This window comes from Lycorma delicatula, chromosome 5 (assembly GCF_047948215.1).
Source record: "Lycorma delicatula isolate Av1 chromosome 5, ASM4794821v1, whole genome shotgun sequence".
NCBI classification, from domain to species: Eukaryota; Metazoa; Arthropoda; class Insecta; order Hemiptera; family Fulgoridae; genus Lycorma; species Lycorma delicatula.
Window position 1 is genome coordinate 126,660,380 of NC_134459.1, and position 120,830 is coordinate 126,781,209.

Consider the following 120,830-nt stretch of genomic DNA (forward strand, 5'->3'; position numbering starts at 1 on the left):
GACTCACTTTCAATAAGTCTATGAAGCCTGTCCAGCTCAATTCTTTAAGAAAATAAAGTTTTTCTGCACGGATAATCGGCAGGTCACATGACAGCAGAGGCTGTATCTACTAAGGCAAAATTGGAAACAACTGTAAACACAGGTGACAAAATGAATGCATCTCATCTTCAATCTACTATTAAAATAATTAGGTCACCATACTACCTGGCAAAAAATGATAGGCCTTTTTCTGATCATCTTTTTTGGAGCTCTAAAAATTAAATGGAGTTAACCACTATACCAGCCCGATTGGCTATTTTATATTTTAATTAAAATTAATACCAACTAACAGTTAATTAATTTTTTTTGGCCTAGATTACATGAATAGGCCTAATGTATTTTCATGCTTGTTATGTTAAAATAAATAAATAATAATGATGTTTACTGGAACTCAGTCTCTTTATTTTTACATAATCCCTAGCATTCTTTAGTTCAAAAAAGAATTTGTGCCTTTTACATTAAATTAGTGTTATTCAATACAATGTCCCAATATCCTCAAGATTTCCAGCATTCCCACATTGGAAATTTTATGACCACACCACTGTAGCTAACATAACTTCTGCACAACATTCTTGTTCTATAAAAAACTAAATACCATTGTAGCATTCATCATTAAAACAGATTTTACTATTTTGCACCAGCCTTTGTCTTCATGTTAATTGACAGTGCTTACTGTTTTCCTCCCATTTTATGAGAAAAAATCCTCTCGTATGATGCTTAGAGTTATAAGAATCTGTAACACCTATAACGGTAACTTGAATTATGGCCTTACATCAACCACTAGGAGGCATTGCTGCTTACATCACTACTTTTTTCATAAACAAAATAACTTTTAATCAGTTATTAATAAAATATTTTAGTTACCAACTTTCCTTAAGCAACCCTACAGCCTGTGGATGCTCATTAAATCCACAGAATTGATAGACAGGCCCTTTTCAGTCGGAACTGATTTATATTGCGACTACTGTCACAATAATGATATGAGATGTTTGAATGTTAATCGTTTCTTATAGCTGCTAATCTAATGTAATCTTTGAACATTTTAATAAAAATAAAAACTAAGCCATCTCTAACTGCCTTGAATCACCGACCACACTCATAATACCGGCATTCTAAGCTAAACATAAAATTGATAGATAGAATCTACTTTCGATTCACTAAACTATCTAGCATAAGTTTCATTTTTAGGCTTTATGCAAACCTTTTGTTAATAAAATATATTAACACTATCCCTCATGTCAGAAATTAGCTCAAAAAGCTTTGGAAAAAAAATTTGTCAGTATCATCAATTTAAACTTTTCCAAAACATTTTTGAACCTAAAAATAATTTCCAAAGTTACCTTTTAATGTTTACACTCTTTTTAGACTGTCACTAGATCTGGATCAATAACATTTTTTCTTGCCCAAGTATTTTATCCATCAGCATGTGATAAAACATTCCCATAGATCTAATACTTCCCTTCTTATTTCTTCAGAACAGTTCCAGTTAATTAACTTGTGTCAGTATTTTTTCTTAAACTGAGCCTTAATCAACTAAAAATTAAAAGTATGTAGTAAACTAACAAACATTAATTAACAGTCTCCTAAATAACCAATCAGTATTTAATTATACTTATATCAAATAACAGCTGCTATCACCATACATGAGTTGATCTGAAAATAAAAGTAGTGAAATTGCAAACAAATAATAATTATTAAATTTATTCTTAAAATGATAACGTAATAAAGAATAAAAATAGTGGAGCAGTTCTCCTAAAGTCAACAAATTTTACATATACCTACTTTTCTTTTTTTATTAAAACTTTTGGTTTTTTATCAAACCAGTAGGTCATAATTTAAATATTGTTCCATAGCTTTCTCAAATAATACATCTTAGGTATGTGATTGGACATTATTGTTTGCTAAAATTTTAAAATTTTAAATTCCATAACATTCACTGCCTTGGTCCACATTGAATTTTTTTGCAAAGTACAGTAATGTTTTACTCTGTGTAAACTTTTGTTCCATTATTTCAATTTCATATTTTCATTAATGTTTATTTATTGTACCGAAAAGCTTTCTTGTCATTTCCTATTGCATATTTTTCAAAAGTTTTACTGGACTAATACTTACATTCGCAGTCTCATTTTAATGGCTACTTAAAATTTAAAGAATATCTCTTCCAATCCTTGATTTATGGATTAATACTGGAACAAACTATGACTATTTTCCTGTATCCATGTCTTTAATAATATTTTTAACAAATTATATTGTCCATCTCTTTTTTTTAGGTTGCACTTGATCATAATATAATTTTTACATTTTAATTTCTGTTCCCAGTTCTCCTTTGTAAATTTATTTCACCTTTGGATGTGGTTAAATATTTTTTTAGGCTTAGAAAAACAAAAATTATTTTTGTTTCCGTCTCTATGATTGCAGCATCTTAAAGCAACTACCACAAACTATTAAAATAATCAAATTGTGGCTATTTTAACAATACAATAGTATTTACTTTAGTCACATTTATTTATCACCTTTTTTTATAAAAGAAAAAAGATGATCATAAATAATCTTGAATTAAAAAAGAATAATAAATGAATAGAGAAATTAACAAAATTATTAAAAGATTTGTGAGAAGTACCCATATTTGGTGAAAAATTCCATGTACAAAATTGAAAAAATCACACACACACGCACACACACACACACACACACACACACAAAACAGTAAAGAAATATATTTCATTACAATTAAACCATTCACAGAATACTTTTTTCTTGTGTCATAAACAATCATCATAGTGTTGTAATAATTGTTAACATTTTCACTAATCATTTTGTTTACTCCTTACATATATTAGCAGCAGCATGTTAAATAATACACTGTGACCTAACAAGTTCTAATGTATACATCAGTTATCCTCAGCACTAACTTTTTTTCTGTACCTCATATTTTAAATTAGGAAATCATTTTATTGTAATAAGTCTTTAACAGAATTACTTACAAAAAAAACCTCCAAAAAACTTAAGTAGTAATAAAAAACAAGTGATGGTAATTTTGCTGTTAATAAAAAAATACTTTCGTAGCACCTTAAGAATATTTCAGAAATACATAATTTATTTTAAAAGCATTATGTTTCTTCAAATTATTTATCATCTTGATATGTATAAGATCATTATTTTCATGTAACAGAGGTTAAAGTTATTTTATCTCAGCAAAATGTATTGCCAGCCTCCTTGGCAGGAATGGTAGTGTCCTGGCTTTTCATCCAGAAGTCCTGGGTTAAAATCCCGGTCATGCATGTAATTTTCACATGCTACAAATAGTTTATCGCATCCTCTGAAATAATGCCTAACAGTGGTCCTGAAAGTTAAAAAAATAAAAAGCACAACAATATATTGTATAAAACATACAAAAAATCTGATGTGGACAACACATAACTTCCTGGTACGCCTATTAAATTACATATACATATTTTTTTTTTTAAATGAAAAGTATATAAAATTTTATTTCATTGATATTTTTCATATTTTTTTTGTTTTGTTATTGAATTATTCATTATAAATTATTTTTTATAATCAGGTCAATAATTAGACTGATAAACATAATTTTTGTTTCCTAAGATGCAATACATGATTATAATCTGTTTTGTGATGCTGAAAACGGAATATGCACTCAGAATCTTTCTATCAGCCACAATTTTTGAAAAATTTTTAAATTTTAAATAAAGGATTTTTTTCATTTTTCAACATAGTTATCATTTTAAGCTCCTATATTGTATTTTGTTAGCTCATTTTTTTTGTTTAACTTTGTTACCATAATTTTTAAGCTATAAACAAACAATACTAGACAAAGAATTAAATCATATCGTGGTCACATATTATGACATCATATCTAATACTGAAGTGAGCCTTCATGGAAAAGAGTAATCATGTCTGTGCAGGTCAAAACATGTAGCTGAAAACACAGCTGTGTTGTTTGTATTAAGCACTGAATTTAGGAATGAATTAATTTTGTTCAGTCGTATTGCTGTCTTAAGTTTGTTAACAATGCAGTGTCATAATGCCTCAAAATTGTGTAAATGATCTGGGTGCCTATTGTTATGCATGTGGTGAGTTTACCGCAAAATCAAATAGAAAAAAACATTACACCTTTAATTAAAAAAGCATATCAATTGTACTTCCAGTGTAAAATTGGTGATCAGGATAAGACGTGGGCTCCTCATATAGTATGCGCTACTTGTTTTGTATATTTAAGAGAATGGCTGAAACGTACATGGAAGACATTTTGTGTACCTATGGTTTGCCATGAACCAAAAAATCATGTAACCGACTGTTAATTTTGTTTAACAAGTGTGTCTGGAATTTCTAAAAAATCTAAACATACTGTAAAATATTCTTCATTGCAATCAATTAGACTTGTACGTCACAGTGAAATTATTCCAGTTCCTGAGCTACCTGTGAATGTATGTTCTGAATGCAGCAATGAAGAATAAGGCAGTACTGAAGAACACAGCTTATGTTGCGCTTAAGACAAGTTCATACACTTGAGCATTGGCGCCTTTGCATATATTCGTCCAAGTACAGTTTAAAAGTGGTTCTACTACTCAACGGAAATAAATATCCTTCGATACCAATCGCTTATGGTATTAATTTGAAAGAAACATACGATGTGATGAAAGACGATCTTGGAAAAATAAATTATAAAAAACTTAGGTACCTGGAACATATGTGGTGATTTGAAAGTTATAGCTATTTTGTTAGGCATGCAGTTACGCTATACTAAGTACATGTGTTATTTTTGCGAATGGGACAGCCGAGCTAGGAACAAACATTATGCTACTGAGGAGTGGAAGAAACGAGACAACTTAAACAACAACTCCAAATGGGAAAAACAACTTAACTCTAAACAACTCTTAACTCTTAACAACTCTTAACTCTTAACAACTAAATGGGAGACAACTTAACTTCAAATGGGAAAAATATTATTCATGAACCCTTAGTTGAACCCAAAAAAAAATATTTTGAGGTATCCGTTCTCCAAATCAAGCTAGGACTAATGAAAAATGTTGTAAAAGCAATGAAGAAGGATAGTCCCGGATTTTTGGTACATAAGGCAGAAATTTCCGAATGTAAGTGAAGGAAAAATTAAAGGAATATTTTTAGTCCTCAAATACGAGAGTTGGTCAAAGATGATGTATTTAACTCGATATTAAATAATGTTGAAACTCATTGGGCTTCATTTAAGAACGTTTACAAACATTTTCTCGCCAAACAAAAATCCGATAATTACCAAGGTATTCTTAATCAACTTCTTACTTCATACAGAGTTATGGGATGTATGTAGCATATGTCTTTGAAAATATATTTCCTCCACTTACATCTGGATTTTTTCCCGGACAACCTCGGAGACGTAAGTGACGAACATGTTGAACGTTTCCACCAAGACATTTCGGTGATGGAAAGCCGCTGTAAAGGGAAATGGAATACTAACATGCTAGCCGATTACGTTGTGCATTAATTCGGAATGTGCCTGAGGCTATATGTAAACGAAAAGCATCAGCGAAATCATTCTAACACAGGTATGGCCATGCAAAACTATAAATTTTACAGATTTTAAATATATTTTCCCTTAATTTTTTTTCAAGCGTAATTTATTTAAAACTAAGAGTGATAGAAAAATTGTATTTACAAATCTGTAACGTAGGCAAAAAGCAATGCAGGAAAGGGTATCACACTTAGAGAAACCTTAAAAAATAGTTTTGTTTGTCTTACAGTGAAATTAAACCAATGACAACACAAATTCATCGTTCAATATCGCAAATTCCATTTAACAATGACCGCCCTCAAAGATTACATCAGTAACTACCCAATCAGAAGAGGAAAGTCGATAAAAATTAAACCAATGACAACACACATTAACCCATCAATAATGCAATTTATACTTAGCATTCACTGCCGTCACAGATTACTTGACTAACTATTTAATCTGTATAGGAAATCCGGTAAAGTTAAACCAATGACAACACACATTCACCCTTCAAAATCCGAGATTACACTTAACATTCACCACCCTAACAGATTATTTCAGTAACTCTCTAATCACTATAGGAAAGCCGATATTCTTAATAAATCAATATATTTAAATTAAAAAAAAAAGAAATGAAGTCTAATTTGAACTGACGTGCCTTTCCCTTGTATGATCCAAATATTACATTAATTAAAATTTTATTTGGCTCTAACTCTGGAACCAATGAAAACACTTATGATATATCGTTGAAAAACTCTCAATGAGGGCTTATTGCTGCAGTTAAGTAAAACACCAAAACCAAAATTTTATGGATTTTGGCTTTTTTGGACGTTTTTGACGTAGTTGATTGTAGTCAAAAGGGGAGGTGCAAAACTAGATGTTACAACAGTCCTAAATCCAAAATTTCAACATCCTACGGCTAATCGTTTTTGGGTTATGCGAGATACATACGTACGTACAGACGTCACGCCGAAACTAGTCAAAATGGATTCAAGGCTGGTCAAAATGGATATTTCCGTTAAATCTGAAAACCGAAATTTATCGCGATCACAATACTTCCTTTACTTCGTACAAGGAAGTAAAAATTATAATTCCCTTTTCTTTATCTTATTTTCCTCTAATTATATCCCAGATATAGCTCTATTGCTTCTCCAGCAACATAGCTATAAAGGGAAGAAAAGTGATCGACCAAAATTTTTTATCAGGATTTTTGCAATTGATTTTTCAAGATTCCTCTTAGTCCAAAAACACAAAAAAGTTATAGAAAATTCTGGAAGATATTATGTATGTATGTATAAAATGACTTGTATTTTGTTATTTATTTTGTTCTTTAATAAATTCATAACAAGAAAATATTCAAAAATTACTTTTCTGTAAATGGGGCATTGATGGCATTAAATTTTCGGGGAAAAAAAAGAGAAAATGAGGTTTCATAATTTTGAATATGTGATTTTTTATACAGTAGTGATTGAAAATTGAGCTTGAATAAGTTTGGAAGTACATATTAAGATATACAAAATTTCAAAGTTTTAAGTCAATTATATTTAGAAGAGGTTTTATTCAACTTTTTTTTTGTCTTTTTTTTTTGTCTTCAGTCATTTGACTGGTTTGATGCAGCTCTCCAAGATTCCCTCCCTAGTGCCAGTCGTTTCATCATCCCACATCCCTAACAATTTGTTTTACATATTCCAAACGTGGCCTGCCTACAAATTTTTTCCCTCCACCTGTCCTTCCAATATTAAAGCGAGGCAAGATTGTTTAGAAATAATGTTGAATAAAACTAAAACTAAAACTAAACTAAACTTTTTAGTTTTATTCAACATTATTTCTAAACAATCTTGCCTCATCTTGAAAATAATTGAAATACAGCACAAATATTTAGCTATGTATTTCAGCTTTCACTAGATTTTCGATCCCATCAGACAAAGGGCATCATGGTACCCATATTTTTTTAGTAACATTAATTTTTTAGCCTTGTTGAAAAACATTGCACCAAATTGGGCCAAGTTATTGAAGTAAATATTTTCTCCAATAAATAAACTTTTAAGCCCCCCCCAAAAAAAGGAAATTGAATGGGATCTGTGCCCAAAATATAATTTTTTTTTAAACTTTCATTTTTCAATATTGAAAATCCAACTTTATGTAGTATTATTGCAGATAACATGGAAACTTTAAAAAAAGGGATCCCATGGATTCAAATATAAGAATTAATTTTTTATAATTTCGAATACTTTTATCTGTTTTTAAGTTTGTGGCTGTTATCATAAATGTTATAAGAGGTATTTGTCAGGCAAGGGGGTTAAATCAGTCAATTTTTTTTTGTTAAGAATTTTAATTTTTTTCTCAATTAATTATAATTTTTATACTGCATAATCTTTAAGGTAAAAATGTCATTTGATCAAAGGGGTCAAATCAGACAGACCCATAATTTGTTTAACGGATATTTTTTATATGAGGAAGGTGTTGAGCAAGGGGATCAAATGGGATACTTTAAATGTCATAGAACTCTAGATGCTATAATTATAATAGAAATGCTATAATTTTGATGAAAAATCAATATTTAGTCAAGGAGACCAGTTGGGACCTAAAATGTTTTACTAAGAATCTTTTTCTCAATTATACTTTCAGTTAAACGAGGACCACCGGATGAAAGGTCAAGATATCACCAAGATAAGTAGAGTTTTTTCTGCTGAATATTTTGATCTTTTTCTTAATTGTATACAAAATATCACATAATTAAGTCATTAATATTAAAAAAAAACCTACAGCATATTTGAAATAAACATCTGTCAAGGGCAAAGCCAGGAAATTTGTAACTTGTTATCGTCTTTTTTTTTAAATATTCTCACTCAAGACTTGTCCTTGTCTATTCAAACTTACAGTTTGTACATATATATATATATATATATATATATATATATAAATGTTGTCTTTAATAGAACTACACTTAACTATTAATAAGCAAAAGATCATTTTAAACAGTATCAGAGGTGGATCAATTATAAATATTACTTGGTTAAGTTTGGTAATGATAATTTTGCTTTGATCTAAAATCATAACAGTTTTTGATATGTTTAGCTGCATGCCTTGTTGTAAACAATAAACTGTCTTAAACTTGTATTTGTTCTCAATAGATTTTACTTTTAAATCAATTTTTTTCAGAATTACATTCTTTAAACATTTTTTGCAGAATTAGTTTTGTGGATTGGCAGTTTTATAGATTTAATTTATCCCAAATCTAAAAAGTTAGTTTTTTGTGTCCAATCTTTGTAGTTTATTACAAATTTATCAGAAACTACTAAGATACAGTTCTGGGATCCATTTTCTTTTTTTTGAAATCTTAAAATATTTAAAATTGTTATTTTTAGTTCATAATTTACATCCCAATTATTTTAGTGTATTTATCTTTGAAGCAGAAATCAGTGTAAATTTTTTCACTAATTATAGATTGAAAATAGCATTTTTGAACCTATGTTTATAGAAAATATTTTCTTTATTTAAATCTTTAAAATGGATTCATGAACTATGACTATTTCATCATGATATCCTCCAAGTATAATACATTAACAAACCACCTTAAAAATGAAATTAATCTAATCTGATCATGAATTGTAATATAATGCATAGTGTACACAATCAGATACAATAGTGATTAGATCTTTTATCAATTTTATCTTTTACTTTAAATATTACTAATACGTATCAATAATTTAGTGATTTATAATTAAAATTCAAAACTGAAAATGTGTAAGATCAAAAAATTTCCCTTTCTTCATTATTTTTTGTTTTAATTTTCTATAAGGTTTATTAATTTATTAATTTTAATGTTGATGATAATTATTATATTAATTATTATACAATGTTGATGATAAATTTTAATAAAGTAGATAAATATCATGTTTACATTATTTTTAATATATGTATGCTATTTATATTAAAGATCACTGGTACTTGAATTTGAAAATATTTTTGAAAAGATCATGAAGGTATGTTAAAAATGTTAAAATTGACAATGAAGAACTCAAAAATTATAAATATATTAAGAATCAATATTATAAATAAATCTTTAAGTACAGTGATTGTACAGAACTTAACAATTTGCAGGTGCCTTTTGATCTTTAGATTATCTTCATCCTTTAACTTTTTATGTTGTTAATTTACATTTATATAGTAGTATTTATTAATGTAGCTCTTTGTTTAATCATCACCTAAACTAACCACCTTTTTTGATCTCTGACGAAAGAAATAGGGGATTTTACTTTTTAACTACTTTCCATACACTGATCGCTTTTTTATCAATTAAGTTTTTTTTTAAATTTTTTTAAGTGCCACTATTTTTGGTCACCAACCATTAATAAATGCTAACAGCATCTATAAAATAATGTTGGGCATTCATCCAACCTTATTAATTATGATGATATTTATTATATATATATATATATATATATATATATATATATATTGTTTTAACCATTGGTATGCATGCTATCCTTACTTCAAACTCTTCAATTTCCAAGATGTTACTTCCAGAGATATTTTTCCTAATATTTTTTATTTTGTAATAAAAGACAATGCCAGAATCTTGCAATGGTGCATTTTTAATGTCCTGTAATTATTCCTGTCCAGTGATTATAAAAATTGTGACTCTATTGCCAAACTTGTTTCACATTTGTGTCAACATAGTCAAAATAAATTTAAAGCATTTTTACAATCATTACCATAAAAAAAAGTGTTCAGCAGTTCATTTATCCATACATTGAATTATTTTTCATTCTTTATTTAAATTGGATTCATTATATTATAAAAGTCTGTCACATAATAGTTAGTCTCTTCTAATTATTACTCAAATAAAAATTGTTAGTCATTATTTAACATTTTACATACTTATTCTGATTGATAAGTTTGTAATTGATTTAATAATACTATTCAGCGATACAGTTTTCTAATACACCTTGACATTCTGTTTCATCACTTTTTTTCCTCTCCCGAATCGGTTTCCATAGTGAAGCATAACACAATCCGGGGGACTGTCCTTTTATAAGCCGACTGGATCTTATCTATTAATAACTGCCTCTAACTCCCAGAGTAGGGTTACCAGCCCCAACTATGTCGTTCCTGTTCTCCCACCCTAGGAGCCGGGACTCGGTCTTTGTGTCTTTTTGCCTCAAACAAGAACACCCAAAGGAGCATTCTTGCCGGGACTGCGGTCTTTTCTACAAGAGGATGAGAGAGTCCCCATGCTTCATCACTGCAACCCATCTGTAGATGCACAAATGAATTGCAGCTCAGCAGGGAGCTGTCCCTCATCCCCTTGTTGCCCTAGCAGCCCTATACTTCTGTTGAAGGACCCGTGTAATAAAATCAGATATAGCACGGAATTGTATCTCATTCGCCAACATATGATCCAGATACTCTCCACCGTAAGTGGCCAGTAATCAACTCACATTTCAAGCGCTCCCTGTCCCAGGTCCAACAGGCAAACACGATATGCTCTGGAGTATCGAGGTCCCCGCAGGATAAACAAAAGGGATCATCAGCTTGCTGTCGTGCATTCAAATTTACCTGGAACACACGATGGCCAGACAGGAACTGGGTTAACCAATAGGAGATCATACCAAACCTACAGCTGGCTCATGGCTTCACCTGCAGAATCAGGCAGTGAGTCCACCGCGTGGTGAAGGAACAATCCCAACAAGCCTGCCAAGCTTGGAAATCCGATCTTGCATCTCAGCCTTAGCAGCCCCTTGGAGAAACCCAATCCGCATGGCGGAAAGCTGCTGAAATGGGGGGACCCCCGCAGTAAGCAGCACCGCATCACTGGAGACAGAAGAGTACACAGATACTATGTGGAGATACTATCCTCCTTTGCACGTCTATCCTCAAGCATGTCTATTTCTATTGCTCCTCAGTGCCGACGACCAGACTGCAACACCGTATAATAGTACCGTGTTGATCACATTACTATAAAGCGCCCATTTAGAGGCCCGATGGCCGGCCACATTTCCTAATAATCTACTCAAGGCAGTCACCATCACCCCTGCTTTCTCTGATATCTCCTGGACATGCACGGTGAAGGAGCGACAGTGATCCAGCCACACACCTAAATATTTCTGTATCATCACTTATTATAACTAAACGTTACTTAAAGTTTTCAATTACCATTTTTAAATTCTTTCTACTTCAATTCTCCTCCATAAATATCCAAACAACTTAGTATAAAGAATAATGTTACCTTTATGTCAAATATGTAACATATAGTAGTAGAGTATCTTTTATTTAATGATTACTCAATCATAAGTAATTATTTATCATTTGTGTTTATACATACTTATGCGCACTCTGTATACTGATAAATGCAATAGTCACTTTTATCGACTGATTAGTTTTACCTGCATTTGAGTGTTTTGATAATCAAAAGACAAATTAAGTATATTTACAAAATTATTTTTACTATTTATAGGATAGTGTTTAATTAAAATATTAACTTTTTGATGAGTTAAGGTATCAGTTTTATGTCTAGTTTTTTTATAGCTTCAAAAATTATAATGAATTAAATTTACAAAAAGTGAGGTTATACAATATTTAGTAAATAGAATAAGTAAGGCTGTAGCATTCCCTTTTAATTTGTAAGACTAACCAACATATAGAAAAAAATGTTTACTCATTTTATATTAAGCAACAAAAATTTTATATTAAGCATTTTATTTTATACATGCAACTCAAAACAAATCCTAAAAACCCAATGAATTGAGCCAACTTATTGAAGTAAATAATTACTCCAATAAATAAATATTTAACCCTAAAAACAAGGAAGCTGAATGGGACCTGCAATTAAAATATCAATCTTTTTTAAATTTAATTTTCAAGATAGAAAATCCAATTGTATATAGCACTATAGCATTAGACATGGCAACTTTAAAATAAAAAAAACAGGTCTCTTAGGATCAAGCTTAAAAATTAAAACTTTTTTAATTTTTATAATTTCTGATGCTTTATCTGTTTTTAAAGTTTTGGTTTTTATAAACTTTTTTAGAGAAAATTATCAGGCCAGATGGTCAAATGAGACTAAAACATTTTTATTATGAATTATAATTTTTATGCAGTTGTGCTGTAAATATTACATAATTAGATAATTAATATTTAAAACCTGTATGCCATATTTGAAATAAAAATCTGACCTGGGCAAAGCTGGAAAAGTTATGCAAACCTCTATCAACTTTTTTTTATGACAAACTGAACTAAATTTAATTTAATACAATTTAAAAAAAATTTAAAGCCCTTTTTTTACAACCTTCAGTGATTTGTACGCCTATTTTTCAGTTACACATCAGTTATAGGACATGGTTGGAAAATATATTTGATTTCAGTAATGTCAGTACACTGTCATTCCATGTATGTATTGTGTATTGACCAAAATTTAAAAGCTCAATTTAAAAGTAAGGTGTGAATTGATTGCTGGATCAGCAACTAGCTTTGTCCAATCTACGATATCCTAAGGTAGTATACTATCCTCTCCTCTGTACTATCACCAGTACCAACTTCTGATACCCCATATAGGATTAATGCGCATCTATGTGTTTTCAAAAATGTTCATGTAGAAGAAGTGTTATAATTGTTATTAAAAAGTATAAATTTCATTTTGATGTAATTGCTTGTTTTATTAAACTATATAATTAAAAATTCTCCTGTCTCATCTGCTCTGTAAAAAAATTGCAGTTATAAATATGGAGGCATCTTGTTCTTTTATAAATTATGAGCATAATCTAAAAATGTGTGTGTCACCTATTACTACTATAATAAATGTTATTGTTAAAAAAGCATTTTTTGAATAATCTATTAATTACCTCACCTTCCAGTACCTCTCGTGTGTAGGCTACACAGAGGACATTTTACCACATGTTAACTTCTTTAACAATAATTCTGAATAATGGTTTACAAAGGTTTTCATATATATTACAAATTTTCTGAACAATTTCTAATGTGTTACCAGTACACATATGAAATTTTTCCAAACAAATAATACGAAAGCTTGCGTTAGAGAAGTTTGGAAAAGTAGTTTTATAAATTTTTAGACACAGCTTAGTACGTAGATCTCACAAAAAATCTAGAGAAATTCCAAAACAACTGAAAGAAACAAAAACTCTACTTCAGCCAAAACATGACACTTAAAAGGTTTTGTCCACCAAGCAATTATATAATAAACACTTCCATTTATCTTCTTAACCGTGCTTCTAAATACTCATCTTTTGTTAGCTAAATTACTCATTGAGAACATGCCTTAAATTAATGATATTTACAACAGTATAATGCTATAAATTTATCTTTTACATTGTAGTTAAATTAGCAATATTGTAAATAATAAATTTTTGTGAACTATGTTTTCAGGACATGATGCTCCACAGTATATGTTTAGTAATAAAGTTGTCAATATTACTGCAATTAATGAAAGAAATTTTATCAAAGGAAAGGATTGTTGTGCACTGGGAATGTGACTGTCGTAATAATTTTAATGTTGACATCGAAGACCTGCCTTTTCACACAACTTGTCACACTCATGGAGTAGACTTAAAACATATTTCTAAAGATGAAGAAGAAAATAATTCCATGTTGTGGTAAAGAAAAAACGTTTTGTACAATAATTGTATTATAACAAATTTTTGGTAAAAGTGAAAAGGCAACCAATTCTTAAATGCTTTTTTATAGATGTTATTTTTGAAATTTTAATCTTTTTTGTTGTATTGTTTAATATGATCATAGCAAACAGTAATACACAAACAATGCATTTTATGTTGTATAGCAGAAACACCGGTGGGAAAAGTGTGTGAATAGGGAAGAGCAGTATTTTGAAAGGGACAAGGATCAATAATCTGTAAAATTAAGGATTAAAAAATTAAAAATTTCGGTAATTTTCTTAACAGACCTTATATTTAAATACACATTTGTTGGAATAATTCCCTTTTATATTTTATGGCTGAACCTAAATAAAGATTTGTAATTTTTTAAAAACAAAAAAAATAATTTACGCAGCAGTTTGTATGTTATTGTACATTTACTGTAAAACAATTCTGAAAATTCAGACTGAAAGCTTATTATAATCAGTAACTTGCTGTATAACTTCATTTATACACTGAGTAACAAATACTGTCCAGAATAACATCTGAGAAATAACACTGTTTCACTGAAAAATTACTGCAAACAAACTAAGCTGTCAAAAACTTAGCTTACTACAAAGTTCAGTACCGTGATATTTTGTCCATGACAAAATTATATCTAAATTGATCAATGAAAAATGTAGTTAACTTCAGTGACTGAAGATTGCAACAACTGAAGTCTGTAAGAGTCCAGAACATTGCAAATTAAGTTATTATTAACATCAATTGTAAACATAGGATGTCTTTGTGAATGTGAAAAACTTTGCTAAAAATATTATTAAAAAGCCAATTAATATTAAAAATTATCAACATGAATTTGATGCTGTTTCAGGTCATTTTCAAAAGGTGCAGTAGCTGAGATAATTAATAAGTGTTTTATTCCACATAATAAAACTCTGAAAGAAATGTAAGAACAAAACATGTAATATATTTTTAAAAAAACAATTCATACACACCTTATTATATCATTTTGTTATCCTATCATTTATTATTTTCTATCACTCATCTGGTGATGCTTCAATATAAATCTTAGATAATAGCTGTTTAAGTGCATATTTGTACAGGCATGTGTGTATATATATATATATATATATATATATATGTGTGTGTGTATGTGTGTGTGTGTGTGCACAAATGTATGTTTGTATTTTAATATTTACTATATACTGTGTGAGTAATACAGTACATTCATTAGTCATGACTATAAATGTGGGATAATTTATTTTTTTAAATTTATTAGTTTAACATACGTGCACTTTAACAGTTACATGAGTAAAAAACTGTTTCTACTTGTCTGGTCTACTTGTCTGAGTAGTTTTGTTTTATATATAAACAAAAAAAATTGTTGTTACAATAATTAAACAAAGGCTAAATCACACCAAGTCATTGTTTTTAAGTCTAATATTATACTTATTTTATTTTATAGTGTCTGTAGAGCTTAGAAAAAAGTACTGGTCTTACAGCCAACAATGTTGCCTGATGTATTTTTGTAATATTCAATCACCCATGCATGAACACAATAAATTACATGGCAGAGATTTTTGTAAATTAGTTATGGTTGCTCTTCCTGCTATCACACACATGCACGTGCGTGCACACATACACACATGTGTATTATTACATGTAGTGACACTATAATTGTCATAATAGCAAACTCACCAATGGCATTACTAATGGTTGCAAAAAAACAACCTTAGACCATGTTACTCATTTTCATGATAACTTAGCATATTCATGAATTTAGTTAAACTTATGATTGCCCATAAGATGACCAACTTTTCAGAGCCAACCCAGGACACATTCTTTCAATAATGAGTGTGGAGAACTGGAGAAGGGAACACACATGTATAATGTAAAAGGCAAAGAAATATATTAATTTTATACATTGTTATTATCGTTTAATACATTTATTTTTATCATCGTTTGTTATTTTGTTTAATACATTGTTATTATGTATTGTTAATACATTATTATTTAATACATTGTTATTAAAATTTTATGAAACTGAGACAAGATGCTATTTTATTTTTCAATAATACTTTGCTGAGCTACCTGCAGCTGTTAGAACACCTTTTTTTTGCTTTATATAGTGGTAGAATTGAATAAATTTTAATTGAAAATTAACCCTAATTTGAAGTTCTGCTTTTATTAAGCTCACATTACACCAGTTCCTCACATCATTCCACTGTGATGACATCAAGCTAAATACCCTCTCTACAAAATTATTTGAACAGGAGAACTAAGAATTTTACTAATAAGTATTGCTAAATTTTTGAATTTGCAATGATTAGTCTCCAGAACTGCAAAAATAACCATCCACTTTTTATCTGCAGGCTTCTCTTGATGTTTCAATGTTCATTAATTAAATCTTTTGCATCTACAAACTCATCACAAAAACTGTTCATACATAGAATGTCCAACATATTCAAACACTTGGAAACACACTGAACATCACCATATATCACACTACTTGTTTTCAAGGAAAATGATTGAAGCATACAAAGATAGTTGGAACTATTGAAATAAAAGTTTGCTTTTAGATATGATAGGGTTTTGATTCAAAAGTTGATGAAAGCCTGTTTTATTAGACATTCAATTTTTTTCAGTTACATTTTTATGTTTATTTAGAGTTAAGTAACTGAAAAATGAATCATTTTTGCATTGAATGATCTTCTGTCATAGCCAGTTCATAACATCGAACAACTCTGTTGCAGTTAACTCTTTTTTTTTGAGGCTTCTGATGGTCTCTTCAAATACTTTCAAAACATTTTGGAAAAGCAGCATATAAATTTCTGTTTTACTACAATACAGATCATCATCAGTCTCATTTTGAACATATTTCCATATTAAATTTGGACAATCTTCTTCTCCCATACTTTGAAAATATAAAACTATGGCAGGGTAGCATTTTAACAGTTTTTCTATAGTTGGTAAGGGTGAAAGGGACGTTGTCCCTTTGAAATGGACGTTGACATTGTGTTGGGACGTGCCTTATCTTCCTTATTTCAACAAAATTAGAAAATCATATAGAGCTTCTGTGCGTTTAACAGACATTGAAAAGTGAACAAATACTTTTTACACAAAAGCCTCAATATCACACAAAAGTGAATCACATCCTTTCTTGCAAGTGTTATGCAATAGGTGTGCTGGACATTTGGCAGGTAAAATGTTTTTATTCTCTTTTTTGAGAAGTTGGTACACTGAATGAAATTTACCAAAATTTACATTTGTAGAGTCGGCTGAATATCCAGAAAGTTTAGAAATGTCAATATTGTGTTCACTTAAAATATCCATAATCTTATCTTTAATTTTCCCTACAGTTTCATTAAAATCTTCATGAAAATCAAGGAGTCTATTGCATACTCTATTTTTTGTATCAAAGTACTTTAGGACAAGAGGGAGTTTTTTTTTTTTTATTTCCATAGTTTGATGCATCACTTGATATAATATAAAATATATGGTCATTTTTTAGATCTGAAAGGGTTAGTTCAACACTAAATGGAGCCAACACATCTGTTACTAATGTTTCTGTTTTTGTTCTCCCACAACACATTTTTGTTGCAATTTTTTATTCAGTAAATGTAAGTTCACTCAATTTCACAGAACAGTCTAGCGAACAGTATGATAAAGCATACCTATTAGTTCGGTATGCCTATTAGTGGGCATACCTCACTAATAGGCATGCTATGCTTAGCTTAGCAGTAACTATTTTTCACTGAGCATTAGTTTCTTTATGAGAAACAAAGAATGTTTTTACTGACTTAGAAGTAGAGACTTGTTTCATCCCTGACGTATGTGATTCTGTGGTCATATAAGCTTTCACATCATTTGCTGCACCATGCTCAACACCAAATTCCTTTCTGCATATTTTACAATATGCTCTGTGAACATTGCTTACCTCTCTAATCCAACTCTCTTTCCATGTTTTATTGAAATAACAGTCTTTTGGTTTTCTTCTTCAGTGGTGTCTTCTTCACATCCTTGTTTTTGTAGTTACTTTCTTCTATTTCACTTTCTGATTCACTTAAAGACATAATCCCAATAATCACAATGAATAACAATCAAAATTACTGATTACAGTTTGAAAATGTTAATCATTCAAAATGACAATTGGTAATAGGGGAAAATCAACACATACAGTATTAGGTTATGGTGCGCGTTAATGTATAGAAAACAAAGAAGGTAGTTCGATACCAATGTGCATGCATGGCTTAACATCACAGGATACAAAGAGAAATGAAGTGGAAATGAAACTCTGGAATTTACTATTATACTAGAAAGAGGGAGACAAGCATAAAGACTAATGTCTTAAATTCAATGTAGGATTTTCCATTTCTATAGCATGTCTCAACCTTAAAAGACAGTATGAAAGTAAATGGGCTATCTCTATCTCTTTCTAATGCATGCATATTTCCATTAGCTCAGTCCTTTTCTACTCAGGCAGTGTAACCAAATCACTAAGTAAATGGTGTGAACCATTCACTCATTACAATTTTCAGTTCTGCGCACACTATCCAGGAGAGTTAGAGAGACAATGCATGTGAAAATCATATGTGCTGCAATAGCATTTAATAACAGTGTAGATATTTCACTGCTTGGTGATGTATAATACAAAACATGACATTAAATTAGTAGATGATCATAATTACACACTTTAGTTGCGAGCTTATACATAGATTACATGTGGCAACAATGTGCTCCATAAGAGCAATACTGACGTTTAAGGGTGAGACTCACTGTACACTCTTCGCTGAAAACCAGGACTTTAAGCATCCCAGGAAGAGAGTCCCAAGGACCAGGAAACTTGGAGCCAAACTCGGGACAGCCCTGGGTAAACTGAGACGGTTGATCACCCTAATTTTCCATCAACACATAATTCAAGAGCATATCATAAGCAACAGTTTGATCGGCATTCCAAGTTTTTAGCTTATTTTTTTTTATGTTGTAGAATAAAATAAATTATCTTTAACCAATTATTATTAATTTTTCTGCAATTGTTTTAAGTATTATTAATTTTTTTGCAATTCAACAATTCAAAAGAATGAAAAAATTGATTTCTCATTGTTTTAAATATGCACGCGTGCGCATGTGTGTGTGTTTGTGTATTTAAATTGTATGTTTTAATATTTACTCTACACAGTAAAAGTAATACCGCAAATAGGCTATTTTTTTTTTTTTTTTAATTTACATCTAATAATATAATTTATTTTTATTTTTTAACTTAATTATTGTTCTACCAATTCGTTTTTTGATTTTTAAGTCATTAATATGAGGAGCAGCTGTTATTTCAGCAGTATCACAAATATAATAATGTTTTTTAGACATAAGATATTTTTGACTTATGATTTTTTTAAAGCTTATCCTATTTCATAATGTAAAGATAATTTGTATAAAATAAGAGTGTTTAAATTTAATTAATCATAAAATAGTAAAATAAGACACGAAACAGAAATTGATGACAATCTATCAGAAGCTAAATGGGATGTAGTTAAGAATAATTGCTTATGTAAACATACAGGCAATAGAACTGATGATAATAATAATAGTAATAGAATTGATGAATATTCCAGTTTTTAATGAAAGATCATGAATTGAGCATCAGTAATTCTGCTTATAGATTAGGTATAATTAAAAGTAACCTTACATGGGAGCATATTAACTCAATATGTAAAAGGCTATGTTTATCCATATAGTTTATGCAGGTAATCTTTTTATCAATATAGAATACCTATAAACAACATATTCTCATTTATCATACTGTAGTACTGAAAAATGAAGAAAAACAGCATTTAAATGTATTGATGATTTCATTTAGCAGAAAAGATAGGATAATATTTGAAATTCGTTGAAAAAATCTTAAAAACAAAAGGCTATTGCCAGCATTATATATTTACAAAATGATACAGTTAACAATCAGACAAACGTCTTGTATTAAACCTAATGATGAATTTCACATTTACAATGACACAAACTAGATTTCAATGGATAGAACAGGTTTTAGCCATTTTAGGAAAGAATCTTTAATTTTATTATTGCTAGAATAACTTTATTTAACAAACCCAGCGATATAAAATTTTAATTGGAAACAATTTTTTTTGAGAACATTTTATTTCAAAAGTTTTTATAACAAAGTAATTTATTCTAATACTCTATAAATGGATTTTCAATTAAACTAAACATTTAAAATTATTTAATATCAGAAAATACTTTTGTAAATAAAATAATTAAAATTAAATTTTTAAGCAGATTTATTTACAAGTAATTTTATTTAAATGTACAGTTCATAATTATAATTACATGATTACGTTACATTATCAATAGTTATATAAAATTTGTTAATTCCAGTTACTTTATAAATGGTATAACATGGATAGAGTATTATGTGTTTCCATATAGGAACATATATCCTATATAATAATTAAACCTCATAATTTTTTCTTTATCATTAATTTTATTTTAACACCCCAGTTCATGGCTAAAAGAACTCTTCACATTGCCCGTTATATTATTATTGACATTTATTTTAACATCTGTATATTTAATTTTTATTTTTCAGTTCAATTACAAGAATGAAATACTTGGATGAATTTGATAAACATGCATTTAGACATCTTTCAAATTTACAAGCAATGTACGTATAGTAATATATGTTTTCTTCTTTTTCTTTAGGAAAAAATGTTTTCTATCTTTAATTCCAACTAGCATTTGAATGAAGCAAAACATATTTTGTAGTCTGCTGTTTATTATAAGATTATTAAATACAACGTAGTAAACAAATGTTAAAATTTAGATATTTATTACCACCTTTATAAATGTTGAAATCATTTCAGTAGTTACAATAAAAGTGGGCCTTTTAATGACTCGAAGTTATGATAGTGGGGTTTCTTGACACAAACATGCAAAATGTTTTCTTAATTTAATAAAATAATAATTTTTTCTATGAAATTGTTAGCATTACTTTTTTAATGTTTAATCTTGCAAAATATATAAAAATTTGTTTTACTGATTAAAATTTCCAATCTTACATTGAAAAACTTATATACTTTTTATTCAAAATTTCATAAAATAAGCTTATACAACTTGGTACTACAAGTACAACATATGAGCAATTACAATTTAAACATTAGGTAATGTGCCTTCTTAATATTTAAAAAAAACTTGACTTGATTATTAAGTGATGCAATATTAAAAAAAAACTCTAAAAGATTTAATTGTTAAAATTCACTCTTGTCTGTTAAAATGGTGAAAAAAAAATACTTTACAAAATCTTAAATTTTACTAATCGAATGCCTCAGATTGTATATTGTTTAAAAATTTATTATATAAGCTGTTATCTAAGATTGAGCCTTGTACAAAGGATTTAAAGGGGAGGCTGACACCATGGTGAAATCCAGGTAGTTGGCAAAGAGTAAAAATATATATATCCATGGGAATAGACCCCTGAATGTACATATGGTTTCTTATTAATTTTACTTATAGTTCTTATTTATTGACTATGTTGTGTTAAGAACTGCCATCAGTTTACACTCAAAACTATTTAATTATAACTACTGTACAGACAACATCAAATGTAAGTACATAATTGAGTAAACCTGATTTTTTAATTTAACTGCAATTAAATTAAGAAAATGACTTATTCAAACTTCTTCATTTTATGTATTATTACTGTTATTTTCATTTAACATGTATTTATTTAAATAGATCCTTTCAAATGAAAAAAGTCTTAACAATTTTTTTCATTGTAAATAAACTTTTTATTTTAGTTTGGATTTAGGATTTTTCTTTAGTTGAGGTTTACAAACAGATGTATTTAAAATATTACATATATTGTATTTATCTGTTTACAGAGTAATATCTAATGCTCCAGTTCTGAGATTTTTACCAGCTGGAATTTTTCCATTGAAGACATTAAGAGTTTTGTGAGTATATACTATTTTCAAATTAGTTTGAATAAAAATTTTGAACAACTTTAGATTTCTTATAAGTTGAATACAAAAGCAGTGAAGTATTTATTTACTAATTATTGATTTATTTAATATAGCACTGCAAGTTAACCACCCAATTACAGTTAATTATGAAAGATGACTTTTTTAATTTTAATTTTACCTATGCATAAAACTTTACCTAAAATAAAATCCTATACATAAAACAGGATGGTATTTTAACATACATGAGCAATACAAAATGTTAAAACATATAAAAACAAACAATATCAGTATACTAAAAGATAGACAAATTAAATTACACACACACACACACACACACACACACACACACACATACACTTTTTGACCACATTCTTTGCATGTATCTGCAAAAACAAACTGGAGAGAAAGCTAGAAGAAAAGCTTCTGCTTACATGTGCAAAATAATATTAAACAATCTGCAGTGCCAATAGAATAAAAGACATCAACAATTTCACTAAACAATAACAAGACTATTGTTTTTAAACAAATCATTTTCTGCTGATGCCTGTACTATTACAATTCATGAATCACACAAAGGAAAATTCAGTTTAGTTGTTTACGAATATCATAAGAATCATTTGCAGCAATTTTTTATTATTATGTAATGCTTTATTATGAGCGACTACGGACTTTATGTTGTGACTGCTAATAATGATCAAAGATTTTATCATTGTCTAATAGTAGCAATGTCAATGTGCAACCTTCAAGAAGAATTTCATAAACTTTCAGTTACCAATCTTAAAACGATAGACCTACAACTTAATGATTTTATTACCAAGAGGATAGGATTATTGATGATGTTTTTGAATCTCTAAATTTTAAGAGCCCATTCTAGAGATCTCATGGATACTGTTCTTCAAAAATCTAACATTTTATTTCTTTCTAAAACTTGGCTCAATTATAAAAAAACCAGCATAAAGGTTCTAAATTTTCATTGTGTAGCTCAATTTAAATGTACATGATTCAGACACTAGAGTAGTTAGTTATGTATCAGTGCTTTAACAATATTATAAATGTGATCGCATTTAACCTATCACTAACAATGAAACTAGCCAAATATTTATCAGTTAATTAAGCACCAATCAGTGAAATATGTTCTGCAAAGTTGATTGTTGAAAGAGTTTACTTGTGAATAATATTGGTAGTAAATTTACATCTCTCCTAATAACACCATCCAAGAGATCATACATTTCTTCACAGAATATTGCTAGCATACACAATTAATGCTATGCTCTTAGGTGAAGATTTAGATAAAATTCCTATGATTCTTGGTGATGATTAACTTTGCAGCAAGAACCACAACCATTTCAATTTCCTTCAAGATAAACTAAAACTGAAAATTAAAATTAGCACTAATGAAGCAACTAAAGAACAGGAACTACAATGATGCATTATTTTCAAGATACCTTGATGAACTTATTCTAGCACATTTTACATATCACATCCACATTTTACATTTAATGTTTTATATTTTATCATATTTTACATATCACAAACCCACTGTATCAATTCTGAAGATATGGAAACAAAAATAAAAGTTATTATTTTCCATTACTCATAAAATTATTTTTCTTAATTACTTTTATAATTCATTCTCTTATAACTTTTACAACTCATATTCATTGCAATAGAAGTTTCACTTCAACTGTATGACTTTTCATGAACACAAGTTTTTTATGAAAGTCTGTTTCTTATGCTAAGAATTTTATCACTTCTGGGTAAAAATAATAAACATTTAGTCAATTTTTAACAATGGAATTGGTATATAATGTACATAAATTTTTCTCCTCGTGACTCAAATGTTTTATTTATGTGAAATTTTACTTTGGATAATGAATATTTTTGTTATAAATCTTCTAACTGAATGTTACTGTTTCATGGTAACAGTAAATCATTGTTTTTTTTTTTTTTAGAAAATCAATAACAGGGGTGTTAACTGACCCATTACTTACATTTTAAAACCAATCTATGAATATCATTAAAGATAACTAGTTGTATAAATGCTTCAACCAGGTTGCCAAAAAAACGGAATCAAACTTTTTAGATTTTTCTAATTAAACTTTGCCTAAAATTTAAACCAACACCATAGTAACTTCTTGCAATTTTTTAAAAAATTAAATGTATTCTTCAAATATGAAGGCGCATGCAAGAAATAACATTTTATATCTCATGGATTTCATGTTTCACCTACTACAACAATAGACACCAGATTTCCTAGAAACTAATCAAGTGGATGGAGGGTTGATGGAATGTTTTTATTTTATGGTAATGAATTAAAATATTTGATAGGGACTTTAAAAAATGTCTATTTACAGGTTGTAACAGTATTATGCTTGCAGAATGTAGATAAATAATATGAAATATGTAATATATTTTAATTAAACTACATAAATGTAACTTTAGTGCCGATTTACTGCTTATGTGTTAGGAACCATAAAGCTATTTTTATCTTACAATTTCAATAGATACCCAAAATTTAAAAAAAATACATATAATTCATAAGTTTTTGCTTTAGGATGAACAAGGTGAGAGATAGATACAAGTATATGCCATAGACACAAATCATAATTCCAATCTACCAGGATTGATAACCTTGATATTCTAAACACAAACAAAAGACCACATATTAATACACTGAAAATTATAAATATATGAACAGATGCAATTTATACCAGACACACTTTTTCCAAATTCATAATTCCCTAAATTAAGAAAAAAAAAAATCTGCTGATGTCAGGGTATCCAGTGATCATCAGTCACTGAAGGTAGCTCAAAGAATGAATAAAATTATTACAGTAATAAACTATTAATTAATTATAATTAATAAACTACTAATAAATTATTAAACTAATAGAAAATTTATATAATTTAGTTCAGCTTGTCATTTCAATATTTAAATAATTTTCATCACTGACTGTCGTGAACAGAGCACAGCAAAGAAGAATAAAAATCTCTCTCGTAGTAGTCAACTCACAGAATAGGCTAGGGTGCATAACAGCACATCACAACTTCAAGCCTATGACTGAAATGCTTCTAATTTCATCTTTACAATCTCTTGAAAGGATAAATTTATTATACATGCTGTTATTAGCAAACTTACTGTGCAACCAGCTGATCAAAGCACCATATCTTAAGCATGAGACTTAGTCTTTTAATTGATTTAGAAAGCCAACCCAAAAGATTGTTGCCAGATGCCACTACTAATTACACTTTTCTGGTCTACCAATATTCAAAGTCCTCTTTGTCATCCCTCCCAACAATGAGAATATATAACTTTTATCTTTTAAAATAATATTGAGAAGTGAATGATTGTAATAATCACTTCATGTTTAAATTGATTTTAAAGATTTACATGTTGTTTGTTATAATTCTCAGGTTATAAAAGTTCAAATTATAATCTATTATAACTATAAATAATATAATAATGAATATTTTATGCCTATTTGTAATTTTGAATGTTTTCTTTTGTTTAGGAGAATTACTCACACAGGATTAGAAGTTTTGCCAACACTACCTGGTCTAAGCAAAAACATTATGCACATATTGTAAGTTTCCTTGTTTTCTTTTACAGAAAATTAATTTATGGTTATAGAATAATGAATATCTGGATTTTCTACCAAAAAATTCAGTTAGTTAAACCTTAAACTAAACTTTTCATTAAAGTAGGCTAAGTACAACAAAAAAAAATCAGTTTCTTTCATTTTTGTTTTGATTTTGATTTTTTGTTTTTTCTAGGGATTTTGAAAGCAACAAGATTAAAATGATAAAATCAAATGCATTAAGTATTAAAACAGAACAACTGTAAGTATTTAAAATTAACATGAAATTCGTCTAAATAAGAAATATATACTAATGTATAATAGTTTTTATACACAAAGTGCCAGACCCAACAATAACTAAAAAAAGGATACCTAAATTTTTGTATCTTCAAATAAATAAGTAGCAAAATTTCTGTAGTAATTCATTCCAAACATGAAATGAAGAAAAAATTATGTAATCTTCAGTCAAGAAAAGCTTTGTTGTTTTCTAATAGATAATTCAAATTGAATTAGCATTAAAGAATAATGTAGCAGTTAGCAAACATTTATTAAATCCCTGATGTATTTCATAATTTAAAAAAATTACAATTTTACCTTTTTTAATATTTCAAGAATTACAAATTAGAAAACTAATATGATACCTATGTTAGAGTCAATATTAGCTAAATTATTATTTCTTTTTTTGCTTGATGATATCATCACATAAGCTTGAAGCTTGTGCGTGGGATTTGGAAATGTAGAGCGTATGAAATATGCCATGCCTGACTGGGATTTGAACCCCAGGACCTCCAAATGAAAGGCAGAGACACTACCACTCCACCACATTGACAACATATTTATTGAAAGTGTAATTAATGTTTTCAATTTTTTCTTTTTTTTTTTAGTTTCACAAGCATTTGCCTATAGTCATTAGCCCGATGAAATTGAAATTTGTACCATATGAAAAAATACCATGTCTGAAGATCGGTATTTGCAATCAAGACTTCCAGATGAAAAGCCCATTTGCTACCACTCCACCATGGAGATCGACAACATATTTATTGAAAGTGTAAATTATAATGTTTTTTTTTAAAAAAGAACAATAATAAAACCAAATGACTTTTGATGACAAGACCCTCCAGACCAAAAATGTTTACAGGGCTTTACAAATACTAATTATATTATTATTATTAAACTTCCTTAATAATATTTTTATTTATAAACTTTTTTAATATTGATATTTTTAAACTTTCAAACTGACATTTACCCAATGCCACTGATTAGAAAAAGAATTTGATCACTTATGCATGAATGTTTTTGCTAAATTCAATATTTAAACCACACTTATTAATTTAATTAATAACATGGTATTTTTTTCTTTTTCAATAAAATTTTCAAATTATTTTTGTAAAGAAACAGAGCTACTAAAATAGAATTTGTTTCAGTCTTTGTCCAGGGTTAACTCGTGAACTGTACTCAAATATAAATCTTTAGAATCTGATTTTTTAGGTCTGGGAGAAGACCATCAACAAATTTAGTAAAGGTTCACATTCCTGTAATTCCCCTTGAAATTTCTCACTTTATATAAAAAATTGCAGTATTTAAATTGTTCTTTTATTTTTATTTTACTTTCAAAGGTAAACATAGTAATATCAGATATACTCAGATCAAAACACCATATATTTTCATGTTACAACTTTTTCAACAGTTGAGTCATCATTAGTATATAATGTACAAATTATAGACAGTGCAACAAATTATAAAATCAATGATAAATGAAAAATTAGAGATTACTGCTGGATGAAGGAAATTTATGTGCAGTGTTATGTTTGTTTGAAAAGCATAAAAGAATTTCTAAATACACAGAATTGTTCTTCCTAAATATTTTTTTTAAGCTATTATATACCTCTTTTATAAGTGATGTTACTCATATTCCTGAGAGTATATTAGTTATATGTTGAAATTGGTGGTCAGAGCTTATAAGCTTACAGTTAGTGTTATAACAATTAACAGTAATACAGTTTTACCACTATGGTTATAATTTTTGTACTGAATATTTATATACTATTATGTTTGTTAATATTTATATTACAGAATTCTGGATTACAATAATATTGCAAAAATAGAAGGCTGGGCTTTTAATGGATCTCAAATTGGTAAACTGTAAGTGACTTTAATTTGGCTTGTTTTAGCATTAGCTTGAGTTTATCCTTAATTATGTGTCATATCTTCAATTATAGTCTGGCTAACAAAAGAAGACAACTGAGTTTGATTTGTTATAATTTTGTAATTAAAAGTTTTTTTATAATAAATAAAATAAAGTCTGTTCTATTTTAAATTATTTTTTGACTACCCATTTAAACAGTATTAAATACATTATTTCCTTTTTAGGAAAATGCAGGAAAAAATTAATTTTAGAATTTTTAGTTTTTAAAGATTGCAAAGCCATTTTAGAATGTTTCATTTCCGAGTTATAAAATGTGTCCAAACAATTCTACAAAATGTAAAGTTAACACAATTAAAGTTTTTTACCCTTACTTGAATGAAATTTCAGATTGCCAGTAATTATTTGCCTGATAAAGAAAAAAACATTCAATTTATATCACCATTTTTAGTCATTACATTGAAATAATTTTTAACAGTATTATACTTAACCAAAATTTAGTAATTTAGTCACCATTTAGAAATTTGGGTGAGTGGTTAAAAGAAAATTGAAATTTAAAAAAATAAATATGTGTAACACATCCACAGTTGTAAAACAAAACAACCATCATTTCTGTCATGACTTTATTATGTTTGCTAGCAAACAAATTTTCAAGGATTTTTATAAAAAATTAGACAAAACAATTTTAATCCCATTATTGTCATCTCTTTTATTAATCATCTCTATTTTAGATTATTTTTAGTAAAATATATTTTTGTTTGGACAAAAATTTTTCTACCTTTTTCTTTGGTACATATATGAGTAGAATTATATATGTACTACACAATAGTAGATATTTTATGTTTGAACAGTTTTTAAAAATCAGCTGAAAATACTCATTAAGATATGAATAGTTATAAAAAAAACATTACCTTTTTTTCCTCATCACTACTCCCCTGGGCCAGACATACATTTAAGTAAACCTCAGCCCAGGAAAATGTCCATTTACTCAAACGAGTCTTCCCGCCTACCAGCTGTAAATCCGGCATGGCACGTCGGCTCGCCAGTTGGCTCTTTTCTTTTTTTTCTTGTGCCCACTCTAACCGGCGTACCCAAAGGTGTCCCCACCGGTTCGGGTCTTTCATGTTTTTGTTCTTTCACCTCATGGGGTCCCCAGCCGTTCATTGGTACCAGCACGCCTCGGCATACCGGACCTCGCATCTGGGGCTGTCCATCCCTACTGCTTTTAAAACCCACGTCTTCGAGCCTCTTCATCCTTCTTTCTTAAAACTTCGGTCTTGTATTCGTATATCGCCCGTCAATTCTGAACTGCCTCAAGCATATATTTGACAAGGTCTTCTGGAATTAAACCAGTTAAACCCACCTGGTCCTGGAGATCGTTACAGTGAAATAGTGAGTGTTCGGCAGAATCCTCGCCACAACAGTATATGCAGCGAGGAGAGCTGCGTCTACCAAACCTGTAAAGGTGATAATCAAACGCGCTATGCCCTGGGAAGAACTGCGCAAGCTGGTTATTTACGTCGACGTGGGGTCTGTTAATCTGCGGAATAAGGTTCGGTAATAGCCTTTTTGTCCAGACAGACCCCGCGCCCAATCTCCATCTTTCGCTCCAATCATCTAAGGTTTTCACTCTAGCGTTCTTTCTATCCATGCCTTCGTAAACCAGGGTGGGCTCTCCAATTAATAGATCAATAGGGGGCACAGCTGCCAGCACGCAAGCCACCTCGCACGCAACCGTCCTGTACCCGAAAAATATCACCAACAACGTCCTTCTATGCAGATTGCGCAAATTTCGCTTAACACGTGCCGCCTTACCTCAGACCGGCGCAGCATACAACAAAGCTGAGATAACCCCAAACGAAATCAGCCTTCTCTTAGATTCTCAGCTTGGAGCGCCGAGCGGCCCCACCAAAAACCAAACTGATTAGCGTAAATGCCAGCCCCCGCATTCAACTCTTTTATCACATGCGAAGCCAGCATCCTCTCGACGGCTTTGCCCTTACAATTTATCAGGCATATGGTCTATACTCCGGGGTCCTCTCATCCCTACTCTGCTTAGGGTGGAAGACGAGACGCGAATCTTTCCAGCGCCTTGAAAATGTTCTATTCACTACGCGATAATCAGCCACTGCTGTCATCTCCCAAGCTGCATGTCTGACCAGTCCCTTTAATATGGCAGCCGGGATACCGTCTGGGCCAGGGCTCTTTCTGTTACCTAATCTGAGTATCACCGCAGAGACCTCTTTTATTGAAAAACGCTTTTGCTCACAATCTATGGCTTCGCCTTCTTCATTGCCCTCACTAGGGAAAACCCAAGCAATTTCTCTACGCGTTTGTTTTTCCGTGAGAACAGGCAACCGTTGGCCGAACCGCTTCATCGCGATCCGGTACGCACGTCCCCACGGATCCACATCCAGCTCTTCACAGAGCTTGCGCCATTTATTGATCTTAAATCTTTTGATCTCAATTCAAGGACCGTCTGCTATCAACGTATAACTGTGTGGCCGCATCATAGGCTGCACCACCAGCTCTTCTCGTCTCTGCATACGACGCCTATGACACTGGAGGTCTCGTCTCATCTGAGCCATCTTAGGTGACCACCAGTATACCGATTGGTACCTCCGGTAACCATATTACCTGCCTGAGATGATTTATACTCTAAATTAAACTTCTTCAAAGACCATCTTTGGAAGCACTGAATGTTTTAATGCGAATATATAGGGTGTTGATATATGTATAGTACTTCAAGAGAACATGTTTATGATCTGTTCAAAGAATGTGTATTATTTAAAAAATGTAATATTTATTCAATCAGAGTGATTTTTTAAAGTATTTTTATATACTCTGGAGTTAATCAAGAATGTCTAGTAAATATTCTTTATTATTTACTTGCAAGATTTTCAACGTTGTTAATGTTTGTGCTTCCTTTAAAAATTTATTAACTTTTGTTTTTATTTTTTTTTTTTACATTTAAAAATCAATTAAAATAGGAATAATAGTATATTTTTTAATGGTTTGAATAATCGGAGAACAAAAATTTAAATAGACAAAAATAATTATGTCTATTTGAGAAAATTATAGCAATAATTTATACTTTTGCAATAAAAAACTCATGGGTCTGAAATTTGCCATTTTTTAACTAACAGTTATATTTAAAATTGTATAAATATATCATTGTCATTGGTTAGTGTAGCTTAATAATCTTAGAGACTACTTAATGAAATATTAAACTATTACACTTCTAAAAACAAAATATATATTTTTCCAAACAATTAATTACTGTCCTAGGCGATTAATAATTTTAACAGTAGACTAACAGTTTAATCAGTCACATAATGTACTTTATTCTCTCCATGAAAAAACACTTGATCTATAAGAAAGTACCATATCAAAATTTCTTGATAAATATGATTCTAATTTTATTATACACTGAGCAATTTCTGTAATAAAACTCTTTAACAGTGTTAAGGCATTTCAATACAATAATTTTAGATAGAAATTAAATTTTTTCAAAGCTAAAAGCTAATATTTTAACATGAGTTAATCGCATATATTACAATTTTTTTATAAAGACTAATAAAAATTAGATATTACAAATTCCGTAAATGGATTATGAAAACACCAAAAAATTATTAAGTACCAAAAATGTAAAGGATTTCATGAATCCTTAACCGAACATAAAACAGAACAAGCTTCAGTTTATAATGCATAATGAATTATCATTCACTTCAGTATCTCCCTTTGAAAACTTTATTTAAAAAATTTTATTTGGTATGAAATCCAGACGTATGAAAATAGTTTCTAAATTTTTACGTAATATAGACATTTATTACAATGATAATATACGTTAAATTTATGTATGTTTGAAAATTTTCCTTCAGCTTTTTAAGTGTAACATTATTTTTGAACTCTTATTAAATGTTCCAATTTGTATTTCTTAATTCATATTTTTCATATTTCTTCTAAATTTTAGACAAAAAGTACGAGGGTTGTCTGAAAAGTTTTGACTCAACATGAAGATGGCAGCACTCGTCAACAAAAGTTGGGGAATGTATTCGCGCATGCGTTGAAAGGTACTCAATAAAATTTCAGCTATTTTTGGACGCTCAGTTGTTTGATAATCGTTTGAGTAAGTCTTCTGAGTGTTTTTGTGAAAATGGAAAAAATCGAATATCGTGCCGTGATTAAATACTTGCAATTGATACGCCTACGCAAATTAAAACAAAGTTGGATGCTGTTTACGGGGACTCTGTCCCATCATTTTCCACCGTGAAAAGATGGGTCGCTGAATTTAAACCTGGTCGAACCAGCGTGGTTGATGATAAGCGTTCGGGACGTCCAAAAACTGCAACCACCACTAATATCATCGAAGAAGTTCAAGTTCACCAAATGGTACTGGACGATCGACGAATTAAGATTAGAGAGATAGCAGAGGCTTTGGCCATATCAGAAGAACGTGTTTGTCAAATATTAACGGAAGAACTAGATATGCATAAGCTATCCGCGCGTTGGGTGCCGCGTTTGCTCACTTTGGACCAAAAACGCTTTCGAATGAACATTTCCAAGGTCCTGCTGAAGCAGTTTAAGCAAAATGCGTCAGATTTTTTCCGTCGATTCATAACTGTAGATGAAAAGTGGATCCACCATTACACTCCTGAGACAAAACAACGGGTCAAAACAGTGGACTGCAAAGGGTGAACCTGCTCTGAACCGGCGAAGACGGTTCCATCGCCCGGAAAGGTGATGGGGACTGTTTTTTGGGATAGTTACGAAATTGTGTTTTGTCGATTATCTTCAAAAAGGTAAAACAATAACGGGACAGTATTACAGATCATTAATTGACAAGCTGAAGGCAGAAATTTCAAAAAAACGACCATATTTAAAGAAGAAAGTCCGTTTCCATCGGAACAATGCGCCTGCTCACACTTCGACGGTCGCCATGGCTAAAATTCACAAATTGCACTTTGAATTGGTTGACCACACGCCTTATTCACCAGATCTGGCCCCAAGCGACTTTTTTTTGTTTCCTAACTTTAAAGTTTCGCTTGGAGGAAAGAGATTTTCATCGGACGAGGAGGTTTCCGCATACGTAAATGTCTATTTTGCGGAGAAACACGCCAGCTATTATTTGGAAGAATTAAAGTTGTTAGAGCAACACTAGAAAAGATGTATCGTCTTGAAAAGGGCCTTGTTGAAAAATAAAACTATATTTGACGGAAAAAAATACGTCTTTCTAGGTTAGGTTCAAAACCTTTCTGACAACCCTCGTACTTTTTAAAATATTATAGTGGAAATGTTGTATACTATCCATTATAAATATAATACATTTTTAAATAAATTAAAATTTTACATTATAATTACAATTTCAAATTATTAGTATTAAAATTCAGATAAAACTTATTCAGATAACATTATACAACCCATTATTACAAGCAGCTACATACTTCACTTTTAACCAACAGAAACAGGATCTTGTTTTAAGTCGTCTTTTTGGCATTTCATTTGCGTAGACGTGTTTGTGATGCAGTTACAGCTAAGACCTTTTTCTGATTTTTATACAATTTTACCGCAAGATTGTTTTCTATTAACCAGAATGACTTGTATGTAACAATTTTTCCATTTCAGAATGGTAGCTGTCTTAAGACAGAAGAAAAGAGAAAGTTCAGTGAAGGGAAAGTTTCCAACATTAAACCACCAATGCATTGTCTCCTCTATATTGCTGACATGACCCTATTCCTGAATTATACACAATTTCCAATGCCTCTCAGTGGCTAGTCATAACTATTCCATAATTGCACATCGCTTACTCCATTTTTAACCTAATATTTGTTTCCAACACTCTTCTCTATCTATAGCATTGTTCCTTTGTCTGTGCACTATTAAATACTTAATCTTACTTATTTTTTACTATTTGCCTTTTGAACAGCTTATTTACAAAGAAATTTGAGAAATTTAAAAAAGATACGTAGGAATATAGGAGAGAAGAACCTCCTACACAACTATCAGTCCTTGATGATGATCGTCCTTAAAAACAGTACTTAAAATATTGCTATAGTAAGATTACTTTTGCTACTGGCTAAACCTTTTGTAATCAATTATGATGGACAATTTTATTTTGTACTTTATTTATACTTTCACTTTAATAAAATAATTCAGTACACTGAAGAACACAATTTGTTAAACTCAGCGCAAAATTAGCAAAGTCCACTGTCCATCCAACTACTTTCCACATGGTAGTATATACTAAATAATTTTATCTGTTCTGTTTATATAGAAAAACCATGATTGGAATTAATGTTTTTAAAATAAATTAATCATAAAAAATAATTTTTTAATAAAAATTGATTAATTTTCTTGATTATTTTCCTGTTTTAGGAGTTTAAAAGGGAATCGTGCATTAACAGAATTATCTCATGATGCTTTTAGAGGATTAGACAGTTTGCGTGATCTGTAAGTGTAACATTTATTAAATTGACATAGAAAGGAAGTCAGTTTTTCATATTAAGATATGCTTGAATAATGAAAAATCTCTTTACAATTTTGGTGTTCCTTTGGTGAAAACTTTTATTTATCATATATGGTGTTTGTTTCTGGCCATTTTTATTTATATTTTCTGATTATAATAAATCTATTATATAATCATCTTGCATTAAGAAGCTTCACTTCAATAAATACATCCACATTTTTAACTTATATTATTCTGTTTGACAAAATAATTTACTGTTTTTAGTAACATTTCATATTTTCTTTATTATTTTTTTTACTTAATATTATGATTAATTATAAAAATAAATAACTATAAATAAACTATTTTACTAATCTTGAAACATTTTACTGCAACATAAACTTTCAAAAAAGTTATAGAATTAAAGTTGAAATGACTAGCATATCATTTCTGTTTTAACTAGATGTTATAACTATATGTCCTAAAACATAATTTACTTAAATTGATTTAAAGAAAAATAACATGATTATGGTACATAAGCTAAACCATTTAAACATACATTTTTTTTTCAATTTACTGAATTAAACACATTACTTTCTTTTTTCACAGCTTATGAGGAGGTTAACAGAATCAAATTAATCTAAATGACTTTAGATTAAAAATAAATATTCTTTTATCACTTAGACAATTTAAAAGATAGATAATTCATGTTAAGTCAATACATTTGTAGAACAAGTCAATTAAATATAATGTTATATGTTTAAAAAATGTATAGAAAACAATCAGAAAAAGAAAAATGATTAAATTTATAAAATTTAATCACTTTGTTGATCTTTCTCAATCTTTATGCTTATTTTCAATTTTAACATTTTTCCATAGTGATCTATCTGAAACATCAATTACAAATTTACCTGTGCTTGGTCTTGAATCATTAGAAACATTAATTCTTATGGGAACCAACACATTGAAGATAATACCATCAATTCATGACTTAAAGGTAAGATTTTTTAAGTTACAAAAAATTGCTTTATATGTATTTAAAATAAAATAGTCATACTTTCATTGCATTAACCATGTTCTGCTGTAAGCCTCTAAAACAATGATTAACTTAAGACACCATCTACTACATCTGGTAATAACAAAAAAGTAAAAGCCCCAAGATCTTAAGAATATGTCGTTATCATTTACCTTAATATTATGCATTTCTATCAGAAAGTATTTTGATACATTAGAAAAAATTACTTTTATAAATTTATAACTATTCAATATTTTCCTAGCAATTAATGTAAATAACAAAAGAAAATAAACAAATTTATTTGATTTCCACAAAATTATTTAAAAAATCACAACAGCTGTTTTAGTACATCGGTAACTGCATATTTTCCACATGTGTTACAAACAGAATTATTTGTTTAATTTCTTTTTTTATGATAATTTTCATCAAGCAATAATCAATAATTTTCAATAGATCAATAATTGGTGGCTTCATCCACCAATTATTAATCTAAATGTGTTAATGAAATTTAAATCTCAGTGTGCATATTGAAATTTTTACAGTTTTAAGTATTTTTTGTTACTAAATCATTTAAATATCCATTTTACAAATTTCTAGATCTTTTTAATTTAGTTCATTAAAATAAGAGATTCCCAATCCATTCTGTATGCTTTTTTATCTATGTTCAATCCTTACTTTTTCTACCAGATACACTCTATCAAAATATGCTTTGTTTCTATTTTGTAGAGAAAGTTTGTCTGCTGATTCTACTGCAACTTTTTCCAGATAAAGTAAATGAAAAATTTTTTTAATGAAAAATGATATCATTAACATAAGCAATTTGAAGATTTTCTTCACTTTTTATCAGCTAAGTAATTGAATGTTGTAGCATATTGGCAGAGTCTGATGTTATTCAAAATATATCCAACAAAACATAAAAAAATAATAATTATTATTATTATTATTAAAACTTAAGTAAGATTAGTTTAAATAAAAATAATATATTTTGCTAAAATCTTGAAAACATTAGATAATGCTTAGTAGTAGTTTGTCACTTCCCTGCATATTTTTATCAATATACAGGTAATCTTTCTTTTATAATCTTGCAACCAGGTTTTTTCAAATACTCAGTGCCATTTTTTTATAAGCCCATCCTATTTTAAGTAGATATAAAACTATAAAATGTAAGATAAAAGTTTAGAAAATAAGTAAAGGAAAAAACAATTAAATAAAGTGTTTAGGATTTAAAAAATACCACCCTGAAAAGTAAAAAATAACATTGTTTCAATTTCTTAAATTCAGAAGTTAATATCATTTTAAGGATTAGTAACTAATCAGTATTTATTAACTCAAGCTTCAAAAAGTAAAGAAGAATTGAAACAGGATTATTCTGTTTTGTCAGTTTTATTATTTTTTTAAGAAACTTAATTTTTTGTAACAACTTCTACCTGGTGACTTAAAGGTGAATCAGAAATTGAACATAAAGGTAATCATCGTAAACTTACAACCATCTAATTTCTTATTACTGGGGCAGGAAAGATATATTCTTCTGTGGAGTAAAAAATGTAAAACTACTTTTTTCTTTGCTTAACAAAGATTCTTAAATCTTTCAGAAGAATATTAATGTATCACAGCCATAACCAATACCAAACCAAATGTTAATGCTTCATTATGATGTTTTTCCATGAAATTTGGCCCTACTTATGTCATTCACATTTAAATAATGAATTTTTCAATGAACCTCCACTAACCTATTTATTCTATTTTTGTACTATATTTTGTAATTATATAAATTTATTTTAAATTTAAAATTTCAAAAATTCAAACACGAAATGAAGGAATTATCATTAATTACGGAACTTTAAAAAATTATCTACAGATTATATATTTCTATACTGCTGTCATATATTTAACAGCTTTCTTCTATACCCTAAAACTCTTTCTAAATTTTTTTTTAGATTAAACATATTTGTTGCCAGAAGATCTTTTCAGAATTATGATGCAGTTCTTCTCTGAATGATTTTGTAGGTAGCGTGTTGGTTAACAGTTCACTTTAAAGCAGTTAGGAGACCTATTTTGTATTTGGTCAAATACATTTTATATACGTTTTATTTGTTTAAATGCGTTTTATTGTTTAGCATGTTGTTTTTATCAACTTATCAAAAGAAATTCTATAATATAAAAAACAAAATTATTATGCAATAAAATTTAAAATAAATGTAACTTAAAATATAATAGAATATAGTGATATAAGAACACATCTATTAGTAGGTACTTTGAAATTCATTAATTCTGTAAGATATTTCTGTTTCAGAGATGACAATTAAAAACCACTTAATGTTGATAATATAATAAATGCTATGATTTTTTTAGTAGTTATAATAATTTAAAAATGCATAATATAATTTTTTTTAATGTCAAGCCAAACCAAAGTTAGTAACTTATTTCAAAATGTTTTTAGTCCAATACAATTTTCAACTATCTTCTAAACTTGTATTTGCCTAATTAAAAAAGCTACCAGTAGTAACATTATTTGACATCAGAGTAAGAATGACAACACTAACTACTAAAGGGTTGCCAAGACAAAGAAAATATTTCAAAGTAAGTTATAAAAATGTCATTAAAAGTAACTGCAATGTAATGCTAATTAAATGTGAAAGATTTTTCTGGAAGAAAAAGCGTACATTTCACTTTAAGAAAAGGAAAATATTACTTTTAAGAAAAGTTTGTTAAACAGTATGACAAAACATAATAATAGTTTAAAATTATTAAATATTAAACAATTATTTTCAAAATCTACTCTGTTAAGCAGCCCAGTCTCTGAAGCAGAGAAATTAAGATGTTGCTGTAAAGCTCCAATACATCCTATAGAAGAAAAATTTCTATTATTTTGAATATGAATCATACAATATTCATATTTTGTCATTTTTCTTATTATTTTGTCACAAATGTTTCTTAGAAGTAATATTTTTCTGTTGATCATTGAAAACTTATAAAAAAATATTAACATTCAATAACTATACAAAAATTTTAGTTATATTACCAAAGTCAATACAAATAAATTAAAAAAAGCAATAAAAAATAATAGTAATAAAAAAAAATTCTGTTTTATCTTTTGTTGCAGAGCTTACGAGTGGCCAAATTAACGTATTCATTTCACTGTTGTGCATTTCAATATCCAGCACGTCATGATCCTGTTCGCCACGAATTACATGTGGTAATTTCTATTTTTAATTATCTAAAGCATACTTCCATCTGTAATTTCTTATAACTATATTTACTTATAAGGAATGCATTTATTTATTTATTTATAATACTAGATTACCATTGTATTGTACAGAGTCATTCACGGGAACAGGATGTTTTTAAAATAATCATAAAAATTGAATATTTACTTTAAAAAAGTTTTAAAGTCCCCGACGAACTGCTAGGTGGTTTTTTCTTCAATATTGAACCGCTTGTTCGAAGGTTGTTTACCCATCGTAATATTGTGTTACGAGAAGGGACACTTGCATTACGATGGATATTAAACTGACGGCGGAAATCTCGCTGAACAGCAGTTACGGATTCGTCATTTCGCACAAAACTGTCATACGCGTACAGGCGTTGGTCTAGCGTCCACGGCTCCATCTCAACGACCAAAATGTAAATGCTATGAACAAAGGAAACGTCAGACACCAGCCACGTGCCCCTCCCACCACGAACGCCCGAGTACAACCCACTTCAAAACATCCGGTTCCCGTGAATGACTCTGTAGTATTAAATTAATTATAAAATATATTACAATAAAATATTAAATAAAATTTAAGATTACATTTTCAACTCTACTTTATAATTAGCAAGTCCCAGAAAGCTTACTGTTTATATCAGCCTAATGGCAGATGAAAAATTTTGGTAGTTTAAATAATAGATTACTAATTACTTCCATCTTTTCTGATTGAAACCAAAACAGAATGACAGATATTGATAGGCTTACCATACTTCTTTGGGTCCAACCCAGGACATATTTTTTAAATTACTTAAAAGTCTTAACAGTTTACTGAAACATTAAACTTTATTTATTCAGTTGTATTTTTCACTGGGCGTGATTTTTTACAGAAATAATTTGTTTGTTTTAATTACATCATAAAATTCACAACAAGAAAGTTCTGAATTAATTTTAACATTTAGCAGATATTTAACAGTAGATACTGAAAGTCTACCCCTTTCTGCAGACCAAATATTTCCCATAATTGAAAAAACTCTCAATTGGAGCAGATGTCCCAGGCAAAGACATTGCAAACTCAACCATTTTAGAAATATTGCAACATGAAATATCAGTTGAACACCATAAAAATTGATTTTCACTTCTCTTCAATAGTATCTGGTACTTTTTCAGAACTTGAACAACCTACCCTTTGGTTTTGAGTTACCTGGTTCAACAATATACGTTCATCAAATACTTTCATCAATCTTTATAGAATATTTATAATTTCATTAACAAGTTGTGCACTCTTTTCTAAATCAGACGAGGCAATTTCAGTTCATAAATTTATCCACTGAAACTAACTAACTTTATCAAAACTGGTTCTCCACAACTCTAGTACTGGTTATTAGAATTATAAAAATTGTCTACACTTGAGAAGAATTTTTGTTCCTGAACATCATTATTTTCATTTAGAGGGAATAGCAATTCTTTTACAGAAGATGGTATTAATTTGTGGATTTTTCTTTCCTGAAGTTGACAAATTAATTCAGAATTAATAACACATGTAAATTTCTTGTCTGAAATGCTTCTGTTGCTGTGATAGAGTTAGCTTCCAATTTCAGAAATACATTATTGAAGCATTTTGTTTCAACTGTTAAATGTCTGTAGAGTACCATATAAAAATTTCAAAAACAGTTCACTTTCTAGATTTTCAAAAAATCAAATAATAATTTTGGGCATTTGTCACAAGATACGAGTATTTTTGATTTTAAGCCATCAAAAATTGAAAGAATTCTTTCTATTGCAGGTAGCAAACTAAGAAACCTTGTGCTGCTATGCAATAATACTTTTTTGTAATCTGTTTCTACAAATTCACAGAACTCTAAGTTTCGTTACTCTTACTGTACATATGCGAAAATATTTATACATTTTTATAACAATAACTTTTATGTACAGGGGGTAGAGAACCACATGCTCTTTGTACTGAATTATGTACAATGTGGGCTGAACAACCAATTCCTAAAGTAGATCTATCTAAATCACTTCAAACTTTTCTGAACACATTTTCATTCCCCTTTTTCTTCAGACCACCAAAATTATTGTTAATGTTATCAGCATTATAACAAACCAACACTTCTTCAAGTTTCTATTTTTTCATACACTGCAAAAGATACTAAGACAAAATTTGAACAGTTTCACCTGATACTTCATTGAAATTTAAAAGTTTAACTTGAATTACCTCCTCCAGACTGAAATATCTTACAACAATCAGAATAGGTTTTACTTCACTACTGTTTAAACTATCCATCATTACTGTTTCATAATTATTATTTTTCAAAAAACACAACACATTATCAAATATAAATGGTGAAATAACATTAACAATAATTGCCTTGATTTTGGTTCTAGCAGATGAAAATTTTGGGTCATATTGTTTTAACCAGTTTAGATGTGCAGTCTGATGTTTTGAAACTGAGTTCATGTCTAATATTGTGGTATGAAAATGTAGCTTCTTAGCAGCACACTCCAAATCACTGTTATTGTTATTCCCATCTTTGGCTTAAGCAGTAACATTAATAGCCCTCCTATGTTTAGCTGTTTTCACAGGGTCTTCAATATCACCCTTTCCTTTATGTGCAACAGAAGATTCTCCAGTACGTAATGTGCAATAAGCATGTTCATTGTTACTGTCATTACACAATTTCAAAAATTTGTATTCCTGTTGCAGATTAACATTAAACACAAATTCTCTTTTGCTCATTGCAAAATGATGAGTCAAAAAACAAATAGAGATAAAATAATCAAAACATGTAGACGAATTACTTCACACACAAAAACAACATAAACACAAATGTATTGTTCATGGCACATGGAAGAAAAATTTAGTAGAAAAGAAGGTGAGTCTTTTTCCTATTGCCTCTTCACTGGGCCAAGCACAGTGTTCCAGATCACCATGCCAAGCCCATCAAAATACAGATGATTTTTAACCCTGCAATTGTTACTTTCCTTCTGTTCACTGTTGGGTCATTATTACTCTCAACTAAAGCAACTCTTACTAGCTGCACGTTTTGTCTCAACAACTTAGCCATAGAGATTCTGAAGTAGACAGTGGAAAATTAAAAATTAATGAACATTACATCTCCTTGTCATTGCATATAATAAGGCATGTTAGTACATTGCGCCTTATTCATGTGGGGAATGTAAACAACATTATACAAATAAAGAAATGATTTGTGGGAAAACACAGCTCACTTTAAAAATTAGGTACTTTTTATCACTATTACATTAAACAGTAATGAATTTGGCTAATTAAATAATTTAAAAACTTATTTAAATAAAAATAGAAAAAATGGAATAAAGAAAATAGAATAATAAAATGTAAATTATCGTATGAGTCATTTAATAAGAGAGAGGCAAAGTAGTTTGATACTTTCAAGGAAGTTGGAATCCATTATATTTTAAACCCTGATTTATAATTGACATAATACATATAACAATTCAGCAAAAGCCATTCCTCTTAAGAAATGCACTTAAAACCATTTGAAATTCACTTTTGAATTACATTTTTGTACAATAAAAGTTCTGTGCTCGAGTATTTTTACAAGTAGGTCGAACAAATTCAAAATTTAATTACTGATAAACAACGTAAAGGAAAATTAGTTGAAGTTTGAACTCCAGCTCTAAATCTTGCAGTGATGAAACTATTTGAGATAGGTAAGTTATTGTTTAAAAAACAACTGAAAATATTAATGTAAGCATTGGTACAATTCTATATATCATTCATAACAAATTGAAGTATTTCAATAAAACATACCAGGATGGTTTCCAACACAGTTTAATAAAATTATAAAGAAACCGTACTTTGCATGTGTAAGAACTCAAATAATGTTATTTAATTTAGAGCTGAGTCTTTAGAATGAATTGTGATTGAGACCTGGATTAATAATTATGAGGCAAAATTGAAGCAGCAAAGCATACAATGGAAGAATCCCAATTCAGGAAAAAATATAACACCCAATCACCAGACATTAAAGTGATATTAACAATTTTTTGGGATGCTAAAAGTTCAATTTCTGTATTTTTTTAATACAGAAGATAAGATTCCATTAACAATTAGTAGGTAATAAAGTTGAAAATAAAGTGAAGCGTATTATACTGCAAAAAAGAGTGGTTTATAGAAGTGCTCTTCCTTCAGGATAGTGCTCATCTATACAGTGCACAATCAGTGCTAGAAACTATTAAAAAATTAAGCTAAAAGGTTCCATTTTACCTTGTAAAATAGATCTTGTCAAGTCTGACTTCTTTTTGTTATAATAATCTATTTACTTACTGAATGATTCTTTCATATTTATAATAATCATAATACAAAATTTGTTAAAAATCAAAGTAATCAATCCTACTATATTAATGAGTAAAGCATTACTTTACTTATTAATATAGTAAAGCTGCTTACTGTAGCCTACAATCTCACCCGTAATACTAAACTGTACTTAAAATGTTAAATTTAACATTTAAAAGTGAATCTTTAGTGTTGGCCTTGTGACAAAAATTTGCTACCAATAATAATTTCAACATATCTCTTGGATAGCAACAGATGTCTGTGTTTAAAACTTTTTACTTTGTCATAAATATAATTGATTGATCCAAACAGCAGTGCACTTACAAACCAATGAAAAGTTAAAAAAGTTTTTTTAAAAATTAAAGTAAACATTTAAGTAAATTAAAGTAATTGCTTAATAGAAAACATTGAATTAGGTAATTACCATTAAGAATTATGCATGACACAGTTACACGTAACAGCATCTAATTTGCAGTCTTCATGGAAATTCTCCATAAAATTAAACATACCTGACCAACGAGGATTAGTCAAAACTGCAGGCAAATAACAAAAATAACTTCAAAAATAAACTTAATATGTTGTGTCTTTTCTCCCTATTAATATATAAGTACTTATATAATTATTAAATACATTGTGCTATTTAAGATTGTAATAAAACATTTTCTTATATGAAAGAAATACACAAATTAGCATTATATTTAAGTGTATAGTGTAATCCTAGCCATTATAAAATTAATGGGTTATAGGTTCCAGTAACACCTGTAAAAAATAACAGCACATTCCACTCATAGGAAATGCTTTAACAAATAAATCTACAATATCTCAACTGATTCTATAAACTATTTGATATACCACTTTTACAGTCGAATATTTTATTATGCAACTCAAAGATAAGCTGATATTTAGTTATTTTACTACTTTTTAATTGTGTATTATATTTTACTAAATTGGTGAGATTTTAAGGAGGTTATTTATTATAAATAAATTCCAAAATATTTCATTTTGGAATTTTCTGGAACCCAGATAAAAAAAAGACATTTTTTATAGTAATTTCATCTTTGTACTGTTAACTCATTACTAATAACTGTGTAACAATGCAGTATATAATAAAATATATTTAATTTTTGGTTATTGATTTTTTAATCAATATTTTTCTCTTTTCCAGGAATACTTAGCTAGAGTGAAAGAATTATGCAGAGATACTACCAAAACAACTTTAAGTAACACCAAACATGTGCCTAACAATGGTATTATTAGTAGATCAAAAAGAAATAGTGGGGGTTATTTTGGACCAATCATTATTACTAATACAGCAAGTATTATTTCTTCATCAAATAATATAGATATGCACAATTATATAAACAAGCCATTAATTTTAAACCCAAATACACCAATGAATGGATTTAATTCTCTACCATTGTTTAATAAATCAGGTAATTACAGTTATAATTAAAATATCTGTATTGCTTTTCAATAAGAATGAACATTTCTAGGTACTACTTAAAGCTTATAAATATAACATTCTCTTAAGGTGCTTACAAATCTTTTTTTTTTCAAAACAGAAAACATTAAGATAAACAAAAAATAATTGATTAAAAATTATGATAATTATAATAAAAGGAAAGACTGATTCAAGGATGTAGTTTGACCATGTATAAAAGAAACTGTGTAGAAATTTTAAGAAAAATTTAAAAGTAAGAACAATTATCTAAGGAGGAAAAATAAAAATGTAAAATTCTCTGATAGCATGGTTGTTTTAAATAAACCAACCTTTGGCAGGAATCAAAGATGAGTTAAAAGAAATGCTGAATGGCAAGGATTTATTGGTAGGAGAGAAATTTCTTCTAAAAATAGATAAAACTAAAACAAAAAATAATGATATATGACGAAGAGGGGGATAATAAGAAATTGTGTATTAAAGTAGGGAAACTGAATGTACAAGAAGCAGATTTGTTATTTAGACTGTAAAATTACAAATGATGAACAAAGTAATGTAGAAATAGACACAAATAAGGAATACTTTTATTTGAAAAAGATGTGTGCAAGTATCAAATACAGATCTAAGAATCGAAAGAAGCTTGAAAATATTTATGTAAAAATTATGTTTTACTGCAAGAAAGTATGAGTAATAGAAAAACAGAGAGAAAGCAAATAGAAACCCTTGAAATGAAGTTTTACTGAAGCATGTTGAAAATGACACAGGTTAATAAAATGTTTAATTAAAAGATCTTAGACAAATAGGATAGAAAGAAAATCCTGGCAGAAGCTTCCAAAGAAACAAGGTAGGACTATTGCAACAATCAATTAATAATTTGTCACATAAAATTATTTATTTAAAAAAATCATTATTTCCAAATATAAATGGTAGCTTTCATTGGTAACTAATATATGTAAATGAAAATATTTGATTAAAAACATAACTAGTTTAATTAAGATATTAATTAAAATTTTCATAGGCTAGAAAGTCCATCTCATCACCATCCGTAACTTCAGTTGAGTCAGGTAATTTGAAAGAATAAATGAGTAAAACTTCAACAATAATATAAATTTGGTTCTGTTTTTTCTAAAGATAATCAGTTTATCTAAAATTAAACACTGTTTAATGTCCACATTCAACTATTTTGTGAAAGAAGTTACCAGATATATTTGCTGAAACCACTACAATATTTCAATGGTTCATCTGTTATTTAAAATTTAATCTTATTATAGAATTATTATTTAACTAGTCTATCTAGTAACTACTAGAAATAAAAACTAATAGAAGCAAATTAAATTACTCTAGAGCTCAACTCTACACTCATTCTGGGATTATTCAGTCTGGGATTTTTCCCCATAAAGAATTTTCATATACATTTTCTTTTTAATTAAAGCTATGACAGAACCACTGAATCCATTATTCAGAATGTATGATGTAATGTTATTACTATTTGGTCCATAGAAATAAAATTTTCTTTTCATTCAAGAATTATACTGAAGCCACATCAATTCTTGCTGTTTAAGAAATATATTTTGTAGAAATATATCAGAATTAGTGCTATTCAACAGCAATTGAATAGTTACAAAATAGGTGTTGAGAAATAAATTAAGTACATTAATGAAGAGCAGTAGTGACTGTTAAAATTAAGTACGCATGGAACAAATTTAAGCCAAAATTAGCTATAATAGACATAGAAGTTTTGTTTTGTGTACATTATTTTTCTGTTTATTTAACGATAAGATTTTTACTCAAACAATAAATTTTTAATAATATTATTATAAATGTATTTTTGTTTTGTAGCAGTTATGCCAGGCTGGAGTGATATAGAAATAGATTCATCTTTTGATGGGTCATCTAACAATGAGTTATGGGAAGAACCTGGGGTATTTCACGATACTGTACCCCCAGTGAAAGGAAACTCAAGATATAATGCAGTTTGTGGCAATTTAACAATTAGGTTAGTAATAGTATCTTGAAACATTAGGAACATAAATGAAAATATTTGATTAAAAACAAATATCTTGAAACAAATCAAGTTGTATAAATTAACTGTAAACAATACCCATTGTCACACAATACACTACATTATTTTATACATTTAACTGCTACATCAGTATGTAAAAAATTGAGCCATATTTAAAAAAATCGTATTACTGCTTCTCCCAACATCTTCATGAATAAATAACTGTAAATGATTAATGTATTGCAAATGCATTTATTTATATTGTATGAATCATACTGCATTAAGTTTTAAGAAATTAACAAATACTTTTCCATTAAAGATGCAGAAACTATCTGAAATACAGTAACCCAATATAAAATAAAATTGATTATTTTAAAATGGTTATACAAACATAACTACTAATTAATCGTTTTGTATAACATTATTCATTATTTTGTTTTATTTTAAGAGCATTATACTTACACTCTATCCTTAGGAGTCTCCAGACAATATACATTAATGACATAATTCTATCTTATAGCTGCTGTATGTTCAGTGTTTCTCTGAGCATATTTTAGTAAGATTTAAATAGTGATGAAAAAGATTATTATAAAAATTGTAAATAGAATTTTAATTTAACAGTTAATAAACTTCAAAGCATTTCAGTATAGTCTATGCTACCTCCTTAGTAGTTTAATAAACATATATATTTTTGAGAAACTGAAACATTATAAACATGGTTGACTGAGTTAATACTTTACTTAAAGGGAGATTTGTGCATGAATCAATAGCAGATATAAGGGAAAGTATACCTCTTACAACTCATTAGAATGGAAGCTGAAGCCCCATAACATTATATATTTTATGAAGTTTTCCCATCTAAAGATTTGCAGTAATGTTCATAAATTTTTCAGAGATTTTTCTGATAGATTAATGAATAGCTTAATATGTTTGTTTGATATAGCTGTTTTGTTTTAAAGGAAAGATAAAACATCGCATCTAGAAACTGAAGGTTAGTATTATGACCTATCATTATGACAGTTCTTTCAACAACAGCAGCACAAAAATAGTGTGCAAATTAATTCAACATGAATTTTTTTCTGGGTTGTGGATTCACTATACTCTCTGTATGTTCTCAAAGGGATGTAGATAAGCACACAATAAGCCTTATCTGTGAAATACTGGGTTTTTGTTTTCATTCCCTTCTGTAATAATAATGTGAAGTAATGTTTTCTGTATACCAAGTAATTGATGATTACTAAATACTGTTTTGTGAAAATGTACTTATTGTTTTATTACCAAATTATGTTTTTTTTTATTTTTCTTACTAACTCAAAACAATTTCTTGTAATTCAAAGCAATGGATATAATTCCAACAAAATACTTGAAAATCATTTATCTTTTGATGAATATCAGAATGACACTGTAGCAATTACCTTTTCAATTTGGTCTTGGCTACAATACTGAGAATATTATTTTAAATAAACTGGTTTTCATCTCAAAGAAAGGGTATAGAAAAACAAAACAATGACAAGATTACTAACAATTTAATAAGAAATACTCAAGTTAAATTATCTGCTATATAATAATCTGCTGGGATCTTAAATCAAGAGTTTGCAGTCACTAGAACAAATGTATGTGTAACTGCTGTTTAATGCATTCTTCTCCAGCTGAACAGCTAAAGCTCACTAGCCAATAACAGTTCTTAACACTAGCTTAATGCAATAAAAGGTAATTATCTGCTATATAATAATCTGCTGGGATCTTAAATCAAGAGTTTGCAGTCACTAGAACAAATGTATGTGTAACTGCTGTTTAATGCATTCTTCTCTAGCTGAACAGCTAAAGCTCACTAGCCAATAACAGTTCTTAACACTAGCTTAATGCAATAAAAGGTCATGCTGGCAGAAGTACATGCAAACTGGATCAAAGAAGAATGGGAAAATGTTAAGTTTCCAGTGACCCAATTTCTTATGTCTGGAATAAAGAGGTACATACAGTGGAAAGCCAAATAAAGAAATGTCACAAGTTCATATCCAACTATCAGTTTAACAATCCCCTCAAAACAAAAGTTATTTCAGATGTTGTTTTACATTTATTGTGGCTTTTTCTGTTTAGCCTCCGTGATCACTATAAGGAATTACTTCAAAGAATGATATGTAAGAATGTAAATGAAGTGTAGTCTTGTACCATTTCAGGTTGACCATTCCTGAGATGTATAGTTAATTGAAACCCAACCACCAAAGAACACATCAAAAAACTGATGCAGACTCTAATATTAAATTTCAACTTCAAAACTGTTTCCAGAAGGAAATAGAGTATTTTAACAAATTATTCAAGCAGCCAAAAAAAAACATAAAACACTTTTATAGTAATAAAACAGTAACATTCTCACCTTGATATTAATCCATTCAGTAACCTTTGGGAAATTGTTAAAAAAAAAGAATAGACAAATCTATGATACCAAATGTACCATGGAATGGAAACTTTTAACTGAATCACATATACTGACCTCTGAATCAGTAATACACACATGATTTTATGACAAAGAAATCAAAAAATTTTCAATAAGTATTGTTGAATATAGATAAATCATAAATATAAAGCTAATTAAGTATAAAGAATGTATAGATTATTTGTGTCCAATCTTTTAATAAGCTGCCACACTTAAATTTGAGTGTTGAATCTTAAGAGTGCCACTTTCATGGCCAAGTTCTTTCCACCCTCTACCTTCCTTTATATTTAAGCTTATAGCTTCACTTACTTGATATTTTCTTAACAGACTTATTTTTTTAAATATTACCCTAAATATCACTAGGCAATAACAAAAATGAAGAAAAATTAAACGAAAAACTTTTTTGTTCAAAATAACTTTTATTCAGATGGTTACGGATACACAGGTAACATATTTCATAATAGATATTTCTTTAATTTAATTAGGTAATATACAAATTCATGATACTAATGTAATATTAATAAGAAAAAAATACATAGATATGATGATTTAACAATAATGAGTCAAAACATTTAATTTTACGTTGAATTATTGACAGTTGAATATTAACATTACTACTGTATTAAGAAAAGTAATTATAAATTATAAAAAATTAATTCAAACATGCACAATTATTACAGACATAAATTACAATAAAACTAATAAAGACAATTGTTCAGAAATAAAAACATCCTACAAAAAATTAATTTTTCTACGAAATTGTTTTTAAGAAGACAGAAAAGAAATATCTCTAATGAGGTTTTTGAATTTGCAAGGTCTTTACGATTTCATCTACATTTGGGTTGAATTTTGAAAAAGCCAACAATAAGTTTTTTAAATGAGAATCAGTTAGCTTTGATCAGAATTTATTTTTTACCATATCCATAATTGTGGATAACTGTTCACAAACATATGTGGAGCCAAACCCACAACAAAATTTCAGAACACACTTGTTCAAATTTGGGAAATCAGTAGTTGAGAGAAACTTACAAAACTCGATTTTTTCTACCTGGGATTGAAATTATTTCCTTAAATTTATTTTTAAGAACATACGTAGCTGAAATGCCTATCAATTAAAACTAGGCCTAATTTCCTTCTAAACTCAAAATCTAGGAGAATTAAAATTCAGTTTTTTTAAAAAAGCTCAATTGAAATTAAGATTTCAATTAAAAGATTAAATAAAAAATGTAAGTGTTTTATATTTTGTTTTACTTGTTTATATAGAAGAGTACCTGTAGACTGTTATCCCAAACCTGATGCTCTAAATCCATGTGAAGACATAATGGGTTATAACTGGTTGAGAATAAGTGTCTGGTTTGTAATATGTACAGCATTATTTGGAAACACAGCAGTCTTGGTTGTCCTTCTGGCAAATCGATCTGATACAAATGTTCCAAGATTTTTAATGATGAATCTTGCTTTTTCTGATTTTCTTATGGCTGTTTATCTACTTCTTCTTGCATCATCTGACCTGCAGTCTACTGGAGTTTATTTTAACTATGCTTATGATTGGCAGAGAGGTAGAATGTTTTCTTTTTATTATAGTAACTTCATTTTGTTATACCAATTGTTTCTAAATTGGTATAACAGTAGTATATAGACAGTTTTAGCTTACACAAATATATCATATGCACTTTATAGTAAATAATTTTATTTTTTTGCCCATTTTATTAACAGGAAAACATATTTTCGCAAAAATTCTACTTATATTGACTTATTATTTACTTATAAATGAGCTTCATCAAACATGGATAAAGAATTAATTAAACTCTTAATTTAGTCTTATACACTTTTGAATGAGAGTAATTTAATAAAGTATTTACAAAATAGATTATATCTACATTTTAAATAAAATTTTCAAATAAATTATGTATTTTAAAATAAAAAAGGCTAATAATAAGCTAAGCGTTTTATTAAAATTAAAATTGAAGTTAACACTCAACAAGTAAATGCAACAATTAAGCATTTTCAAATGCTAAGTTATGATTAATAAAATACTGTTTGACAAATCCATTTGTTAAACCGACTGTTTGCAGAATTAAGTCTTTTGAATGAATATTAGATCACTTGTATAAAAAATTTGATGAACGGATTATTACAAAGTCTTTTGAACAAGGATTTCTACTTAATAATTTCTATTTTGATGATAAATTAAATCATTAAATTAAAAACAGAAATGTATCTTAAAAAAATATATTAGAAGCTGATATTTCATGTACCATATTATTTCATAAGTATAAAAAATATTCATGTAATTTTTATTATTATATTATTTTCAGTAACATAAAATTTTTTAATTATACTGTATTACATGATTTATTCTACTTTGGAATTCATGTATTTGTTTTGGAATAATTTTATTACATGTAACAAACTGTTATTATAAAATGCATATTTTGTTTATATATGAAGAAAGATTACTAAATGGTTTTTGAAATAAATTCAAAAATTTGTAAATTTTCAAAAACTGTATACAAGTAATTATTTAAAATTATAACTTAATGGCTCTTCAACTGTCAAACAATCAAAATCAGTAAATTCTAAACACTACATATTTTTTTCGTGTTCTCTTTTTTGAGAGAAATTTTTGTGTCCAATTCTATATGAGGTATATGTGAGAGATCTTAATGGGCTTTCTGAGCGAGTAGTTTAAACTGACTCAAAACTTTTTTACTCATTCAAATATCGTCTAAATCAATACTTAATTTTTGTCAAAATTATTTATAACATGGATAAAAATGTTTATTTAATTATTATTGTTATTTTTATTTTTTAAGTAATTAAATATACCAATTCCATTCTACTGATGATGATTGTTCAACATCAAAATAACCACTGAATTTTAGATTTTAAGTAATTTTTCATAAAGAGTTTTTGAACATTTCCTAGTTTCTGAATTTATTTTGTTTATGTTTAATGATTTTGTACAAATTACAATTTATTAATCATTGATTTAACTAAATAACCAATAAAAAAATTCAGTAATAATTTACTCGGCAAAAAGTTTTTATATAATTTAATCACAACTGCAGTGAAATGAATTATACCTCTCTCTGTAAGCTCCTCCCTATGTAATAATGTAAACAGAACCAGTACTGATCCCTTGTTTCATTAAACAATTCACTTTAACGTGTAATAATTAATTTTTTATTCCTAATGATTTGTTGCAATCTGTTCAACTAGTGAACAACAAGCAATCCCCTCCATGGCCAATTGAGATGAGGATGATATTTTTAACATGTAAATGAGACATAGTCTTGTATAAATCAGACCAACCATTCATGAAATGTACAGTTAATTGAACCCCAACCACCAACATATACTGGTATCCACTGTCTAGTAATCAAATCTGTATAAAAGTATTCTTTACAAGGATTTGAACCTTAGAACCTTCAATGACATATAATAAATGGATTGAGAACTGTTGCTACAAAATCAGCTAATGATTTCACTCCTACATTTTGAATCTAATCTTCTAACCTATAACATGATTATTTAAAAATTTGGTGTAAAAATAACACACAGCTATTAGCAGTTATGAAAAAATAGTAATATCAAAGACACTCACACAGAATACTACAAATTTTACATCAGTAAATCAGAATAACTAGGTATTTAATAGATAATACAAAAATCATTTAGTTGCAGTCTGAGACTGAAACCCCAGAAACAAATTATGTTACTTAAAACATTTTAAGTAACCTTTAGATTCCCTGTACAATAAATTGAATGTTAAGAATGAATAGATTGGACATTAACAATTAAGAGTACTGCCTGAATAACATCTTCTGTGAATGGACAAGAGCAGCTGTTAAACTTTAATTAGACTAAAGCTGTACAATTATTGTATTCAGAAAAACTAACCGTTCAAACTGTTTTACAGAATAGTTTTCTGTATAATTTTTCAATACATAACTCCTGTGCAATAATACTAAACTACTGACCTTGTATTTTCTAAGTCTTTTAACTTTCATTGAACAGTATGAAGATGTAATAAAATTTTTAAATTATTGAAGTGAAAATTATTCAGTTTTTTCTTAAAGGGATATATTCCTATAAAGGCCTTTTGCAGAAAACTGAAAGCACTTTCTTTAATGAAGTTTCCAGTAGCACTGTCATTAATGGAATTCATCTTTAAAAAAATTAGAGAACCCCCTTAAATATGCAATCAAATAACATAACATTATTTGATAACATATTTAATTATATTGTTTTTATTGTATTTTTTTAATCTTTTTACTGCATTGAGTAGTATCAATAAAATATTAAACATAAATGTCTAGGAATAATTTTTTTAATATAATATATGTAATATCTAGGAAAAAACATTTGTTGCTTATTAGTTATACAGATTGTTTCATTTTTGTAGGTTACGGGTGTAAACTTGCTGGTGTGCTAACTGTATTCTCTAGTCAGTTATCTGTTTATACATTATCGTTAATAACAGTAGAGCGTTGGTTTACTATTAGTCATGCTTTATATGCAAATAAAATTGATTTATGTGTTGCTAGTTATGCTATGATATTTGGATGGTTATATTCTGTTGTTATGGCACTTTTACCTTTGTTTGGAATAAGCAACTATTCTACTACAAGGTATGTACTTCTGTTTCTCTGGTTGTGTATTAGATGGTTTTCTTTAGCAATATAGTAAATAACATACTTATTAATTCTTTGAAAGATCACACCAACCTTTTTTAAACTGTACATTAATGATTTTTTTTATCTCAGCATTAGTTAAATCCTAAGATGTACATTCAATTTTTATTTGTTTTCAATTTTTTAAATATGTTCATTTACAAAATATTTTGTTGATGAAATAGAATTTGATTCAAGTAGTAAATACTTATACTTCACACTGACTGACTTTTGTGCTCTACTGTCACATTCTGTAACAAAATGTTCAACAGCTTTCTTAATAAACAAAACTGTTTCTTTTACATGACTTCTAAACGTTTCAGGTTTTTTGACGAACTATGAATCTTAGTTATTTTAATATTTTACATTTCAAACATTTACTAGGTGACTTGTTATTCAATCATACTCTCAGAACATCATAAAATGACCCTAGAACTCCATAACAGGCTTTAGTAATTCCTTAGATACTGTTACAGTCTATGAATTTATCAAGTCTAGAATTTATCAAACCATGAATTGAAGCAATGTTTATTTTTAATCTGATATTTCACATTTTTTATGTGAAGTAATGTTCAGAAGAGGTGCAAACATTTTCACACTTACCCTTATCAATATTTTCATGATCATGTTTGTAAAGCAAGACCATTGAGAAAAAAAGGAATAATTGGATTCTTCATCAATGGATTAATGCTTAAGATTTCTGATATATTGTTTCAAACTGCATAAACTTTTAAAAAATACTACCCTCCTCACATATTCACCCATCAACTATTTCGTTTAAAACCAAAATTTCTCACACAGTATACTCTGAAATAGTTTTAAAATATTAAAATCAGTTGCCACTTTCAGTTATCTTGGCTGTAAAGTATTCTACATGAAAACAAATAAAATGAATAATAAACTTAATAAGCGTCAGCTCTAGAACAGTACATAAGGCAAATTAAAGTTGACATCAACTTAAATTCTATTGAGTTATGGCAATACCTTCTCTAATGTAGGAAAACCACAAAAAGGAGCAGAGCGTGATATCATTCTCAGAAATTCACTTTCTGCAAGCTACAAAAAATTTCCACTATACTAAACTTTTTAAGAAATAGAGTATCTTGGGATTTTCTCAGTCAGTGACAAAGTCATTAGGTATTGAAACATTTCATTTGAATATTTACGGAAGATGAGTTATTTACTTCCATAAGCTTACAGATATAAAACAACTCAAAAAAGAAGTACAGGAAGACTAATAGAGGTATGCATCTGAACAGGCCTTTTTGGCATACTCATGGAAAATTCTATCTTTCACGAATAGGTCAAAAAGATATCTTTACTATTGCACAAACAGCAAATATATCATAATTATTTTCCTCTTTTTTTCAATAGAAAGGAGGAAATAATTATGCAGATTATTTTATTGCAGTTCATAATATTTTTAAATGTTAAGTGAAATAATCTTATGTAAATACTAGTAATTGTTCATTGTGTTAACAATTTAATTGCAAAGTTTTGTTGTTCTGTTTCAGTATTTGTCTGCCAATGGATATACAGACTTTACCATCAACAATATATGTTTTAACACTTCTTTCAGTAACTGGAATAGCCTTTATTTTGATATGTGTCTGTTATATACAAATATATCAATCTCTTGGAAAAGAAACCAGACATTCTTCTGGTGAATCATCAGTAGCTAGAAAAATGATGCTTTTAGTTGGAACAAATTTTGCTTGTTATGCACCAACAGCATTTTTCTCATTGACTGCATTTGCTGGTTATCCATTAATTGATGTTACAAGGTCTAAAATTTTACTTGTTTTTTTCTATCCTATTAATTCATGTGCTAATCCATACTTATATGCTATAATGACATCACAGTATAGAAAGCAACTAATTCAACTTCTAGCCAGGTAAGTGCTGTACACCAAATATAATAGAATAAAAAATACAATACCGTATAAGTCAGTTTGATCATTTTCACAGTAGCAATGAAAACAGTTTTTGTAATTTTTTTCTTTTATTTTTTCAAGTCTTCATTTACTCTTCCAGCATTACTTAAGCTTTTGATAACATCAGAAAAATATGATTTGTTGAAAAGTTAAAAATATGCATTTCATCAGTTACTTCATTTTTTATAATTCAAATCTCTTTCCAGCAAGTCATTATTTTAATGTCTGAGAACAGGAGAACATCACATGATACAATAAAACAGGGTGATTTGATACACTGGAGGTAAGTGATACAAATTGCGTACTTTTGGTCTTTGAGAATTTTGCCCAAACTGTTTGAAAAACTTAATTTGATAGGGTGTTTTTGATCAGCTAGAATCACTTGGTTGGTTTGTAACTTTCCCCCATCTTTGCTGTCAAATTTGTAACATTAGTTTTTGAGGTTATATGTAATTTTTTAACTCCTGTAAACTTTGTTTAAAAACAGTTTCTGCACTGTTATCAACTTCATTTTTTGTGAAAAGGTAAGTCGAACAATTAATATTAATGACTTAAAATTACATTTTTTGTAATTCAATTTGTTCATAAATATAGTTTTTTTTTTTTTTTTTTATTTGAGCCATACCCAGAGTAACTTGATACACATATCAACTCACCCCCAGCATGCTAACATTCTTAGTAAATAGAATACTATTTATATTTTCACATCAAACACCATGCCCAAATTTCATAGAAGGCTTCCAGGAACAAGACTAAGGAAACTTATAAACAATCATGACTTAGAAAAAGCTGTTAGTGATGTCCAATCAGGAAAGCTAAATTACCGAGATATGTCTGAAAAATATAGAATCAATAAAGTGAAAATATTTTGAAAATGTAAGAATATTCACAGGAAAAATGTGGAGGTAAATTACTTCAACTGATGTGAAGGAAGCAATTCTAACAGGTTAACCTACAGACAGGGTTTTTTTATAATAAAAAAGGCTTACGCAGTATGATAAAGGTAATTAAATAATTTTTTTATTAATGAATAAAAAATCTATTTAATTTTTTCAGAAAAAACAGTCTTGCTTACTGAGTGGGGATTTCCACTGACTACATGGATCTTCGACTTGTCATTAAAGAATCTTGGATAAAGCGGAATGAAATGTAAAAATGTTAAAAACCTGCCAGTTGAAAATTTGATTGTCATTTTAAAAAAAGACAAAGAGCAACTGGGTACAAGAACGTCACAAAACATAAAAAATGGCCGTGCAGCTCTATCAATGGACATGGTAAATAGTTACTTTGAAAACTTGGAGATTTCTCATAGTGGAGTGCTCCCATATAGTATTGCAAACTGCAATGAACAAATCTGACAGATAATCCATGTAGCAAAAAAGTTATTTGCCAAAGAGGACAAAAACATCCAGACAAAGTAATGACTTGGCCAAATCTGCTACGTCTATCATGTTTTCTTGCAGTGGAAATGGTCAATTGCTGCCCACATATGATATCTATAAAGTAGAAAACTTGTACAACTCTTGGCGATGATTGCAATGAAAACTGCAATGGACCTGCAATGGTTGCATGAAAACTGGGTGGTTCGACTAAAAAACATTTTGAAGACTGTTTCTTTACCATTGGCCTTCCTTACCATCAAAAACAAACAGAACTAAGACTTTTAATTGGTAATAATCTGGAAGCCACTTTTCAGAAGCTGTTTATAACAGCTTACATTGAAAACATTTCTTTTACAGTGTTACCAAAGCATTCTACCAGCCTAGCTCAGCCACTTGAGGTGGCTGTTTCTCACCTATCAAATATAAAAATGTAAGTGATGGTCTCTCTTACAAGAATGGAGGAATTAAGGAAACCAAGGAACATTGACCAAAATTAATTTTCCTCCCATGGTAAAAACACTTCTTGAGGGAATCTGTGATAAAGCTGAAAATAACATTAAAAGCAACTTTACAAAAACTGGGATTGTTTCAGTTGATCGCCAGCAAAATTTTGAATCAGCTTCCCAACAAATCCTGGCCATGTTCAGGAAAGTATGGATAACAGCATGTTGAACTTATTGAGAGAGCTGAGATATGGAAAGAAAAAGCCAAGGTCAAAAACTACTACAAAAGACAAGCTTTAAATCGAGCCAGTGAAAAGTGTACAAAATGGTGATCAGAGTGAGTTGGATTCAGCGTTATCTGATGAGAGTTCGTCATTTGATGAGAGTGACCGAACCATCAATGATGACAAACAAGATATGGATGCAGACAATAACTCTTGAGAAGAAAACCTAGAGGATGAATTAAGAGGCAAACAAGAATCTGCAGTTTATTATGAGTATATAATATTAAAAGAATTTTAGTCATCAAGTGAAAAGATTTAATTACAATAAAACAATAAGTTCTATGTAACAAAAGTGTCATCCATCCCTCAAAATTCCAGTGGTACTTCTAGGGTTGTAAAAGTGAATTTTTTAAAACCCTAGATGAATCATAAGAATATTTTCATGTGGCTGGACGTTGAGATGGTTTATGGTGTATCGTCATGAAATCCTCCAGTTCTCGCCTATCCTAGAAAACATTTGCTATGGATGATTGAAGTTACCAAAAATTTTTTTTTGAACTGTATTAAAAAACAAAGTGCCTATGTGCCCTAGAATAAGAGAAGTTTTTTTTTATTTCAAACTGCACTTTAACAATTGATTTAACATTTGAGTTTAGGTTGCTTAAAAGCAGTTTATCCTTAGTACTTTTACTTGTGGGTAGTCATTCATAAATATTCCAGTACATCTTTGTACCATTATCTTTTCAATAACATTTTTAAAAACACTAACTACAAATCAGTTCACCCCACCAACTTTTTAGAATGGTATACAATAAAAACTTTATAGTATATCTGTTCACCCCCTCCCTTTGTAGGGTGACTTGATATAGAGTGTTTATTTTTTTAAATAGTAAACAAATGAAAAAATAAGAAAAAAAGAACTGCATGATTTGATAAAACAGTCATAAAAAGTATTATTTTTAAAAAAAATTTAATAAAAAATATTTTAAGTGATATTGAAATATACTGAACCATACTTATATTTTAAATTTTAAAACTGTATCAGATCACCATGTTTTATAGTACTAAATATGTAGAATATTGAAGTGTAAAAGCAATTCATAGCATAATTTATGTAATTTTGCTTGTAGAATTCGTGCTGTGTAAGCTGGTACATCATCATAATGAAAAAGTACTTATTTCTTTATAAATGTGGTTGCTTTTCGTTGACTTCCTCGTTCATATGATGTAATAACCATGAACAATATTTTACTGGAATAATTTTTCCTACTTAAGATAATCAATTATTATTATTACACCTTGTGCACCTCAAAAAAAAACAGTTGTCACAACCTATCCAGCAATCTGAATACTTTTAGCATCTTTTGAAAACTTCCACCAGCTTCTACCCATTGTTTTAATTGTCTTTTCATTTCTGGTGATTGGGGTACACAGCGCTTATCTTGGTGATAGTTTTCCTACATGCATATAGGAAAATCATTTAATGATTTTCCTATACTGTTATGGATTTTTTCACCATTTTCTGATATTATCTCATTTGGACATCCAGTGCAAGGTTATTTTTTGTGCTTGTGACTACATTTGAATTCACCAACCTGAAAATAAATGGTTAATTTTCATTTCTGCAGCATTGTCAAAAATATTATCATACTCTGTGGTAACTTCTTGAGTCATTAATTCTTTTAAAAAACAGTTAATCACTCACTATAAAATAATTTTTTCTCCATTAAAATACTTTTTAGATTGCATAACAACTTTTTATAAAACTTAGATTCATCATTTTAAGCTAAAATCCAAACATCAAAATATGGGATGAAAGCATCCAAGTTCGCCCGACAGGAAAAATTCAAAACCTACACGTCAGCCAGTAAAATTTTTTGAGACTATAAAGGCCCATTTTATTGTGATTATTTGGAAGACTATACAAACAATGAGTGCTGTTGTAACATACTAGAAAATAAAATAAACTTTCTGTTCTCTTTCAAAAGGTGTAATACTTCCACATGATAACGTACACCTCCATACCACTAAAAAAAAAATTATTATTCAGAAGTCAGGTCTGAAAATGCTGCCAAATACACCTTACACTCTCGATAGCAAACCATCAGATTTTTTTATTTTTGATTGGTCCTCTCAAACAGTTTTTACATGGAACCAACTTCGGCAACAATAAGCAGAGCAAGAAGGGCTCAGACACCAAGGTGAATAATTCTATACTATTGGAATAAGAAATTTCACAAAAAGATGAGACAAGTAAACTAAATGTAGCCAAGTTGAAAAGTGGCGATAGTTTCAATTTAATTGAATAAATCATTTTTCTAGTCGTTTGTCTCTTAATTACACTAATGGACAAAAAAAAATTGTTAATGTTTCTCTAAGTGTGATACTTTTCTTGAATTGCTTTTTTGCGTACATTACAGATCTGAAAATACAATTTTTCTATCACCTTAGTTTTAAATAAATTACGCTTGAAAAAAAAATGAAGGGAAAATATATTTAAAATCTGTAAAATTTATAGTTTTGCATGGCCATACCTGTGTTAGAATGATTTCGCTGATGCTTTTCGTTTACATATAGCCTCAGGCACATTCCGAATTAATGCCCAACAGTAATCGGCTAGCATGTTAGTATTCCATTTCCTTTTACAGCGGCTTTACATCACCGAAATGTCTTGGTGGAAACGTTCAACATGTTCGTCACTTACGTCTCCGAGGTTGTCCGGGAAAAAATCCAGATGTAAGTGGAGGAAATATATTTTCAAAGACATATACTACATACATCCCATAACTCTGTATGAAGTAAGAAGTTGATTAAGAATACCTTGGTAATTATCGGATTTTTGTTTGGCGAGAAAATGTTTGTAAACGTTCTTAAATGAAGCCCAAGCTGGACTTTCTACATTATTTAATATCGAGTTAAATACATCATCTTTGACCAACTCTCGTATTTGAGGACTAAAAATATTCCTTTAATTTTTCCTTCACTTACATTCGGAAATTTCTGCCTTATGTACCAAAAATCCGGGACTATCCTTCTTCATTGCTTTTACAAAATTTTTCATTAGTCCTAGCTTGATGTGGAGAAAGGGTACCTAAAAATATTTTTTTGGGTTCAACTAAGGGTTCATGAACTAATAATTTTCCCATTTGGAGTAAAGTTGTCTCGTTTCTTCCACTCTTCGGTAGCATAATGTTTATCCCTAGCTCGGCTGTCCCATTTGCAAAAAAACACATGTACTTAGTATAGCGTAACTGCATGCCTAACAAAATAGCTATAACTTTCAAATCACCACATATGTCCCAGGTTCCTATGTTTTTATAATTTATTTTTCCAAGAACGTCTTTCATCATATCGTATGTCTCTTTCAAATTAATACCATAAGCGATTGGTATCGAAGGATATTTATTTCCTTGAGTAGTAGAAGCACTTTTAAACTATACTTGGACGAATCTATGAAAAGGCGCCAGTGCTCAAGTTTATGAACTTGTCCTAAGTGCAACATAAGCTCATCTATTTGTTCAATAAACCGAATTATTTTCATCAATAAAATACTGAGAAAGTTCTTTTTGTCGGCTTCGAAAGCCCAAAATTTCTGAATTTTTTGAAGTAAATTCCAATCTTGCAGTCTTCATCCTAACAGCTCAGATTGATTTTTTGATAAATTTAAATCCCTAAGTCATTTAATTCACCTTGTGATATAAGATGTGGCTTATTGGAAGATAATTCAAAATCATTGTTTCTTCAGTACTGCTTGATTCTTCATCGCTGCTTTCGAAACATACATTCTCAGGTGGCTCAGGAACTAGAATAATTTCACTGTGAGGCACAGGCCAGATTGCAGATTGCAATGAAGGATATTTTAGAGTATGTTTAGATTTTTTTAGAAATTCCATACACACTTGTTAAACAAAATTAACAATCGGTTACATGATCCTTTGGTTCACGCCAAACCATAGATATACCAAATGGCAAAGCCTTCCGTGTATCTTTCAGCCACCTCTTAAATATACAGAACAATTAGTGCAAACTATATGAGAAGCCCATATCTTATCTTGATCACCAATTTTACACTGAAAGTACAAATTATATGCTTTTTTAATTTAAGGTGTTATGTTTTTCTATTTGATTTTACGATAAACTCACCACATACATAAAAAGAGGCATCCAGATCATTTGCACAATTTTGAGGCATTATGACACTGCACTGTTAACAAACATAAGACAACAGTAAAACTGAACAAAATTAATTCATTCTGAAATCCAGTGCTTAATACAAACAACATAGTTGTGTTTTTTGTGTTTTCAGTTACATGTGTTGACCTCCACAGACATGATTAATCTTGTCCATGAAGGCTTACTCTTCAGTATTATATATGATGTCATAATATGTGACTATAATATGATTTAATTCTTTGTCTAGTATTGTTTATTTATAGCTTACAAATTAAGTTAACAAAGTTAAACAATAAAAAATGAGCTAATAAAGTACAATATAGAAGCTTAAACTAACTATTCATTGAAAAATTTAAAAAATTCTTTAAATAAAATTTAAAAATTTTTCAAAAAGATTCTGAAATCACATTCGTTTTCAGCATCAAAAAACAGATTAAAATCATGTATCACATGTTAGAAAACAAAAATTATGTTTGTCAGTGTTATTAAATGATCCTTTGTACTTATAAAAATATAATTTTTAGATAATACGTTTTAATCTGTTATTAGAACTATTATGTTTATTATAGGTGTGGATTTTGTACAGAATTTGCACAGCAGTATAAACTTGTCTATTCACCAGATAATAAGTGTGTTCAAAAAATAAAAAGTAAGCCAGTACCACTTCATAAAAAATTATTTTTAAAATCAAAATCATCTGTTGCTTCTGAAGATGCAGTATAATGAAGTGGAGATTTCTCATAAATTTTTCTAATTTCTTAGCTATCAATATAATTGCAACATCCAAATATAGTAATTGGTAAGATTATCTTATTACATATTTTTAGTGTATTGATATATGTATGAAAATTGATTTGTATTAATCTGACTTCAGAATAATTTTAGAAAGATTCAGTTATTTATCTGAAGAATTAATCGACTAGAATTAATTATCCCAGTGATGAATACATTAGTTGTAACCAGAAAGTGCTGCTATAATTTGCTTTCCAAGAAAGTGCATAAAAAGTGATACTCAACTCATAATTGCATTTTCATTGATTACATAAATATAATGTTATCAGTAGTTACAGCAGCATCTCCTTATTAAAATAAGTAAAATTTAAAAAAAATCCTGTTCAATCTCTAAAACACTTAACCATACTGATGATACTAATGTAAACAGTAAAAGCATTGTTGTTAGATGAGTTATCACTTTGTATTTATTTTATTTTATTTCATTACATGACATTCTGCTTTACCATTGCACATGCCATGGGCGAGTTATTTTTAACATAAAATAGAAATATATTTGCTAAGTTTTTGAACATAATAGTCAGCAATGATATTATTTAAAAATGTAAATTTTATATTAATTTAAAAATGACAAACCTAATCAAATTGCATAATAAAATGTTTTTAAAATCTTATTTCAAAATCCCTCCTAAAAGATTTCTTTCAGAAATCTAAAAGAGTTTTGGCTAATATTTTTTAATTAATTATTAGAACTATTATGTTTATTATAGATGTGGATTTTGTTCAGAATTTGCACAGCAGTATAAACTTGTGTATTCAGAGAATAAAAAGTAAGCCACTACCATTTCATAAAAAAATATTTTTAAAATCATAATCATCCGTTGTGCCAAGGTAGGTTCAATCTCAGTTTCTTTCAGTTTTCTAAAAAATTTAAACTTGTTATTTAAGCATTATTAACTTTTATTTGATAGGTATTCAGAGACACTGCAAAAGACCTTGTCTATAAGAAAAGTGTTGAGCTCCTTTTAGAATCTTGAATTAGAAAATTCATTTTTTATGTAGTTTGAGTACATTGTTACACAAATAAATTGAAGAATAAATGTAGTTCTTTTTAAATTTTATTTGATGGATAGGGTAGTCTACAATGTAAATAATATTCTACAGATGATTATGAAATTGTTCTTCCTAAAACACATTCCAAATTTTATTAAATATATAGTTTTATTGACTAGTAAATAAAAAGTGATATTAAAGTTTATTTTCTCAAAAAATCATCTAAATGAATTTTAGTTATCTTATAAGTACAATCTTTGTGATATTTATACATACGAGTATAATACAGTCATAAAAGAATGACAGGGATTTAAGGCATGAATTAAATAAAAACAGAAATACTTACAGTTGTATAGTTTTATTTGTCAAATTCTTCATCGCAAATAGTTTTTTTTACACAAACAATTTAATATTGCACCTTTTGTTACTCGACAAATTTCTGATCACTATTCAGTTTTCACCCATAAACAATGTACATATCTTGTGTTATGATTGTAATTTTTTCTTTAATTATTCTTTCCTTTAAGTGATTTAGATTTCATAATTTTTGCAACTAAACACTATTTTTAAGTGTCTCCACAAAAAAAAAGATTAAAAGGAGTTAGGTATGGATTTCTTGGAGATCAGGGTAACAGGGCCTAGGACCATTCCAGCCCTATTACCCATCTAGGGTACATGAACATGAGAATAAGGATGACTTGTGTATTTGCATGAGCATGAACATAAATAAGAACAAAAATATAAACATAATAAACCAACATAGTCAGTTTAATAAATAAATGTATTGTTTTTTTTCCGTTTGGACCACCTAAGGATAACAATGATCAACATTCAGTTTCCTGTCCTTCCAAAATTTAATCATTCTTTCTTCTTTCTATTGTTCATGCTAGGCTTTTTCAGATGTTATTTTCCTCTGGAAACTTAACTTCTGAAATCAATGTTCTGAAAAGAGATCTGTCCAATATAGGTTCTTTTGATATCTTAAGAAGTTTAAGAACCTTCTCGACTTCTTGAAACCATTTCGTTTTAATTTTCCTGTTTTCAAAAAAGTGAAATTTGTTTTGTTAATGGTACTGCTTTCCATTCTATACACAGATGACCGTAAAATTTTAATCTTCTTTTCCTCAAAAGATGATCAATTCTTTCCCAGTTTTTGTAAAGATATTATTCTTTTCTAAGTTTATACATAGACTTCTTCCCCTAGAATGGGACCACAAATTTTTCTTAATATTTCTCTTTCTACTTTTCCAGTTCTTTTTTTGTAAAGAAATTCAAGCATTCAAATCCATAAAGCTATAGGTAAAATTACTGTCTTACAGTGCCTAAATTTGCATTTCTCGATATTGATTTTTTATAAATTTATGTTGTTACATGACAGACTTTTTTCCATTTTTTGTATTCTTACTTTCATGCTTTCTACTTCTAGAACATTAGGAGTGATTACTTCTCCAAGGTATTCAAATTTAGATATTCTTTTAATTCTTTTATTAGGAGATATTTTAATTACACTAATTGAGCATTTTGTGTTGGAAATCCATTCCATATTTTTTGTCATATAATATTAGAAATCCTATTTTACTTGCACATTTTTGTAATTCTACTAGTTTAGTATTTTCCTTCTTCTGAATTATTTGCAAAGATTACTAAGTCACCTATGGAAGTCAGATGATTGGTTGAGAGGGATTTATTTTTAATATAAAATTTTACAGAATCATAGACATTTAACTCGTTAAACTTCTTGATCCATTCTCTTATAATCTTTTCCAGAGCAAAGTTAAACAATATTGGGAGAGACCATCTTCCTGTCGTACATCATTTTTGATTTCAGAAGGATCTGAAACTCTTAGGAATTGTACTTTAAAAAAGGTTTTTTTAATAATTTTACAGTTTTTATCAACTTTAATTCTTGGAAAACTTTAGTCAGAACTTGGAGCCATTAGTAACATTATTAATTATATATACATGGGATGTGAATATATATATATATATACTGTACATATTTAATATTGCATGAAATATAAACCACCAAAACACAGTAATTAGATAAGTTAAACTTACCTTATTAACACAGTGGTATTTTAATGAATTATTTGAATTTTCAATATATATATATATATATATATATATATATATATATATATATATATATGTAATATAATATTTTTTCAGTCTCCACAAAATACAGAATTAGAGAAAACTCACCTTTACTTTTTTATATAGAAAACGTTTTCGGGCCTAAGCCCATCTTCAGTGATGTTTTTTTAATATTCTCATTTTTTCACATTAACACATTAAATTATAGCTTTTTACTTATTTTGTAAAAATTGTTTATTAATAAAAAGAATTTAAAAATATTTTTAAAATTCAAAACAAATATTTGTTCAGTCAAGAGAGTATAGTTTTTCACCATACTGTACTTTTTTGACTGAACAAACCTGTTCTGAATTTTTTAAATGTTTATAAATTTCTTTTATTAATAAAGAATTTTTACAAAATAAGTAAAAAGCTACAATTTAATGTATAATGTAAAAAAAATAAGAATTATTAAAAAAAACATCACTGAAGATCTGGGCGTAGGACCAAAAATATTTTGAACATAAAAAAGTAAGGGTAAAAGTGTTCTCTAATTCTGTATTTTGCGGAGGCTGAAAAAATATTATATTATATATAGTTATTTAACATACAAAGGTAAAAGAAAGAAAAAATGGACTATAAAAAATTTAATCTAAATAAATTAATAGATATATAAATATATCTAATTATATAATATAAACTTATACAGCTACTGTGGCTAAGTTTATATTATTTAATCAGCTAGAATTTATCTATAGAGGAAATATGGACTACAAAAAATTTAATTTAAATAAATTAATATATATATATATATATGTATATAAGTGGCATGGATTATTGTAAATGGAATACGGAGAAAAGGTCTTAATTACCATGCGCTTGATAAACAACTACTACTTGTTCTAAAAGTATTAGTCAAGTAAACTCAATGTTAACTGCTTATCAGACTGTCACTCATTATAAAATAAAATTTGGGTGAAGTGTAGTTATCACGTTTCCATTACTAGTGTTGTGTTTTGACTGCCACTCTTTGTATTTACGGTTAATTTTAGAAATACGTACTGGTAGTGTTTTTTTTTAATTTCTGTTTTGTAATTTTGCAACTTTTTAAGTTAATTTTAATAATTATGATGGGAAAAGATTCAAATTTTCAAAAACAAGGTAAAACAATTCTCAGCTCTGAAAGAGCTGAGAATTGTCATACAAGGTGTCATTCATGTCATACAAGGTGGATTGTTGCAAGGAAGAGAAAAAATTAAACAAGCTGACGATTTCATTAACCAAAGCAATCAAACGAGAAAAAAAAATACTATAGAGTCCCATGAAGAACTATAACTGCTATAAAAAAAGAATTTCATGCTAGTAAAGGTGAATCACTAACCCCTTAGAAAAAAAGGAAGTATCCTCCTTACCATAACACAGACATCAATAGTTTTGATCAGGACATTATTAGAAATATAACCAAAGATTTCTATGTTCGACAAAACATAGTCCTGAAATTTTCAAAACTTCTTCCAGTCTTAAAAAAACAAATCAGATTTAAATAGAAAAAACCACTCTCTGGAAAATTTTACCGAAATGAACTTTAAATGGAAGACCTGTGCTACAAAACATAAGGTGTTAGTTAATATGTGAATCCAATTAAATAAATGCAATTTTTTAGTACAGTATTTTTTTTAATTCTTGTGTTTTCACTATAAATGACAAGAAATTCTTAAAAACAAAATTATTATGATTGTGTTATACTCATCATAAAATATCATGTGTATATTAATTATTTTAAATCATGTCATAATATGATTTTCAGAAATGGATCCCACTTTCAGGAAGATAATAAGTGTAAGTTCTCCAAATAAATAGTTTAAGATATATAACAGTTAAAAGTTTAAGTGAACAAAATATATGACATTTTTATATTTTGCTTCAATTAGTCTTTCCATATCTCTGACCATAAAAATACATTGTGTATTTTTAAAGTGCACAATATGATGTAAAGTCTGACCACATACAGAACTATATGCAATTGAAAAGATGAAGAATGTGAACTGAACTAAAATATAAAATAATTTTTATAAATTCAAAACAAAGGAATAATATCTTACAAATTAATTAATGTACATAAAAATTAGTTCTTTACATAAGTATGATGCAGTTTAATATACATTTAAAGGTAACTGAAGAAATGCTATGTGTAGCCAATACATAGTCTTTGAACTTTTCTTATTTTTACAGAAGCATCTGATTAGGGATTTGAGATCAGGCAGTTTTATAATCTAATCCATATGACTTTATTTTATTTTTTCTGTTTAGCCTCTGGAACCAGGATAAGGTATTATTTCAGAGGATGATATGTATGAGTGTAAATGAAGTGTAATCTCAGATTGAGATGTGTGGTTAATAATATATGATTTTACTTAAATGAAATTAACTATAAATTATTGTTTTATTGTTTCAGAAGTAGCAGTTGTGGTTATAGATTTTTTTTCATCCCATTAACATACTGGTTAAAAATACTTATTAGTTTTAAAGAGTTAATTGTAAAATTAATAAACAGAAGTTAATAAGATTGATTTATTTCTAACATTCTTCCCAGAGTTAGAATTGTGTATACACTCTACAATCAACTGCTGCAAAACATGCAATAAAAATATTCTATTTTAATAATTAAATGATGCAAATAGTTAATTTTTAAATTACTTGTATTATATTTAGGATATTCAAAAAGTAAAGGTACAAAGACCAGAAAATAATTTTAATGGATTTGTCTAGTATGTCTTAATACTTTTTGCATCACATCTTTATTTTTCAGCATTGACATCATAGAGAATCTCAGTCCCTTTCTAAGTTTGTGAAGAAGTTTCTTGGTTCCAATGTCATACATAGAAATTTCCTTCCTGCTTTCTTAATCATGTCATTACTGTGTTCTGGGTCTCATCAAAATCATGAAAAATGTTTTGACTAAAGAAGCTATTTCAACTTTGTAAATAGGTGATAATCTCTTCAAAGTTGGAGTATGTGAAGGATTAACCAAAACTTGCCAGTTGCAACAACTTCTGTGTTGTGTGATGCAAGCTGTGTTTGGAAAACTGTTATTGTGCAAAAGACAAACTCCTTTATTTAGATGAATTAAAAAGCCTGGTTTTACCTGATAAGAACAACAGCCATTAAACTTATTGTAAAGCCACAAGGTGGAAAATGGAATCTCTAAATTGATTTATAGACAGCCTCTCCAATCAGATAACACCAATGATGCACTGGCTTTTTTCAAGGTTCCAACATTCTCTGTATGGAGGGTCAACATACCTGCCCCCACTGAAAAGTAATGAGGATAAGCAACCAAGATTTAGTCTTTATTTACCTGCGAGACTCTTTCATTCTGCAGATTTTCCTCAATGAAGCGCTAATTTATATTTCTCCTGATGTTAAGTTTTTAGGTTTATTTTTTGATAGCCATGCATGGGTCAAACAAATCAAACAATTAAAAATAAAATGTTCCAAACTTTAAATATGCTGCGAGTCCTTAGCAACACCAGTTGGGAAGCCGATCAATCATGTATGATGTGTTTTTATTATTCTTTAGCTCGTTCCCATTTAGATTATGGTTGTGTCACCAACTCTTCAGCGCTTCACACCATGCTGAAGATGTTAGATGCCATACATCATGCTTTTCTTCGTCTTGCTACAGGGACTTTTAAATCAAGCCCTGTCACTAGCATACTTGTTGAGTGCAGTGAACCATCACTTTGGGATAGACAGAACTAACTTCTAACGTCTTACTTTGACCATCTTAAACAGCAACTGAATCACCTGCCTTTTAACACATCACCTGGTGTAAAAAGGCACCAGTATTGTACCAGGCACAGTATTACACATTATAAATGTTGACTCGCCTTCTATTTTTCCAATGTATCCCTGTTCATATTAACCTTGGAGAATCGATACGATATACAATAAAGAATCAACACTACCTATTGTCTTTCAGCAAATGTTTTACCACATTCTCTCCAAGACAAAACCAAACACAATAATATACACAAATGAATCAAAACAAAATGATACCATTGGATGCGCATTTGTTGTTAACGGTAGAACCTATACGTTTGATCTGCCTAATATTACAAGTGTATTTATACTGAACTATACATTATCAATAAGGCTTTGAATATCGTTAACTCACAGTACCACCATATCCTTATTTGCAGTGACTTATGCAGTGATCTCCAAGTTTTAGAAGATTTCTATTCTAAACATCCTCTTGTTATTAAGATCTGCAATTCAATTGCTGAGTTAAACCACCTCAATACACAAATGAGTTTCTGCTGGATCCCTAGCCACATGGGAATTCTGGGTAATGAGCATGCAGATTCTGCTGCTAAACATGCATGTAGTCAACCGTTCTTCACTGCTCATATTAGTACATCTGACTTTATTAATTGTGTAAAACACACTATTTGTCCAAAGTGGCAAGGTGACTAGACTGCTACAGTTGATAAAAACTTAAATTTATCAAAGATACTGTGATGCCATGGGACTCCTCATGTAGAAAAGTTTACCGAGAGGAAGTGGTCCTCTGCCAATTGTGATTAGGATGAGAGTTACTCACGGGTTTTTGATGTCAGGAGTAAACGCTTCATTATGCACATGATGCAACAACCACTTGATTTTGCACCACATCCTCGTGGATAGCAGGTTATGTGGCCTTGCATCCTAAATATAAATTACCTGGAAACATTTGACGAATCCTTAGCAATGATAAGGAAATTATAGATCAGGTGTTTTTTTCTTAAGGCTATCTGTTTATACTCTGATATTTGATTTACTCTAGTGTGTATCGGCTCTTCATGCTAGTTGCCATGTAGCAGTTGGAAGTTTTATTGTTCGGATTAAGAAATAAAATGTGATATCTGTTTGTTTATTGCAACAAATGTGTCATGTCCTGGTGTTGATAACACCGAAGCATTTTCGTCCAAAAAAAAAAAATGAGAGATGAAGACTAAAGAAAAGGGAAGGATGATAAGAAAGGACAATTTACTCATTAAAATATATTATTGGGATATATTACCCTAGTTATTGGGTCCTGGATAAAACACTTAAATAGTACCTGTTAAATCTTGTAAAAATCTAATTCAACTAGTTTTATATGATAGATGAATTTAAAATTTGCTTATTTTTTGTATTCTGTACTACTACATTTTCAGTAAATTATTATATACACATGTTTATCATTTTAAAACACAGGCATTCTTTAACATAAACTTTATTAATAAAGTTCAATTAGAAACAATTGTGTATAGATTTCAATAAATATTCATTTTTTTAATATTTAATTTTTTGTTAACTACAGACATTTTTTAACTGGAACTCTAGGTATAGAGTAGCCAACAAGTCTTAACCATTTTGACATATTTTTAACTTATTCCCAGAAAAAAGAACTACTTAGAAAAACAACATTTTGCCTATTTCGGCATTTTGTTGAAACTTTTATAATTAAGGGGAAATATCACCTAATTTTTTGTAACCATATAGTTTTATTGACCTTTAAAAATAGAACATTCTCTTTAATGAGATCAATTTGTGTTTCTTTTTTTTTTTAATTTAATGAAGGTTTTCTTTCATCTTCAATACCATTTATATGTTAATTTGTTCTTCAAGGTAGGGCTTTAGGGCTTGTTTTGACAAAAAATCATCAAATACTGTAATTTTTATTTTTTGATATAAGGTTTGCAGAGTGAGTTACAAGGAATACAATCTAGTGATCTCTCTGCACTTGGGGAATCATATCCTTGTGTTTGATGGACCTATGAAGAACATAGGTCCATGAAAACACAATATGTTCTGTTATATGTTCCATTTAACAGAACATATTTTCATGAATCAAAATAATATATTTTTATTTATATATTATTATTCAACTATCACAAAGATTCCAAAGCAGATAGTCTAGGGATTTACTTGCTACACAGTCTTGCATCAATTGGGAAAATGTAGGTTTTTAGATGGTAAAAGAAATTTTCAAATCAAATTTCTGGTGGTTCAATCATTTGTACTAATAAAACTGAAATAAACCCCTAAATAAGGGTTAATTAGAGTTGTGCTTTATTGAGAAATGCAAATAGTAACCTCCCTTTTCTGGCTGATGTAAGACATTAGATAATGCAATTTATTAATTACAGTCACCAAATGACGGCTGAACAGCTGTGTTAGCTTTTCCTGTCAGTCATACCTGACAGCACTTTACATTTCAAAGGAATTTATGAAAGATCTTTGTTCAGTAGATTTTATTAAACTTCTACTTCAAAAACGTTCTGTGATTCATTGTAATTCAAGAAGTTTGCTGATTAGCCCGCTGAATACTTATAGCTGTCACCACATAAAATGTATACCACATAAAATTAAAATGTATAAGCTTTAAAATCTACTACCAGTGGATTATTTCTGATTGTGAAATTTCAGCTGTTGATACATTAGAAAATCAATTCAAGGGCCAAACTTTGTTAGTCTTTGCAACTCTGCACTGTCTCATTAAGTTATATACTTATTACATTTAAATTGATTATTTATTTATTTGTGAAATGACATAAGATTTAATTATAAAAAAAAGCTAACAGTAGCATTGGGAGACATGTTATTTCATTAACCATTTTCCATACATAACAGTTTGTGGATTTTGAAGCACTTATTGTTTGCTTGACCAATGCTCAAAATAGCCCACAGCCCTTACTTGTTATTGATTGGTTCCAACACAATTATATCTAATTAGCACAATTAAGCATAGAAAAGATTTATGCTATACATAAGTATGATTTAAATTGTTTGAAGCTAATTCTAAACTTGGCTGTTACCTCATACCTTTTTCTCCATCTATTAAAGAAAAGCAATCTATTTGACTAGGGAAATTATTAAAAGTTTGTTATGTTTATCTGATTGTACTCAATATATAAAAATCCTAGTCAGAAATTATATATGCATAACAGTTTTACAATTAAGTTACAATTTCAGTTGTTATGACCAGCAAGAGATCTGCTACAACTTATAACAAAGACTCTTTACGTACAGCATATAATATTTTAACTAACACAAGATATTTCTTCACTTAAAACTAAACTTTTAAAAACATTGTTTACCACTATTCAGTTACAGTAATTATTTTTATAAATTATTCAACCAGTTGTAAGCTTGAGACTCTTAAAAACTATTAACTATAAAAAGATAATGTGCAGTTACCTTAGTTCAGTATTAGATGAATGTTATATCACACCTGTTTGTTACACAGTCTAGAACAATGAATGTAACAATGAACTGTAAAGAAAATCCCATGTTAAAAATGCACTATCTCAAAGACTTTCTGTGTATAAATTTTTATCACTGACTTCAAGGGAAACATCACAAAGTAAGTTTCTATTTTATATACTAATAAAGCAATTTTTTCTAGAGATGAGTTAATAATTTATGAAATAATCAACACTGGAGTTTTTAAAATCCACATGATAAAATACAAAGTTTCCAACATTGCTTTTATATAAATGTTTGATGTGGTATTATTGACGAGCATATTTTTTTAACCATTTATTTTTTAATATTGCCTTATAGGAAATGTGCATTTAAATATCAGTGCAGTCGGAATTACAACAATTCTTGTATGTTACAAGAGCCAAAGAATGCTAAAATGAGCAGAATATTGCATAAATAATAAAGAATAATTTGAACAATTATTGTAATGGTACATTTACAACAAATTTTTATTTTTTATATATTATTTATCTTGAATAATTGATTTTGTTTCTACGTATTTCCCAATACTGAAATAATGTTTGGATTTAAAATTATAATAAGGATTTTTCCACTAAAACAGATTTATTTTGTTTTTAAAGTCAAATTTCTTAAATTGCTTTTCATCTGCATTTGACAAAGATTTTCTCAGAATTAAATTCTCTACAACTTTGTTAACAAAGTTTGACGGTGATCTGGGGATTCTACATCAAGTGACTCCAAGTGCTCTGGTCTGGTTGTCAAATTTGAACATTTCCATCTGATTGTGGATACTTACGTGTATTTCTAAAACCATACCGGCATTTGTATGTGTGTCCATCCCCCTTTTATATAATATATATTGTTACCACGTATATGCCTAATTAGTATTGGCGGGTGACAACGGTAGCAACTCAACAACGGATGTAAGCTGAAGCACAGTATATGTACGCAATGGTACAGCGTCACTCCCGCCGCGCAGTTCTCCCACCATAGTGGCACTGCGGCCCCACCATTCTCAGGGTCCAAAAAAAAGCTTGCACGAAAATGAATTTTTAAATCATCATCAACCACCACCTGGAGAAGACAAGAAGAAGAAGATGGAAGAAGACCGAAGAAGTTCCCTGGCCGCCTCAACGTGAGACCTCCCAGCGGATACCAACATCCCCGCCGGAGCAGCAGGCCTGGCCGGCCCACCGAGGGAGAGACGCTACCTTATCGCTCCAGTTCGCCGAGCTTCAATCGCCTTGGCTGGCGGACTCAGCAGCAAAAGCCGGCCCAGCGTGGGATCGTTCGGGGAGAATCGACTCGGCCGCGCCGACGAAAGATGACCGACGCCGATCCGAAACTGCGAGGCTCTGGGAGCCACTACTGCCACGCTGTAGTGGTGACCCAACTGCCGCTGAGGGGGAAGCGCGGCCTGATTTCAATTGACGAGCCGCAACTCCCTGTTGGGTCCGGAGACCAGCTCCCAACAGCTCTTCTCAGAGCTAACGCAAAAAACGGCCCTTTTCAGGCCACCACAAGGTTGTAAATTACGAGCCGTCGAAGCCATTCGACAATAGCCCTTCTCAGGGCCACCATAAGGTTATAAATTACAACGAGCCGTCGCAGCCATTCGGCGACAACATATATATATACCAAAACGTAGGAATGTACTGGAATGTACCGATCACTAGTGGAAAATCCAAATTCGTTAGTATCAATTTCTAGAGTTAAATTACTATAATATTTTTTTACACAAGAAGTAATCAATTTTGGATACCTAATAATTATATTCCGCGACGCCGCCCGCCAGGGCAACCCGTCCAGAGGGCCTGGCTGAGCTGCTAGTTGTGTCTTCGATAACAAGACGAAACGCGTAATCCTGTAAAAGTTTTTATAATGGATAGTCCGATAAGTTACTATTAAACGTCAAATCCACAGTTTCATTGAATATACCACACAATTTTAACCCTTTAATGTGTTAGTTATGCAAGTAACTGTGGATCCCCTATCTGCGTGGGTTCTTTTTAAATAAAAGTAGGAGCGTGTTAGTTGAATAGACTTTAACTTCTGCTTAAGATATGTATATAATATTTTAAACTAAAATAGTAAACATTCTATAAACTGATTAATAAATTATTTAGCATAAAAAAGAAGGTATACAGTTAGCTTGAAAGGTTTTGTTAGTGTGACTCAAAACATGCCGGCCTCCGTGGCGCAAGTGGTAGCTTCTCGGCCTTTCATCCAGAGATCCCGGGTTCGAAACCCGAACAGGCATGGCATTTTCACACGCTACAAAAATTGTCATTCATTTCATCTTCTGAAGTACACCTAACTGTGATCCCGGAGGTTAATAAAAAAAAAACATGAATCTGTACACAACCCAGTTTCAGTTATACAAGTCATCAAACTTAAACCGAAAGTTATTGCTATCAATAACTTTTAACGCATCTCCAGAAAATAAATCAGTCATTCTATTAGTAATTTTATCTTTAGGTTTACTGCATCATCAGAACCCATTATGCATTATACTACCAAATTCATCCTCATCATCAGTCTCATCTAATGTAATAATATCTAAATGTTCTGCACGAGAGAAATCAGTCTGAAGCTGTCTTCTAATAACCTAGCTTCTTCATTATCAATCACATAAACACTATTTTCTGCCATGTTTGAACTGTTTATTTTCTACAAAGAAAATCCCTAAAACACAAATTGAAAACAAGAAATTAAGTGCATACAAATTCAAAAAAAATGCAGTAAAGAAAGAAAACTCGTATTATAAACACAATGTTTTTATAACCACATCTGGAAAAATAAAACGTTACATAAACACAACATTACTATAAAAACATGATAAATTACATTACAGAAAGAAAACATGCTGCAAAACACGATTTTTTTATAACAAATATTGAAAAAAATGTAACTGTAAACTTAACATTGAAAGACGCGGTGGAAATCGGAATGACGGCAGCGTGGTGGAAAGAACAGGTAAAGGAACGATCAAAACAGCTGTTGGTTGCTCTTGGCAGTTGTTACAGAAATTAGGCCTATGAGTAACATTTTGTAGCCTAATGATACTATTCCATATATTACTAAATAAATTCAGTCTAAGTCATTTTACACAGCAGCGGCTGATAGCAATACTCGAAGCGTACTATTTCGGCAAAACGCCGTGGGATTGAATTTTCACTTTCGTAATAGTACGGCAAAACGGGTGTAAAGGTTAAGTAAAGTTATTAAATTCTATAAAGTTTATTTTTATTTTTCCCTTCCCTCTACCTAAAATTTTAATATTTATTAAAAATTCCACCCGGTTGTTACTGCTACAAATACACGTAGTTTGCTCAATTATCAATTTCATTTAATGAATAAATAAGGTAAGAATAAATGCATATTAGGAGGTGTTAAACAGTGTCCTTATGTAAGTATAGCATTTTTTGTTTCTTTAATTTGTTTATGTGGATTTCCTTTTTTCTGGATAATATAAGGGAATAGTATCATAGGCTACAAAATGTTACTTATAAGCCTAATTTATATAACAATTGCCAAGAGCAACAGCTGTTTTGAACGTTCCTTTACCTGTTTCTCCCATCACGCTGCCGTCATTCCGATTTCAGTCGCGTCTTTCAATGCTGTTCAGTTTACACTTAGGCAATTTTTATTATAAAAAAATCGTGTTTGCAGCATGTTTTCTTTCCATAATGTAATTTATCTTGTTTTTATAGTAGTAACGTTGTGTTTATGTAACATTTTATTTTTCCAATTGTGATTATAAAAGCATTGTGTTTATAATACGAGTTTTCTTTCTATACCGTATTTTTGAATTTATATGCACTTAATTGTTTAAATTTGTGTTTTAAGGATTATTTTGTAAAAAATAAACAGTTCAAACACAGCAGAAAATAGTGCTTATGTGTTTGATAATGAAGTAGCTAGGTTATTAGATGACTTAGCTTCAGACTCTGATTTCTCTCATGCTGAACATTTAGACATTGTTACATTAGATGAGACTGATGATAAGGATGAATTTGGTAGTATAACGCATAATGGGTTCTGGTGATGCAGTAGACCTACAAGATGAAATTACTAATAGAATGACTGATTTATTTTCTAAAATGCATTAAAAATTATTGATAATAATAACTTGAGGTTTAAGTTTGATGGCTATATAATAACTGAAGCGTGCTTGTGCACAGATCCATGCTTTGAAATCTGTCACACTAACGAAACCCGATAAGCTAACTGTATACCTCCTTTTTCATGCTGAAACATTTATTAATCTGTATTATAGAATGTTTACTATTTTAGTTTGAAATATTATGTACAAGCAGAAGTTACAATAAAGTCATTTCAACTAACATGCTCGTACTTTTATTTTTTAAAAAAACCACGCAGATAGGGGGTCATAGTTATCTACATACTTAACACGTTAAAGGATTAATTTTCGGGACGAGTGGCGTTTTGCTATGAACGCTGGATATCAGTGTTAACTGACTCTTTTAAAATTTATGGTAAGAGGTTGACGAATAATTTCTGTGATTTCAACATAAACGCTAAAATTAAAGGACAGTTTAATTTAAATTCGTCTCTGGATGTAAACCGCATGGAATAAAATGTCTCATTAGGTAATCTTAAATGAGTTTTGAGAAGTGCAGTGTAATAAACGATTTGTTAGGGGTATCAAAGATTATTATATAGGAATAATTATGTCTATGATTTCACAGATGACGGAGATAATGATTTTTCTATGGCAGTGCAAAGCAAATTGGAGAATAATAATTTATTTTTCCCTGTAACGATTGATTTGTTTAAAATTTTCGTTATTTTCATTTAATTATAAGTTAAACAACAAACTTAACTATTAAACACATTTAACCCGTAAATTGTGTCGAATTGCGACAACTCCGAACTTTTGTCGCATTTCATGTGTGCGTACTGTTTATGTCAATAACACGTAAAATTATACTTTTTTTTTTTTTTACTACAATTCTTTTACGCTACTATGTTTGGTACGCGCTTGAACGGCGGATGAATTTGAAGCTTGTTTTTAATTAGGTTCCAAGATAAACTGAATAAACACAAAGCCATTTTATGACATTCTTTGGTGGTGTGGCAACCAGAATAGTCGCAAGGCGGGTATTTTCCCCTACGGAGGTCAGGATGTATTAATTTTATCGTTATTTCGTGTTAAGACTCCTTCACTTCGATAAATGAAATGTAAATAACCTCTTGAGAATCTAACTGGAGGTAATAAAGAGTAACACACATGTCGATGGTTTATATTTTAACGGAAACGGCTAATTATGTTACAGAAAAATCCCATCACCTTAGTAGAAATTAAAAATAAAGAATATAAAAAGAACAGGCATGCAGGCTGTCTTACAGCGGTTAAGTAAAATTTTACAATTTTATAATAAAACAAATTTTATAATAAAAAATTTTTTTTAAATAATTAATAAAAAAATAAATTTAAATTAATTTTTTTTTAATTTTATAATTTTAAGGGTTTATATCTCAATTTTGAAAGTTTTTTTTTTGAAAACACATTCATTTTATTTACGCCGAAAAATGAAGTTTAAAGGGCTGATATATTTACTATTAACCCTCTGATATATCCACTTGCATATACAGTACGCAAAGTTCCCATAATTCTCTACATTTTTTGACAGCATACTTACTGCTGGGCCTTTTGTTCTGTTTTAGCCTTCAGAACCACCGTAAGGTATTATTTCAGAGAATGATCGAGGATGATATGTATGAGTAAATGAAATGTAGTCCTGTACAGTTCTAAGATGTGTGGTTAATTGAAACCTAATCACCAAAGAACACCGGTATCCACAATCTAGTATTCAAATCCTTATAGAAGTAATTGCCCTAATTAGTATTTGAACCTTAGAACCTCGACTTCGAAATCAACTGATTTGAGATAACAAGTTGTATCTTCACTTCTACAGTCATTCCCATTTACTGAAATTAATCAGTTAAATCTTGTTACTTTATTATTTGTTTTGTTTATATTCAATTGAAAAAGATTTTCTCATAATTAAATTCTCTACAACTTCATTACAAAGTTTTATTTGTTTATTGACAATTTAATGAAGATACTGGACATCAAATCTAAAAAAAAATTGTTTTATGATGGCAATTTTTTTTTTGTTTTAAATATTTATTTATTTAGCGTATGGCAGCAAGACACAACACCAAGTACAGTCAAAAATTACAACAAACATCTAACAAATTAATATAAGCTATTGATTCTTGAGTTGCCATCAGGAAATCTTAAGGAAAATTATTTAAAATCTTGTTTTAAATAATTTTTCTCATGAGTGAAACAATCGTAAGTTTTTATGGAAGCACAATTCCTTTCAGTTAGAAAATATATTTTTTATTTTTTTCAAACAGACTTCTAAGTTGAGACACTGATTCATTTACTTATATGTGGTCTTCGTACACATATAGATTAAGTACAATCTTTGTTCTGCTCCCAAAATTCTATATTTTTATCTTCATTGTTTCCTCAGTCTGGATATACATTATCCCCCTAAGGACATGTAATTTATAGTCTATTTTGGCATCTTTCTCATATTCATTCTATGAATATATTATCATCACTTGAACTTATATTCTGTAATGTAATCATTTAGCAGTAACCCTAAATCCTTCCTGACAGCTCCACCACTTCTTATCTTCTCTTGTGCAAGTAACAATTTGACATACAAACTTCATTTAGTTTTTATTTCTTTATATCCATTTATAAATACCATATAAGAATGACAAATATGTTTATGAAAAATACAGGTTTTAAAAATAAATAAAGTAGTAGAATAAGTACAAAAAAGTATTTTCATGAATTTTGACCAAGTACATGTGTAATATGGTTAGATCAGATAATAAATAGTGTGACAGCAACAGCTACACTTCGAATCATTTTACTGTCCATTTAGTATTACATTTGCTTCATTATCTAACAGCGAATGGGCCTTTGTAAGATGTATTGTGGTGTTGGTATTATAGGGCTGCAGAACACAATTTTTTTTTAATTTAAATCAAATTTAGTTCACTGAAAAATGTTTAATTAATATTTGACCATCTTCTGCAAAAAAAAATGTGTTAATGCATTTTTCAAAATGGTAGCATCAAGGATTTCAGAAGTGCTTATGTGAAGCTGGAATTGTACAATAGCGAACTTATACATAAAATGTGATCAAATCACAATATATTATCTTCATTGAGTGCTGGTGTTCCACTTTATTTTCACACATCTTGAAAAGAAATAATAAATGATTCCTTAGTATTGTCATTAATGTGTTCTTGTTGTATATTAATTTTAGCTTCTGTTTCCTCAGCTTTATCACAATAGCTTTCCAATTTTTTCATTCAATTTGGCCAATTTATTTACACAGCCTTTGAATGTCTTTGATATCAAAAGTTACATTATGACTTACTACGTCTGCTTTAAGTTCTGACCAAACTGTCTCTATAAGATTTAGATACAGGTAGTATGGCGGTAGTCAGAGAACGTCATGTCCCTTGTTTTGTAAAAGTTTAACAAAGACGTAGACAGTAAACTTTTTGCTGTTTGCTTTTACCAGTTCATACATCTGCAATTTCATCATCGAGGAACAACAAGGAACAGAATGCTTCTTCTGTAACCACTTTATCATTCTTCTTTTCTTGTATTGGAAATAGGTGATTTTTCTAAAACAGCATTGTGATTGGGAGCATTGTTAGAAATTATCACAGAACTATCAAGAAGGTTTGAAATTAATATCTCTTCTGCCCATTTTCAGTAATTTTCCCCTTTCATTTGATCTCTGTGCCCACTTTTTAACCTTGATTGCCAAGTTATTAAGGCTTTTGGTATAAAACCCATTTCTTCTCCAGTGCACTATAATAAGTCTGCTGCCTTTTGAAGTAGGAATTTACAGCTCGTCTCCTGAATTGCTACACCACAATTTATTTGTAGTGTGAGAAGATGTACTTCAGACAGACACCCAATGCGAGATTACAAACAGTTTGCTTTAAGGCATTTGTTAGTGGTTAGCAATAGTCTTGCGTGCACATTTCATTCCGTAATTGAGTTCATGCTGTCAACATCAGCGCGTGTACAGTCAGAAAAAGAAGTGATCACAAATTATTCTGTAATTGTATTTATATTGCGTATTTTATAACATAAATGTATTCTGTTTATATCAAATTGTAAATATGCCCCCTAAAAAATCATGCAACTGAGAAGCTCTTTTCAATAATTCTGAGTGTGACTCTACCGTCTCTGCAGCTGAATGAGTTTTTGACCTTTGGTGAAAATGCATGTGTACTCCTCGTTTTGTAGGGGGTAATTTTAAGATTTACAGAGCTATGTCCAGTTGCCAATGATTAACAGCAGAAGTATACTATTGGCCTATTCTCAATTCTAAATTCTTTTACAGAAGTCAGATATTGAATGCACTTAAATCTTATGTCATATCACTCAGTGAGAACCTTTGTGTTTTTGTTATGTTTTTTTTCAGTTTTTCTCCACCTAAAGCTGAATTATTTTTTTTCTCAAACTCGTCTCTTCTTTTATAACTAATGGCATCTTTAAGTGCTAACATTATCTTTTTCACCGTCGGCAGTTGTTTATGAATTTTATGAAATTTGTTTATATTACGTTTCACCAAATACTTTTCATAGTCTGTTATTACAGGCTTTTCACTGGGTTTATATTTATAAAGAAGACTATGTTGGAGTTTCAGCTGATTTTTACAGTAACTGCTTTTTCTCTTTTCTGATACTTCGGATTGAAATTGGAATATCTCACAGGCAGCTACTGTTCTTTCTTTCTCCATATTTTATAATGTTTAACAGGTTAACTTTCATTATAGCGAAAACTAAATTGAATGTTTTATGTTTGGATATCAGGTACTGTCGTAGTCGTCATAATCCAAGCTCCAAAATTAATTGCGGGGCACCTATAACACTTTGCCAGCTTTTTACCGACTTTTCGAAGAAAAGTATGGAATTACTTTCGGTCGCATGGTGGGTGAAAATGGATTTTCTTTACGTTTCGAGATATAAGGAGAACGAAAATATCATTCATTTAAATTTTGGTTTCCTTATATATTTATTTATTTATAGGCCTATGTATAAAATTTTGCCTCAAAAATCTCCAAAACTACTAGATCAATTTCATTGAAATTTATAGTGTATCTGAAGTTGTGCTTGTAAAATTTGAAGAAATTGATTGGGTCGTTCTTGAGTTAAAAACTCAATTAAAGGTCAAAAAAAGTTTGAGAGGGGCAAGTTTTTTTTAATCAACAGGACTAACGTTAGGTATTACTTCAGAGGATGAGATGAATGATTTGTAGCGTGTGTGAAAATGTCATGCCTGACCGGGGATTCTCCGGATGAAAAGCAAAGTAGCTACCACTCCCGCCACGGAGGCCGGCAAGCGGGGCAAGTTAGAAGCGTGGTTCGTTACCGGTATGATTTAAGGTATTTTAAATAAAACAGTCTTTTTTTTAAATAATAATAATAAAAGGGTTTTTAAAAAATCATACTTAAAATAATACTCTTTCAATTATTATAATTTTCTCTTATAGGTGTTGGATATTAAAAAAAACCTTTTAACAATTTTTGTTCCCTTAATTTACAACTGATTTCAAAAAGTAAACATTTTGAAATAATTTATTGTGTATAATTTTATATTTTTGTTTGCTCGTTAATTCGATCTCATTTTTTTTTTAAATTTTAAATAAAATATGAAGTTAAAATAAAACGTTAAAGTAAATCATTAAGAAATTTATAAAATTATACAGCAATCGGCTTCGTAATCGATAGTTTGCCCACATCCCAAGAAATTCATAAATTTAGCATATACGCTCTTATTTCGGGTACGCAGTGAGGTTATGGGAGTTTTAAAAAAGTTTATTCAAAAGATGAAATTTTTTTGTTAGATCTAAGTTTTTAAGTGAATTTAAAATCTTTTAAAACTACATTATCGTTGTAAGCGTAGCATGATTCTTAACTGGAAATTTATAGAATAGTCTTATTTAGTTTCTATTATATTTTCATAAGATTAGTTCAGTTTTTCTACTTACAATATATTAAATAAGCTAGTATTTTTTTCGTTAATTTTATGTATTACGTTTGTTTTTATTTTACTCGTTAAAGTAATGCAGCATTTGCGTTAAATTCTGGGGAATTTAGGTTATAATTATTTACAGGTTATGTTTATTTTTTTGTTTATTCTTCCTTCGTTCAAAATGAATTACCAATATATAAATCAATAATTTATTCTGACCAGCTACTTAAGAATACAATAGATCATGTCAGAAGTATTAGCTATTCTACTTCAAAAATAAAAAAAAATAACTTCCCAGCATCTGCCTTTACAGATCAATTCAAAGGAAACCATGGTTTGTGTATCGAGTGATACTGCTCTGATTATGCATCACAAAATACATACAATTTTAAGACAAAATAGGTAATTATTACAATTAGATACTCATCTCCGACTTGGATGAAATTTGGAATATTCCTAGTATCTAAGTTATTCGTTACAATTGGAATTATTCGTCGGAAACGCCTTGCATCTCTGAACATCTTTAAATACGTCGGAAACGTTTTTCACCTCTGTTACGTCCCTCCTAAGTTACAAATTACCATCACCAAAAATTTCGTAATTCATCCCTGCAGAAGTGTAAGTACATTATTTTCGGACAAAAAAAAATCGGTATTTGAACTCAGCCTAACAATCGGACAATTTAATAATAATTAAGGTTAATTAGACGAGGTAAGCAAGCATCTTCAATTCAATTTACATTTTTTTGTTGATATCATACAAAGTTTAAAGGACTGTATACATGGTATCATTAGTTACCTAAACTTTAAACCTTTCTACCTAAACCTCTCACTTTTAAAGTTTAACCTCTGGAACCATTGTAAGGTATTACTTCAGAGGATGGTATGTATTAATTAGTAAATTAGTAAATGAATTGTAGTCTTGTACAGTCTCAGGTCGACCAATTCCTGAGATGTGTGGTTAATTGAAACCCACCATCAAAGAACATGTTACCTTAACCTAACTCGTTTAAATTTCACTTATCTAAGTTTTTTATTCCATAAATAAAGTCTTAAGTAAATCTCATCTCATTTGTAACTTAATTAACAAACTTAACCATATTATTTTGTGTGAAAGTAATGTGTATTACTTCTGTACATTTTGAATATTTGGCGAAGGTATTGTGTAACTTAATGATAGGTGTAACTCGGGAGAAAGACATTTCAGATAAATAATCTCACTTGTAATGAATAACGTAGGTCCTAAATAAGTTACATTCTAAATTTTATCAAAATGAGAGGTTAGTCCCTAATTGTAAACACATGAAATAATGTCAATGAAGATTCTAAATATAAAAATGAATTAACAATTCAGAAACCATTAATGAAAATTATTTGAGCACATAATATGTACCAGTTTAAACACGATGTAGAAAATTCAGGTTTTTTTCTGATTTTAATTTTTATTGTTTAAAAATTCATCAGAAAAATAATACTGTTTATGTTAAAGAAAGTATTTTAATTGTATGATAACTAAATTGGTAGGAAGATCTTTTGTTTCACTAATTATAAATGGAAGCATAATAAGTGTCACGGAAGCCTAACTATTTTCTTGAGTTTGTTTACAACAAAACAAAAATTGTTTTGTTTAGTTTAATTGGGGGTGTATTGTTATTTATTAAAAATATGTGACTATTGTTTGAAACAAAGATTGCTCATTCATAAATATAAACACGGATAAGTTAACATTATTAATTTTTTAAATATTAGTCTACATGATTCTTGAACAATAGTCCCATACATTGATATGACAGCCTATTCTTATATCTTGAAAACTTAACCTGACTTTGTGGGACTCCAAGAGATGATATACTTTAAGCAGTACTCAAGTATAATTAATAATGATGATAGCTTAGTGTATTATTAAGGGGATTCAAAGCAAAGCAGGTACTGTTTGATGGTGTTACTAACAAAATAGTATATATATATATATATATAGTAGATCATCCCAAGAGAATGTGTCATTTAATAAAATGCCCAGAAATTTCACTATAGGCAACAGAAATGCTATTGATTTCGTTAATGTTGTTTCTTAAATAATAATAATCAGTAATCTACATCTATCTGAGAAGAACAATAATTTTATCCATATTTAAATTTAGACAGTTACAATCCATCCAGTAAAAGTTTTACGAATTGTTATTGTAAAATTTTCAAGTCTTGTAAGTAATTATCTTCAGATATAGATACATTTGTGTCATCTGTGAATAGGTTAATAATAAATGGTTCAAGATTTTGATGCAGGTCACAATAATAAAAGCAAGGAGTTGAGGACTTTTAACTGAGGCACTCTTTGTTCTATATCTTGAAGTGAGGAATTACATTTTATGTCTGGTTGTTTCACTTCTCCCTCCTATTTAAATCCTTGTGTTTTATTTTGTTTATTTATTTCTACAGTACCCAGGGATTTACGTAGACAAACTACTAAGTTTTTTTTTTACAACTTAACAGTACTTCATTTAAAGCAGCTTCATTGCATTATGCTGCCTTAAATGTTGCAGAGAAATATCTAGTATTTGCTGTTACTTTTCGGTACTTAGTATTAACTAAAAAATTTTAAAATAATACATTGTGGTTTGAATATTAGCAAGGAAGAAAAAGGGGTTTTATGTGAATATTTTAACTTGTTCAGATTCAATCTACATTTGTTTTAAATACTGTAAGAATCACAATACAAACAATTCAGCTACTTCTTGGTTGAGTACACTTTTTGAGTTGTTTGATGAACACTTATAGCCATTATTTAAGATACTGACTTTTACACAGATTATGAACTTAAAAATTTATAAAATTGAGAAATTTACAAAAAACAATTTATAACTGTATAATTTACACCACACTGCTTTATGAAGTTAAGTTCATTTTAAATTAATGACTTATATCAGTTGGCTTACCAGTAACAATAGAGTTATTATTTTTTTAATTTGTAATTGCTGAAGAATGTAAAAAAGCCGTAGATCAGCATGAAGAGAATATAATGTAATATTTTATCAAAAAGTCTTAAAGAATTACTTTGTGTAAAGGTATGTTATAAGTTTATGGAGAACAAAATTTATTAGAAAAAATTGTTTGAAATATTAAAAAATTGTTTCAGATTAATTGAACACATAATTGGCAGAATTTACAAAGCCAGCTTGGTTGAAGTCAAAAGCGTATGTCTTTCTTTTTAAACTTTGTTACTGGATATTCAAAACATGTTTTCTAGAATGCTGGTATTTCTAGAATTGTGGTAATTAAAATGAACACACCAAGTCTTCTTACACTGCAAAATTTCTATATTTTATATATCCCAACTCAATGACTAAAAAGTCCAGAAAGCTGAAATTTTGCACACTTATAAAATGATATTTAATAACAGTAGAATCATCTTAAAAATTATGTTCTGCCACAACATATGGTAAACCACATCTTCATGTAACTGGTAATTATTTTAAGGTCAGGACAAGTTTAAACAACAGTGCCAACCTGATTCTCATATTTTATAATATTTATAATAAATAGTTTAATTTTCTGTTTATACCTACATTTAGTATACAGAAACATACAAAAATATTTTTTAAAAACAATTTTAAAGATAAATGAACTTAAATAGTTTTGAAAATTTTGCATTTAAATTGTTTTAGAATTGAAATGTAAAACTCAGTTACCTGTTTTTAAAATTATTTTCTCAATAGGCCAACAGCCAGTTACAATTATTCTAACTTTTTTATGATAAGAATTTAGTTTATAGCATATTAAAAACGACTGATCTCAGATTTCAACTCAGAATTTCAATCATTATGAAAATTTTTACTTTATGCAGTTAAAAATTAACTGTATACAACATTAGTTATTTTTTTTTTAAACACCTTACTGTTTTACTATATATTTTTAACAAACCAAACTAAATTATATAAAAATCCAACATTTAAAGTAAAATCTCAGTTCCTGAAAACTCTGAAATCATGAACTATTAAGTTTCATTTATCTTTCTCCAAAAATGTAGGGTTTTATGTGGATATGTTTAATAAAGAAAGTAGAAGTTAATTTTCATTGGAACTATAGTGAGTTACAAAGCTGTGGAATTTCTCTCATTCTTAATAATTTTCAGTTTCAAATTTCTCAAGTTTAAAAAGTGTAAATTTCACAAAAAATTGAAATATTAGTTAGTAATAGTGTTTTAGTTTTTGATAAATTATTTTAGCTAAAACAAAATTTATTTCAAAAATTTTTTTTTTCTTCGTAATGCAGAAGTAATTTACGATATATGTTCATCTAAAATACATTATTCTGGTGTTCCTGATAAAAACCTGCTCTTGACTGGAATCATTTTATCAAGGATTTTCTAATCCATAAATGTGTAAATTCCTACTGTCAATACAAAAAGAGTAGAATAGATAAAATGATCTCCAGCATTATAGTTGAGTTGTATAAAATTAAAAAAATTGTTATCGTTTCACATTTTTATTTTCCAATTTCCAATGGATTTATAGTATTTCATTAAAGGTGCTACATTTATTTATTGCCTGCTAGAGTGGCATTTGCATACCTAATATTAAGCCTATAATATCACTATATACATTTTTCTATTGAGAGATATATGCTTTTTTTAAAAAACAGAAAGAAATGCACTGAGTTTTTTTCTTTACATTGTCAGTCCCTGTTTTATTTGGGGCTGTGGCATATGTAAAGCATCTGACGTAATCTGGAATTATTGCTGTTACTGGTAACCTGACAATAATGCTGTTTCTGAGAGTAATGATCTTTAATTTTCATTTTGTAGTGCATTTTGGTGATGAATGTCACATGCATTGGGCTTGATGAAATCTAGATTGGTAGGCGTGTTCCTGACATTCAACAGTATATTTAATTCTGTGATGTTGGCAACAGGAAACTATTTCACTATTTACTTTCCCTAGTAGCCTGCATAAAATTGTTGAAAATGGCTATGTAATTTTTGATGGCAGTGAATAGTGAGCAAGGTCAGCGACAACTATTTGGTTGTTAACACATAACATAATTACACCTTTGTAGAAAAAAATTATTCATTTAGTAGTATTGTGTGTTTATAAATAAGGTTTAAATTTTTTCTTTATAGAGAAATAATTTTGTTCTTTATGTGTAGGAACTAGCTTAAGTCCCTATTCTTTGAACAGATGAATAGTTCATTTTTAAGCTTTATCTGTTGTATTTCTTTGCGCTTTTAGTTCAAAAAACATTCTATATCTGAAAAACTGTTACTAGTTTGTACATTCCAGTTAATTTAAAATTCAATACAATTTGACCACATTAAAAATTTGTTTCCAGTTCTATTGGAACTGGAATTATGGAATATATTAAGCATAATGGTATCCTTAATTTTTGAAAATGATGTAACATTGACTTAATTTAGGATTGCAGATTCAGACGTTTTGCAATGTAATGAAGGAACTTTTTACTTATTGAAAATAAATACAACTATACATGTATATAATTAATAATTCTGTAGGTACTATTTATACATACTTGTTTTAAAATGTTTTACACAGATGTATCTGTTATTGAGTTCCAACTTTTAGATTACTTTTTATCTGTTTACTTACTGGTTATATGTTTACAAAATTGCTTAATCATTCCAATCCCTAGTGTTGTTATATTCTCTAAATTTTTTATGTAATCAGTTACCGCCTGATTATATTAATTAATATATGCTACTCATATTTGATTCTACAGATCAGATACCCTTAGAATATGTTGAATTAACTCTTCTAGTTAATGACCTTATTTGATTTAATAACGGATGTTTATACATTTTTTACAGGTAACGGAATTATAATGGATGCCGCTAGTGTTATGAGAGGTTTTGAATACTATTGGAAACATTGGAATGTTGTTGATCAATGGAGACGCAGACATCATACTGCTTGTGAAGTTACACACAATACCATAAAAAAAATGAAAATGGAAACAAATTACCATGAAACTACTGTAAAATATATATATAATTCTTTTCATTTAATTAAGTTACAAAATGTATATTATAAATGAATTTGAGTGGGCTATATTTTATACATCCCAAAAATCCTTAGAATTTTTTAGTTGCATAGAATTTGCCTTTTTTCATATTTCTTTTTTTTTCTGGGTTGTAATTGTAAGCACCAGGTTCATTCTTTGGTCACTGCTTAACAAAGAAATTAAATGTCTTTGAATTTGTTCTCCCAAGTCGTGACAAACATTTAACTGATTTTTCTTAAATTCTCTATCAAAAAAAAAAAGGAACAAATTTTGCAGACACATTGTATTTAATATTTTTAACATTCACATACATGAACTGTAATTTTTTCTGGTCAAACAAGTATAAATTGAGCTCTAAATTTTTTCAAAAGTTTTGCCATTTTGCTGGTTGACATTTATCAAGATCTTGTTTGATATTTAAGTGAAATTTCATTTTATTCAAAATTTGTATACCATTTACACTTCAAAAGTTTCTTAAAGAATTAAAAATTTAAACAGTTAATTTCCGTAAAAGAAAACAAAACCTTCCATTTATTCTAGCCAAAGTTTTTTTATTCTGATTAAACTTCCATTCTGTTCTCATTCACTCTTTCATTCTCCTCAAGTAATTTTTAACATAATCCTGTTCAATTAATTTCCTCCATAGAATAGTACAGTGACAATAGATCAAAATGTAGTTACAGTCGATAATGACAGAATGTACAAGAATAGTTTTCTTAAATTAATGCGATTCACTTTGTCAGTGTGTATTGAACTTTAAGAAAATCTTTTCACAGGTAATTCTACAACTTCAATAATTAGTTTTTTTTTTTTTAAGTTTCATTTAAAGGACTTATATTTCTTCCTAAAGAAATTATATAACAGTAAAAAAAAAAAACTATTTCATATAGTATAAGTTTTACTTGCAATAAAAATTCTTGAAGCTAAAGTATATGCTTTGAATTAAGTACACAATAGAAATAGTTAACTCATGTTATTATTAGTACTGAATACTAATTACAAAATAAAGCTTTATATTTATACCCATATTATTCATTCATGAATTAGAATGTTTGGTTTGGAGGAAACTATAATTATTTGATTTGTTTTAAGAAAGTTTTAATGGATATTTTCTGTAACTTTGTTACTATTAATCTGTTGAATATTTACCCATTATTTCATTTATAGGAAATCGCAGTATCAGTTGATTCTTTTGAAGAAGATGAAAGTGATTCCATAGTAAATAATGATGAACATATTAAGTCCTTTGTCAATTGTTACAGTGGTATTTGTAGCAACTATGAGGATTATGAAAAGGATGATGCTAATGATGATGACGATGGTGAATTAGAGCTTGAATTTGTGATAAATGATGAAATGATTGCATTTTTTCAGCAAAGCATGATACATAAAATGGAATTGAGTAAGACCTTTTAAAAAGTATTTTTTTTATTATAATCTGTTCCTGTAAAAATATTTAAATCCAATTTTTAATAATTAATACTGTCCTGTCTTATTCTTGATCTGTCTTGAGCTTTTTTTTTATTTTTTTTTCTCTTACAATTTTTTATCAGCATTTCTTGTTGAATGAATTCTAGTTTTAGGCTAATATTCCCCACCAATTTTACTACTGAATGCAACATTTAGTAAATACATAGTAAACCTTACATTTACTGAAAAGGAATATCACGAAGAAGAGAAAATAGTAATGCAATTTTATGTGTCACCAAAGGGAAAGAGAAACAGAAAGACAACTTTTTTATTTGCAAAATACACAGGTCTATTTAAAAAAAACCTTTGTGTTTTAATAGATATTTTTATTTATTCCCCAATTTTGTGAAGAATCAAGACCGCACAGGTTAAATACAAGGCAGGGTTAAACAGTACTAGGATTAACAAAACTATTTTAAAATCAATTTTAATTATATTTTTACTTATCCCTAGACTTGTAGTTATTTTCATATTTAGGGAACATTGAGATTATACAAAATTTGTTACCTAAGTAATGCTTGACTGTGCTGGAAGTATATAAAATAATTGCACGATAATTGGCATGATCATATTAGTAGCATGCATTTTGAATCATTGTGCTAAGTACTTCAGAACAAGTGTTGGGAATCATGCATTCATTTTTGACCATTATATGGCAGATTGATTGCAGACATGTACTCTGCAAATTTCAGGAAAAAGCAACTACGTAACATTTGCATATAAATAAGAATTTGGTGGCATTCCAGTACTATCTAACTGATCATTCTGCATCCAATCACTTGTTGATATATTGTATTTCATTGGTTCAAACCTGGTTAAGCATCAATTGGCACTGATTATTGTTTGTGTAGATCCACCTATAGTCCTTCAGAATTTTACAGAAATTTAACAGCAGTGTCGTGTACAGACTTTTTGAAGTATTTGGAAGATAATTATGGAACATGTCTGATATCTGAGAATTTTTTTTTATTTTATAACTAGGCATTACCTCATCTTAGTAAAATTTGTCCCCATGCTCTTGAAAGCTAATCAAATCCAGCGGTTCATCATAGCTGCAGACTTCAACCCATCTTAGAGAATGAAGATTTGTGTTTGGTTATGGCAGTTAGACAAAGTAACAGTTTTTTAGTTGAAAAGTCCAACTTCAATATAATTGATAAAAGCCAGACTAGTAAGGAGTTATTTCAGGAAATGCTGATCATTTTCAAAAAGGATTCATCGCAGTTAAATAAACTGTTTAGTCCAGCTTCTGCTTTTACTGACCTATTTTGCTATAATTCCATTAAGTTCAAATAAGACTGCACCCTCCTTTCCTGAATTTTGATATTACAATTGGTTGCTCACTTAGGCAGTACTAAAGCAGTACTCAGAGACCTGAATATTACTCATCTTTGGCAGTACTTGGAGACCATTCCAATAAAAAAACTAGTTATACCTTCATGCAGCAAGTGATTTAAAGGTGATGGAGCTAGTGCCACCTTGAGTATTCATAATTTTCTAATTTATTAGTTTTTCTATTACCTAAAACAAATTTTAATCATTTGTATTAAAAAAAAATAAAACCATAGTGCTAATTTATTTTTTTAGACAATGGTATACTTTGTTCTTGTAACAGAATATTTTGTATGTGGAATATTAGTATTTACAAAAATGTTTGTTATGAATTGAACAAAAAATTTAAAGTAGAAAAAGTTTTACTGAACTTGTTTTCAAAACAGCTTGATTCATTTACAATTGTTAGCATTACAAACACATTTGTGTTAAACTCAGTCAGAATGTTACTGAAACTTTTCAGATGGGCTCAAGTTTTAGATTGCCAGGAATTTGTTGCAGACGATCCATGCTCTGGAAGACTGTTAAAGTCAAAAAGTGATCGTCTGAATTATTGCAGAACTGTAAATCAATATGTTCACCAAGAAATTCTTGAAGACTGCGGAAAAGAGTTGCCCACATGAGACCAGCCAACAAAGACAACTGCTGCATCATGACAATGCACCTTGTCACACTGTATTCTCAATTAATGAGTTTTTAGCAAAGAAAACCATTCTTATAGTTCCTCAACCACCTTATTCAACTGACTTTAGTCCCTGCTACTTTTTCATGTTCCTGACTTTAAAAAAACACCTTAAAGGACACCATTTTGGAACAGTAGAAAACATAAAAAAAGTGTAACCAACCATCTGAAGGATATTCTAATACTGCTATGAAGAGTGGGAAAACCGTTTGAAGCATGTGTGGCTTCCCAAGGGAACTGTTTTGAACGTGATAGAGTTCATGTATTGTATTGTAAATAAAAGGCTTTTCTGAACCAGTCTTATTACTTTATTTACAGACTTCAAATATTTTAATCATGTGTTTTCTGTTGACACCTTATTTTTAAAGACCATTCTATCTATAAACTCCAAATATTTATCAGGGATCAAATATTTAGAACCTTTACTTTACATCAGTAATGATACTTTCACCTGAGCCATGTGGTGGTGATTTTTATAAATAATAATTAAAACATTATCTTAAAGAAAACTGGTAGTATATTAGTAATGAAATTAAATTTAAACTCCATTATGTGTGTGTGTGTGTGTATATATATATATATATATATACAAACAACAAACTCTATATATAGTTTGTTTCAAAACTTAAATTGATATGATGTGTTATCTTATATCTGTTCCTGGTTAAAACTATATTTTGTTTAATCATTAATTATAGTAGGACTGTCATGAGGAAAATCATCATCTTAACTGAATGAAATCAACCAATTTTTTCATCACTATAATACTTCAACAGCATTATCAATAAGGTTTCTTCTTTCAACTTATTAAAAATGATTACGGAAAGGTTTAAAGACGTGTGAACATACATTACATCAAAATAACACCAAAGGCAGACGAAAATTAAACGTTCTATATTAATTCAATTTGAAAGTGGGAACCTCTTCATTAAAACGGTTACATTTTTATGTAAAACAAACCTTTGGAATGCCTTCCAATAATATCTGATTAGTGCTACCTTATAGATGTTAAATAAGAATTAAAACATTATGAAAGGCAGCATTTCCAGTCAATTTCTTGGGCAGTTAGCAATTCATCCTTTCTTCATTCTTTATTTTAATATACTATACTTTAATTGGTTCCAGTTTTTGTGAAGTATAAATTTGTAAGGTTTTCAATTTTTCATCTTCCCTAAAACCTCCTTTTTTTCCCAAAATAAAAGTAAGTGGATTTGTAGGAGTGTGATAATGGAAGGCTGTGTCTGATAAGCAATTTATTTTTTTGTGATGGGATTATAATTATAATAATAAGATCACTGAATCAGAAAAAGAAAGCGCTCTCTTTTTCTCTTGTAGCCTCTGGAATCAGGTAAGGTATTACTTCAGAGGATGATATGTATGACTGTAAATGAAGTGTAGTCTTGTACAGTCTCAGATTGACCATTTCTGAGATGTGTGGTTAATTGAAACCAAGCCACCAAAGAACACCGATATCCATGATCTAGTATTCAAATCCATATAAAAGTAACTGCCTTTCAAAAGAAGGCTGTTAGTTGTGCTATAACTGAACAGAATATCTGCTCTGTTGAGATGTGTGAGTTATTTTTAAGAACCTTGTACTAAAAGTAGCTCAGCCAGTTTCAGTTAGTCTTTTGGTATTTTGATTGAGTATTGATTTACTGATATGTATTATCAATTAAAGTATACATAAAAGTTTGAAACTTATATAAATGTTTTTTATCTCTGTTGTTAATTTTCAGTAATAAATTTCAGAAAAACAGCGTGAGTTAGAGATGAAAAATGGAGATGTTGGACAGAAACAAAATATGAAAGTTGGTAAAAAGAGCAAAAATAACAAAATGGAAAATGGTAATAGTTATTTATACTTTTTTCAGTCATGTCAAATGACAATCAGTACAATATTTATATATAAATTTATAAATAAATCCACCTAGAAACATATAAATTATAAAAACATTACTGCTACTGTCATTTTCATGGAGACTTACACATCATTAGCTATTGTCTATTAAAGTCAGTTTCTTTTTAAAAATAACTTGAAATAATTTCAACGATAATTGTTATTAAAGTTATTGATGTGGAAATCTTCATGAAAACAAATATATACATTTCCAGCAGTGTGTTTTAATTATATTATTTGCTTGGTAATATATAATATATATAATGTTACAGCAAACCTATCATACGTTCACCGTATGTTGATAATTTTGCAATTTATCATTGCACTCAATGCCAACTTTCAAACATTTACCTCAAATTTCAATGTTGTCATTAGAAAGGTTAGCTAAGACTGCCAAGTTCAAATTTTCAACTGTTAAAAGTGCATATCTGCGCTTTTCTTGTTAAAAGTAATAATCCTACATTTTTTTAAAATGATTATAAAATTGCTATTCCAAAAATATGTTGAAGTAATATTTTTAGATCTTTATTTCAATGAGTGCGTGATGTGGATTGAAAATTCGACCAAGGACATAAAATTCTGTGTAAGAAGTTTAGCTATATTATGTATGGTTAATAGCAGCAGTTTGGATGCATATTAAACAAGTTCAGAATTTTTCACTTTTCAAAAAAATGCACTACTTTTTAAACATAATATTTTGAAATTTGGATTACATCAAATGATCTTAGTCTGCCGATATATATATTACACATATACCATACTATATGAAACCTCAAATATATGCTCCAGCTAATCCCTTTAGTTAAGATGATTCTTGATCACCATAAGTTGTGTGTATGCTTTGTGATCTGTCATATTAAGAAAATTATATGTAACATTATTAATAAAAGGTTGATAAAGACTCAAGGAATTGACTCTGTTGGTATTTGTCAAATGTGGAAAACTAGAATATAATTTGCAGTTTTATCAAATAGAAGTTTTTCTGGTCCTTTGAGATTCAAATTATGTTGGTTTAGTTCTTTTTTAACTTATATAAACAATTATTTGTTTTCTTTTCAATATATATTCTACACGTATTTGTAGATTTTCCTGCTACATTTAGAACTAGATATAAATTATGATATAAATAGATAGAATGTCTAGACACTCTTATAGATATAAATATATGTAATGAATATAAATAAATAGATATAAATTATTACATAATTTTACAGATAATTCCTTAAAAAAGAATAAAAACATATCAAGTACAGAATCATTAGCAGCATCAAATGAAATTCAGTTTCCCAATGTTACTGCAAAAAAACAGAAACGTATGCAAGAAATGAATCGATTGTATGGAGATACTGCACCTAAAATTTGTGGAATGGAAACTGCTGTACAGCTGTCTTTCAACAGATTATGTGATCGTAATAAACCTGTGTATTGGCCTTGTATACCTTTTAAGCCTTAGTTATTAACAGGTGTGCAAAAAAAATGATAATTGTTAGAAATATATATGTATTTTATTGCAGTAGTATAACTTTGAACATGATTTTACAGATGAGAAGAAATGGTGAATGAAATTATGGGGGAAAAACTTCAGACCCTTGCTGAAAGTAAAATCTAATGCCATCTGATCTAAAAACTGACATGCTAACCAATTTGATGCCTTTCAGATGAAATAATTGTTCAATTACAGGATTGTTCTATGGGACATAGATCTTAATTCATTTGTTTTTTTTTAATAACAATATTTCCTCCCAAATTTATATAAATTAAAATAATATGATTCACAAATAATTTGTTTTATCATAATGAAGAAATATTTATTTATAATTTTATGAATTCTTCTGAGATTTTTGATTGGCTTTATGTTTTTAATTAATTGATATCCCTGGTATGTACTGGAAAGTGTTTAATCATATATTCCAGATGAATAAATATTTTAAATAATGTACTGTTTTTGGTGCCATATTTCTTTTTTCAATTCTTCTTATTACCACTTCCATAGTTTGGTACTTCTTTATCAGATTTAAAGATCAACATATTTTAAAAAGTTAAAATATTTTGAAATAACTTAAAAAAAATTTTAAAGTACTTTTTGCAGTTATGTGTCATTAAATGTGATTATTATTTTCAAATTATTCTGCTACTTGTGTAATCTCTATTATTATCTGTTATTAGATTATTATTTGATTTACAAATTATTATCTATAACGTCTGTCTTTGTAAATGTTGAATTGAATGGATTTTAAAATAAACTGTAAAATTCCTCTTAATACTTTTGTATAAAACGTATGCGGAAATTGGATTTAGATTCATTATTCTATAAAACTGACATCTTCAATTGTTTTTAAATTTGTGTAGAAATGGGTAAGTAAACACAGCCTGGATCTTTGACTCCATGTCATCACACACCCTTCCCCAGATCATGGTGAAGGTCACCACCTCCCCACCAGTTCAAAGCACCATCTTTGAATTTCCCTTTTCCTTTTGAACACTATATCGTGGTAAATGTTGCCCGTAATATGACCGGGTAACATCTATTGTGATCAGCATGACAACCTATTTTTTTTTAACAAGAGAGTATGAAGTTTTCTGGTCGATGTACACTTGTTGTACTCACGCGTGCATGCAGGTGTTATGATGCTACTGCTACTTAAAAAACGCTGTATGTTGGTAATGGCTGGACATAATATGTTGTGATCAGGATGGTGTAATCTATTTTTTTGGGGAAAGGGGTATCAGGTTATCGGGTCAGGGTACAGTTGTGTTCGTGCATGCATGCATGTTTTATTTATATATACCAGGTTACAGAACAACAGCACTGTGACATGACATCAACAGTACTCTGCAGAGATGTCAAGACATCTGTGTGCAGTCTGGCGTGTAAATGTAAATGTACCAGTAAATCTGTAGTTTTGAACAGACTCAGATCAACCACTCCTGTGGTTAATTGAAACCCAACCACTAAAGAACATCACAGTCTAGTATTCAGATTCATATAAAAGCAACTGCCTTTACAAGGACTTGAACCTTAGAACTCTCGACTTTGAAAATCAGCTGATTTTGCGATGACGACTTTAACCACTAGACTTTACGTGTTTAATATGTTTGTGTGTATAAATACTTCCCTCACCAAATCGTGCTACAATGTGTCAAAGAGCAGATCCTCCATTAGACGGTAGCACAGCCTTGGGACCTTTCATCTGGTTAGGCATTGTCTAATGTAGTGAAAGAAAAAAAAATCTTTTACGTCATTAGTCGAGCATTACCACTTGGGGGTTTAAAGTGATTGTGTGTATATATGTAAGTGTTGTAGTTCTGAAAAGAACTTTTTTTAAAAAAATCTACACAATAAAATAATTCAGAAAGTAGCGATTGCCATGTTCATTCTTCACAATTGCACCATTACTACTAGCTCTTCTTCAGAAAGCCCTTTAACGTTGACTTACATTTTCTATTTTCACTAATTTCAGGTCTCTTCATTCTCCACCATTATTATTTGGTTGCATTTCCCCACCACAATAAAAATAAAATTTCATGTTGTAGCAACCATGCGTGTTGAAATTTTTTTATTAGCAAGTGAAATCTCATTCTTTTCTGTTAACAAGTGAATTGCATTCTCAGTTGAACATTGTGTGTTTGTCTGTCACCTTTCAATCCAAATTAAACCAGTTTCATTGAATAAAATTTTGCATATCTTAAATCTTCATCGCTAAACTGATTTACATAATTAAAAGGTAAATAAACTTGAAACAACTTGTTCTTTATCATGTCATTCAAAACAAATACCAACAAATCTTCATATTTGTTAAACACCTTTATCAAGTCCCATACAGGATACTCACTGAAATAGTGTAGATCTTCTAACCTTTTTGCATAATAAATGATTGTAACAAGGCTTTGTTAAAGACATTGATGAATGTGACTGAATCCTTCTGGATAGATGTTAACTGCTTGCTGCTACTTAACAGAATGATAAAATTTACTGGATTCATATATTTTAAAATTAACTCCTCCACTTTCCAGTGATGTGATAAGTGTCTTGTTTCTTGGAATTAGTCTTGAGAATGTGCAATTTCTTGAAACAAACTTTCCAACTTTTCAGTGTCAATGACTCAACAGTTTTGGGGTCTCCACAGCAGTTCAATTCCATTTTTCATTCTCAGGATCTCAATATCATCACATAACCTCTATTAAATTCACTCTTACAATTGTATTCATCAATGTTATTACCACACACATTAAATGAATGACATTTCATTCATTTAATGTGTGAATTTGTCACACATTAAATGAAATGAGGAATGTAAAAAGGAATTCCTCATCTAGCAGAGTGATGAACAAATTGTAACTGAAATACAAAGCCGCATGATTCACGCTAACCACAGTATTTGTGAACGGAGTCTGCTCCATGCTTATTGATTTGCAGTTTTGTAAATTTTCTTGTTAAAAATGTCAATTCTTGATAATGGAAAAAACATTTTTTTGCTTCTTTTTTTCTAATTCTGAGCTTTTTTAATTTTCTGTTCGAAAGACTTTTCAGATTGTGATCACAAATTATCCAGTTGTTATATCATGCCTTCTCTCCAGACAGTGTCGTAAGCAGCTGATAAATCAATGAATGCAGCAGAGGTTTTAAGATTTCTTTGAAACCCCACTTCAATGTATGTTGTGAGCGAGAGAACTTGGTCGGTGCAACTTTATTTTGGCCTAAAGCCTGCTTGTTCAATCGGTATAACATCAAATATTCTCTGACAGATTCTGTTGTAGATAAGCCTTTCTAGTAATTTATATGTCATTGATAGCAATGCTGTAGGCCTGTAGCTCTTAGATAAGTTTGCTGGTTTCCCTGGTTTTAAAATGGCTATTACCTTCAATTCCTTGAAGTCTCTGGGTACGCTACCAGTCTGCATTATGTTAGTGAAGAATCTGGCCAGCCAAAGTTTTGCGTATTTTCCGCAGTTTAATAAAAATTCTGGATTGATACCATCGAATCCTGGTGCTTTTCCTAGAACAACATCTTTGAGCGCCGACTCAATCTCTTCAAGTGTAAAAGGATGAGCATACTCACTCTCCTGCCTCCCTCCTCAAGTTTCTTATTTCGCATTTTATCTCAATTGTGTGCACCCGTCTCTTGGTGCTCCGGACGTTGCCACTATGTGGGATGCTACAGTGTTTGGGAAGACATTTGCTTTTTGTCTCTGAATAGGAGATCCGCATCCTAATTTTCTTAGCAGAGTCCATGTATGACGACTCGAGGTCTGAAAGTTCAGGCTTCCCACCATCATTTCTGTTGTCTTGCAGCATCAAGGCTATGGAGAAGCTCGTCTGCCACCTCTTGATCGCCCATCTCAAGGACGCTTTGGTAGAGAATTTCGCTGTTTTGGAACCACCCTGGGATATATTCTCAGTGAAACCCTGTAGGGATGCACTTAACAGAACTAGTTACAGCTCCAATAAATCTGTTATAGTTTTTGCTGATTGGTGGTATCCAGCCTAGGCATTTATCCAGATCACTAGAAAAATTTTCCCTTAGCCTTTTTGAATTTCCATCTAGGACAGGGTACAGAGGTCACGAGTGAAATTTGGCTATTATAAATAAATTTTTAATATTATAAATTAATATAAAAACAAATAGTACAAAGATGTAATGATGTTGAAGAAAAAAGTATAAATAATATTAGCAACGAAATTGTCATAAAAACATAAAAAATTATCATTATTATAATAAAAATAAGAAATTAAAACACGGTTTGTTGTAATACCATATAAAAAGAGTTTGAGAAAAGGTGTTGATACTAGAATTAAATGGTAGAAAATAGTTTTACAAGTATAAACTAAAAACATTTTGTTTGTAGTGAATACAGAATTTCAAATAATGAAACATAAGCATGACATAAAATTAAATGAACATAAAAACATTACAAATTATCAATTACATAATAAAAATAATAAAAGAAATCAAATGTTCAGTAATTTGTTTTTTTGTGTGATAAATTTTGAAACATTTATCTGGGTGTAGATAAGTCTTGTCAGTGCACATGTTGCAAAAATATATAATCTCTTTGCGCATTTTATTTGTGTAAACGTGACAGCAGATCGACCCCTTTCCTAATTTTTCAATAAATGACGTTTTCTGTCTAGTTGTTGCTCCAAGGAGCCTTGTGGCCTTCCAAGTTTTCTTTTTTCTATAATTTTCTGTGAAATTTGTTGAATTCTCTCTTTAACCAGATCTTCGATTAATTTCTATCTGAACTGCTTGTGAGACATTGGTTTATTGTCACTTTTGTTGCTGTACATGATTGTAGGGTACGTATGAATTAATTGTAGCAACTTCTAGTAACCAGAAAATTTTACACAGCCATTTCTTTGTGATCTCAAAAATTGGTTACTAGAAATAAAATTGTCACTGCAGTCCACACCTCCCTTGAGCTTTGTGAAATCTACCACTACAGTTGGTTTTTTAGAGGGTGGTTTATTTGGATATTTGCTGGGAACATCTTCCATGTGAAGCTTCTACTAACTTTGTGTGTAGTTAAAACTGTTGCAGGTCTTTTGTCTTTCCAACAAATAACTGCAACGCCTATTTTATTCCTATGTACATATAAATCATCGCACTTCATTTTTTTATACTTATTTTAGGCATATTTTTTCTACATAGAAAGACAGTCTCTGTGATAAACATTTGTTTTTGTAGCAGCTCTTCAGCAAGTTCAGGGCCACTGTAATAATGATCAACATAAACATAATGGCCAGATGGAGGATTAGCCTAATTTTTAATTAGACTAAAATACTACTAACTCAATCTGAGTTGATTTTAACAGTTCAATACCTGAATTATTTCTTCTCTGCCAAAATATGGAATAAAGTTGTAAATGTAACTGTTTGAAGAAAGAACAAAAACTTCAAGACCAAACTTTGTAGGTTTGTTTGGGTTATCTACACAAAAGGAAATTTTTCCTTTGAAGGAAATCGTACTTTTATTAACTGATACAAGAGAACTAGGATTATAGAATAACTGACATTTGTTCTCAATCGTATTTGTAATTGATTGTATTTTTATTCCTGGATCAGTACTCTCATCACTGCTGAGATGTAGGTTCCAAAATAGCAACAGAAAATGATCTGTGGTAAAGACATTGCTAAAGAATTGCATTCAGTTGACCCACTTCCCTGAAAAATAATCTTTCAGCTCTGATAATGGATGCAGACCCACAGTGAGTATTACTTCCAATAAAGCTTTCAAATCAGAAACCGTTATATCTTTCTACTTTTAGGGCTTGTCAAGGCAAGTGTTTGTTTGTTAGCAAAACTATTTGTCGCAGAGCTTATCATTGTAAGTAAATAATTATCAAAAAACTAACAAAAATAGTCTATAGGCAATGTGTTTTCATCAAAAGAAGTCTGTAAAACTGGTCTGGAATTATTATTTATAATTATATTATTTATAGGCCCATTGTCACTATTACTCACATCAATACAGTTATCCTGACTGTCACCGTTCCCATTGTCATTTAATGGTTCAGTTTCTCTTCCATCATTATCACCTAAATCATCATTTATTAAACTCTGCAATTGTGATACAATACTACTAACATTATTAAGATCAGAACTTGCAACACTGTCACTGTATTCCCCATCACTTTCTTCAACGTCTATTCCCTCACCATCACTTTGTGGAATGTCACCCTCTGACATAGAGATCTATTAAGTATTTTGATGATATCATTGGAAAGATTTGAGCTACTTACATAAAACACCATCTTACTGACACAAACAGAAAAAATTACAGAAGTGCCACTCCCAACAAACCACCTCAGAAAGCCATTTCCATTCCCACCCAGTTTTCAGGTTTTTTAATAAAAAAAAAAAAAACCTAAACACGATTGCATTAACAACAAAAACAGTGTAACTCTACAAAGTATATAACATTAACTGATATAAAAGCTCTAGTAATATGTCAACTTTTGTGGATATATCCACTAAAGATCCGTAAAATCTAGAACCACATGTGGATAAATTTGCAAACTGCCCTAAATGAAAATTTTGTGTATGCGGATATATTCGCTATCGCCTGTGAAGGGTTAATATCTATTATTTATGTGATTTTCCCGGTACTTTGTTTTTGTAAAAGTTTGGTACATTTTCTACATAATAATTTACACATTGATTGTGCAAATTCAAACTCCAGCAGCACCAAGTACATCTGAATTTTTGGTCTTTGAAAGAATAATAAAATCCTTCCGAAGCAAGTTTTCCTTTATCCTTGATATCTGTGTAATGAAATGAATATAACCAGTCGGCCTTCCTACTGTTTGATAATAACTTGTATCAATCAATCCATATAGAAAAAAATGTGCTATGCAGTGCACATTTCCTGCTATGTGGGGAGGTCTGAATTTGTGAAATTAGGTTTAGAAGTAGATTCTGGTATCTCCTGAACACCATTGTGGAACCTACAGAGGAATTTAACCATTCCTACATACTTATAAACTGAGAATATCAGTTGCATTTTTACACTACCCTTGATATAGTAATTTCAGCACAATGACATTTTATTACCCAGAGAAGTCTCCCTGGCAGGCCTACCATAAAACACTACTTTGAGTGTTTTTTTTTTTACATGACTGCCCAAAAAGGATTGTAATGTATTTAAGGTGTATGTATGTATGTTCCATTGTAGCAGCTCAGTGGTTGAACCGATTTAGATGTATGACCCTGCGTTGGAATCCTTACATTATCAGGAGTGTTGTAGGCTATATATATATGTTTAAAAAAATTTGAAAAAATACTATATACAAAATTGTCACCCGTATGCTCTTTAATTATTCTATATTAAAGAGTAATGTTTGTCAACAGTATTTTTTTGTAGTCATATTTTTTTAATTTTTAATGTTACCTCTTGTCTTCATTTTACAAAATGTATTGCCTCATTTTCAGTAATGTCAACCACTTGCACAATCAATTTAACTATACTAGACGACAGAGTATATTGCATCATACAATCAAAAATTATCAGACAGTATGCTACAGTTTTGTCAGGGAATATTTGATGACTCAAATTCAATCCATACATCTACTGTACCCGTCTCTAACATATCATTCTGCTTCGAGCAGTCAAATATACATAAAGCTACAAATTTTGTATAGTTACTTATGCTCATTAAATTTTCCCCCGACTGTTTGTTATAAGATTTATAAAATCGAATGAACATATTGTACAATAAATTGTAATTGCCTTATATGATTTTGTACGGATAGTATACAGAATTTAAATACAACCTCATATTTATGATGCTGCAATTGTCAAAATTAGAACTGATATTGTTTGCTTGGTTCTTTCTATCCGTTTGGAATCATACTATGACTTAACACTGCTTTTCTGCTTAAGAAGCAGATTTCACTGTCCGCACATTATTCTGTGTTCTAGGAATAAATGAGTACTTGTGTATATTCCACCTTCAGAAAGCAAACTTTATTAGTGTATCATTTTCCACCATTCTTAAGAATTGTTGATTGTCTGCAACTTGTCCATAAGGGATCTTTCATATGACTAGAAAGTGTCAAATTAACTACTACTAAGTAAACAAGACTACTGTCAGAAGAAGATCTTTGAAGTATCAGTTCTTGTTTTATGTTCAAAAGTATTTTTTTATAGTCATTGCAAATCCCATTTACAGTTTCTTTCTGCCAGATGTGTATAGATAGATATCTTGTTGATGAACAGGTATTCTTATTTCATCGTTATTGTTTAATGTTAAAGAAGGGTACAGTACATGAGTTTGGTACTTGTAACTGGTGATTGAATCATCCAATATGCTGTTATTTGTGCCCACATTAAATATATAACTCATTTTAAAACTGTAAATCTCAGTAACTGCAGAAAACATCTGTTTTCAGGTGTTATTCACTTTACAGTTACTTGTCAACTGCTGCCCCAGAGTTACTGTCACTTCCTTCTTATATGTTGTCCTGTACCTCCTCTTTCTTGTTCAGTAAAAACTAATACCATTGTTAATTTTTTTCTCAAATGAAGACGAACAGTAATTATTTTCCCTTAAAAATTGATTATACCTTCATTCTGATTCATGATATGTATCAATGTTGTGTTGACAGGAAGATAAAATAATTAATTATATGGTTGTTCTATAATTTTAAAATTTTGTTAAATGCTAGGAAAAAATTTGTGCAACACATTTCTTTCTTCTCATAATATATGAACCTCCAACTATGTTGCAGATTATGTGTTTGGCATTCATCGTGCTAATTGAAATTGGTTTAACAGACATTTGTCATTTATATGGATCTAAAATGATTGAATCAAAGCCTACTATCAATCATATTGTGTTCAGTCAAGTAAAATTGACTTTTAAAGAACAATATACCATACATCTTAGTTTTTCTTATCACATAAGATATGTAATGCAGGTGGTTCTAACACATTTAAATCATTTCATTTTACCGTAAATTTCTGTTTTTTTATGTTTTATTTTCATCATTTTGGGAATGAAAACTGTTTGCGTTTGGATTCTCTATATCATTATCATTACATATTTGATTGGTTATTTTGTTTCAACGTCATATATATATATGTCTTCAGTTTCATATTTCCCCTTTGGTAATTCAATACTCTTATCAACACTATTATAAAACACATTTTTTTGACTCTCAATATTAGGTATATTATTATACATAATGAAGTCAGTCAAACCTTACTTCCCACTCACCTTCTTTAATGGGAGGAAAAAGTCAGTAATAAAGGATGAAGTCTTTTCTAATAGACAAAACATTATTTAAGAAACTTTTAGCACATGTATCTGCGGTTAAATGAATCTAGTTTCTGTTTGCATTTATAGTTATGCAAGGTATTTGAAGGTGTTCTGTTGGAAATCTTAAAATAACCAATCAGCTTCAACAGCAGTCTCAAGTTTCCAGTACTGTCAAAATACTCAATCTTTTTCCAAGTTTTACAGTTACACACAAGTGCATTCTAGAGCTCATTTCACTGTCCAAGTTAACAATACCTGACTGTTGAGTTTATTTTTTCTGGTATCACATCTATCATAAACACGCCTCTGAAATCATTGATAGCAGACTTAAGCACAAATTTCCACAAATCCAAATCTGTTAGAGATCTTTGGGGGGTGATATTTTCATCACCAACCTTGTTTGACGTTTTTTCTCTTCTTAATTACATAACCAGTATGGCATGAAGGATAGGGTTTAAGTTAGAGACCTTTACCACTGTACTATGTTTATGGATTCTTCTGCCAAATTTATTCTTTGCTCTCATGATATTAGTTAACTGCCCAAGCCATAAGCTTTTTCACTGATACTAATGTCAGATGACTTTACACTTTCCTAAGCTCTTTCTGTTAATATTCTGCCCGCGTCAACCTTGTTCTTTGAATTTGAATACTTAGAATATGTAATATCGTGCTCTTGCTTACAGTGTCCAGTGGATTTATTTCCTGTTCACCTCTTTTCACTTGAAGTTTGGTTCCTGATCAGTAGTACTGGTACAGTATTTTCTACTGATAATAAATCAAAACCTTTATTTATTACTGTTTCTACTGCTTTTTTAGCCAAATCACTCACAGTGTTGTTTATCAGAACACTTTGCAGACCTCTTTCTCATTTTATACCTTCTCTGTATATGCATGCTATTTTATACACCTCTCCATTGAGTTCAGAACCAACAGTGGTAATAATATGATTAATTCACTTCTTTTATTGGTGCAATGTTTGTTTCAGCTCTTTACTTAATATATACAAAAAATTAGTTTTCAACTAATTGTAATTTTTAAATGCTTTTTCCCCCCATCAACTGACAATGTAAATAATAAAGATAATTAAATGCTTGCCCTTTGTTTACCATTTCATGCATACCATGGCTATCGTCAACATTTATCAAGTTACAGTTATGAAAATTGTATGCACATAGTTGAGAATTTCATTTCGATCAAGTTGAAGCACTTTTTTCTGTTATATATTTTTCTATTATACAATTCTCTCGTTTATTGATAAGTTTCTTAGTCATTCAAATTATTAGAATCTTCATAGTTTTCAGCTCTGTATAAATTCTCAGACACAGGGCCTTCAATATTGCATCAATAATACCCTTCAGAGTTTTTTCAAAGGGCATCTATCTTTGACAGAACATTTGTTGACCCCCACTATTCAGAGGCATTGTGACTAATAAACACAGTGGTGAATATATATCTCCTTTTATAATCTCCAGTTCTCATAGTACTTCGATTATTGAATTTATTTCGTTCTGATGACCAGTGTCACCAGCATCTTTTGAAGTTATCAAAGTAGATGTAATTGGATCTTGTAGTCTCATCAAAGACCATTGGCACCCTTATCCGTCTGCCAGTTTTTTTTGTGCTGGAAACAACTTCCATATTATCTTCATATATTTTGAGCATTATTAATCCTATGAATCTCTTTGTACTCTGAGGTCTTCATCAACATACAAGCAAAGACCCCCCAGTTCTTTCTTAAAAACCAACTGGTATAATCTGTGCGTGCCTTGAAATCTTGTATCACCTGTAAAAATTCCATTGTCTTGATAGAAATGAACAGATTTTCTAAGAATCACCTTTGAAATAAATTCTGTGAACATTGTTGTTCTTATATTTTACATTACTTATGGCATCGAGCAAGTAATCCCTAGTCAGTTCACTTTCAAATTGATTCTTAACCCATGCCATAGCCTGTAGCTTTCCTGTCTGTATCTTGAGTATCTCCTCTACCATAATGGGTGAAATATACTCTTCCGATGAAACAAAAGTCTTTTAGGCATGAGCACAATCCTCCTTTGCTCTGGCATTTCTACCTTTCATAGATCAGCAGGTAATATAAACTCTGGTGGAACAGCACTTCAGTTTGCATGCACTCATTCAACTCGAACTGTCCACATTTACAACCTCTTCAGCAGGTTTGATAATTTTTTCTTTTTCTTCTCTTTATTCTAGCTCAATAATCATCCATACATATATCTTCATTGTGTTTGTAATGCCTTTTCATTATCTTTCATTGTGTGATGCACATGATCTATCAGAGCTGCAGATTTGACTTGCATTTTTGGCGTACTCCTTTCAATTTTTTCACCAGTCAATATTTCCTCACCAGTTTGGTGATTGGTTCTGAAACATGTTTAAACTTCTTCACATATATTTGTTCTGTTTCACTCAAACTGAGCTCTAAAACCAAATGTTTTCTCTTTATTTTCTTTCAAATTCCTGCAAGCTCCTATTAATGCACAAGAATATCTCTCAAATATATATATATACACAATAAAATCAAAGCAGACTCGCTAGCAGAAATATAAGCGAACCTGTTAGTAAGTACATTTTAAAGTTTCTTTAACTGTGTAACATAGATGTTGCAGTAGCGCGCTAGTGACCCTTTGTCTTTGTGCTTTCTTTATCAATAACTAAACAACCATTTTTGTTGAAATTCCATGCACAATCATGTAAATGTTAAACTTTTTTTTGTTTGGATTTTTCTAGGCATAAAACACTTTTGCGTTATCGCCCAGGCACAATATATTTGTTTAAATTCTTGTATGTTTTGTACATGTTTGTAATTACATGCTTTTCTTTAGCTCACTTTTGTTCCACAGTAGCTCACTTTCATTCCACAGTTAACGGATAGTACACATGCACAGTAAGTTTTTGGGATGAACATCAATGTAGTCAATCAGCCAACATAACACTTTGAACATCCTTATACAGGATATCAATAACTCCTGCATTATTTTTTCCCTTAAATATTTAAACATCATACTAATAAAAAGTATAAAATATTTTTTTTTTAAATATGCTTTTAAATAAATCTAAAAAAAATGATTACCCAGTAAAGATAAGTAGAAAATAATTCTGTTTTTAACAAAGTAATATGTATAAAATTGTCTGTTTTCGCAATACCACTTTCATATTCAATATCTACATAAATTCTTTAAATATGATAAAGGTTTTGATGCAAAATGGGAATGATTGCTTCAATATATAATATTTAGTAAATCTCTTTGGATGAACTATTGTTAAGGTGCAAAGTAGAACCGAGGTCACGCCCCATGCTTTTCATTGTGGTCTTGCAAAAATAGACAATTTTATACATATTATTTTGTTGAAGCCTTATCTTCTATTTATGTTTACTGGGTAATCCATGTTTTGGATTTGTTTAAAAGAATGTTTTTAAAAAAAAAAATATTTTATACCCAGGTCTGAGCACAGGGTCTAACTCTCAGAACTGATTCATTCTATTTATAGAGGTGTATTATTTTATAGAGTACTTGAAAAAATAAAAATTGAAAAGAATTTGTCAAATTCATATCAGAGTTATGTGATCGTGATAAACATTCCTTAAATTTTGCTCGTCCTGTTAATGCCAAAAGAAAGTTTACATTAACTAGCTGTTTTGGGATTTTGCTGTACGTATGACATAAATAGAACATGTCAGTATTATTATGTCGTCTCATATTGAAATAATCTGTAATATTGTTTTCCTTTTCAGAAACATCATCATCATCAAAAATCATTACTGAATTTTTTCCATTTCTTTGGGAGGAACAAGCTGTAAGTTATCCAAAAGATAATAATTTTTACCTTCAATGTCAGATAACACTTCTTGTAAAAATTTATATCGCGGTTGATAAAACAATTTAGAAGATACCTATACATTACTAAAACACAAACCAATTATGGTCAAATAAAAAATTAAAAACTGAATTCATCTTGCTACAGTTTAAAGGACCTACAACTAAACACTTCATATTACTGTGTAGTAACTATGTTTTTCATTTTATCCTTGGTACAGTTTGTGATTTTAAGTTATTGAAATAATGTGCTAAAAGTTTATCTTGTTTCTTGAACTTCATTTTTAAAAATGAGACCTTAGAAGCACTTTTGCTCATAATATGACATTTTTATCAGTCCATGAATCATGACTCTTATCATACCCCTTAATTGTTCAAGCATTTTGCTCTCCTTCTGTTTTAAAATTTTATCTATCAAAAATACATCACCTTGCTTTGTTTTAATTCTTTATATATGTATATAGAGCGGGTTTTGTGGGCTCTGAGGTGTGTTCTGTAAACACTTCATTAGTCCAGTTTGACAAGTATCCTTTGGCAAACATAATTTTATACTTACCTAAGCTCACTTTGTTACAGACTTTTAAAACTTTTTCATACTCCTATATTTATTCCATAAAGAAAGCATTATGGCTGTACTTCACCTTCATTCTGAAGTTGATTAGTATGAAGCCTACAGTTCTCTGATATGAATTGTACTCTCTGGTCAGTTCATCTAAAATATCATCCCATATGTAATTACTCCTTTCAGAAACTTATGCTACATCTTGTTCAGAGTTCTTATAAAGCATTCCGCTACAGAAGCTTTTTTTTGACTATAAGACCAATAGTGATTATTATTATTATACTTGTTTATAGGTGATTTAACACTGAAATTGAACTTCTCCTTTCCATCATCTGTTTGAAAATGTTTCTTAATCATATTCATTTTCAAAATTGGCTCAAGAGCTTTGATGACTTTTTTAGCTATTTTACTTTTTAGCATTTTTGCAAATGCAGACTTGATAAAACAATTTATATCCTTTATTAATATTTGCCTATGGTATCATCTCTACCATATTGGCCTGATATAAATCATCAATGCCCTTGAGCTCTATATTTTTTTGCTTCAGATAATTGAGTCTAGCTTCCTTGTGAAGCTCATAGGCAAAACCCTTCCTTTCACTCATCTTAACATCAAATGAATGAAGAATTAATTTTCTCTTCTTATAAAAGATAGAAATGAGAAAAAATAAACGCATAACTTCCTTTAAAAGCTTTCAGCCATTAATCTTCTTCAGGTTCATCTGTGACTAACTATAACTGGATGGAAGGTCCCTAAGGCCTATACTACAGTCTGATGGAAGAACAGTTCTCTGCCGCCCTGTAACACAATTTAGTGAGGGAAATGTTTTTGCGCGCATGTGTGTATACACACAAACTTATTAAACATATTATTTATTGTAACACTCATACTCTTGCAGCAACACTCATTCGTGCACACACGAGTGCAAGTGTACCTCGACCTGAAAACCCCCCTCCAGATAGATTATTTCATCCTGGTCACAACAGTGCCCTATCAGGCTTTGCCTCAACCCTTACCGAAATATAATGTTTTGAAATTTTGGTTCTTTTAATGGCAGAGAGTGAGACATGTGACTAAACTACTGCAATCCTTTTGGTTCATGATGAGATGAATGACCTTGACCTTGATCTGGAAAGGGAATGTGACATCATGGGTTCAAAGGTCAAAGCGGCACTTACTTCCCAATTTCTACACTGCTTCTGTACTAATCTTTTTTAACGTAATTTACATGATTAGACTTTTTTTTAAATGTATTTTATATCTTGCATATTTTCTTATAAAATGGTTTTTGTGTTGTGTCCCTGTCATACATTTAACAGTGTAAAATTCTTTCCTTTTTTATGTGCTACTGCTTTTTTACAAATTTTATGGTTGTTGAATTATTCAATTCTTTTTTGTTTAAAATCTAAATTTTTATTAAAGATTATTGAATAATTGGATATGTAATTAAATAAGATTATTGGTTAATTGAATTTATTAATGTGTTTTATTTTTATTTTCATGTTTCATGTATGGACTTAAAACAGGTTTATGGTTATTTTCATAGGTTTTCATATACAGTACAAAAAAAATAGAAGTAATAAAAACATTAGCCATGTAAGATAAACTATAAATCAAATAATATATTTTTCGACTTTTATATAAATTATTTTATGTGTGTGTGTGTGTGTGTGTGTGTGTAGGTTGGTAAAACATCAGTTGAATCAGTCATTTATAATCCAAGTTACAGATGTATATTGCTTTGCTTTGTGCTTTGTATTTTGTAAGAAAATATTGTGTTCTTATGTTTATTATTTATATTTACTTACTTATTTTATTTTATTTTATTATGTTCTTTAATAAATGTATTTTATCAATGTAATTAAGAGCTCTGTAACATGAACTTATGTTCAGCTTTTTTTTACACGAGTTATCTTAGTGTTGGTTCATTTATGGTATATATGAGGACCCCAGAATCCAAAGGGTACAAGAAACAAGTTAGTTTTAAGCTAATAGAATTCAAATTTAACAGGTTGGCAAACTTGACATTTTTTGTAATTTTGTTTGGTTTTAGTGAGAATGTTTTTTGATTTCTGTTACATTTTGTTTGAAATGTATGTCAAACATAATACATCCATACTATTTTATTTTTGCTTTTGAAAAACAGGCAATTTTATTTTTTTTATAGCTTTTGAATAGGATACTTCTGTCATTTTTTTTCTTTTTGCAGTTACTACATGCAAAAAAATACAACCAGATTTTTATTTACATAAAATTTACTACATCATTCGCCCCTTGATCATTTACATTTGAACCATCAGGGTATATTATATTGAAAAATTTGAGAAAAATCACTTAAATTATTAACTGCATCTGCACCATCAAGATCATTTTGTTGATATAAAGTGAGGATTATTTATATTATCATATTCATCACGTTTAAACAAATCACTCTCTGAATCCTCACTGGATTCATCAGGAAAGTACTCTTGGTCAGTATCTCAATCATGCATATTTTCTACATATCAGTCATTGATGAAGTACTAGAAACATTATCGTTACTGTCATCTGATAACTCATTTAAGTAATTAATAATTCGTTTTTCATCCATTTTTGTAACATTATCACTAAAAGAAATAAAACAGCACTACTAACCACATTCATGTAAAGATAACCTAACAACAGAGAAAAACAACTAGTTACACAGCTGACTATTGTATGAGTTTTCCCGTCTCATTCAAAAGATTGACCAATCCCATTATAACACTCAAGTATACAGAAATGTTTTCTTGATCTTCCTTAACAATTCCTTGGTTAATCATATGAACAAGTTTTATCAAATGGTTTCACTCAAGTTTTAAAAAACAGTATTACATGTGGGACTGATCAGTGTCCCAATGTCTGCAGTACCAGACTACTTGTGAGACTAAGTCCCACAAGGTCACCAACCTGTAATCTTGAATTAAAAATTTTAGATACTGTTAAATTTTTTTTAATTTTATAATATTGAGTACTTAAGTATCTTTTAATTAGAAGTTTCAAGCCTCAAGTCATTAACCTGTAGTTACTGATAAAGTGATAAGTTCAAATTGTACCCCTTGGCTTCCAGTGTTTAATTTAAGGGTGATAAGAAATGAGAAAACCAGTTTTATGTCAAAATATATTTACAATTAACTGAATTATAACATTCTTTCTAAAAATACAGAAAGTCATGATCATTAAGGCATACTTTCATGGTTGATAAGAGTTCAAACTAATACATTAGGAAGGCTATATTTGTAGTCGCTGTCATAGAGTTCGTCAGGTTGTTCTAGTACTTAGTACTCTCCATCATCACTACCTTGAAGTCTTGTAATATATAATATTATATTACCAAACCATAACTATAATATATATATATATATAATTACTAAAGGGAAAAGTTTGATAAAAAGTGTAGTAGATAGGGGAAATATATGGGAGAAGGGATCGTAGATCACAGTATTTTGACTCTTTAATTCTCAGTTTTTCAAGAGTTGGAGAGGCTGCTGGTGGTTCTTCACACTTAGCTGTTTTTGTGTTAATCTGTGGAAAAGCCACCTAAGGCAAAGGACTTATTACAATATACAGTGAATGCATTTTGCTTTTCAAAATGTAGTCATTGCATTTTACTTGCCCCATTAACCAATTTTTTAAAGAAATGAAGTAAAGTTTTAAGGTTCAGATTAATTTAAAATCATCACCATTTATCTGGGAAACAATAAACTTCCTGCTAGCTTTGATGATGACCTGTGACCACTGATTATGTACTAAAATATCTCTAGTTTTTCTTCTTCGCTATTTACACCAAAGTCTTGGTTGCATTCCATGTAGGAGTGACTGTGCTCCAAAAAAAGCATGTGCTCTACAGTTTCAGTGTGAGTGTTAAGGGTTATGTAATGCCACAGTTTAACAATATAGTGGCTCTTATTTTGCCCTGCACAGTTGTAACTATAAACAGTGAAATATACTTCACTGTACTGGGCAAACTATGTACAAATTTGAGGAGGCAAGATGCAATGTCTTGACAACCTCCCTGGCCTTCTTGCCATGTGAACATGTAGGCTTGGTCATTGACCAGATAATGAATACAAAGGTTGTAAGTCCATAGCTGACGGCACTAATAAACCTCTTTACAAGTTAATGACTGTGTTGGAAGAGTTTTTTGAAGGTCAAAACAAACAAAAAGTTTAGTCGGGTTTTGTTTAGCTTCATTCTCATTGTCTTTTTTTCGTATCACGTAGCTTCAGTTTTATGATGAAGATGGACCTCTTTTTCAATTTTTTTTTTTTTAAAGCTGCTTCATTACCATGTTCTATGGCGGATTGAAGTGTGTCACACTTGTTGTTTTTGTCGGTAAGTGGCTTCTTAAAAGTCATTATAAGATAAGGTTAAAGCATCATAAGATGCTTTAGAAATTAAAGCATATCTTTTAAATATTTGCGTATAGAAACATGTTTCTGATGCATCTTGTTTCTCAGCACAGTATTCTACATACATATCATACAATTTTTAAAATGATAATTTAGGAGACGAGTACCTAACATCAGATGATTTAAATCTTGAATAATGTTACATACTTTGGTATGGATTTGATGTGATCTATTATTATGTTTACTTTCTCAGTTGGGATTTTATTTATAGGAGCTTTATTACCTCTTTGGTCCATACAAGGAAGAACTAAGATGTAACTTTTGGAGTTTTTAGTAACAACATTACTTGACCCACCAGGTTGGTCTAGTGGTCTTCCCAAATCAGCTGATTTGGAAGTCGAGAGTTACAGCGCTCAAGTCCTAGTAAAACCAGATATTTTTACATGGATTTGAATACTAGATCGTGGATACCGGCGTTCTTTGGTGGTTGGGTTTCAATTAACCACACATCTCAGGAATGGTCGAACTGAGAATGTACAAGACTACACTCATACATATCATCCTCACTCATCCTCTGAAGAATTATCTAAACGGTAGTTACCGGAGGCTAAACAGGAAAAAAAAGTACCACATAACTTAATCTTTTCTGTTAACATCAAGTATCAACATAAAAAACATTTTACAAACCACGTGTCCTTGTAGGGTGTATGTACAGTTAACATTGTTTTTATAACTAGCTCCTTCTTTAGGACTTTCTGTATCACTTAGAGTTACTGAAGAGCTCAAAAAAGAAGTTAGAAGAGTCCACTCACCTAGTTTCCAGTATGCATCAAAACAGTTTTTTCCTTCCTTGTCAGGTACATTTTTATTACACTTGCAGTTGTGGTTGTACTCTCTTCACTTTGACACTTTTCTCTTCATGTTTTTTTCCTCTTCTGTTTATGTATTCTTTACTCTCATTTCTGGCTTTCTTTTCCCTCTGTTTTCCCAATCCTTTATTTAACCTTCTTGTTCGCTTGTTCCCCCATGTTTATACTGGTTTTTCCATTGCAGTTTTTCTTGAGTAGTCTTGAGTTCCTCACTGAATCTGTAATAACAAACAAGTTTAATACAAAACTAATTTAATAGGTGTATAAATTTTCTAGTTAATATTTTTTTTTAAGTGCAAACATGAACCGTAGATCTCACACAGAGCAATTCAATGGTGCAGACTGTGTAAATGAAGAGTAGTTGTTTGTTATCGCAACACCACATTTTTCACTATTTTTTTATGCAAGTTCTTTGTCAAAAAACAATGTATTAAACATATTATTACAATGTATTAAACAAAAAATATGTTTGTTAGCAAGTATAGGTTATGTTTGTTTAGATTATGTTGACTCCATGTACTGACGAATCGAACTTATATCAACATAACCTACACTCACATTGCTCGCCTATCTTGTCTAATTAACATTTTATATACAACTTATTAATAATATAACCATACTGTATTGCACTGCCACTTTTTTTCACTTATTTTGATGCAATTTCTTCAGATTTCACGAGAATATGAATAATAACATTTATTTAATGTGGAAAAAACATTTTTTAATGAAAAATAAAAACTACAAAACACCAATAAACACATCATCATAAATACAGTATAAATTTATAAATACCATAATATAAACACACTTTCAGTGGATAAAACTCTGGAATGCTATTGAGAATATAATTAATTTTTGCAATTTCCAATATTTTTACACCACATGAATTCAGCTAAATAACTCTCCAAATGATGATGAGCAGTGCCACAATGTTTTTATTCCTCCATCTGCAAGAACCCCACAATCTTTCAATATTTTAAATGTGGACTCCTGTCTCTGGATCTGCAAAATTGTATTTATGATTATTCACTTTTGCATGATGAAAGCCTTCTTTTTCTAGAGTGAAAGTTTGATATTCTCTCCACCTCTCAGAATATATACTAATACCATCTTTAATTATTTTTATGACATTCAACACTTTTATAGCAGATCAATCAGGCACTATTTCTATAAGACACTCCTCACAATATTCATTTGTCTCACAACAAATGCCACCATAAAGGCACTGCTGTGGTAATACTCCTCCAGCATTGTTTTTCCTTTTTATAAATAAACTTTTATTAATTTCTATTATCATTCCTCATCCTCCAACTTTTGACACATCTTTATTTTGAATAGTGAACACAAACTTCTCTCATATAATTATTCCAGTCAACTGTAGTGTTTTGTCTCATTTCTAACTCGCATTCACACTTTACGTTCACACAATTTCTCAGTTCATAGTATCAACAAATAAAATAAATATATAAGTCTAATGATTTTTGCAAATGGTAAGCAACTTCCTTCAAACCAATTATCTTTGTTGCAAAAATATATATCCTCTATAATCTCTTTTCATGCAGCAAAAACATTGATATTTAAAGTTGTAAGTCATAATTGAAAGTACTTTTTTTTACATTTACGAAATATTGGCAAAAGACCTTTTTTGTTTTCATCAAACTGCACCTTAGTATATGTCAGTAATCGAATAAATAGAGTAATTTGGTAATAGCTGTTGCATTACATATAAATACCCATTCTACACGTTCAAGTTAGAGATCTAGCATAATTTGTTAATGTTTTGTAGCTTTAAACCCAATTTGCCATATCCCATCATATTTTATTATGAATTAAATGAATTCATTTAATTAGATTTTTTCAGTTAGCTTTGTAATTATTATTTTTCTAATATTATTAAAAATATTTAATTTAGTAAAAACATCAACAGACGATCAGAATTTAAGTGATATATTATTTAATACTACAATTTTTATAAGTAATATGTGATAGTGTTTCAAATAAACTTACCAACACTCACCCAATGAATTATGTAAATAAAATGATTTGATTAGGTGTGTTTTGTGAAGTATAAACTATATACATGATAATTTATATGTATATGTGTAATTTTAAATGTAATAGAAATGAAAGAATTTTAAATCTACAAAGTCTTTTCAGAAATGTACTGCAGACTGTACAAAAACAATAGCTTATCCTACTGGCTTCCCATGCTGTCCCTTTATGACTTCACAAACTGAACCCTGCAGTTTCATTGCTGGAAACATTTTTTGGTACCATTTTTGGAGTGGTCAGAAATGTGTTGTCATCTTCATCATTATACAAGGGCTATTCAGAAAGTAACTTCCGATTCGTTATTAAAAAAACACAGACTGATAAAAAACAGTTTATTATATACATCTTTTAGCTAATTTTCTACATAATTTCTGTCCAAATTAAGGTATTTGTCATATCTGTAACCAAGTTTTTGAATACTCTCATCATAAAACTCTGCCAGCTGTGAATTAAGCTAGGTAGTAACACCATTTTTCAATTCCTCATCATTTTTGAAACACTGCTTAACTAACCATTTCATTATTTTCGGGAAAAAGTGGTAATCACTGGAAGCCAAATAGAGCAGATGAAGAATGGTTAAACAACTCTCATTTGAAACTGTCAACTTAGTGTTGAGTGCGTACTGGAGTATGCAGACAAGCATTGTCATGAAGGGTCAACCACTTCTTTCGTTGTAGTGAATGTTCGACCTTCCCAAAACATACGGCACCATTATCTTACTGCACTGTCACTCATATGCTGCACAAAGTTCACAAAAAATTTCAGTAGTTGACAAGTTTTTGTGTGAAGGAAACTGATGATGGCATGCACTTCACAGTCTGTGGGATTTTATATGACAGCAGACATTACATATGAGAGTTTTACAGGAACAAACAAGCGAGTGATATTTAAAAAAAAACACTATTAGAATCACACTGAACCGAGCGAGCTATTCTATTTTGGGTTGAACTGCAATTCTATTCAAGATAGAATTGCTACCACCATTCTTTCACACAATACAGAGGACCGGAATAATTTCTGAATAGCCCTCCCCAACTGCCAAATCAGGACTTCTTCAGCTTAAGAAACAACCAAAAATCACAAGGATATGTCTGGTGAACAAGGAACCTGGTAAATCTGAGGATCTCATTATCTTGATCCAGCTAATACTTGTGTGATTATCTATAAGTAATGCTGTTTGTTGACAGTTTGGCCTCCTGGTGCGCAAACAGATGCACTACTTCGTAGTAGTCAAAAAAAACCATCAGCATCACTTTCATTTATTACATTTATCTTGTATTCTTCAGCCTTGGGGACAATGGTGGGCTTCAACCTTGGTTTCTGGGTCATACTTGTACAATCAAATTACAACTGAAGTTGCCCCACACAAGTATCACAGTTTTAAGGAAATTTTGATCTACTCTGGCACAAATTTCACAGCTACTCTATGCATGCCCAACATGTTTGTTAATATCATTTCTACAGAACCATCTAATCCCAATGTCATTTGCAATTTCTCAAACAGTCAGCTGATGATTTTTCATTATTAATGACATTTGGATTTCTGCTGGTTGATGACACACCAGTATGCTGATCACACTCGACTGAAGTTTAGCTGTTGTGATACTAGTTATAACACTCTTTAATCTATTTAACCTGCTGCATACTTTCATTCCCAAAAGTCTGCTTAATCGTATAAATTGTTTTGCATAGATGTAACTAAGCTTTTGACAAAACTTAATGCAGTAGGTTTTTTAGCGCATCCTATCCATTACAAAATAAGATTACAAGAAGGACCTTTTAGATTTACCCACACTGTGACTGCTGGACAAAGACGTGCTGTATGTGGTCACAAAAAACAAATTTGTACTAGTGCTGCACTCTTTCAAGTTTACCACTTGAATTCAAATTAGAATGGTTGGATACTTTTTGCAAAGACCTCGTAATTATAATACAATTTCTCCCTTCTGGCCCAGTATTTTTCCATATTTTAATATGAAAAATTAAGTTGATATATTTGTTACTTCTGTATTATCTTTTGATTTATTTTAAATAATACCATTTTTATGCTTATTTTTTCCACTCTTGTCAATTACTGGAACTGAATCAGTATTATTATATAAGTTTTCACACTTTAATAAATCCACCTTAATTGGGCTCTATTGCTGCCAGTTCTCATATGATATAGCTCACTGCTGCATTCACTGTCAAATAACGTTTGTTAGCTTGTATGTGGGTCCTCAAATGTCACACATTATGAATGACTTCTTTTTCTTTGTACATTTTGGAAAATAGTCACAATCTCAGCAAATTATTTTTACAAAGAGCACATCAGGTGGTGAAGTTTTAGGCATTCCAGGTGGCATAAGTGTTCTTCCTAGCTACTGTTGTAAATAATAATGTCATCCCGGCAGCACTAGTGGGGGAGGCCAGTGAGAACGTCCAGCATTAGATGCTGGAATATACTAGGTGCATTTTTCAAGCTGAACGGCATGCCTCAGAACTGGTAATGGCCGCCATCTGGAACTGAAAAGACTGTAAAAACCCATTTGGCTGATTCCTGCAAGGGTATCTGCTGATAGCCACTTTTAAGGTTGATTGTCGAGAAGACGCAGGTGCTTCCCAGGTCTTTAATATTCTCATAGATCAGGTTTAGTGTTGAGTCCACATCTTCCGTGATGTCATTCTGACACTGGAAGTCTACACAAAAACTTGGTGAAGAGCCCTTCTTAAGAATGACTACTGGAGAGTTATATGGCGATGTTGACAGCTCTTGTCACCTCCTGCCTCAGTATCTCTTCCACTTGTTCTCTTATAATTTGTTTCTTTTATTTGCTGTATCAGTACATCGGTAAGCAAAACGGTCGGCTTCCTTCCTGAAGTCAGATCCCATGTACTACTGACCAAGTTGGTTACAAGGGAGTGCTGCTTCAACACATTTCCAATCTTGTCTTTACCCCAGGGGGGTACTGTACTTTTCATTGCCGACCAGTCCAGTTTCAATGTTGTATAGGTTCAGTTGATAGTGCCAAAAAACGGTTTTGCGGGTTTCCCTGCCCAGATGGAGGCAGCCACAACTGTAGTCTGACAGGACTTGGCTTATTGTTCCTTCAGCCAGTGGTGTCCTAAAATAATTTCTTCCCGAAGCCCTGGGACTAGCAGAACCATGGGAATTATTTTCTTGTCACCACAGAGAAGCTCTATTTGTGCCACTCCTGAGGTACGGCAGGAAGTAGAATTCAATGCCAGATCTATCTTGATGAATATGTTGGAATTGACTTGCCAAAGTAACAGCTCAGCTCTTCCAAAGCTGAAGTTGACCACAGAATCATTGGCTTTTTTGATGAGTCGTCCTGCTACTTCAACAGTGATTCTAGGGATGTTCGAGCTTAGTTGATTGAGGACCCTGGTTGGCTCCACAGCCAAGACCCTTACTCGTTTCCTTGCTGCAACTTCTTTATTGGGCAGTCCCTGTGGAAATGGTGCCCCAGGCAGTAATGACAACACAGAGCCAAGCTGCTTCTATGTCAAGTTGCCATGTCATTTGTTCTAGCCATTGGTGTATCCAGTTGCAGCCCACCTACTCAATCCAGTGAGCCCTGTCCAGAAGTAACACAGATTTCATGAGTACTCCAGCTTCATTGTAGCTTGGATTTCCTGCATGTCTGCTTCAGTGATGATCACCCACTGCAGCAGGTCGTCAATATCATGGATGGTTGTCACTTGCAGTGAAAGTCGAATCTTGGGTCTGAGCTGCTCCAGCAGTATTGGTAGGAAGGAAACTTCACTACTGGTAGCTAGTCGAACAAGTTTCCTCTTCTGTAACAGGAAAAGCTCTGCTGATCCATTAGCTCTTTGCGTTTGTCTATAAAGTTGAGACCAGAGCTTGGCAGAAGTCTGCGGTTGGTTATATTGATGCCACAATCAGTCGATGAATTTGGGCCAGTCGAGTTGTAGGTCTTTGTATTGTCTGCCCCAGAACAGAGCCTCTCCTTTCAGCTTCCCTTCGGCGTACTCGGCCCATTGCTCAACATGCACTCTCTGTTCTTGTAACTGAGTTTGTTGACAAGAGAAGAACAGTTCTGGGTCCTCATGTGGCAGGTCGCTGAAGTTTGCTGTTATCACCAGCAGAAATGCTGCACGGATGCCTGCAACCAGGCAGTCAGTGTTGTTGGACACCTTGTGTGTTGCTCTGTTAGCTAACATGTGGTTGGTAGAGAAGTAGCTATGTCCAGTCCTCTCGTCCAGACGATCCTCGCCCATGTTGGGCGCCACTTGTTGCCAAATGGCTACAACAGCATGTGGCACTTCAAAGCCTTATGGTAGCCCTG

General features: G+C 29.9%; 2 protein-coding genes across 11 annotated transcripts; both read left to right on the forward strand.

Moving 5' to 3' along the window:
- Positions 1-11,903: 11,903 nt before the first annotated feature.
- LOC142324526 (follicle-stimulating hormone receptor-like) lies at positions 11,904-67,891 on the forward strand. The gene is made up of 18 exons (XM_075365358.1): positions 11,904-11,975; positions 13,934-14,160; positions 15,032-15,106; positions 20,756-20,830; positions 22,047-22,118; positions 25,640-25,711; positions 25,902-25,967; positions 27,779-27,847; positions 34,224-34,298; positions 35,173-35,290; positions 38,412-38,504; positions 43,979-44,246; positions 46,091-46,247; positions 49,951-50,246; positions 53,096-53,321; positions 54,878-55,258; positions 62,089-62,318; positions 67,833-67,891. Exons 2-17 carry the CDS (start codon positions 13,937-13,939, stop codon positions 62,240-62,242), a joined length of 2,421 nt encoding a protein of 806 aa, XP_075221473.1. The 5' UTR covers positions 11,904-11,975; positions 13,934-13,936; the 3' UTR covers positions 62,243-62,318; positions 67,833-67,891.
- A 14,180-nt stretch (positions 67,892-82,071) lies between these two features.
- Positions 82,072-111,128, forward strand: LOC142325356 (uncharacterized). Of its 10 annotated transcripts, XR_012756516.1 has the most exons (7): positions 82,456-82,600; positions 88,497-88,663; positions 89,858-90,092; positions 93,927-94,022; positions 95,289-95,537; positions 108,586-108,647; positions 110,756-111,128. XR_012756516.1 is itself a non-coding variant. In XM_075367016.1 (6 exons), the coding sequence occupies exons 2-5, from the start codon at positions 88,511-88,513 to the stop codon at positions 95,525-95,527; spliced, it is 723 nt and encodes a 240-aa protein (XP_075223131.1). In that variant the 5' UTR covers positions 82,456-82,600; positions 88,497-88,510; the 3' UTR covers positions 95,528-95,537; positions 108,586-110,701. The 10 variants fall into 10 exon arrangements, 9 of the variants coding, with proteins under 9 accessions (XP_075223139.1, XP_075223131.1, XP_075223140.1 ...); XM_075367016.1 differs by lacking the exon at positions 110,756-111,128 and having other exon boundaries at positions 108,586-110,701; XM_075367018.1 differs by lacking the exons at positions 108,586-108,647; positions 110,756-111,128 and adding an exon at positions 85,812-85,946 and having other exon boundaries at positions 82,458-82,600; positions 95,289-96,298.
- Positions 111,129-120,830: the final 9,702 nt, after the last annotated feature.

Coding starts and splice junctions, on each gene's coding strand:
- LOC142324526 (XM_075365358.1), top strand. CDS start 13,937: ATGATGCTCCACAGTATATGTTTAGTAATAAAGTTGTCAATATTACTG. Junction 25,712..25,901: donor AAAAACATTATGCACATATT/GTAAGTTTCCTT, acceptor TGTTTTTTCTAG/GGATTTTGAAAGCAACAAGA. Junction 44,247..46,090: donor ACCATTGTTTAATAAATCAG/GTAATTACAGTT, acceptor TTTGTTTTGTAG/CAGTTATGCCAGGCTGGAGT.
- LOC142325356 (XM_075367024.1), top strand. CDS start 88,511: ATGGATGCCGCTAGTGTTATGAGAGGTTTTGAATACTATTGGAAACAT. Junction 88,664..89,857: donor CAAATTACCATGAAACTACT/GTAAAATATATA, acceptor TTTCATTTATAG/GAAATCGCAGTATCAGTTGA. Junction 90,093..93,926: donor GATACATAAAATGGAATTGA/GTAAGACCTTTT, acceptor AATAAATTTCAG/AAAAACAGCGTGAGTTAGAG.